Here is a 136,573-nt window from a genome sequence, read left to right on the forward strand (position 1 = left end):
ACAAGGTATAAAATGTACACTGACATAAAGTATTAATTTTTTTTTTTTTCAGAATTAAAAGTTCTGTTAAAGTAAGCTAAGATACAGCTCAATTAGCAATTTAGGCTACTACTAACTATTTGGAGCTATCCCCCCATCAACTTCTAACAAGAGCTTGCTTCCAAAATTGCAAGTCAGCTCTCCCTCCTGGCCTTATCAATGTGCTCAAATCTTACTCAAGGAACAAGAGCTTTAATATACGCGCTAGTGAGGTACACTCGCCTTCAAAACTACGGAAAAAGTCTTATGATATCTTTTTTAACACCTTTGCCTTTAGCACATTAGGCGTGCGACGTCCCACCGATCAACAACTCACACAATAATAATTTCCTAGTTAACAGACGATACGGTGGTTTCCTCTTGGTCAAAGGCACCACTTATTTTATGCCATATATGCAAGTGAACCAAGTCACGCACGCCATTTCTGTTGTCATTATAGATTCACTCTGTGGAATAAACAGAGGCCCTTTTTTATCGCGAAGAAGCGCTATATTAGAATTTTATGAAGCGAGTTGGCCGCGTCGGTGGGAACTGAACCCACAAAACCTTGAAAATGCGTGCCAGTGCTCGTATCTGTTGAGCTAAGATAGCAATTCTGAAACCCGGGAGGATGGTTTTAAGTATACAATCTGTGATTCTATCTCTTAGCCCTGTAGCTGACCTTTGCAGGCGAAATAATTTTGTAAGTGTAGGAGACAAAGTTTTAAATGTGGTTAATATCGATCATTTGCTGTCATGGCGATCAAAAGAAGTCACTTTTTTACCATCTAAAATCTTACGCTATCACCCTGTTGAAAAGAGTTAAAAAAATTGGAGGTTTATTTACCCGGACGAGTACTAGTAAAAAATCAATAAATACATAGATAAACCTCGTTCTTTGCTCGGTCTATAGCTACAGGGAAGCGTTGATTAAGGATTTGAGTAAATATTTAAAAATTACATGGATGACACAGTTTTTTCTTTTCTTTTATCTCTTTTTTTTTGGTCTAGGTTTACCAAACAAAAACAAAAAAGAAGTTAAAAAAATAAAAAAAAAATAAAACGAGGTCTGTTGTTTATTTATTTATATATGACAGTTCTGGTGCCTGATCGAATAAAAAAACTTCGCATACTCGAGCTATATATCAGGAGTGATCGCAGGCATGTTACATAATGACTTTCAATCGAAAAGGTGCCATTACGTCCCATGGCTCGTAAATAAGTCCGCTCACCGACAGGCGATTAGTGTGCCTAGCTAGCCTGTCGTTCAGTACACTGGCATTAATTTGGAAGAGGACGTCTGAAAGGTGAAACTGAAGGTCCCGGTAAAGAGCGGTATTTTGCACAAACCACGGTGCGTTTGCTATCACGCGCAGCAATTTGTCCTGTCGCACTTGAAGTGCCGACGCTATGCAGTAGACTCGTAGGTCCAATAGCAGACGCGTATGTTATTATTGGTTACGGTTAGACGCATACACCAGCCGTTTGTTTCGCAGAGAAAGCTAGCTCTTGCCCCATAGTAAAGCGTAAAGCGCCTAGTTGCTGTCTTGAACTTCGCTACTACATAGTCAACTTGACTTGCGGCTGCTAAGAAAAGTTGTTGTCAATGATGGCCCCAACGTATTTTGCTTGAGCACCCCAGGGGATCTTCACTCCATCGAAGGTTTAGGGCACCAACAAGGAGACGCGTTTCTTAGTAATTAAAAGTGCTTTGCTCTTCGTCGCATTCTTAGAAACTTTCCAATTAAGGCACCAGTCAGCTAAGGCGTCAAGATAGCGCTGTAGGTCTTGCATAGTAAGGCAGGAGACTTCAACGATAAGTAAATGACCGATGCATCCGCTTAGAGGGCGATTAGAGTGTGTGGATTTGATGGCAAGGGCACATCGCTTATATAAATAGTAAATAAAAGGGGCGAAAGAAAGGAGCCCTGAGGAACCCCTAATGTCAGAGAACTCAGCGGTGACTGTATCTCCCAAGCGCACGCTGAGACGCGGTCATTTAGATGTGACTTCAGCAAGTTGTAAAGGCCATGAGGAAAGGATAACGAGCGCGGTTAGTGCAGCAGACCTTTATGCCAAACTTGGCCAAATGCTTTTTCAAAGGCAAGGAAGGCAGCGCCCGCTGTCTTCTTAAAGTTAAAAGAGCGAGGAGTCCCTTCAGTAGCGGAAGAGCTGCGGGTCTTCGAGTGCCCTTCCCGTAATCCACACTGAAACTCCGGCAAGGCGTCCCGAGCGTCAAAGACCTCTCTTAGATAGCGCAGTAAATAGGCCTCACCCACGTAGCCGACCGCTGGCAGGAGACTGACGGATCGGTATATGCTAGCTGCTGATTCCGGTTTGCATGTCTTTGGTGGCATCACAACGCTCGCCGTCTTCCATCGGAGAGGAAAGGCGCCAAACCACCGCAGATTTTACTAGGAGGTACAGATAATGCACCCCTGTCAATGACAACTTCAGCAACTCATTAGTGATGCCATCGAAACCATGCACTTTTCGTTTAGGTAGCGCTTCGACAAACGCTTCAACCTCGCCAACATTAAATAGCTCAATTGGTTCCTGGACATTAAGAAGGAAGATTAGCTGTTGGAAAATGGATCATTGGCAGTTAAGTGTGCAGCGGGCATCTTTTGGGCAGCAAGGAAATTAATGAAAAGCGTAGCTTTGTCTTCATCACTCTCGGCAACTATATTTTCTTGTCGAAGGGGCGGTAGTGGTGCATGTTCCCGATTTTTAATTTTTAAACAAAATTCCTATAGTAAGAACGGCGCTATTGCCTGATTCCGATTTGAGGACCAGCTTACCCCATTTAGTTTAAAATGAGCCATTAACTTCTTTCCTTTGCACCCGTGCAATTGATTAAGCGCAAGTTTGTCTTGCCTCTCTGCGCCACTTGGTAACTCGAATAAGACCTCGACGTAGGCAGATAAGTGTCTCCCGTTCGTTAGACCGGCGATCGGGGCGGACTGATTGTTTATATTTATTATTAAAGAGTGGTGCAGATACTCGGTGATATCGAGAGCAGGTTACTTAAACTCCCAAATAATTATATGTAAGGCCGTATTCATTTTCGGCAGGTCAACTCACAATAAACTTTCTATTTCCGTGTTAACGGTATAAGAAAACTGTAATTGTTGAAAGTGTATCGTGAGGCCTTCGAAATGTGAACCTTTCCCCAGGGTTCGTATGTAAGTTCTTGAATCCACTGGTGGTTTGGTTGCTCACTAACTAACACGTTCAAAGAAACTGAAGTTGCATTTAGGAAAAAGACTTCAATCGTTCCAAAACCAGGTCGTCATGTAACTTATCGTTCTGCACGGTATAAGGTACGCCTGTCATTAGTCGCAGGAGCTTGCTTTGATGCTTCGGGAGGTGGGGGGGGTACAATCGTCGAAGCAATATATGTGTAGATCAATAAAGCGCACACTTTATAAAGGCGAGGTATCTTGCGCAGGGACTTTGTGCTTTTAGTACACAGCAGCGAGTAGAGTGCGTGAATTGCTGCTTTGACCTTAGTCGTAACGAACTCTACGTGTTGTTGCCTCGAAGTTAGTTGCTTATCGATGGCCGGGAGCCCTGTTTTCTAAAAAACCTTGGAGGGTTAGGGGCGTAGCGTGATGCTCATCATGGGATGAGGATTACTTTGCTCTTCGTTCTATAAATGTTTGTTCCCCGCTGCCTACGCCAATTGACAAATGTTTGTAAAGAACTCTGCAGGTGTTGTCGAAATAATGAGGGGCTCTTCGAGGACGCGTAAAACTGCACTGCATCGGCACCCTAAGTCACGGCCGAATGATAGCCTAGATCACTGGGACCAAAGCCCAATGAAAGGCGCTCCCGCGAGACAAGCGTTTAATTATTGTTAAGAAGAGAGGACGAAAAGCGCTGGAATATGCGCGAGCGTTCAGGTATGATCAAATAAGATTTCAAAAAGGCCTATTAAAGAACTAAATTATTCTTAAGAGTATTCTTACCGAGAATGGTGATGTTAGCTAGAACCGATTGAAAAATTTATTCCCTTGCATATAATATAGCTAAAATTACCCAAGTAAGAAAAGTTTATATGAAGAGAGGATAGGACCCTTTTTGATTTTACCCTAATAAGTAAGGTAGGAATCGGGTGTTCGATTCATCTAACAGAAATTAAAAAGCAAAGACTTCTAAGAAAGTTCTACAATAGTAGAACAAAATAACGTGCTAACATTCAGAAATGTTAGCTAACGAAAGTGTTCTATTATAATAGAACGAAAAAACAAAGGATCCTACTTCAGTAGACCAAAATAACGAACTAACGCTTTATATATGCTGGCTCATTAAAATGTTCTAATAAAGCAGAACGCAAAAAAATAAGAGAAGTAAAATAATGACGTCAAAAGGGTCCAAGTGGAGGACTATTTCCCCCAAACCGCGGTGCGTTAGGTTAACAATTTTGTTTTGTCGCACTGTAACACTTGACAATTTTGTAGAAGTCTACGCCAAAATAGCTTTTGGAAGCTTTTTTTAAGTTCACTTTTTGTCTAAAAATATTGAGTTTTTTTAACAATTCTTTAGCCAGCATTTTTCAAAAAACTTGTTATCGGATAAACTTTATTTTTAAAAATTCAACTTCTTCAATGATGGCCTTCAAATATGTGACTATTTTTTTACATCTTAACACTTTCGCAATTTATATATATTTTTAATTATATTTTTTACCTATCTAATTTTTTAGTAAGCACTGGTAGATAAAGAATTTTTTCTTTTTGAAATATATTTTAATGTTTCTAAAAAAGTGACAAGAATGTCTACTAAGAAACTCTTTGGCCTTCGCGATTGTTGGGGAAAAAATGTTAAACCTTGAAACTCCTTGAAAACAGCAGTAAGGTATTGCTATCACCCAATAAACAAACAAAAGTTATAAATTTTTATAATAATAAAAAAGAATTTTTTCAATAGATCTAAATTAGCGTTGACTCTGTTCTTTATTATACGAAGTTATTTTAATATATATTGACTTTTTGATAAACTAATAAACATTACTATCACAATAAGTTTTTCCTTATTTACCAAATTTAAAGCTTTATGTTTTTCAACTTGAAAATTAAAATTGAACTTTTATAAAAAAAGGAAGCAATTGTCTTTAGTTTTTTTCATTTCAAAACTTGTAACTGATTTTATTATTAAAGAGAGGAGAAAAAGCTTATTAACTGTTTCTTCTAACAAATCTAATTATCAACTAAAAATAAAAAAAACCTATCTAGCGAATATATGTTTTCCTTATAAAATATAGTAAATTACTAGTTGAGTTATTAAGTATAAGTTTAAAATCTTTATTTACTAACGATATTTTTAATGTTTGTTACTAAAAGTCTAAACAACTTTATTAATTTATAATTATAAAATTTTAATTTGCTTTTTAACTTTATTAAGTATTATTTAAATGTTTTAATAACCAATAAATCTAACTGTTCGTCATAATAAAATCCAATCCAACGTTAAAGTATATTTTTTATAAAAGAAAAACCACTATACTACTAGTTTATCAAGTCTAATTTAACCGTTTCCTCCGTCGTATATCCAATTGTTTTGAAAAATACATTACTATACTAGAATTATAAAAGGAAATTAAACAAATATACTCTTCGAGTTTATTAAGTATAAGTTTAACATATTTATCTGCTAACGATGTTAAATGTCCGTTTAAATTTGACACAACGTTATTAATACATATAATTATGAAAAATAACAGCTATACTATGGTTTTTATTAAGAATTACTTTAACTGTTTTATTAACTAATAAATAATGTTCAAAAAATTAATTTAACCTTATATATTAATAAGAAAAATGTTTTATACTATATAAATTTTTTGAGTATTATTTTGATTGGTTTCATCTATTATAAAATCTAACTGCCCGTTTTATAAATTCAACTCAATTTATTGATAAAGGAAGATCAATTATACTACTGGAGATTACTACTTATTACTCTAACCGTTTCATCTACTAACGAGTTTACTTGTTCGTTTTAATATTCAAACTAAATCTTATTAAACTATAAATACCAAAGAGAAATAATTATACTTATACAGTTTAAATAGTATATTTTTCAACGGTTTGATCTACTAATAAATCTAACTTTTATTAAAAAAAATAACTTAACGTTATTTAAATATATTTATAAAAGAAAACATTTTACTACTTGAGTTTGTTAAATACTAAATTGACTGTTAAATGTCTACTTAAAAAAAATAAACGCAACTTGATTAAATTTTTATAATGTAATAATAATTTATAAATTTAAGATTATGAATTATTAGCTATCTTACCTACAGATTAATGTATTTTATGTTTTTAAAAAAACAAACTCAATTGATTGAGGACTCCTTGGCTTTATATATTCCTTTATCTTATTTGAAGGGATTCCTCCAGGAGTCGGGCCCTGTGCCTTTTATAATAGTGAAGTACACATTTTTAATAATACTAATAAATTCAAATTAGGTTATAACTAATAAATCTTTATAAAAGTTATATATTTATAAAACAATTATAATTTTTTTCTACTACTTTTTTTTTAGTAAAAAAATCGGCAAATATCTTTTAAATCTAGAATCAATAGTATGGAAGGAAGATTAAATTTTGAGGAAGTATAGAATTGAGAAGTTAAGAAAACTATTATTATAAAAAAAAAAAATAATTTCGTTTAATAAGTATTAACCAGATTACAAACTTTCTTTTTTATTCACAATAATAAGTAACAATACAGAAATAATTTTATATCATAATTTATTTATAATTATAAATAATTACTTTTTTGGTATTAATTGAAATAAAATAAATATTTTTCGAATTTTTTCTTTAAAATTTTAAAAAAAATTAGTTATTTCCTATTAACTAAAAAGAATTTGCTATATAACATTATTATTCTTTGTCGCCCCAGTTAGTGATAATGCCCTGCTTTTATTATTATTATTATTTAAAAGTATTCATTGATATTTATTTAAATTATTAAAGTTTTTACTTTATAAAAATTAGTTTAAATAGATGACATTAGATATTAAATATTCTCTTATATATAATTCAAGACAAGTCACTAAAAAATAAGAAAAAAAAGAAATAAAGTTTTTTTAATCAAGATACTACTTAATAAGCAAATTTGCAAACTTTTCTTTTTTCTGAAATATAGAATAAAAAAAAATTTGCTTACTTAACTAAAAAACGGAAGCATCATTTATCTTCTTCCGCACCATAAAAATAGAAATAAAAATCGGCATTTGAATTTCTATCAAAAGAAATGGAAAATAAGGCTGAATATTTTTGTTTTTTTTAAAATTTTTATTAAAAATTAAGACGTTTTATAAATGAAAAGTAAATTAGTTTCGAAAATTTATTAAAAACTTAAAAATTTATTCATTATAAGAAACTTATACAATAAAAGAATTAAATTCTTGTAATTTCTAAGAATTTTTTTAAAGTTTAAAAATATTATTTAAAATTTATTTAACACATGTAAAAGAAATATATAAATTTAAGGTTATGAATTAAAAAAATTTAAATCTTAAAGTTTACCATAAGTTTCTAAACAAAGAATCCCAAAGATTTAATTAAAACTTAAACATTGTCAAACTTTTTCAATAAACTTTATTTAGAAGTTATATTATTTAAAGTTATATAAAAGTTTGATAAATTAATTAAATCAACCTCTTAAATTATATTTTTAGAGAAAAGTAAAATTTATAAAAAAAATTCTTAAATTTCAAGAAGTTCTTTAAAAAATATTTCAGTAAAGAATCTCTATAAACATTTAAAAAGTTAAAAAAAAACAAGAAAAAATTCCCAGAATCTAGTAATTACTTAATACAAAAAATTTTTGAAAATCATAAGAAAATCAATTCTTAAAATTTTTTACTTTAAAGTGCGCGCATAACATTGAAAGTTTGTAACTTTTTTTCAAGTAAAAAGTGTTTTCCTTCGCCTATGATGCTCTTGTCACAGATTGACTTTTGCTAATTTTGCACCTTCAAAGGGAGTAACATCTTTCTAATGGCCCAGCCATATAAGAAAAAAAATATTATTCCAATTGGAGGTTTAACAACTAAACAAATGGTTGTCAACGATATAAACTTTCTAAAAAAAGATCGTAAAATTTATGCATGTCTAACCTTTTTTAACTTTTGTGCCGTTTTCATTATAGCAAATCCTTTTTATGCTGTTCGAGGCAAATATTACTGGCAACTAAAGTAAACACGTTCGGTAACATTTTCAAGTAACTGAAAAACTAAGCTAAGGTTAAACTTTCACTACTTAAATATTTTTAAAAACTTAAAAAATTTTTGAGTAGAAAGGTTAAGTTCCTCTTCCGACGCGTTTTTACTAGTTTCCTGAACTCGTTCTAACAACTTTATTATTAAGATGGCACTATAGGCTAAAATAATTTTTTAGTATTGTAAACTTTTTTTTTGGAGTTGTGCATTTTTATAACTGCCTTATAACTTCCTTTTCTATTTATAAACCAGTTTAAGGGATTAAAGTTCGTTACGTCTACAAAAAATTTCTAGTTCCTTTTTTTTTTTTTTTTATCATTTTGAAAGTGCTAAAGCAATGTGGCATAATAAAAACCCAATACACCGAAAAAAACCTAATAAATATACTTTGTACTAACAAATTACTCCAAATTCGGTATTAGCTTTTTTTTAAAAAGTATAATGAAACTTAAGTCTGAACTGCCTTAAATTTGAAAGTTTTCAAAATAAGTTTATGTAAAGTTAATTATTCGTTAGTCAATAAGATAAAAATTCTTAACTGGAGTTAAATAGTTTCCCTCTCATATACTAAAAAGCTAAACCTTTACAAGATCTTCAATTAAAATGAGTAAAGGATCAACAATGAGTCAAAATTCAAACTTTTTTTTTAAATTTAAAAGATGGTAGCTTCTCCGATTACTTTAATAAAATATAGAATTTATCAATACATTTATTGTCATTAATAAAGGTACTGTATTCCCACGGCACACTATGATACTCCAACACTGTTTCCAAAAACTTTTTATAATGAAATCTGCTCTCAAACTCATGTGTCATATACATTAGTGGAAGTTCTAACTATACTTAATTATGCTACCATTAAATTTATTTAATTAAAACCTTACCCTAGCTTGAGGCAAAAAAGTCCCAGTTATCATCAAATCACCTGTAAAAAACTTCGAAGTAAAGTTACTTTTTACTTTAAAAAGATTTCGCTAGCTAGCTTATTACTTATATTATATAGTTGTTAGAAATTAATAATTTTTTACCTTATATATATTATATGTATTTCTTTTTTAAAATTGTAGAGGTCATAATTCCTTTATCGTACTTTTATACATATGTATTATTTTTCACTTAAATATTAGTATTACTTTCTTTTTTTTAATTATACTTTTTATGTATATTTACTATTTAAGATTTATACTTATATTGTAATTTTTTTTACTATTACTACTACTTTTTTTTTATTATACTTTTTATATGTATTTACTATTACATTTATATTAAAAATATATTATTTTATAAATTATTACTATTATTACTTTTTTTCTTTTTTTTTGTAATTATAATTTTAAAATATATGTATTATATAATTATTTATATTTTAAATTTTTTTAATATCACAATTACTATTTTACTTTTATTTAATTATACTTTATATATATACTATTCAAATGTTTTTAAGTTTAGATTTATCAAATTTTATTTTTTCTCTTTAAAATCCACTTTTTACAAGCTGGCGTGGCGGTTGCACTTAACCACAGTTGAACTCTTTTTTCGTTTGCTTTGCACGAGAGCAAATTATCGTGCCACGCTTGTATGCGTTGCATCCGACCAATCATAGCATATGAATTCGCTGTCTCTACCCAATGACTCATGAGCAATGCCTCTTTGAGAAAGTGTGCGAGCTGGAGTGTTGGAGGTGTTAATAAGTGCGAGATTTGCCAATATAAAAGACCCAGGGAAGAAGTAAAAATAAAGAAAGAACAATGGAGATTTTACAACATTAAGAAATGACAGTATGAAAATACCGAAGACTCAAGTTGTTTACGACAGTATTATAGTAGTTTTAGTTAGATTATTACGTTTCATATATACATCTTAAAAAAAGTCACCACAGAATTATTAATTTGTGCTTTAAAAAATTATTTACAGGGCAAATCATCAAAATTAAGACATTTGACCCAGAGTCAGTCTTTATGAATGGGGAAATGACTAAATTTCTAATTAACTATCAGATAAATATATATATTATGACAATGCATCTCCTTCAAAGTAGTTGAAAGTGCTATTCAAACTGTTAGGAAGGCTTTGTTTAAGTCTTGTGAATATAATGTGGAGAGAATTTCTATTTAAAAGAGTTAACATGCAAACACATCCGACGAGATAATGTACTGGAAGCTAGTCCTGGGTTTATGATGTTTAAAGAAAGAGTTGGTTTTTACTTACTCGGAGGCGAATTGTCGGAATTATCCGAGAATTTTAAATATAATATCGATATATGTAAAGGAGTTAATGAAGGAAAACCTCGACTTTGATGAAGTAGAAGAGCTAAAAGACACTTGGCTTGAAATGCAATAGCGAGTAGAGAGGAAAACTTGAGACAATAGAATAAGAAAGTAGTGAAGGAGACCAACCTTCAGGCGGGTCAAATGGTGTTTGTCGGGATTGTCTGAAGTTGAACTTAATGGGGAACTGATCGGAAGACATAGTAATCAGCTAAAGAAAACCTCTCTAAAGATTTACATTAAGTAGAGCTTTAGGCCGTTTAAGCTAAGTTTCATGTTACGAAATTGTTAAGAAATGGTATTAGCACAGAAGAAAAGCAATTACTAGCTAAAACCTTTGCTAGCAAGAAGGGTGGAAATTGGCTGGAGAAGAGTTGTTGCCACAACTGAGGAATGTATAAGTTACATGGGAGCAAGCTGTAAGAACCCTCTTAAACTACCCGACGAAAACTTAATTACAGAATATTCTTGCAGGACATGCAGGGCAACTCTTATGCATTTAACCCCAAGAAGTCATAAAAATTTTTTGAAAGCTTAGGGCCGATACATGTTATAGAGGGTAACTGTTATATAGATTATTAATATATAATTTTACGAGTAAAGCATAACTTGAACTGGTAAAATAGGAGAAAGATGTACACGCACAATCATCGTGGTTAATTATATATGTGAGATTTGTTCTGGGGGGTTCTCGAAACAGTCATTCTCGGGAAGAGTATAAACACCCTTCATAGCTCAAAAAAGGGTATTCGTTTTTGTATTAAAGCCGAGAGATAATTTTTTGGCAACATAATAAAGAATATTAACCTCTATTTTTACTTGTTACGCATTGCGGATGCTATATAGTAAACTATACCACGTGAGAGGCACCGTGATAACTAACACATGGGTAAACCTGAAAACAGCGTCTAACGTCTTTAAAAAAGAGTTAAAAGGGGAACAATGGCTGCATTTTATTGTTATCACAACCCGTAACACAAAGAATTATATTTATTTTCATGAATTTTTTGCAGCTATTAGAGATAATTAAGCTTCCAGCATTTTCGTAGAGCACTGTCTTGATAGTTTACAAAAAGGTTACAACAGTAACAATGAAGCTCAATTTAGTGAGAGTGTTAAATCCTCTATTCCTTATTATAAGGTAAGAATATCACAGTGCTATAGAAAAGCATTTGACTCAAAAAACCTTGGTATCTGAAATAAAGAATTAGATTACCAAAATAAAGAATATTATATCCTGAAAAATACCAAACAAACTACCAATAACTGAACAAAAGTAAGCCATACAGAAATTCTATTATAAGATAAACCAACTAAAAACATCTTAAACTATCAATAATATAATAAACACAATTTTAAACATTTTTCGGTATGAGTTATGTAAACAAATCTTTATTTTACAAATATGACACATCTTAATCGAAATCCTAAATTTAATCTAAACAAATATACATAAATGGAATTGTATTTAGTATTTCTGAAAAGTTATTAAGTAGCTTAATTACTTAATGTTATTGTGTTGCCTTCCGTATTAATGGACTAATTAAAGATAATATCAATAATTTATCTTTATATCTTCCTTACTTGGCAAGAATGAGATAGCTAAAAACTTGAGGGGACAGTATAACGTCTTTATTGTGGTCACAGGTAAATCAAAATATCTTTATTTACTGGATCAAAAGTGAGGTAAAAGAACTTTAACATTTTAAGAGCCAACCTAATTCCCTTGTGCTAATCGAAAATTCTGGTTCTCTAGTCGTTTTTTATAACAAGCAATTAAGAAGAAATTATTGGAATTATACCTATTAGGTACAGATAAAATTTAGCTTTATTCTTGGCAAAAGAGCCTATGAAATATATTATAATTATGAACGACCATAACTAAATAAAGTCAGCCAGTTTGGCCATAACCCTTAACGAACTCAGGAGACTTACCTGTTTTCTCAATTTATAGAGCGTCTTTTGGACGCGAACGAACTTTAGGCGGTTAAACCAGTTCATTGTCCCCTATAACTCTCCAATGTTCACGCCGGTCATGATCAATCTTCTCAAGTGCACGACAACCATATCCACACCTTGCTATGTTTCCTCATGCCTGGAAAGTGAGGGTAAAGATAAAAAATAAGACGCTAATTCAAACCTACTGTATAATGTTGGTACGTACATAATTTGTCGAAGGATTATCAAGGACTTAAGGCACTTAGTTGTAGCCTAAATTACTAGTTACAGACTGTCCTTTAGTCAAAACGAAACCCTTCTTTTAATATTTGTTTCTCATTTCTTACTAAGTTTTGAATACAGAGAGAGGTAAAATTATAATTAAACTTATAATCAATGGAAGTAGTTCGTTAATTCACCTAAACCTTAATAAACTGAAAAAAAAAAATTAATAAAAAATAAAATAAGAAATAGATCTATTATATATATCTCTCTCCCCAGAGTCATTCTAGAGTGCCACCATATATGAGAAGTAGCCACTAATTACTCAGGCACAAGTAAGTATACTAGAGCCAGAGTACGCCTCTCACAAAGTCAAGATATGCAATCTAGTAAGTCTCTAGAAGAAATATATATAAGATCAGAAGTTTACAACTAGTGCATTAGTTCCGAGAAAGTATCAATAGTGCTGTTAACGTACCACTCATTAGGTTCAGGTCATTTATTGTAGAGGCTCCACTCATAAAGTTATCCGAGTCATTATAAGTTGCCCAAAGCTTTAGGTCGCACCTAGATGTCTCTGTTCAGATAGATTACCCAACTTGACTTAGCCAGGTTATTATTGTTATATTTCAGCGGTGTAGCTTGGTGCTATGAATAATAGCATTATGCATGTTTCCTGCTTTGGACCGTGGAGGTGAAACCTTGGGAGCTTGAGCCTTTATCCTTTATTTTGTCAAGTATATTCTTTATATTGACTAAAGAAAAAAGTAACTGCTTTTTGCCTCTAGGCTGGCAATGTAAACTGGCAGGAAAAATTGGCTTCCAAGTACAGTAAAGGGTTACTAACTATCACATAGCCAGTAAAAATACTACAGTCCACTTGAAATCCTTTCTAGACTGGGCATACAATTTGTCCGCTCTGTCAAAAAAGGTAGCGGTAATTACAACAGCAAATTATAAGAAACGCTTAATTGCAAAGACCTCAAAGAACCTCAATATAATCTAAATTATGACTTTTATGGTAATTCAAAATCTCTCGGAAACTACTTAATTTGTAGATAATTTGGGTTTTTATTAAATCTCTTCTATAGCTCCAGCTAAGAATGTTTAAACTAATAACATCCACCCTCCTTATGCCCCTTTAGGCTCGAGAGAGTAAGATGGCACTCTTTAACTGAGGTTAGGGATCTAAAATGTTTAAAGTTTCAATTCTTCAAATCATAGTGGTAACGGTCCTACTCTAGAAAGAGTCACTCAATTCAGCAACCCTATGGGTATACAAGGGTACATTAAAGCTACAGGCAAAACTATAGACACTCGTACGAACCCTTATGGACTAGAAATCAATCAAAAATTAGCCTAAAAACCTTATTAACGCTTTCTGAGGGAAGACCTTAGATAAAGGAACCTTTTCAGTTTTAAAATCAGTTTGACTTCGGATCAAAACTCTTTGCCTTAGCCTTCAATCTAAGCTTAGTGATGAAACTTGGTTTAACTGTTGAAAAGAGTGCGAAAGTAAATTGTAACCAGCTAGAAGGTAACACACCGGGCCGGAAAGATCGAATGATAAAAAACCATTATGAATGAAAGAGTAACCTCTCTTACTACGTTCGTTTCAGAAAAAGGTAAGACTAGTAGCAATAGTTAATCAAAAAATCTTACGTTAGAAAAGTTTTTCCCATTTTTAGGAGCAAGTCTTTCTTGATAGCAATATTATTTTAACTAATAGAGCAACTCTTGAACACGACTAGGACAGTAATGTTAAGAGGTCCTTTCTCTCACGAATTAGAGTCATCGATGAAACACCCATTATCTTCCTGAGGCATAGCAACGTGAGCGGCGCGATTATATATATAGTACTAGTACCTAGTACCTACCATAGAACAGACACAATTTGCTAGGCAAAGGCACAGAACAGTACCAATACCATAGACAACACCAAGCCAGGTAGGTACTAGCAAAAGGTACTAGTACGATACACCAGCATAGCGCACCGAAGCCGCTCTAGGAAAAACAAGCAAACACCGGTGAGAGTGTCCATGCTATGACACGACGCAGCCGCCTGCTGCCACCGTGCGCTCAGGAAAGAGCACAAATCTAGGTCACATCACTCATAGCTAAACTAGTAATCTGTTTGCGTTCGTCTTTGGTACTAACATAACAGACCGTTCATCTAGCCACTTAGCTGTGTTCATTAACTATTTATTTAGTGTTCAAGTTAATTACGTCAGATCTTCCATTGATTTTCACAAAGGAGCATCTCCGGAAGGCGATGCTAGAACTAACGCGAAGCAATCTAACAAGTAAATAGTTTGGTTGGTTCTCTTCTTAAAGATCTTTGACCTTCTTCTTACACTAGAAGCTTTGTAGCTAAAGGCAACGAGAGAAGCTTTTTCTATCTTTCTATACAAGCTGATACTCGGAAGCTCGAAATAATACGGTGTTTTATTTTATTTTATTTTTAATTATTATTTTCTTTTAAAAAAGCTTAGGTTCTTTTGATTATAAGTAGTAATAATTTTACCTGTCTCTGATTTCAACTTAATACTGCATATTGCTACCACTAATTGCCCGACCTACACAGCTGAAACCTTCCAGCTTAACTTTAAGTTAAGATATAAAAATGGCCAAGATCGCTCTGATCGCAGTCAAATTGATGCTCTCCGAGAGGAGACCAGCATTTAAAATATTTAAGAATAAATAAGAAAAGTAATACAGTACAGGCTCGAGAGTCGAGGCCCAAGTATAGGCTTCTCCCTTTATATGTTTTTTGGAGACCTTGACTCTCCAAAATAGTCTTCAATTAGGTCAAGAAGGTGTTACTTACCAGTAAAAGAAACTAGGAAACTAGTCAGTAGTCGAAGAGCTAGCAAGGGGCTTATACATTTCACATAAGTAAGGACTATGCTAGAGTGTCAAATGGTTCTATTTATTTACTAAAGAATTCTGCTGTTCATATAGTAGAAACAGCAAAATTGTTCTAATAATAAAGAATTCTTCAAGTCATTGAGTAAAGAAATATTATCTTGGTGGAGAATTATTCTAGTCATCGAGTGGACAATTGTTCACTAGATGGAGAATGATTATAGCCACCTCGAAAATACTTCGTATTCTCTTTAGGTGTTGTGATTAAACTGCTAAAACATCCTTCTCGGATAAGCTAGTTCAAACCTAGTCAACTCCGTGGTTTATCCTCCTTCTTTTACTGAGTAGTAACATTATTTATGACTTTTGAGAGTCAGTTTTGTAGTGAAGTCCTATAAAAATTACGATAAGAAGTAAGACTTTAAGGCCGTCTGGATGCCCGCGCATATGCCACACATAGCAATCCTCACTCTGCCAAAGAGTGTACTTGTCTCTGCGAAGGCTCCAAGATTTAAGAGCATGGTCCAAAGGACGAAACATGCATAAATGCCACCATTTATAGCGCCAACCTACTCCACTGAGGTATAATGACGTACTTAACTTCAAATTAACACCGAATAATAATCTAGATCGCGGTAATCAAAAAGTAGTTTGCACATGCACTTCGTAATCTAGATGAAAGATTCCTTTTTATTGTTAATGCTACATTTTATCTAGGGAAGTAGCTATATATTGACAGAAAATATATAAAAAACATGTCAGAAAAAATGCTAAAACAGTTTTCAATATCTTCTTTTACGATAATGTCATGCTAACATTTAAAACAACTAATATAGGGCTATCTTTCAACTCACTATAACGTTGTTTTTTATCTGGCACCTTCCCCTCTTTAAGGGGATTTTATACCCTCAAGTTCTTTGGAATCCGTATAAGAGCTACAAGTTAGTTCGCTCATCCTCTCGTTGCTTCCGTAAGTCCCGGCATGCTACCTAAGTAAACTGACACAGCGAAATACTACTACTAAAGGCTATGTTACCTTCTCATTCTAATCGGAATGAACCAAGTAAGGCCTAGAAAATTTGAACAGACGAAAGCGGTACAGATAGACGGAACAATATACTCTAATTGCCGCTAATGTTATACTATTATACTGCCTGCGCTTTGATCGATACTCTTTTTATGTTGATCCGCAGATCTTTTGATTTTGTGGAGTCATAGGCTAAGTTATTTAATGTGCCCTATTTTGAGAGAGTTGATTAGTTACGGACGAAAGCTAAGGATAGATTATAATGACTCTTGTCTCTTTCTGAGTATCTATAAATAGGCTTACGTAATGATTAGTATGTAAATGGTACTGTTAGCATTTATTCTCTATTATAATACACTATTTGAATGCTGATGATTTTGTAAATCTTTCTTAGGGTTCTGTGTTAGAGCTGCATATTTTAACCTTTGTGACAGGTGATATATGGGTATTGTGCATAATTCTGACTCCATCTTGTTTGCTATTTTTTGAAGTAATCTATACATTTTGTCAAAAACGGGTGCGTTTACCAAAGTAGCGTCCATTCATAAAACCGCATGCTTGTTAGTGATCAGTTCGTTAGCACCCCCCTCTAACCTCTTACAGTACTCGCCAGGGCTATAAGGCTGACACTAACGCCTCTTTAAACTTTGCAAACTTTTTACACGTTCGACAGTTGGCTCATACTTTGTGCTATTAGGCAGGTTTCGGCAAGATAATAAGGGGACAGCTGCGGAGTCAAATAATAAAAGAGAGGATTGTTTTCCCTCATTTAAATAAAAAGGTAGCTCCACAATAAGGGCAATATTTGCTTGTCCACGTTTTAGTACGAAATTCTTCTTTGCCTTTTAGACATTGAAATTTTTTTTAAATTTGGTAGTTACGCGTTTGTCACATTAAATATAATGGGATGCGTTATCTTTCCATCTTTTTTAACTTATCATACAGATATTTACATTTTTATAAGGAAAAATCTGTGTTGGTTACTGTTTTGGGGCCTCCATCATACATCTTTTTTATTACTTAATTCAAAGTTAAGGCTAACGTTTAGTAAAAGTGTTGTTCAGCAATGATGGTATTTTCATACTAATCCTCAGACCAGTGAGTCATTGCAATAGTTTTCTAAATGTCTGCCAGTCTAAGTAAAGCTTGAAGAATAAAACAAGATAACATTATCAAATAGAAAAATATAACAGAATATATTAAAGTATTAAACTAAAGAATAAATTAAAGAACAAGCAAGACAACGAATTCCGTGAATTTTTATATTTCTGGCCTTATAAGTAGTATCCCTTAAAGTGAGGACTTCGTAAAGCTCATCTTTTTCCCTAAAGATTTTCCAGTGATTAAAGATTATAGCACTTTTAGCTGATGATGAGACCCTATTTTCCCATTTTCATGCCTTTTCACCTCTTTGCGCACGTTTTGATATTTATGACAAGATTTATGAGTAATATGAAAGGTCGAAGTAAAATTAACGTAAGGAAGACTAAATACCTATATATTTTTAAAGGAAAAAAACCGTCTAATTAAATTTTGTAGCTAATATGCTGTGGGCCTGCTTGGAGTTTTGAGGAAAATATCTTGGGCCTATTATGGACAACAAACTGACATGGGCGTAACATATAGATCACATACTATTTGAAACGAATAAACCAATAGCAGCACTATATTCTTGCCCTAATAAAAAGAGTAAAGTTACTCAAAAAACAAAGCAGCTAATAAAAAATAAATCGTCCCTTTTAACCTAAGTTTTTCCTGTATGAGGTTATTACTCTTCTAAACGCATCGAGAGCAACAGTTCAATATTGCCTTGTGGCTAAACTTTACCGGGGTACGAATACCTCCAACAGGATATGTATACATATTTCCCCATGGTAAGATCTTAAATTGAATAGGTTAGGGCTTGATAACTTGATATATTTCCAGTGCCATGAGGTAAGCGCCCACTCTTTGGCGTTAAAGGAAAACAAATTAAGAGCCTAATTGCTCGGTTTCGAGTCCCTCCACCCAACATAAAACAGAAGATCAAGTGCCCTAGACAATACTTGCTCTCGCGTAATTAAGTAGTTCTATCGATATTAATAATGATTAGAAATCGATCAGAATGAGTAAATAAAGATGAAACAGAAACCATTCATTAGTAGGATGCCTAATTACTGGAAGATAAATAAATATATAAACGCCAGATCTTAATTTTCATTTTTCTTTCCTTGCTTTGTTTTTTAGTCGCTACGTCTAACATGTGTCCTAACACTAATGGTACTGAGTATATTGCACTTTAAACTTTGCGAGGCAGGCCTTTGTGTTCTCAATACAGTAGCAGTTGATTTCTACTTCTTCTTTGATTTTTTTTAATAAAATTTTCGGCTAGTGTCTCACTTTTCTCGTTTAGAGACTGGCCCACTTTTAAGTAATGCTTTCCAAGAGATTCAGTAGCTTTTGCGCTCTAATATGGTAAAGGGTGCAGAAAGTGAAAGCTCTATACACCTCGTAAGCTTTATAGATATTGCAAGAACTTTCAATTACTGACGTTTAATACGTTTTAAGCTCGCATATCCCAAATAAACCAAAAGCAAAGCCAAAAATATGATTTGTGTTCTTTTTCCAGGTTTGTTAGTACTCCATAATTTTTATTATTTATCAGCATTAACTTTACTACAACTTAAGTATAAGCATCTATTAGTTTTTCCATACCTCTTCATTAATGTGCTGCTAGCACGTATTTATTTGGTAAAAAAGGAAGGAGAATATTTTCACTTGCATCCGACTTATTGAGAGACATTTATTAAGGCGCTCCTCCCATCGACACTTTTTACGGCGTGGCGCATTGTATATTCCCATCTACATTAAAATCTGGCACACGGCGCTTGTGGACTTTGATACAGCAAGTTAAAGAAACAAAAAGTAGGGACTGTTTTCATTATTTTTCCTTTATAAAATTATTATTGCATAAAAACAAGCACTATTTTCAATCCTATATTTAGCAGTCAAGTTGGTTATTTAGTCCAGCTTTATACTACTTTATTGATTTAGATAGTGGCTTTAGAATCGAACAATAATGCTATCTGGCACCACTCATTCTATAGATCTTTTGCGTGGTTTTTAGTGGACCTTAATTGCTCGGACGACATGTAGTTTTTTTATGTAAATGATCGGTAAAATCAAGCGCAGACTGCTCAGTTTGGCAATTATTTAGATTATTTGAAGAAGTCTGTATTTAGTTCCGTTAGTAATCTCATCATTTATATATAAGTAAATATTTGTGAGGAATATTAAAACCTTAAGTGTACGTTCAAAAAGTATCGTGGGGCCCTTAGAAGCGTGCTCCTTTCCAAGGTTAGTATATAAGTTTTAAGTCCCCTTGTAGTTAGAATTTTTACATACACATCAAAAGAGAAGTAGTTCCTCTTCGGAAAGCTTTAATTCGTTTAAACTCAGGTGGTAGTGTAATTTACTTTACACGCGCGGAGATGCGCTAGCCATTAGCCCAGAAACTTGTTTTATTGCGTCTATAGAAGCGAAATCGTGAAATTTTTTTAGATATTCAAAAGATGCGTAGGCCAATATAGGAACACATACTCAATAACGGCGTAATTTCTTTTTAGTGCAATGGGACAAACTGCGCACAGCAGCGTTAAATCGAAGATACTTGCCAGTGAGCCCCATCGTTAGAGGCGAGGGGGTTTTGTGAATCTTTTCGCGGTGGAAATTTGCTATTACCGTAGATGGATACCCTCCACTTTCAGCACTAGTTGGCAAATGTTTCAGGTTGCACTGTGGGTGGGGTTCTCTAAAGGACGCGTGGACGGCGGTATAACCGGCGTAGAGCGCGACGCAGCAGCTGTGGGGCTGTCTTTATAATTACTTTGCAGCGCCAACATAATAAAATTTAGATAGTATTTGCTAGAAAATTAGGAATGTTCGAAATAATCCAAAATTTTAAATTTTTAACTTTTTTGGTAGCTTTCAGTATCAGACTTTGTCTTTTCTGGAATCAACTTCCCCCCATTTTTATAAAAATCCTTACTAAGGAGACCTTTCCACTCATGCATCTTTCACTGCTGGCCTTGTTATACCTAAAACTGAATTCCGCACCTATTGCTTGCTTCATCTAGCTAATTTCTATTCAACTAAATTACCATTTTGTACTTTTTGCAGTGAAAAGTTTTTCTTGCATTTTCGTTTGAAGGGACTGGTACTTTTCATTTTTCATTTTTATCTTTCAATAACTTCAGCAAGGCTTTGATCGCATAGTCACCTATTTTTGATTAATTTAGAAGAATGAAGGTCTCCTCGCCTTCTGTTCTTTCCGTGTTTTTTCTAGTGACCCGTTCATTCAGCAGACCTTTATGTTTTAATGCAACCCCTGGTAACGAAATACAATAAATTTTTTTTGCAGTCTTTTTTAACGAGGCCTTATCTTTTGATTAACTGCTTTTACATAAATTTAGGCAAGGTTGGAAATTTTTGGTGCATTGTAATAAGAAAAATACTAAATGTTACAGTATACACAGCACCTAAGGCACAATTTAAAATAGAAGACACAAAAAAAAATTAAACATAGATTACAGAAACATGTTATATAATACATTAAGTATAAAGTACACAACCTAAAACATACAGACAAAAGTATAAACACAATCACAAAACACTAACCCACTAAATTTTCTCAGGTTTCTGATTGGATTAATCCAAGATAATATTTCCTGTGAAAATTTAGTGGATTGTTTTGTTTGTTTTCCGTATATTGCGTTTTTGTGCCTTGGGTGTGTATTAAATTGTGTCTTAGGTATTGTGTATTGTGTATATTCAAATATTTACTATTTTTTTGTCACATTGCTCTTTAAGTTTTTTCAAAACTTAGTAACTTATTTAGCGGAAAAAGTTCTTTCATCGCTTCCCTGTTCTTTTCCTCTGCAGTGATATGTCTAAAAGTTGATAACAAACTTTAATTTGTCCCAGGCTATCGTCGGATTCTGAATCGCATAAGACTTCCAGCACGGTTTCCTTATTTTTATACCACTATGAGTCTTCTAATTATAAAAGTTTTCTTAATTCTTAGTTTCTCTCCTATTTTAAAAATCCTTCTTTCTAAACCCCCCCCCCACGTTTTTATATACCGCTAATTTATATTTACCACAAATTAAAGAAAATTTATAAAAACTAATTTACATAAATAACTCTTGTTAGTACGCTAGCAATAAACACTGTTTTATGGGGCGCCTTAAAAATTTTGTGTTTCATATTAGGTACAGATAACTTGAAACCCACCGTAGCAATATATTGTCGTAGCTTTGTATATAATCAACTTTAAATTAAAGCAGATATCATTTATATAATATAACAGTTTGCCAAAATTATTCAGATTAAAAAATTTGTTACTGTTATAAGTTTTTTTTTTTTAACCTCGAAAGAATTGGCTGTATTTCAACCATTTGCGCGATCTTTACTTTTCTGTGTTAATTTGACAAAAACTGCTACTGAATTTTATCGACGCTTATAAATAACTTGCTCTATCAGACACAACCCTAAAGTGGCGATTTAAACATGAGCGATAAAGAAAGTCAGTCAGCAAAAATTTTCATGATTGAAAAACTCCAGGCACTAGTGGGCGAACATCCTTATCAAACGCAAAAAATACTTGCCGAAACTCCACATGTTGCCCAAGCGGCCATTTCCAAACGTTTTAAAAGCTGTGGGAAAGGTATCCTAGGAAGGAGGATGGGTACCGCATGAACTATAAGAAAGAGATATCATAAGGTGTCTGAAATTCTACTTAACAGGCAAAAAAGAAAATAATTTTTACAAGGAATTGTGACTGACGAGAAAAATGAATCTATTATAATAGCCTTAACCCCGTAAAACTATTGGCGATCCAATACTATTAGAATTTATAAAGGAGAGCTTAGATAGGCGACCCACAGAGACCGAAAAAGAAAGTCACGTCGAAGGTAATCGAACCCACCACCTGGGTTTTTGCGGCAGTGCTCTTAACTGTTGAGCTACGACGAACCATGACCCCAGATGACGGTTTCACGTTTCCAACCTCTTATACACCCATATTGATAACCCTCATACCGGGGTCTTAAGGCGGTCTTGGACGCCCTTAATGTTTTTATAACAACTCTCCGGTTAGGGGCTTAGACCAAATCTTGAGTGCTTTTGTATTTTCGTATAGTTTTTCTCAGGCTGAGACTTTTGCCAATCCCGAGTGCCCCCTATGTTTATTGTTTGTCCCGTTGACCGGGGTTTTCAGTCGATCTTAGGCGCTCTTACGTTTAGCTCAAGGCAAAGATCGTGCTTGTAACGTAATAGAATATATAAAGGTGAGGTTAAATACGCGACTTTCAAAGACCGAAAAAAGAGAAAGAATTGCGTCGGTGGGAATCGTACCCACTACCTTGAGTTTGCACGTCAGTGCATTTAACTGCTGATCTACGACGACAACTCTTGACACCAGTATGACAGTTTTAAGTATTTAAGTTTTAGACAACTGTCAACACCAACCGCCAAATAGCAAGTGCATATGGTTTGGAAGCCATGCTCTATATGGTGACCAGAGAGGTGCGGTGTATTTTTATATATTGAAGCCTGGTCACACAGTCAGGGTATCTATACCCAACAACAACTGTTCGTTCAAGAAAAGCATTGCATTAAAAAAGACCAGAGCAAGAAGAAAGGCAACATTAAAGTAATATAGCATTATAACAATGCTTGGTCCCCCGTCACTAAGACAGAGAAACACCGAAAACACTTCGCTGGGAAGTGCTATCCCATGAGGCTTATCCATCAGACTGTGCCCCTTTAACTACCACTTGTTCCGATTAATGGCACTTGCACTTGCTGGTTAACACTTGGACTCTTCTGAAAACGTCGACAAATGAGTGTCTGAGCAGATACCCTCTAAATATGAGTTGTTTCTTCGAAGGAAGCTCCGCTTATTTTTAGAAAAATACGATAAAGTCATATCTAACGATTGCCAATATTTTGAATAATGTCTCTTAACTATTTATTTTATGAATAAAGATTTAATTTTTAAAAAAAAAGACAGGTTTTAAGTTAATACACCTAACCTTAAAGACCTAGGGTAAACATGGAATTCTCTTGACGTCTACAAATTAATGCATATTTTATATAGTATTCAACTTAAATGCATAGTCCCTAACAGAGATTTTATATATCTTCACATTTCTCACCCAAGTTTATTAAAACATTTCTGATAAGTATTACGGTTTTTAATTATGAAAAGGAAACTCAGTTAATAGACAAATTATATTTTAATTTAAATTTACAAAGAAAGAGAAGGTAAGAAGAGTAATATCTTAAACTTTCTTAAGAGTATAGTGTTATTCTTACATAAATACTTTACAAACTTATATATTATAAATAAATAAGAGTATAGAGAAGTAAAAATAATAAGAGGCTGTAATAATTTATTTGATTGTTCTATAGACGCCTGACAAACATTAAGAACAACGAAACAGCTCGATGCGCACACCATCCTCTATCTATTTAGTGTTGTACCCTCAGGCCCCCCATAATCCTGGTTATATTCGTTTCTTTCTTACCAAATTTTCAGTCAGTCAGTCAGTCAAGAAATACTGAGATCTGATAATTTTAATTTATCAGTCGCTAAGAACCAAAATGAACTAATAATCCGTAAAAAGAGCATAAATAATTTTATTTTTATTAAAAAAAAAAAGTGTTTAAAAAGAGTATGCTTCGTTATTTGCTGCTAATTTAATATTTTATCTTATATAAGTACAAAACGGGTGCACGATATATTAATTTACCGTAGACATTATCATGAAATATTATATTTACTGAATTTATTAGCTCTGTTATCGAAGACAACTATAAATTTTGAAAAAAAATTCAGGTGCCTAACAGCTAAAGATTACCTCCTACTAACTTTCAATGTAACTTACCAGGCGCGTGTCTTTAAGGTTGCATGGGGTTCGAACCTTATTTTAAGGTGCACTAGCTTATCTTTCTCGCGTGCGTCACTCGACTCTCTTCCTTCCTGTGCGGTGCTTATAGCTGTAGAGGTTTGGTTTTTCTCGGTCATATTCCTTGCCTCAATTACCCTTTTTGGTTTCTAATATCTTGAAGCATTCTAGATTTATAATTAATTAAAGTTGTATTTTGGTTTTTATTATTAAGGACTTTTGCTTTAATACTATAGAAACGAAAAAAAAATTGGCTTACTAGTTCACTTTTTTTTTTTTTTAGAGTATTTACATATACTAGCGAAACCAAATTACAATATCTTTGTGACTTACAAAGTTATAATGGAAATTGCATTATTAAAGCAGTTTTTAATTACTAACTTTTTTCATAGAATAAGCAATTTTATATAAGCTAAAAAAAATTTATTCAAATATTTTTTATCGACTATCTATTATTCATTTACTAATTTTTTTATTTATTAAAGTATAAAGATGGCTGAGAAGTTATCTTTAATTGGTATTCTGCGAGGTCATACTGGTTGGATTACTCAAATAGCATCAAGCTCCGTGGACGACTTGCTAATATCCTCCTCTAGAGGTGAACTTATCTATATTCTAGCATAAGTTATAACTGATTATTAAAGTTATATAAAATGTTAACAGATTTTTCGATTTTATTTTATTGCAGATAAAACTCTCATTGTTTGGAAAATTGAAAGAAGTAGCCTTCGTTTTGGATACCCCAAAAAAACTTTGACGGGGCACAACCACTTTGTTTCTGACGTCGTCATTTCTTCGGATGGCCTGTTTGCTTTGTCCGGTTCTTGGGATAAAACTTTGCGTTTGTGGGACCTTACAAGTGGAGAAACTCGGAAAATTTTCCAGGGGCACAAACATGATGTTCTGTCTGTGGCCTTTTCTTCTGATCACCGACATATTGTTTCAGGTTCCCGTGATAGAACCATTAAATTATGGAACACTCTCGGAGAGTGCAAGTACACAATGGGAGCTGACAGTGATGATTCTCTTAAAGGCCATTCTGACTGGGTCTCTTGCGTAACTTTTAATCCAACTGGACCTCAGGTAATCTCTTGCGGCTGGGACAATGTTGTCAAAGTCTGGGAGCTAACCACGTGTCAGCTGAGAACTAATTTTATCGGTCATAGGGGTGTTATCAATTGTGTTACTGTGTCTCCTGATGGATCTTTATGTGCTTCTGGCGGTAAAGATGGGTTGGCTATGGTATGGGACTTAGCTGAAAATGGAAATTATCAGTATACCTTTGAAGCCGGTCACACTATTGCAGCACTATGCTTTTCACCCTCTAGATACTGGCTTTGCGCTGGTGCAGGGTCCAAAATAATTATTTGGGATTTAGGTACAAAAGCCAAAGTTAGGGAAGCAAGTGTGACCCTGGTTGGAGAAAATAAAAAGCAGACACACCCTGAAGTTATTTCTCTCTGCTGGTCGTATAACGGTGATGTTTTATACGCAGGGTACACTGACAACCTCATCCGCGCTTGGGGGGTTTAACTTGGTTGTTGCTTCTTTAAGGGCTTTACTGTTTTTTTTCAAATGTAAATAAACTATTATGTTTTGCGCTTTTATTAATTTAATGATGACTTTTAAAATGGTTTTAACTATTACAACTGACTCATTTAATAAAAAGAAATCTATAAGGCAAATCGATAATAAGTTTTTTAGAGTTTATTCTTTAATATAAAATTAGGCTGTAGGGGTTGACAGAGCGATATTTGTAGTAAGATTAACTTAAAAAAGCATAGTTATGCCTTACTAAAATAGTAGAGTTAATAGTTTTGGATATTTGTGTAGGGGTTAAATTATCTGCTATAAAACTATGCACTTGTTGGGTTTAAGATTCAAACATTGCTTAAAGTTCAAACGCCTTATAACAATTTTTAAGCTATGAGCACTTTTTTTGTTTATAAGCTATTCCCATTGCTTTATGTAACTGCAGATGTAACGGTTTAGGGAGTAGATAGACGCTTATTGCCTATATTTATTGGTTGCGATGCGGTTTAATGCACATTCTCCGTATAGAAAACAATGAAGTTTTAAAAATAAGTACGATTAAAAAAAGTTGATAAGTAGACTTGCAGGATCTTTGTGCCTGGCAAATGTTAAGTAAAATCCCGTGATCAAGATTATAAAGGTATTCTACCAAAACTTTAAACTCTAAAATTGATGCAAGCGGAGAATTTACTGTATAAAGAGATTGGTTAATAGATCTGGAGGAGTTATGTGTTTCGAAGGCTCCACTTTCGTAAAAATTAAAGTGACCAGAGAGTATCTTTTCATGCTTATAAATAGCCTTTAATTACTATAAAACAAATTAAAGCATATCACTTATAAAAATAACGACAATAATTTGTTATTCTCTAACAATAAACACTAAATTGACTAGCGCCACAACAAATTAAACGAAAGAGATCAGCTTTGCTTGAATATTGTTTAGGCGTACCTCGTGACACGGCTTTCATATTCATCGTTGGATACACTAGAGTCATTTGTATGATCTAAAAGTTTCTTATTTCTAACTTAACTTTGTGATAACTTTTTTTAAACAGGTTGCTTTGACCTTTGTTATCGCTATCATTTTACATTTTTTTTTTTTGGTGGAATTTTAGGATTAATGAGTGAAATTAGGGAAGGACTGCGGATCGGTATATTAGGTTAGAAAATTGGGTTTTGCTACGCACCAAGTCTTTAGCTTGAACAAATAGGTTTGCAAGGCTCTTATAAGGCTCATGAGGAAATGTTTAAAAGTTTAATTAACAGTTATACCTTGTCAGTCTCTATTATAAAGAGTACTAGTCAACTTGTCGAGATAGACGGCCTTATTATTCCTGGTATTTTTAAATTTATGGAAGAAGGCTACTTACTAAATATTTTTTAACTTAATAATTCATTGTTATTAATCAAGGAGGAGAGAGCACTTCTATTTCTTTGTTGTGCGAACGTTCTAACTTGTATGAACCACTAAGGAATTTTGTAAATGAAGGAAACCCGGTGTGGGTATGGTTTAATGTTTGAATTCAAACGGCTTTTGTAGATGTCTGAGTTTAATTTTTTTATAGTAGCTTTTTGGTTTACTTTTTATGCTTTTTTTATAAATTTTTTATTTCATAGTTTTATGAAACGTAAAAATACTTAAATTAAGTGTGATCCATAAAAAAAAATATGATTTATAAAAAAAAAAGGTTTCTGTTCTATACTTTGTCCCTCGCCTTTTTTGTATTTGGTTTGTTCGTACACCATCCTTTAAAACATATTCAAGTTTTTTATTTTCCCCTTGTAATAAAAAGCTACTACTTTGTAAAATACACGTTTAGTCCCTCTTTTAATATTTATATAGTTTCTAGATGGATTATTGTGTCACTAAAAAGTGTGAGGTTATTTCCTCTACCTTGTGCGTTTATTTTATAATATTATATTCATTAACACATACGGCTTTGTAAAAGGGAACTTGCGCGGGTTTGGTGTTTTTAAGTAAGTACGTCTCGCAAGTAAAAAATGGTGGTCAAAAGTTCTTGGAAAGGTTACTTTTTTTAGTACTGTATATTTTTAAGTGAAAATAGCTCTAATAATAACTTTAATAGCATGGATATAAAAACTGAAAGAAATTACTTTGGTTCACAGAAAGATAGCTTTGAAGGTCTATAAATAGAGTAAACTAAACTGTTATTAAGTTATAACAAAAGCTTTATTTATTAAAAAGTGCTTATAAAAACTCCTTGTTTAAAGGGAAAGAAACCTTTTCGATGTCTATTTATTCGGGCTCCTGTTATCACTGCTGTAGATCAAGTGCCTTGCTTATTAAATGTTTTAATAAACATAAGTTTTTCTCTAAATTTTATTACATTTAGGACAAAGTCGAGGCCTTGGCTGAACTTGAGAAAAGTGGAAAGAGCTTAATTGTTGCTGCTCGTCAAGAAAACAAACTAGTTACGGGTTTTAATATTATATAAATAACTCCATATCGCTTTCTGCACGTGTTTACAATAGCTTTCCACCCGGAGCTCACTGACGATCCACGTTGGCACCAGTACTTTTTAGATATTGTTAAAAGTCACAAAAAATCTAGTAAGGTGTAAATTTATCTCCACACTTAAAAAAGACAACTTTCTTTTTATTTTAATGAAATAAAGTACTTTATAATTTTAAAAAATACACCTGAAAACTTTTCTGAGCGCTCAAACTAAACAAGGAAGAAACCAAATAACTATATGTAAATAATAAAATTAATTCAGCGAAATTGCTACAAAATGGTAGGACACTGTTTTAAAACTATTTATTGAAGCTAAACTCAGTGTTTATTTTTACCCAACTGTAAACAGTAAAACTTGAATTTATTATAGAAAAGGAATCCTTTCACTAGTCTGTTTTTATTGTAGAATATAGTTAACAATTATGCTAATATAAACAAAATAGTAGAAGTCGTATTCGATAATAACATACTTGATGTCTTAATAGTAATGGGTTCAAAGTTATGAAAAAACGACGAGAAAACTGCTTAAGAGTAATATAATTCGAAAAAACTTTAACAATATATCTAGCATACTTGTACATTTATTGTATTTAATATTTTTGCAAATATCCCCTCTTATTTTTTTTTTAAAGTTCAAATCTAAGTAGTGCTTTTACAGATTTACAGATGGAAATTAAGCTAAAAAACTAATTAACTTGAAAAAATTTAGGGTTAAGGTTACGCAACTACGTTATCAACTAAACTTACTGTTAAGGCACTCAATAATAGAAATATTGTTAAAGTTTTAGTTGAAGAAAAAATATATTTTTTTTCTCAACAATTTTTGTAATTATATTTTATTAGTAATAAAACTATAATTATGTGGCAACTTACCATTCGTAATATTTTAAGCGCTGTAAGCACTTTAGGTCTGGGCGTCTTTTCCCTTTTTATATAGCCCTTATGAGCCGTTTTATATTCTTTGTTGTTGAATGTCTAGTTGTAATTTTTTAACAATTTTTTCATAATCTATATACAATATGTAAACCCAAGTTATCTTATTTTTAATTGCCTAACTTATGACTTGATACGATAAATTTTGGTAATAATAATTCTGGTCGTTGCTTTTAAGTTAATAACACTCCATTTTCGGTGCTAGTAAAAGTTTAGTACTTGGATTTTTAAAAATTTTTAGTGCGCCATATCGTTTTTTTAGTTTTATATAAGGGTGAAGAGTTGGCTTAGATATATGCAACTCGTAGACTATTTGCAATATTTCTTTAGCAAAACAACTCCTTTACAGATTCTGCCCTTCAGGCTTATTCTTGTTGACTTCTTCCATCTCTTTTGCTCCGAATAACTTGCTATTAATTTTTTAGCGCCAGTCTTTTTACAAATTTCATTTTAAATTATTTTGCACAAGTTTTTTAGATATTTTCGTTTTTAATAAAATCTGTGATTATTAGCCTTTTATTTAATTGTCCTTGCAAATAAAGGTTTTTTCTTATCGACTTAAACTATTAGCTGGTGGTAACTTGCTATTTTATATAGTTACGTAGATGAGGCTCTGGTAACTTTTAAGAGTATTTTAATTTTAAACTAATATTTAGTTTGGTATAGGTTATATCTCTGAAATTTGGGTTATTCTTCAGAGCGACAGATATATTTAATTGACTAACTTTTTAGCTATGAATAGCTGTTCTTGTTCGACGCTTCAATTGTAGAGCCTACGTAATGGCCTAGAAACGCAACAGTACAGGGTTATACTAGGAATGATCGCGACCCTTGTGTCATTGCTGTCTTTTAACTTAAAATCAGATAGCACAGCTATCAGGAAAGCTCTACAAATCTTTTTTTTTACTTGTGGTGGTATAAACAGAAGCTATGTTGTAATATTTGCATAAATTTTAACATTGATATCTTTAAAGAACTAGGAGTGAATTATAATCAATATTTTTTGAGGTTTTTTATTATAACACTTATTATATCTGTCTATACGATTGATCCTATTTGTTAGCTTACTTCTTCTCTTCTTGGGTAAATCTTACGTTGCATTTGGCAACCTTTAAAGAGAAATCTCATTAAATGAACCCATGACCGTTTTATTGCATATATACTTGTAATTGCGTATTAAATAGGCGCTTCTGTTTTTTTTTAAACTTAAAAGCTCAGATTTTTTGAGACAATATTTTTAATTTTTAACCTTAAACCCACAAAATGTTTCAATCCCCTACCATATCAAAAGGGTCTTCATAAATATAACTATCGATATACCTTGAGCAAGTATTGTAAAAATATGACCTTGACTTTACAAACTATTTTGGCAGTGTAATTAAGTGTAAAAATTTTATTTACGTATCCTAAAATTCAGTTTTGCTTGAAAACGGGAGCTTCAAAATAATAGGAATTATTATATAGACGGTTATATCTTAAAATAATATTACTTGTCCACATTAAAGTGCATGGGATAAGTTTATTTTTACTGCGGATGCAGGCTGTGTTAACACTGTCTGTTAGAAGTTTTTTCTACCAGAAATCCGTCATTTCTCATGTCGGGTAGTAAAACTCTAACATTAAATTTTGCAAACGGTAAATATAAAATTTTAAAAGTTTTGAACGGAATTATAGAGCCTAAGTTATAAATATTTTCCTATGTAACCCATCCTTTTTTCAACTTCAGAGAGTCCTTCATTCCCATCGTTAAGAAGAGTCAAGACTTCTTTGACCTTTTCTATTTCATAGTTTTCACGATTTTCAATAACGTCATTTAAAAGATTATGCACTACTTCCCTAAATTCTTTAACTTCTTCCAATGTCAGGTCGACCTTGGTGGGCTCCCTCCGCAGCATAAAGGGCGATTTAGTAAAACTGCAAAACCTGATCCTCCCGCACATAGACATATTTCCTTCGAGTTGGTGCCATGTGCTATTTATTTATTTATTAATGATGACATATTACAGCCAAGACAAATAAAAAGAGGGTCTAAAATACGGTTTAATCTGAATTATAACTTAGAGAAAGAAGTCTAGGACGTCTGGGAGGTCGTTAGGGTGGTGAGAATCGTTGGGGTGGGCTAAGTACTTAGCTCTCTACAATAATGCGACAAAAATATTTGGTTTCGCAACAGTGAACTTGAATTGCTTGAACCACTCCATGACTGGCTGCATAAGTCAAAGTCGACCGAATAAATTGCAAATAAAGCTTAATTTTGTTGCTCCTTGAGAAAGTACTCTTTTAACACAAGAGGGGGTAAAGATCTTTAAAAGCTAACTTCGCTTTGTTGATGACGTAGTGTTAGTGCACGAAAATTGCTTGTCAATCCAAAAACCCAACTCTTGACTTCCGTGTGCTATTGAACTGCTTTGCCACAAAGCGTTAAATATATTTTTTCGTTATACGCCTCTTCAATCCACTAGCTATAGCTTTGTTCTTAAGTGAGTTAATTGTAATTGACACTGATCCAATCATACCTCAAGCGCGGAAATATAAGTTCTTGCATATGTTTTGAAGTCAAAGAAGGAGATTTAAAGCAGGCATACAGTCGTATCAGCCGCAAGCTGTACAAAAGGTGGAGGTGTTGCCTGCATATGTCCGGCAGGATTAGATGGAGGTCGGCAGCGAGCTTTGTGGAACTTCCTAGCCCGTTCTTATTAAGATGAGCCAGCTCTTCCTACTCTGACATAAAATATCTTTTTCTTTATAAAATACTGTAGAAACGAAAGAAGACTATATGGTAACTCAGAATAGATGTTTTTATTAAAAACCTAGCGTGCCACACCCTGTCGAATGTTTTTTAGACATAAAAATAGTGCACATTTCGACTTTTTGTTAAATTTTTGTTATTGGACCCTTTCGTGGCACTTGCGGAATAACGCAAAAGCTGCTGCCGTAGTACAGTGACTTCGGAATCCAAACTGAAAACTTTGGTACTCTCCACAAACTTTTCGTCTAAGTACTACAGCTTCAGCAATTTTCTATTGCATGATAAAAGGCTTATATGAGGGTGTTGTTTAGGTTTTAAAAAAAGGACACGGGTTTACTAATGCACACAATGCTACCGCTTTCCACCTCCAGGAAATGTACAGAACTCAAAAGAAAAATTAATAAAGAAACTAAGGCCGTTAGTGCTGTCTTGGACAGGTGTTCAAGCAGGTCGTAGGTTACGCCATTGGAACCTGACAATATTTTAGTACGCAAAAGGTTTATAATTGATCTTACTTCTTTCTTATCGGTACTCTGCAAGTTATATTTTGAGGAATGTTACAGTAATTAGCGCTAATTTCGGTCGCAGGGGCTACTTCTTTTGTGTTAGGCTGCGACTAAAATTAACTTCACACAAACAAATTCATTCGCTTTAACCTTGTCGTCATAGGTATAATCGGTCTCTGTCGTAACGGATAAAAAAAACTTGCAGATATGGATTCGCCATATAGTCAGTAGGATGCTGGGTTTCTCGAATTTTCAAGCTCGGCAAGTTTCGATTTTTAAATTCATTGCTCAATTTAATGAGGCCTATTTAACTTTTTTTTTTGTTAAGTTTGTATAGAATACATCTATCTTCTGGGGCTTTAAAGGTCACGTAGATACGTTTTTGTCGTCTTCCTAAGTTAAGGAGAAATTTAATTTTCTCAGGTAAGCGTGCTTAACGTTAAGTCGTTACTGTGGCGGAAGCCATTTCATGCACAAAAATGATTGTAGCCTTAAAGCTGATCGCCGCTGATAGTCCTCAATTTGCTTTCTTAATCACTTCTTTAAACTTATCCCAGTTCGTACACCGTTTTTCAAAGGGTTAGACTCAAGAAGGACAATGTCGTTGAGCACGCGGGGGGGGGTTATCAAAGGAGAGCTCAGCAAGCGTTAAAAAATTTTAGTCAAATGGTATTTTTTTAAATTGACAAAGCTAAGTACATCTCAGGCCCCTATCGGAGATATGTGTTCCTGTTCTAAAAGGCCAAAAATAAGTATTCTTCCTTTTTTTAACCTAGTTGAACAGTTCAAGACCATTAGGATATCTATTCTATTATTCAGCAAAGTATGTTGCAGTTTTTACTCTCGCTTACAATAACAGCTTCACGACGATAAAAAAATAATGTTAGTTCTTTAGGTAACAATGGTGGTTCTGGGGACTTATTGAAGAATATAAACTCCCATGCTTAGTTAATCTTTAATAGCCACAGTTTCAATAAAGTATAAATTAGCAAGCGGTATAATTGAGTGAGCTCGCTGCTTTTAGTTAGTAATGACTACACCTCCTTACCTCAAGTAAGCCCTGTCGTGCGGTAGGTCACGTATTTGGACGAAATTTATTAGATGTACCTATTTTAGGTGGGCCTCACTTATTAAGGTAATATCTATTTTCTGACTATTAAGAAAGGATTAAGCTCTTTTCTTTCGCATAAGACTGTCCGCGATCCATAATAACATGCGAACATACAGGTAAGAGGTTTTGAAAACAGTCTTACCCTTACTGAAATTGTTCTTTGGGTGTTATTTGAATTATTTTTGTAGCCTTTTGACTTCGGCTTCATGTTAGCGACGGGTGCGTGGCTCTGTATGTTGACTGGTTAAATTTCCTTCTGAAATTTTTCTTCTTCATTTTTAGTTTTTTTTGTAGAGGTGCCATTAATTATGTGGGAGTATGGTTCTGTGGTGCAATTTGCCGAGGACAAATGTTTGCGCAAGTGAGAACTTCCCTTGGTAAGGAGAACCTTGATAATTAGGGGTGTGCTCGCTTTGACAGTTAGCGCATTCTTTTTTCGAAGGTACTTCGGGTCATCGTGCAGCTGGCAGTCACATGGTAGCTTCCACATTATTCACACCTAAAAGCAGAGTCACAAAAAGTAGAATTATGGCCAAAAAAGTTAAGCGGTGGTGATGGCCAATTACATATGACTCCTTTAGTCCTTTAAACATAATTAAAAGATGACAAATTAATGATTTTTTGTATATCGACCTCAGATTCGGCAAATGTACAAGCACTAAAAGAAGATATTTTTTTTCTTTCCAAAACTTTTCATATAAACGATCTTTAGTGGGCTTCATCCTTGATTGCTTAAGTCTTCCCCCAACTGCGCTACGGTCGAGTTCGGGAATAAATTTTCTCACGTTTTTAAAAACCTACCTCAGGAAGCTGATAAGCGGAGAATTCGTAATTACTTTCTAATAATAATTTTGTGGCCAGTCAATAATCATCAGAGGAGGAAAGTAATACTTTAATGCAATTACGAATATATTTAGTATGATAATTAGTGGTATTTTCCCCACAAAATGGGAACTATATCTGGACACCGTTGTTTTTTACGATGAATTATGGGAGAAATATTTTTTTTGGTCTTCAAAAGGTTTCCCGCTGAGTAGGTTGTGTTTTCTGCTCAATCGAGCATTGTCATTGGAAAACTGATTGAGATGTCAAATCACTAAATGAAGATGAAAATTCGACAATATTAGTTTTTTTCGTCTTTTAATATAGACCAGAAAAAGAATTGTAGAGACAACGGGTTAAGGTTCAAGGTTACAAGAGGTCGAAAAAGTCTTACTTTTGTAGGTGTTTGCATTTACAAAGTGAACAAATTCTGGCTCGTTAATTCTGTTTAGTTCTATTTATAAATCTTTTTGAAATTTTTCATTTAAAGCTGGTATCTCAGCTATGTAGGGTGTTAGATCTTTAGCAAATGGGACAAGAGACATGTTAAGCGAATTTATATAAGTAATAAAGTAATAAAAATTAATATATATAGATTAGATGAGTAAATAAAAAAAATGAGTAGAAGTTTAGGTTAGTATCTTAAAACAGAATAGGCGCGAATAACCTTAGTTTAAATAATGTATTTACAATATAATAGTAATTTTTTTAATAATATTTCCACCTAAAATTTAATATTATTATACAGTAATGGGATGAAGCTTTTAACAAACCAGTACTCGTAATTACTAAGATAAGCAATCAGTTTGAGAGTTAGTAGCGATTTTCTTGTAAATTTTCAAACATCAGACAATTTTTAGTATGTTATTAACCTTAAAAACTCAAGTGGTACTTTCTACGATCCAATTTAATAGGATAAAGGTGTGCACCAAGTTATTAATAATAGTACAGTTAAAAAGGGTGTATTAATATAAAAACACGTTGATATATAAAGTATACTGAGTGTTTATTAAGATATGTGCATATTTAAAAGGCTAAAATAATTATGTAACATTTTTTATAAAAGGTAGCCAAACTCATTATTAATTTTCTTAATATGAAGAAAGTTTTCGCTTCGAAGCATTTTTTACTAGATTATTTAAGACATTGCAGTTTAACTTCTTACTCGGCTGTTTATATACCATAATAAAACTAACTTTTTAAAGAAAGTCGTGCTTAGTAAATTAGTAGCCAGGTATCCAATTTTTAAAATAATATGCCAGTAAGACTTATTTTAGCCCTTTAAAGATGACTTTCTACGACATCTATAACGTGCGTAATAAAAGTTAGTCTTTTGAAATGATAATATCTTCTACTACCGCACGAAAACTTTTAAATTTCCAATAAGAAATACAGATCCACCTTGCTTTGATCTCGAAAACTCACCTTAAAAATCCTTTTAAGGAAAATTTGAAGCGAATGGTGTTGCTACGAGGGTGGAGGGATATGTGCCGGGCCTGAACAAGAAGAAAAACATATTTTGATTTGGTTTATAGTTAATTTTATATGTAGCCTCCTTTTAGCTCGATACACTCGTCCAACGATGTTCTAAGACGGTTATACCAGACTGATTGGTCGACTTGCCGAGGTTCTCAAAACATCGTCGTTTACTGTGTCGATGACCATTATCATCCGCAAGTCTCTTTCCACTGCCATTTTTTAAAAATTTGGAAACAGATGTGATTCGCACGGGGCTAAATCTGGTGATTAAGGTGGTAGTGAAGCAATTCAAGCTTTAAATGATGGATTTAGTCATGGCAATGTGACGTGTGAACTGGTAGTGCATTACCTTGATGAAACAGTAATTTCTTTTTCGCTGAATGTGTTTGTTTTTTATTAAAATCTCAGTAGAAATTTCCTATTAAGTTCGCGTAATACTTCCCATTGATTTGTTATTACCTTTTGAAGATAGTCATTAAAATTATCCCGTCCTCCCCAAAAACAGTCACCAAAACCATGCTAGCCGATGCGACTCTCTCTACCTTCTTTGATGCTGGTTCTCCTTGGACCGATGTAGTATTTTGGTCGCACTGCCCTCAAAGAATGCCATACATTCGGTTGAAATATCCTTTTGACTATGTTTTTGGTTGGGTGTCAGCAAATGCGGCACCCATCATGCGCAAAGCTTTTTCCTGGTTAAACATTCGTTTAAAATATTACTCGTTCGTTAAAATGCTCCACTACCTCTCCCACTTTTATTCTGCTGTCGGTCAAAACCTTTTTGTGGATTTTTTAATGCCACCCTTGAAGTAATCACTTCAATGGGGCGTTCACTGCGCGGTTCGTCATTGTGCTTGTCCGATCCATTTAAAATTAGCAACTTAGCATTAAACAGTAGTATTCGATGGAAAAGAGCCCCCTAACTTTGAAGCTCCTTTTCAATGTTGTTTGCAGTTAGACATTTCGGGCATTTCAAAAAAACATATTTAACGATGACACGAATTTTTTTTTTTTAATTTTTCATTGTACTAAAATTGTTTGAGGCGTTTATCTTGACGGACTGCTGTAAAGCCTATAAACGACGCATTGGTTTGGATTTTCCAAGGTAAACTGGTTAAGGATAAAATTAAGCAATGCCCTCATAATAGACTATAATGGCTCGGCTTCTATATGAGACCAAGTATATATCGCATCACTACCCTCGTATATCCATCTGGTTTTTTTTTAAAAAATACACATCATTTAAGCTTATACCCCCCACGAAACTAAATACAATTGATCAAGTCACCATTATCAAACTTCGGGGTTTGTACTTACCGCCGGTGACTTTGAATGCGAAATATTCTGCCTGGAATAGTAAGTCTACCAACATGGATACTCAGTTCCCCGAAAGCTTGGCTCTCCTGAAGAACTTAGCCCCTATTGGTCCTCGTAATCTACTTGTTTTCCACCGAAAAGGTCTTGCAACCTTCTCAATATAGCCATTCTTGCAAATATCGGCCCCAGCCTACTCTATTACCACTTATTACGTTTCATTATTCTATCACAACCCATTGGGGGGGGGTTATTGTCACCAAAGTTATTTCCAATATATACGCTATTAATATTGTCATAAAAAAAATCTTTTAGGTCATAATTCAGTACGATATGAGAATTTCAATTTTTCTTCATTACAGCGGTCGCATTGTCCGTACAAATATTATCGTCCTAATAATACTTGTTTGTTTAAGCTTAAAGCTAATCGCTAGTCTCCAAGTTGGCAAAACTCGGGTTGTCGTGAAGAGTGTTTCGTAACGTGAAAACTACAACGCACATTTATCTATAGCTGTAGCCCGTCTTTGTTGAACTTGAATAGAGAGCTACAGTGGGCGTTTCTTCAAAGACCCCCACTGGGAAGTGTAGATCGTGCACACATCGATATAATCGCAACTTGCTGCGCAAGGACATCTTGCTCTGCGTCGTGTTAATTGTTACACTTCGTTGTCGACAACAAAGCGCTGCGCTGCTGCAAGTTCGGCAAAGATATCATGTTCATAAAACTCCAAAAGCAAAACCGTAGCCCTGGAGGGCTCCCGCATTCAGTTAGCGTAGCGGTGACAACAAGGTACTGAATGGAATTTAAAAAACACTACCATTCATAAACGAATTGAGCTAGGAACTTCCAACGAACGCAACTTGTGCAAGAGGCCTTCGTGAAAAGTAAGATCGAAGGCTTTCAAGTTGTCTTTGAAGTGGGCACTCCTGTGGCTTTCTTAAAGCTGAGTCACGAGTTGTCCACCTAACAAGACGCTAAGCTGTGCAAAAGGTCAGTCCTGAACCCAAACTAAAATTCTGGAACTTCATTGCATGACTCCACGCTTTTAGTAGGCGCAATACTACAGCCTCGACAACTTTACTAGAATTAGTTTAAGTTATAACGTTTTCGAAATCATCACAGAGGTGTCCCTCATCAAATGCCTTGGGGAGAAAGCAAGCGACAATAGAGTGTTTACCTGGCAGTGCAGTCGGCTTAATACCACCAGCGGTATTTGTCTTAGCTTCTCTTTGGTGGTGTGTTTGGGCTTGGAGCCTTCCATCCCAACCGTAGATAATTTGCTTCAGCGACTTCACTTGCCGTGTTCGACTCGATCGGCTCGATAGCGTGGGATAAAGGGTGGTAAGGCTCGACAAGTTCTATCGTTTTCATCAGTATTTCGGTCCAGCTGAGCAAACTGAGTAGCGGCGACGGACGAAGGGCGCCATTTCATCATACGAGCCCTAATAAGTAATTGTTGGGCGAAAACACTTTATTTTAAATAATGTTTAATAAAAAACCACTTCAAATTAACTATTCACACAATTTTTGGTAAGATCTAACAATCTATTATATTACTGTTACAAATCGGAATAAACACGTTTCCGTAATTAGTTATAATTTTAAATGACAATTACTAGTTGAGACAAGCGTGTATAAGAATAAATTTATTATTTTAACGGAGTTGACTTTGCAACAGAGGACAACTGTCACCTCAACAGTCTATAATTCTGTTATTAGTACTATCTGTCAGATTGTTTTTTAGTCATAAAATGGTACGAGGTGCAGCAACAAGCAAGGATGTGCGTAAAATATTTGTCAAAGAATATTACCTTGCTATACCGTTCGTCAGGTTGCTGAATCTTTTAAATATAACCAAATAAACTAATTTTTTCAAGTTATTAAACACAATCGAAAATGTTGTTGTTGAAGGTGAAAGTTCAGGCCACCTTAAGCTAGTTTCGTAAAGAAAACAATTCATAAAAATGTGTAAAAAAAGGCGATGAAATTAGTTACGAGGTAGTGGAACGAAGAGTTAGGATAACTACTACGTGTATTTTTGTGGACAATGGACACACGAATCTAGACTAAAATTTTATAAAAAAATAACATTAATATTGTGTACATTCCAAACTTCAAAAATTATTTTTTTATTACAAGTAGACTTAAGAAAACCACCTGTTAAAAAACAAAAACAAAATTGATATGATTGGGTGAATTTTAATTATGATCTGTAGATTAATGAGCAAAAATTATTTTTTAGTGACGAATTTAAAATTTGAAGTGTGTGTGTTGGGGGGGGGGGCTTGTTATCATGTTAAAAAATGAAGCTTTTCATGAAGATTGCATTAAACACACCATAAAATTTTAAAAGGGGCAATGATTTGGGAATGTATGTCAGAAAAAGCTTGGGCAACTTTGAGTTTATTGACAGTATAGTAGGCGTAAAGCATAACAGAAAATATTAACAAATAGTCTTCTTCCGAGTATCAACGAGCTGTAAGCTGAGAAAAATTGTGTTTTTCCAACAAGACGGGGCCTCCTGCCGTATAGCCAAGTTAACACAAAAATGACTTTGAAAAGGGGTTCACATTTACAGATTCGTCATGGCCTTTCAGCATCCGAGACCCTTATATTATTGATACACTTTGGCACAATATGAGGGGGGCAGTAACGCAATAACCTTCAGAGAACAATTTCAGATTAAAGGACATAATGGGGAGGGTATATAGACTAACTAAGTTTGCACCTCAGTTTTGCAAATTTTTAGCAGTAACCACGCCTGCCAGAATAACAGGGGTAATTAGGGCGAAAAAAGATGTAACACCATATTTAACTGCACAGTATTGATTTTGTACAAAGATATAGTTGTCAACAATTTTTCATATTTTTATAATATATTTAATAAAGTTTTAAGTTGTCGGGATTTTTAAGATCACATGGGTTAATTAATTTTGTAAATGAATTACCTTGTGTATTTACAATCGATGAAGTTGTTTACTGGAATTTTCTAGAAAATTTTAGTGTCCGCCGATTTCATTAATTCATTACCACTTGAGTTGGGTAGTGGAAACACTAGTTTATCATATTTGCCTCTTTGTTGGTTTTTGTGAGTAGATCAGGCTGTGGTTGAATTTTTATATCAGTTAGATGTAGTAGTATGTGGGTAGTTTAAGAGGGCTCGGTTTTCGGAGAGAAAGGTAGAGATTTTTGTGAGTCATCGTCTAAAATTTCAGGTTACTCATATATTATTTCTTTTTTTTCACTTTCTATGTCTGTACTGCTGTTTTGTCGTATCGAGGGGTTGGAGGGGCTTTGAATTAGGCTTTATTTTGAGCTGGGTAAAAGCATTTGTTCAGTTGCATGTTAGGGGTTGTATTATTTATACTAAAATAAAAATTATGAAGGAAATGTATCTCCAAAGCATTTCAAGTTTCTGGACTTATAATCTTACTAGTACTTGTGTTCAGTATATTATATTCATCATTAGCTAAGTCTTTGGATTTTAAAAAGGGAACACCTTTTAGAGTTGGGTCTTGAGATTTCTTTTTTATAATGGGGTCATAGAAAAGATTTTTACAACCTAACGGTGTTTGTACGATTTAATTCCCAAAGATGCATGGTCAAAGGTTTCCTCTGGAAACAGTTGTTCGTTCTTTTTAAGAATGTTATTTTTTTTTAATAAATGTTGCATCCCTAAAAGCTTCCCTTCAGTAAATTATCGGAAGCTTCCACTGTTTTAATATGCTCTAATCATATTAGTTAGTTTTTGAACACCTCTCTCGTTTAACATATTGTGGGTATCTTTCGGGATTATAGATAGTTTAATACCGGCTTGTTAAACGTCTTGAAGCAGTCTATCACTTATAAACTCACTCCCCTTACCTGTTCTTATTTCCTCTATGATAGAAGTGGATGTGTTACCATTTATTTTAAGGTTTTTCATATATTTATTGTGCTTTTTAAGTCATTGAATTAGTACATGCATGACCTCAAATTTATTTTTGGCAAATAAAGTTGTAATTCGTTTAGACTTTGCGTCAGTGCCGACAATTACATATCTGAAGCTATCATAAGAGGGAATGTCCAAGTAATTAGTATCAAAGTATATTAGTTGTCCGGGTTTTTTGGTTTATTGTGGGTTTCGCTCTTCCATTGACCTTTTTTTTTTCATTTTACACTTTAGATAAATTTCAGTCTTCATTTTTAAAGTAAGTTATGTTTGGGCAAATTTTTTAAAGGTAGTGATAACTTATGTGGCCGCATTTGTAGTGCTCTTTAGGGTCTATACTGGGTGACAATGATTATTTGTAACGAACATAGAGTAATCGTCTTGTAGCTCCTGTTACCTAATGAAGAGTTCATCTTTATTTGTACCTTGAGCAATAATGCAGTAATTTTTTCAAAGTATACCTTATTATAAACAAAATGTAAGTTATAGACTTTTTCATTTAATTTACCTACAGAAATAAGATTACGTTGGAAGACAGTTTCGAAAATAGCTTTTCCATTACCAAGACAATTCATATATCCAGCTTTATAATCTATAGACTGGCCGTTTATTGTATTGATTACGCACCAGTATAGACTATCATTTCACCTCCGGCAGTACGTTCTCTCCAGTCGTTCTTGATGGGGTACTTTTCGATAGTGTATTTAAGCAAGCTTTCTCAATGTGACCTATTCTTCCTCAAAATGAGCAGTCCTCTCTAATGTGAGGCGCGGGGATCTTAAGTGAGACCCATCGCAGTCCCTGCATTTGAAGTTTCCTTATTCATTAATGTTTAAAGGGTGTTATCCTTTGTAAAATTTAGTTTTACTAATAGTATTGGAAGAGTTAATTCTGGAACCATCCTCTATATTGTGTCTTGTTTCTGCTTGAAGAAGGGCTATAATTTTACGCAAATTAGTTATGTTCTTTATGTGAGCTGTTAGTTTTTCAACGGTGCATTGTTTCTTCAAGTTGGGGGTTTGAGATATATTCCAAACGACTGGCAAATTGTTAAATGGTTTTGTCGTACCTTTTTGTGGCATTGCAAAGTTCGTATACCTTGCTGGTAAATGTTTCCAGCGACTTTCTGCCCAAAGCGTCCTTGACGTTTCGTATGGCTCGTTCCGGTTCAGTGACTTTCATTTCCTCTATTTTAAACTTTACGTGCTGTGCGCAGGCTGTCCATTACAATTTGTAAATCGCCCTTTTAAATTTGTCATGTGAAGTAACTTGTGGTTCTCCAATTTTACCGTGTGGTAAAAAAAGGTCGGGTACCCTTTGAGTTATCAATCTAGTTTAATATCAATTAGCCATTGTCGAAATTGAAAGGAATCCTTCAGGAATTGTACTCGTTGTGTTTATGTGAATCCGAATAGTTCTGCATTTTAGTATAAGTTTAATTTAACTTAAGTAGGATAAGAAGTTCAATAATAAATATTTTTAAGAAGTGAGTAAATTATAAGGTAGTGTAAGAGGTTGATAAAAACTAAGGAAAATATATAATATATAGTGAAGTTATGTTCGAAAAACTAAAGTTTAGCTGTAGGTAAAGGAAAAAGTTGATGTAAGGCCGAAAAAGACTTAAATAAGGAGATAATGACCCAATAAGACGTAGCGTAGACCCAAAGGGATGTAGAAAAGATATCGCGACACAAAAAAAATTGTAGAGCAATGGCCCAGATTGAGACTCAGTGCTGATAACGTGACAAAAACAAAAAGAAAAGGAAGACTGACTTTGTTTTCCGATGAGGGTTGGAATATTCGGGATTATTCTTGATTTTTTGAGAGGTTCAAAGCAGCAGCATTCTTCTTTACTTGTTAAGGGAGTCTCCTGGCAGCAATGTATTTATACAGCTGGAGTCAGCAGGTTCTCGAGCAGTTTACGGACTGAAGGCCCAGTAGCCAATTTCGAGCTACTCAAGCTAAGGTGGATCCCAACAGTTTTTCGGGCTTTATTAGGATGGGAGGACTGATTGAACGATGCGGTAGGACCAGAATTGCAACGCCCACAATAGCGTTTTTCTTGGCGGTTAAGTGTTGATGGTATGATTCACCTACCTGTGTATTTAAATAAGATAGATTGCGTTCTAATTAATTTTGACTGGTACATTCAACCTATCAAGCTCTTTTTTGAAATTGTATTTATATATATATACATATTTACTTTAATGCACAACGAAATTTTTATTCTTTGTTTGTTGCGTATTTTCAGTCTACAGGGCTGCAAAGAAGTTAAGGCTTTATTGTCTAGAGGACAAGTTTAACATACTGTTTTGGTCTATAGGGTCGAACAGGGCCTTGTTAGTAAATGTCTATAGGATAGTTTATTAGTGGCTTAGCGTCTAGAGGCGTGTGCATTATTAAAGAGCCTAAAAGCTCAAAGGAAAATTTTAAACAGTTAGCGCGATACGGCAAGTGAACGGAGAACAATGATTGCACCCGCCTTCAGATGTGTCCCATTTTACAGCGCAATGCCCGTTAGCTTTACGCTGTACCAGTGCCAGTTTTTTTCTTGCGGTGCACACCGTTGGGATTGCAGCGTAATAATCGCAGATGGCGAAATGGGCTGGTCCTAATTACCATTGCATTGCCTTATGTTTATAACAAAATACAACAAAAAGGAGAACATAAAAAAAAAAGGTTTGAGGGCTAAAAATATATTTAGATAAAAGTTTGTTTGTATATTTTTTTTTCTTATTATTCATTCCAAAACATTTTTGATGTACTGAGGGTTTAGAATGTTTAGGGCACTTCGTAACCTTTCAAGATAGTTTAACGGCACTCAAGGTTGTTTTCAAACCAGTTGTGAGTGGTGCTATTATCTCGCCTGTCTGCTGTGGGCTTGCGCACTCTGATGACCTTAAGTGTACTACTAATAAGGTTTAAAGGAAAGAGATGCTTTCTGAAGGTTTTTTAAATATAATTTTTATTCTTTACGGTTTTATATATATAAATTTAGACTACAGAATAAACTTTCATTTGTTTGACCGCGACGAGTTAAATATTTTTAGAAGAACAATTCTTACTTGGTGTAATAACTGAATTTTATATATAAAAAACCTTTATTTTATTTGACATAACTGCAGATGACGATAATCGGAGACAACTTCCTTGGAGGCGGCCCTTAGTTTCAACTTCATCTGTAAATAGTTATCAGGACAAATCTATAGTTGAACCTATCAAAACTAAAAATTCTGTTGAACACGCCTATGCAGGTTTTGTGGTAGATTTTAATATACCTTTAAGAAAATTTAAAAAAAAATTTAAGTATGGATTTCTGAAGTAATGTGTCAACAGACTCAAGTTGCCACTGTCATTAACTATTACACTCGTTGGATTGAGGTAATACATGAACTTTTCAATATAGAGCTTGTAGTATCATGTCAACTTTAATACTTTAAATTTTTTTTACCGGTATCCCTGTGTGGAGATGTATGACTGCTTTTTTAAGCGCGTGGCAAAGTAGAATTATTCACTATCAACATAAAAATAATTATACCTGTGGTAAAATATAGCAGTTTTTTCTGTAAAATATTAAAGAAGACGTTTACCGAGATTGAGTTAAGGAAACGTTATTTTTGTTACTTAGAATTATCAAGTCGGGTGAATGTAGTGTGGTTTATATACGAAAACTTTTCCCTTTTAAAGCAGTCATATTTTAGTAGACTTAAAGTTTTTTAAGTTTAAATCCTCATAAAATATACTCAACAAAATGAACTTTAAGTGTAATAAGCTATTGTACTCATCCGGATTGCGTATTTCTTGATTTTAACTTTAGAGTAAGTACGTATCGAAAACTTATAAGATAACCTTTTCTCTAAAAGTATTAGTTTTTATTTACGACTTTGGTGCTCGGCTCTACTCCATATTTTTTCTTTACTATTAAAAGAGTCGTGTAAATATTTATTATTACGTATTATTTTATACCTTTTCTGACAATTGAGGTTATTAAATATCTTTTGGCATAGAAATTTCCAACTTTAGAAGCTCTAGCTGTTTCCAGCGTCGAGGTAAAACTCTTTGAATGCTTAAAATACTTTATTTAGTAAACTTTCATATGCAACTGGTGAAAGGATGTCAATAAAGTGTGGTCGGGTCTTGGATATTATGCTCGCGCTCGACGTCTTAGAGAGGCCGCGATAAAGGTAGGCTTTGCTTCTCGGTTTCCACTGTAGTTATTATTGGCTTTTTCGTTCTCTTTACTCAGATAATGAAAGACTTCGATGGCAAACTCCCCGAGTCGTCAGAAGAGTTAAGGACACTTCCCGGAATCGGTTTGTACACCGCAAGTAAAACCTTTCATTATTCGGGCTTCTGTTACCTCATAGCGTGTATATTTTTTGCTTGTATATTTTTTTAGATGCTATTGCATCCATCGCCTTTAATAAGTCGGTGGGAGTAGTCGACGGAAATGTCATGCGCGTGTTAGCGAGAATGCGGTTTATGGGTGTGAGCACTTCCTGCTCCTCTCTCTCATTTTTATATCAATAATACAAAGATTGATTGGCGCTGATATAAAAGTTCAAGCAGTGATCTCTCTATTTTGGTGCTATCTTATGTTGCTCACCTTGGAAGTAACCGGTTAGTCACGTGGTTACTTTCCAGGCGACTTGCCAATGAAGCTGTGGATCCTGACCGACCAGGCGACTTCAATCAAGCTCTAATGGAGTTGGGCGCTGTGCTATGCACTCCTCAAAACCCTAACTGTGCTGCCTGTCCAGTTCAACTACTCTGCAAAGCTAGAAAAACGGTATGTTAGATCTCTAAGACTGTGCGCTAGAGTTTCCCTTTTTCCCATAACAGCGAAGTAACAATTATTTTCTCTACAGGTAGAGTTTAATCTAAAAAATAAAGGAAATAAGCCACCTCACGGGGGAGGTACGACTGAACAATAAAGCGTTTTCAGATATCTTTTTCTGAACACTAAGAATAATTCAAACAAATAACTGGTAGTAGAGGCAGTCAAATGAGTAGTTAATTTGCTATTTTTGGCTACAAAAGCTCGATATAAAGTTTTTTACAGGGAATACAATAACACATAATTTTTCTCGAAGGGGAGTGCCTATATTGCGGAGATATGAAAATGCCGTGTCATGACGTTTCGGCGTTTCCCTTCAAGTCAAGGAAAAAAGCTCTCCGGGAAGAGTCGTTTGTCGTTTGCGTGATATCTGTGCGTAGTGGAGAGCAACCCGACAAAACTTATCTGATTAGGAGGCGCCCTGCTAAAGGTACAGGATTATGTGTTCTGATTGGTCCCTCAACCGCCTTACCGTTGTTATGACCGGAAGGATTGCTAGCAGGACTTTGGGAGTTTCCTTCAGTGCAAGTAAATAGCAAAGCTTGCCAAAGTCGTTCAGCAAGAAGGCGCCTCCTAGCCGAATTTCTGAAGGGGGCCAATAAGGAAGTATATGACATTCTCCAGGTGGTGCTCAAGAGCTTCCCTGCTTTTTTATATTATTGAACAGTTTGCTACCTCTTTTTTTTTTGATATACTAACTTAATTATACCACTATTACCTGCCCTTCCGCTCTACGCCTTAACTGTCAGCTTTTTTACTGTTTTTTATTAGAAAAAAAGTTTTCAGAAGAGCAAAGGCTATATTGAGCATCTCTTTTCTCACATCCGAGCAACTTACTTTGTGGAATACTGCGAATGTCAAGGCGTTACGAGTTTGACCATGTAGATGATTTTAAAGCCATACTTTCTAAACATGAGCGGCAATGTTTACGCTTAGAGATTGCTGGAAGTGGGTGACGGAGAGCGGCTTAAAAATTGAGGCTCTTTCTACAGCAATGCGCAAAGTTTTCACAAAAGCGACTGAAGACGATCAAAAGTACAAGCAAACGCTTTTGGAGTTTTAAACCATTTTATTGGTTAATATTCGACTTCTGAGCTGTCGCTTTCAATGGCACTGACATCAGAACTCTGGGAACTTTCTGTTTCTTCCATATCGTAACTCGAAGCCTCCACAACCTTTTTTTCACAAGTTGTTATCTACATTATAGAGGACTTGCAGTCAACTTGTGTGCTTTAACAATTAATAATAAACCCACAGATATCATTTTTTTAAAACAAAAACCCAGATAGGTGTTGGACATAACTTCTATTTCTATATTGTGTCGACCTTTTTCTATGGGAGCCTGAAAATTCATCTTTATCTACTTATTAAAATTCCACATCTAAAGCCATTAGACGAGGTCAAAACAGGCGCCTTACCTCTGCCTTGCCGTGAAGCAAGTCAACAAACTGGGGCAAGCACAGAAAACCTTCGTCTCGAGGGCCACTCAGAGCAACAAGCCAGCTCTCCCTTAAAGGCTGCGACAGTACGGGGAGCAATCGCGCATTTACTAGCCATGCAGCCGAGAGTTACCGAAGGAAAGTGGGGACAGTATGCGAATGGGGGCTTCCCATTCGTATGTTTCGCCTTCGGGACCGTTTGAGCTTTACTTTCTTCTAGTAAAACGGAAATAATTAATCTAACAAATATATTGTTAATTCTTCTTACTTGCTCGTCCAGAAATATATTCATTTATAGTCGTGCGCTGAATATAAATAACCACAGTAACTACGGACCCTACAGGGACGCCTTCACCATCGGAGCCAATCTTCCCATCCACTTTTAAATAGGGAAGCTTCAAGGGAAAGGATTGGAGTTAATAAGTCTGTCAGCTCAAATATTTGTAAATAGGATAACAAATAAAACATTTTCTGAAACTGCGATGACATCCTGGAGCTGCTGGGTCGTCAAGTCGTGTAGCCATGCTCTACATGGAGAGCCTCAGATATCAAAGCTAGCTTAAAGGGTAAAGTAGACCTCTTACTCTCCAACGGTATCTGCACAAACTCTATAATCGCAGAAACCCCAGAGCGGCTTTTAAATTCTTCATAAAAACACGTACAGTAAGATTTTACATATAATGCGCCGAAGGCCACTACGGAGCTCGACACGCACGACGTAAAGGCGGAAGGTCATTACATACGCAGCTCACCTCTCTCAAGTATCCTATCGGAGGTGATGTATGGTAGCATCTCCAGAGAGGAAGAATTTTCCTTGAGGGCTTGAGTCACCATTTGCAGAAAGTAAACAGCCTTCAACGTCGTTTCTTTGTAGCCTTTGGAGGACAGAACAGGGACCAGTCCCACCCGAACAAGGTCGGGGAGGAGCAGGACAACCTTTAGCTGACCTTGCATGTGTTATTACCACGAGTAACTATCCTAAAGATCCAAGAAAATGTATACTCGAAAGAACAGGCGAAGGAAGCGAAAGTCGGTGAATATGAGCAGCTATTAAGGCCAAGGACTTCTGGCAATAGCTTGCTGTGAGCTTGGGGTGGAAAGATGATAGCTTTACCCGGCGGAAGATCTTGAGAAGGGAGATTATTAACTATTAACTGAATAAGGTCAAATGGATGCATAACGCTCTGCAGTGAGGGGTCATATATTTTTAAGTCCACAACGAGATCCACAAATTCCACGGAGGCACTTAAAACATTCATAATACCTACAACAGTAGGAAAAAAAAAGTTGAGCCTTGAGGCAAAAAGACAAGAAGAGCAAGCAAAGTGCGCAAGGCAAGACGGATAGAAGCAAGTGCAAAACCTCCATGACTTTATTAAAATAATGCACAATAAAAAAAACCTTCTGAAGAAAGGGAACCAGTAGTAAAGCGAAAATAGGCCTCGCAAGATTGTCGTAGAACCTTTTTGTTATCCATATATTTTCTGTAGTTCTTCCACGTAATTACCTGGCGTACACGTGTATCATTAGGTAACAGCGAGGGTTGACCAACGACTTTTGTAGAGAAAGCAGATACGCGCCCTGATAAAGGCAAAAAAAGAAATACCACTGAGGTGGGAGCTATCAATATAAATGCCGAAAAATAGAGCAGTACCACCTAAAAATAATTTGAAATATCTATGTTATTTTATTACTCAACGAATCTGTAAAGATGAATTGCTTAACAATTAAAATTTCACAACTGCTTTTGATTTCGATATCAAATTGCAGCACTCACCTTCCAATAATTTCTTTTCTCAACAAACCATTGCGGGATGGCAAAAAAAGTATTGAGGCTTTGCGGACCGTCGGGATGACCATATTTTTCAAAGTTCTCACGAGCCAAGGGATTAGTTAGTCTAATTTCAGTGTGACGATAGGCTGAAAAGTAAGTTTTAAAGAAGTACAAACGCCTTATAAGCTTTAGTAAGTGCCATAAATTTTTCTGGAGAATCGGAGAGTTTTAACTTGCTATCGGGGTGATACCTTTTGCTTAACTCGCGATAAGCTTTTCTAATATCAGCTGTAGTAGTATCCTAATAAATACTATTGTTTTTATAAGATCTTATTTAAGAAGTATCAAAAGAGAACGACGTTTAAATAGAGTTAAAATAGCTAAGAAACTTACAACTTCCACATTAAGCAAAGAATAGGGATCAAAATCTTCTTTTTGTTCTTCAATTAGAGAAACTTTATAACCAAAATATAGTAGCGCAAAAAGAGCCGAAGTAAATTTAAAACTCCTAAATTTATTTTAAAAGTAGAGACTTTTAGTGTAATGTAGCAACCTTATCGAAAGAAAAGAGGGCTCCTTTAGACTAGTGACCTTTTTTTCTAGGCATAACTTTTGAAAACAAGTCTCCGGAGCTGATGAGAAGGATCCTATTTTAAATAAATTAGATCTAACAATAACTGAAAACTTAAACTAAATTTGGGGCTAGTAAGATAAATTAAATACTTCGGGTCAGCTTCCTGAAAATATAGCTGCAAACTACATAGGAAGTATAAACAAGTAAGAGAGTAAAAATGAAAAAGTTGGAAGCATCCCCATTTTCATCAAAATATATGCTCATCCTTGACAGTCAAGAGGCACAAAAAAAAAGGATTGGAGTAAAATGAAGATTTTTTAATCCCTTTAAACTCGTGATCCTCCGCTAAACCAGTAGCGCCTCTGCAAGTAAAGTTTGTCTCCACCGCCTGCATTGAGTCACCCTGCAATTTAATTCCTAAAAGCAAACATTTTATTGCTAATAGTCCGTTAAAGTTTAATATATAAAAAAAAAAATTAACAAATTTTTATATGCAGGTAAAGATATGCAATTAACTAAAAGCTTTCGGCTTCTCTATGGTTATTAGGAAACCTCTATTTGGTTTTTCAATTGTTAGGTTTGCAAGCACATTTTTAATAACATTGCCTATCTCTGCTTGTGTACATATTTTTAAAAGTGGTGGTAAGTCTAGCAAAATATTCCCAATGACTAAGTTTATAAATGTATTTTTACAAATCTCTTAAATACAATTTTAGTATGATCAATTGTGGTTCCACGTTTTAGTCCTTACTCTCAACTGGCTCTACTTTACCATTATTACTATCCCTACGATCTAATATTCTGTACACTGTTGTTATCCATTTTTACGGTTATTCTGTTCTGCTGAAAAATTTCCAATTTTTTTATCATTTTGTTATTATATTACAGGCTTCAACGCTTTTTACCTTATGAATAATGACGGTAACAACCGATTATACTGTAATAATATTTTTCCACTAAGGTCATCATTTAGCATGTTATCACCTTACAAGATTTCAAACATAAGGCCAATGCTCTATTACTTATAAGTTATAACGTACCGCTTTTTGCAACGTAAATTCGGTCATGTTGAACGGGCCAATAAATATTAACGAATCCTGATGTGAAGGGAACTAAAAAATTTATAGTAACTTGGAACAAGCGAATTGTAAAAGTTATAAATATTATAATGTAGCCTGTTACGCAGTCACACAAACGTGCTCTATATATATAGTATTCTTTTGGATAATATCGTAAGACCCTGAGCAATCACACTAATTTTTTTACTTAATAGGGTTGTCGGAGTTTTTTAATTATACTTAAGTAAATTTTGGTTTCCTTTTTTGTTAAAACGCCAGAGGTTGTGTTTATGCTTGTTCTTTGTTATATGGAAAAACTATTAAATAAATGAATAAAATATTTGTTATTCCGGTTATGTTAGGTAAAGTTTGAGTAGCACGCTTATTGTTGTGTGAAATGTGGTTTAGTATATACTTATGTTTCTGGGGTGATAATGTTTTGGTTTTTATGTCGCTAGATGGTTATGGGATGATATGTTTGATTTTGTATAGGAAATTTCTAAGTTATTCTTTTACATAGTGATATGCAATGTCTATATAGCGCAGTCTTCTATTAAGATCGTTTCCTTAAGTGACGTTGCTAAAGGGTTCGTTGTCTGTGTAAATTAGCTTTTCAACTTTTTGTTTTTAAAAAAGTTTTTTTTAATAAAGTTTTTGAGGGCTTTTACTCCGGTAATAGCTTTGCTCAAGGCTACATCTTTCACTAAAAATGTAGATTTGTGTATTCTGCTTCTGTCTACTTTTCTCTTCCATTGCACTAAGTTATACCTAATGGTGATGTGACCCATGGTTGTCCTTCTGTCGTACGTATTTACCCAAAATGAGGCTGAGTAGCATCGTATTTGCATAGGAGCCGTGGAATTGTTATCTTTTCCAAAATATATAGAGTGCCCTTTGTTGTCTACTAGGTGAACTGAGCACCCGTTTTGCTGATACTAGATGAGTATCGTCATAGTTATGTCAAAATCTCCCTAGGTGAGAGTTGGTAGAGGAGAGTTCCAGGCGTGTGAAGCCTGCAATATACCTAAACTTCATATAAAACGAGCATAGTCTCTGTTTAATTCATTGTAATCTGGGGGTTTGAGTTGGTTTTCGTTAGTAGTGGGGATTTAATTTTCTTGCAAAGTATTTATTTATTTCGTGGGCTCCGCCTATTTGTGTTATGAGGGCCCCTTGATTAATTAGTATTTCGTTAATAGTCTTCTCATGTCTGAGCCTAGAATCCCTCTCCTGTGTTCAACGGGTACTACATAGTAATCTTCCTGAAACTTGTTCATCAGATAAGATTGGTCTCCAAATAGAAACAATCATCTACGTAGGTTCCTATTATTGTTTCACGTTCGCAGAAATAGAAGACGCAGTTGTCAATGAGAGAGTGTTTAAATATGATGTTTGATGTCTTGCTCACTCCTTTAGTGCATAAATTGCAACGTTAATTTGACACACATTTTTGATTCTTTTGGTAGTGTTGCTTGAGTAGGCAACCCTTGCCGTGGGTCTAATGTATCCTTAATTAGATACATGCCTGGAAGTATATGATCGCAGAGAGAATTTTCGAGTTTTATGTGTAAGAAAGCTGTGCTTATTTCGGCTATGTGGCATATTTTTGAGCTGTGCCATAGTTATCAGTATCCGAAGTGTGTACTTTTGTCGAGAACTTAAGAATATGTTTCATGGTAGTTGATGCCTTTCTTTTGCATATTTCCCCTGGAATTGAGTTCACCTTTATGACGGTTGTCATGCATTATATGTAAGACCTACATGTTTCGGAAATCTTTTAATGTCCTGGGAGATTTCATATCGACGAATTAATGTGAAATCCTTGTGCCTCATGGTTGATTTCAGCTCCAACATAGCAGCTTTTTTAATAGTCCTCTCTATCAATGTTTTCTATAGCTTCTACATAGGTAAGTAGTGAGCTGTATTTGGCTTCTATGTCGATATCTGAGTCCTATTTAAAAAGTATGTCTGTTTTAACCTTTTTAGATTATTTAATCGGTGCTTCATTCTGCTGCGCTATTTGATAGCTAGTAGTTTCGACTCATTAGTTGACCGTTTGTCTATTTTTTTGGACTGGTGGGCTTTCGTTCTAATACTGTGTGTTTTAAATCTGATGGACTTCCTGCGGTAGTCCCTTAAAGGATGTTGAGTGGGATGATGCGGAGTCTTCGATGTTTTTGGTCTGTTCTTTTATATTTATGTGTGCTTGTGGTTTTATTAAGGGATAAAGGTCGTTAAAACTGTTTTGTTTTGTAACTGTTCTTCTTGGGTATCTTTGTTCGATCTTTCTCGTTAAGTTTTTGTCATTGTTGCCAATTTTAGTCCATCTAACTACTATTTGTTCTTTGTTATTTTCGATTGGTTCCATGACTTTTGTTTTGGTAGTGTGTAAGTTTAGCTACTATTATTTGGTGTGTTTTCCCTCTGTAAGTGTTATACTTGTGTCTAATTCTTTAATCTTGACGTCTTGGTCTATATTGCGGAATTCAGTGAATTCCTAGGCCCTTTGACCCTTTCTTGAAATTTGTGGAGCTTCGAGTTTTCTTAATTTTTCCATTTTAGCAGTTTGGTTATCGTCGAAAGTGACTTTTTTATTGTCTTCAGATCCTTGTGTTGTATAAACTGTATTTCCCGTTCTTCTTGGAGGACTTTGCTCAATTGGTTCCTCATCTTTAATTTTTATGTGGCAGGTATTTTTCAAAGCTCATAAAGTTTTGTGATTTAATTATTTTTCCCTGTTTCTAAGTTTAAGATTCTGTATTCGTCATCTGCGCTAAAATTTTGGTGTTGATAGCATAATTCCGTTTATTATACGGTCTTCTGACTCTGTGTTTTCTGTCTCGGATTGTATATTTGACTATGCATCCAAGGGGTTTGTAATGTTGAATAGGTTTCTTCTCAGGGTATCAGTTTCGTTATTACGAGGGAGTCGATTAATTATGAATACTGCGTTAGTCATCGCTTCATCCCAGTATTCAGGGCATGACCCAGATTGTTTTAGAAAATACCTTATCATAATACGGAGTGTTTGAATAGATATTGCTCTGAACATATACTAATGAGAACCCTTAAGAGCAGTTGATATTACATTTTCGACTTTATGAATTCGTTTTAAGATGTCTTCGTTAATAAATTCCGTACCATTATCAACTCTGATTGCTTTGGGGATTGATGGGTTGTTAAGTATGTACTTATTATGAGCCGATACTGTCGATACTCAGCCGTAAAGGGTGTATTTAATTTGATCTTAGGCTCTGATGAACTTAATAAATATCTGGGGTCTAGCACCTGATTTAATTATAGCGTGTCGAATGTCAAGTTTCGAGATTTTGTCCCACTGCGGTGTGTCGATGTATAGCAGTTCGCCTGGTTCCTTCTGTTTATAAGACTGATGTACTTATTAACCTTTTCCTTTTTTTATTTCATGGCGACACAAAATGTCATAACCTTGGTTCCTAAATGGTTGTAATCCAGGTATTATATATTATAGATGATTGTAGCTTGTGTCCGTATTTTACGTATTCTAGTAGGACTGTCTTGGTCGGTATGTATTTGTCGTTCAGGTTTGCGAAATTTCTCTGGTTAATTTAAAAGTTATGATTGTGTGGAACATTAATATGGTAAAGACCGTTTCTTCATCATCCCACTCATCACTGCTTGTTCGTTTATTGGGTTTATTGCGGCTGTTTTAGCGTTGATCGTGGTATACCCCCTTTCCTCCAACTTTTCGACTGATAAAAGATTGTGCTTGAAGAACTTGTCAAAGAGAGCCATGCTATGATTAACCATGATGAGTTTTCCTGCTTTCTATGCGTGCATTTTCCTCCCCCCCTTCCTTGTATAATGTTTATGATGTTGTTTTCGTCTTTAATATCGTATATTAGTTTTTCATCCTTAATAACGTGTGGATATGCAGCCGTGTCAAAAGTCTGTGTGAAAGGGCGCTGATCCTTATGTCAGAGGGGAGGGCTTAGTTAAAGGTTTAATTTTAAAGAGTTGTAATGGCTAGTGTCGTGCTGGATTCCAGGTTCACTGTCATTATTTATTAGATTTCGATGGTCTTGAAGTACTGCTGTGTTTGTGTTGTTAAAGTATGCATTTCTTCTTTTCTTTTTTTCAAGTTGTTTCACTGTGCCCTATGTTGTGGCAAAATGTGCAATGGGAAAATTTAGGCCTACAGTATTTATGATTGTGTAGGGCGATAAATATGTAACGCCTGCATGTCGTCTCTGAGTGTCCAATATTTTGACAATAGGTGCACTGTTTGTCTTTGTATTTGCATTGCTGTGGAGGATGATTTCCGTTGAATCTGAAGCATTTTGTGTTATGGCTTATTTTTTTGTGGTGCCATGATGAGGGCCAATGCGTTTCCGCTGGTGTCGCTTTTCTTTGCGTCTATTACTTCGTAGATATTTATGTTATACCTGTTTTTGGCATGAGGTAATGAGTTTAATGCATATGCATAGTCAATGTTTTCATTGTTGTTACTGTAGTGTTGTTCTAATGGTATTGAATCATACTTCTATTTTTCGCCGCTTCGATGGATTAAGGCAATCCTTTTAAGCAAATCAGTAAATTTAGGTAGGTTATTAGTCATCTCTTCCACGGTGCACTCCTCTTGAATCATGGCGGCTAGGCGGTCAAGCCTGTTGCGAATTGCTGTTTGCTTTCTTTACTTTGGGTTTGTTGCATTGCTAAGCCCCCTGGGCTTTACCATTAAAATAACTAGTGATTGACCAAATACATTCTTGACGGTTTGAACGGCTAATTCTGGTTTGGTTAGGTTCAAACCTTTTAAATCTGGTTTTCTATTGCAAAGTGGACAGCTTATCACTCTTATTCCAATCGTTGACTTCTTTAGTAGTTCGTTTTTGGGCGTGGGCTCCTCACTAAAGAAAACGTCATGCATGCCTTGTTCAGTTAAAGCTAGCTTAATATCCAAGAGCCATTCTCACAGTTGACTGCTTTCCTGCAGTATTGGCAGTTTTTATAAGAGTTCATTATTAAGTGTTTCCCACGCTCAGTGTGTTTGATAGAGGCCAACGTACTAGAATTATTGACTGAGAAACCAAGTTAAACCTTAGCAAAATTTAGCAAACTCGAATAACGCTTATTAGAATAGCGACATTCGTGCTCTATATATATAGTACTTCTTCGGACAATTTCGGGAAATCTGAGCCAATCATTTTAAATTCAATTTAAATTTTTCTCTTAAGGAGGGTGCCCGAATTAGAATTAAACTTTTCCTTTCTTGAAAAAACAAATGAGGTTGCGTTTATGATTGTTCTTTGTTATATGGAAAAGCTACCTAATAATGTTTGTTATAGGACCTTTATAAAGAGTTACTTATACCTCTTAACTTAAGCACATATTTCAAATATACCCAAAGTTGGGATCTTTCGGGAACGTATAACTGAAGCTTTCCTTTCTTACATGTAGTGGTTGTTTAAATTCTTTCCTGGTCGTAAAGAATTGAGAGCTGCACCAATGGGGTTTAAACCTAGCCGCATTAATTGTATGCGTTTACAATTTAAACAATTATCTATGTGACAACCCTATTTTCTACTTGCCATTATGTTACCTACTCATCTAGTGATAATTAGTGTCTGCCTTTTGACATGGGCTGCTTATTAGCTGTACATAATTTTTCTACCCAAATACTCTCATGTACGAGCAAAGAGTTAGCTTTTTTGAATTTATTTTGTTTTCGGGGGTTTCCCCATTTTTCTTTGTAGTTTCTTTCGTGTTCGGTTCTGTGTCCGTGCTTTCGCTGCGTATTCTCCATTATAACCTATTAATTGTGTTACTTTTCCGTGAAGTTTAATTATATAAGAGTAGTTCTATTTATAGTATTATATTTCGTGTTTACATTAAAAACCCAAAATTCGTTGTAAGCTTCGTTTATTATTGACTACCTTTCTTGTGATTTTTGCTTGTGAACAGAGTTGTGGCAGAGAGTTTTGCACCCGAGTGACCTGTAGGTTTTATTTTTGGTCTTTCACAAATTCCAAGTCATTTGTTAACGATTGTTGTGAGGGGGACCTGTTTGTATTAAAACTGCATTGTTATAAGCTTCGTCTTAGTATCCCTTTCAAGCCCGGATTACTTAATACACCTTGGCAAGTTGAAAAGTGTTTGTATCGCTCGTTTGCTCTTGAGTGTAGTGGATATACAAATATCATATCTGGCCTATCCCTGAACAGCTCTCTGTTAGATAAAAACTGTGATTGGGTTTGCCTGCGTAAAGAACCTGTTTCCACCCATCCAGCAATTATCTTCGGTCAGTAGTTGAAAGCAAATAATATTTCGGCCCTGTCCATGACACCAAAATCCATGAGCCACGTAATTACTACATCTCCTGCTGAAGCATGGGACTTATTACTAATAAATAGGAGCGAAAGTCAATTCAGAACATTTTTTTGCTAAAAAAGAACTTATATAACTTACAACTTGAAAATACAAGAATATGTTAATCAAATAAGGTTTACTAGCGGCCAGTCCGGGGAATAAGATTTTCTCACTTGGACCTCTTAATCGCTTTTTGAGGGGGCTTCCAGAAAAATACGGCAAGCTCATTGACATAATAGAATCCCAAGTTAACCCTACTTTTCAAGCCGTCGTTGCATTCCATATTAGACAGGGGTTTAAACTAAATATGTCTATGGAAATAAGGTGATGGAGGTCAGTGTTGCGGCAACCCCGAAGCCTAATCAGAGAGGAACAGGATACTGTGTCGGACTTGCAGGAGACAATGTGCTAAGTGCGTCTACCCTAAATGTATAATTTGTTCATGAAGGGGTCACACACAAAAATTGTTGTAACGCAGTGCCTTCGTTGCATGAACCTTATTAATAACTGCACCTGTTTAAGTATAAATTTACTAATGACTACAATTACTCATATAATCAATCTACTATTAGCTCTGCTTATTGCAGAGAACTAGGTTTATCATTTAGAAGGAATCCTTATCTTGATTTACGTTAAACAATTTTATTGGATATTGGTGCGAACTTCATTTATTTAACGACTTAAGTTTATTTACCTATTGAACGTCCACCTTAATATCCAATATAACAGCCGACGGAAATATCTAATACGCGACCTATAAAGGTGCTGTTAATATACTCGGACTAAGGTTACAAGCCTATTTGCAAAGACGTTAAAGCTAATCGTTTATCAGTTAGTAAGCTTTAGTAAATGGGTATACTGTCCAGTTTAATAGCGATAAAACTGGTTTAATTAGTGGGAGTAATATGAACACCCCTTTCTCTCTTGATACAGAGGCGAGGAAAATTACAGCTTTTGCAGATAATCAATTATCTAAGAAAGGCTTCGATATTTGTCATCGTAGACTAAATCATATTTCTGAAAAAGTCGTTCTTACTCTGGCCAAAAATAAATCGATTGACAACTTTAAATTAATTCAAAGTCAGTCTAATGGTTGGTTCTATCTGTGAAATTTGAAAACTGGGCAGTGTAAGAGAACAGAATTTTCTCAAAATACCAAGCATAAGGCAATTAGTGTATTTGAAACTTTACAGGTTGTTATCATGGGGCCAATTAAATCAGCCTCGTTGGGAGATTACACATATGCTTTATGTTTTATATGTGTATACAATGAACTTACTACTTGATGAAGTATAAGTGTGAAGCTTTCCGCATTATATTAAACTTTATAGACGCTATAGCACAACCAGTAAAATGTGACTTGATAAATCCCCCCACTGACAACCCTAAAGGATTTTCGCCTAAATTTCTTTTTGATAACTTACTGAGTAGAGAGGTAATAGTAACCCCCTCCCCCACAACTCCATACACTACAGAAAGAAAAGCTGAAAAAAACAATTAGACGTCATTTAACATAGTAAGAGTCATGTTCTTCGACTCTGGTCTACCCAAGCTATTGTGGGGTGAAGCTCCACCACACTGCCTATATTCTTAATGATTTACGTCCTCTTTATCGCCTCAGTTAACTGGACATGCACTATTGATAAAGCGAAGGTCTGACATAAAAAAGTTTCCCATTAATGGGATCAAAATCTATAATTTAATAATTCTGTCAAGTCCAAGCTAGATGAACGAGCTAAAATGGGTTACTTTGTGGGTTTTCGACTCACCTAAACAGAAAAATTTTAACCCAAATTTACTCAAGGTTGAATTACAGCAGAGATATTCTTTTTGACGTAAGTGCCGTTTTCAAAGATGAATCCTTTTCTAGTCGGACAATGACAGCTCCCTGTACGTACCGGACAGGCGTGCTACCACAGCGAACAGAGGCAGAGAAATTAAGTCGATGCCAGTGCAACAGAACCAAGAACGACAAGGGCAAAGAGTCGGGGGTTGTTTTTATTATAGGAATGAAGCCATTTATATACCTTTACAAAAGCTTAAAAAAAAAAAGCGTTTCCATTTATGTATATTTGTTTAATCAAATCAAGATAAACATGGTTAATTTGGTTCTGTTTAATGGGTTTGTATGTCGGGACATAATTACCATATTTGTATATAATTGTGTTTAGCGTAGCCTCTGCCAAGCTGTTTAATAGCGTTTATTTCATAAATATTAGCTTATGATTTTTTTAATTGGTTTATCAACTTTTAATTATTATTTTTGTGTGTGGATTATTATTCTTTAAATGTGTGTAATTTTTAACACACTGTGATAACCATACACCGTGTGTCGGCCTTCTTCCAATAGCACTATAGACACCCAAAATGACGTCAGGAAGGAATCATTAATGGTAAATGCACCGGAGAGGGTGGTGAGGAATGTGCTACTAAACTTTGTAAATCTGGAAATATTGGCGCCACCCTGTAACATAATCCCTGACTCCTAATGCACGCGATATTGCAACGCCAAGGAACCTCGATGGAGCAATGGATAGCGACTACAGTTGGAGTAATTGCCTGTTACTAATCAGAAATTCTTTATCATTCAAAAGTTCCAGGTGGATCTCCGCCGTATTACTAAAGGCAATAAAAGCGTCGGTGGCAATTGGTTCTTTAAAGTTAAAAACAACTTTGACAGAAGCGTCAATAAATTTTATCGCCCGAATTAGTGCCAAAGGTTTTACTCAAGTGTGGAGAAAATTATCTGGAAACCTTTAGTTCTGTTGCGAAGATAAAGACTGTAAGACCTTTTGCCTGTTTGGCTGCCTTTATGGGGGTGGAGGTGCCACAAGTTGACGTAGACAGTGCAATTAAAACCCCTATATTAGAGAAAAAGGGGCGGAAGTTGACAAGCAATATAATGTTAAATCGCATAAATCAATTGCTGCGTTACAACCAGTTTGAACTGGAATGTAACCTTGCACGATGACTTGATTCAGTTTGATTTTTATCTAACTCAGCGATTCTTGTTTATACATAACGAAAAAACACGGTGAACTTATTATGCTTATATTATATGTTGAAGATTGTTTAGTTGCCTGTAAAAATAAAGCCTTACTGAGCTCTTGAAAAAGTATCTTGGGTTTTAGGGATGAACGTTGTTCAAAATGACGACGGAATTAACTTCATAACAAGATTTAACATGAATGACGCAAAGTCACACAAACATTTGTTTAACCGAAGAAGATATGTCAATCGGAGGGCTAGGCGAAGTACCGTACAGAGAGAGCTAATCGGCTCTTTACTCTACTTAACTACTGTAACGAGACCTGACAAATTGTGCGCTGTTAAAAATTAGCTAGAAAGACCAGCAGACCGGCTAAGATTGATTGGCTGTCAGCCAAATACATGGGATATTTAATTGGCACTACGCTTTATAGTATTCATAATAAGAAGCTTAGAAAGTTTTAACCTAAAAGGGTACAGTGATAGTGGTAATTATAAGCAACCCAGACGCAGCACCACGGACTACCTCTTTCTGCATAATGGTGCACCGGTGACTTGGAAGTCAGCTTTACAGAAGACTACAGCACTCTGTTTACTATAAAGGAAGAGCTCATGGCCAACTGTGAAACCATAAAGAAGCCCTATGGTTGAAGCCCTCAATAAAAAGGTCGTAGGCTAAGAAGACGCTGTTCCCATCTTTGTGGATATTCAACCTGCAATTCGGGTTTGTAATAACTCAGAGCAACTTGAAAAAACAGTACACAGTGACAACCGTTATTTTCGCGATCGAGAAGGGCTTAGAGTTAAGACTGTTCAGCTTAACAGGGTTCCGACAGAATATAATCTCTCCAACGTAATAACCAAAGTGATTCCTTCACGCAAGCTTTCAACTCGTGTATCTAAATTGTTCTATAATAGTTAGGGGGGGAGGAGGGGGTGTAGATACTAACTACCATAGAACAATAAATGCTACATATAATCCTTATAGTGATAATTAAATTTGTGTCCCGAGTTAGGGGCAGTACTATTATATATTTCTCTCGTGAAGTTTAATAAAATTTATCTCGTTTTACTTCTTCCTCTTGCTCACTTGTTCTGTTTCTTATTTTCATTTGAGGTCGTTTAATTGATGTTTCTTTAAATTATTTGACACTCTTGCCTAATATTTGACACTCTCGCCTAATTTCATTGTCCACTTAATCCCCTTAAAAAGGGCGGCGTTATTTAATCTTTTGCTCCTAATAGGCCTTTTATAATTCGTTGCTTGGTCTGGTCTTTCTTGTTCTTAAAGAGATACTATTTTTTTTTGTAAATATAACCACGTGTTTGCTTTTTATTAGAACGGCACCGTACATTAAAGGTTGTAAATTTGTAGTAGTTCTCAGAATTTTCTATTATTAGGTGCACCTTAATTTGTTAACTTTATCAATGAAACAAGAGTTTATAACTAACTGCCCATATTTTATAAGATCTTTTGGTAGCTCATTTAATTTTATCATAGTCGTGTATGAGTATAGGGGTGATCTCTGTTTGGTATTTAGTTCGCTATAAGTCGTTCACTTCGTGGCCTTCAAGTAGGATTTAACAGTTTTGAAGATTAAAAGTTTTCGGGTTCTTTAAAGTTAATAGTTATCCGCCTTTAGTAAGCATTCCTTATGAAACAAAATTTTAGAGGTAGGGTAAAGAATTCCGATGTCTTGAACTAACATCTCTTGAGTTCTTCTTGTCTTCGCAACCATTTACTTTGAGAATCCAGTGTTAGTTAGTAGAGTTTCGTCTTTAATAATGTTTGGGTTCGCGACTAAACCTGCTATGAGATGGTAGATGACTACCGTATGGATGTACTTGAAGGTGTGTATTGGTTGCTTCGCGTAGGAACTCCTGTTACGCCCTTGTAAAAGGAACCAGCTTAAGGATGTACATGTAATATTTGCGTAGAGTTTATATCTGTCTGTTCTTGGCTTTTCCAGGTACCTTTGGAGTAACCTAACCATTGGCAGGAGATGCACCTTGTTTAATAGTAGCATATTACGTGATTGGCCTTTCCGTTGCATCTATCACAGTTTAAAAAACTTCTTTTAAGCTACAACTTTAGGACAGTAGGTTCAATTTACGAATTAATTCATCTTTGACCTAGAGACCTAATTAACTAAGGTTAATACCTAGAATATTAATAAAGTTGTACTATCTTCCAAGTGCTCGTCAACCCCCCAAGGTTTTAATGAATCTGTTAAAGTTTTGTTTTCGTAGCCAGTACATTACTTGCAATGCAGTCCTCGTCACTAGTAAAAAATTATAAAAAATTAAAATAATTTCAACAAAATATATGAAAAAGGGAATATAAAAAAAAAAAACCCAACCGAGTGCGAAACCTCACTACACAACCCAACCTTTACAGTTATTCCAGAAGACCGTGCAATAGAGGGAACTCTAAAGACAAAATTATGAACTCCGACAGGGGATGATACTCATATACTTAATATCAGAAGAATATTTGTTTTTTTTTTTTAAAATTATGCGTGGAAAACGGAATAGTATGAGACCATAACAAAGTAACTCTAGTGATGCTCCGTTCCCATTAAGTTGAGGTGTTAACTGCACACTCGATACCTATGCTCAAGGATTTTCAACCTCTCTAAGAGCGTAACAAGGTAGATATATATCTGCCCCAATACAAGAGGTACAACTCTGCCGCTTGGTCTTTGAGGAAACAACTGCGTTATCAACAACGCCTACGCTACGGGTCAGGTGGTGTTGAGAGCTCCTTGACACATCGAAAATTTCTCCAGGAAAAAGTAGTGCGGTCTTGAGATCTTTTTCTATTTTAATGTATATACAATACTTTTTTTTGTAAAAAATGTTAATTTCTGATTTTTACTTTTAAAAATACTTGTCTTGAGATCTTTTTCTATTTTAATGTATATACTACATACAAAAAATACTTATTTATAATAAATTTATTTTCAGATTTTTACTTTTAAAGTTACTTTGTTCTAGTTAATATGGATTATAATGGAGCTGCCTTGGTTGCAATGGTAGGAAAAGAATGCGTGGCCATCGCGTCCGATACTAGATTAGGTATGTTGGTAATTCTTTTTTGTTAAGTAAACTACAACTAAATTATAACAGGTGTTCAGTTTCAAACTGTTTCAACAAAGTTTCAAAAGATTTTTCAGATGGGTAAGCGGCTTATGCTGGGCCTCGCTGGTTTAGCCACGGATGTTCAAACCATGTACTTTTTACCTTTTTGATTATATTTTAAAGCATCAAAAAATACTTTTACGTCATAGGAAGGAACGTATAGACTTCAGATTAAAACTTTATACTTTAAGAGAAAACCGTGAGATAAAACCTAAAGCCTTTATGAATCTTGTCTCTTCTATGTTGTATGAAAAGAGGTTGCAAACTACGTTTTATACTTCTTTTGCTTTATTTTTACTCTTTTCAAGGTTTGGCCCGTACTTTATCAATCCAGTTATTGCAGGTTTGGATAATGAGGGTAAACCTTTTATATCCACAGGTTATAGTAATAAATTAAGTTTAGTCATTAAAATCGACTCTTATTTAAACTAGCTGATCTTATCGGTTGCTCCACGGAATCTACTAGCTTTGTGGTTAGCGGCACTTGCTCTGAGAATCTATATGGCATGTGCGAGTCACTTTGGGAGCCTGACTTGGTACCCTTCAAGTTATTCTTTACAGCAGGCATAGTTGAAGTGGTCTCGAACGTCCACGTCTAACCAATCTTTTTTTTAACCTATAATACCAACAACATTATAGACTCTATAGACCAAAACTTGATCTATAATATAATTTAGCAATCCCCATTGTTTACTCCCCTTTTTCAAAGGAACCGGAAGATCTGTTTGAAACAATTTCTCAAGCTCTATTAAATGCAGTTGACCGAGACGCTTATAGTGGCTGGGGTGCCGTTGTTCATATCATGTAAAACTTTTTATACGTAATTACCAAAAAGAAGAAATTTTTGGTGTTTTTAAGCTTAAAATTTTAAGCGTATGTTGTTTGTTTAAAAGTTTTATTTTTTAATCTAAACAGCGAAAAGGACAAAATCACCAGCAAAATTTTAAAGGTTCGACCGGATTAAAACCAGCACTCTTCCGTAACACCGGGCCTAACGTACTTATCTAATAAACTGTTCAGCTTATTTCTCTGTTCCTTGCAAGTTTCCGCCTTTATCCAAGCCGCCAAGCTCTGGTAAGCACTTAGGGCTGTCATCAGAGCTCCACAACTCATCCTCAAAGTCGTTGTCAATATTATAACTATCCGCAGCGTGTTTTTCCGTTTCCTCCTCCGTGCTGCTGTCATCGCTTACCTTTTCCCCAATAACTTTTTGTCTAGCGTAAAAAAGGCATAGCAGCTCCGCAGCCAGAACGCTCTTATAAAAATCAAACCTCTTCCGGCGCTCTCTCCTTTCCTTCTGACTGAACTTCCTTTTGGTGACTACTGCGGTGGTGGGCCTCACAAAGTCCTCACCATCCTAAAAATCCCGGCAGGTTCTTATAGTAAACTTATACAAACATCAGTAAAATATTTACTTCTGATGTCCTTGAGCGCCTTATTCTTATTTTCATGACTTGAGACACGTCAGAATAGTAGGCGGCCTCTTTCTAAAAATAGAAGCTTTAGTTAAGCACACAAGCATTGAGGGTCCTTCTCAAGCGTACCCTTTTGCACAAGAGAACGTACTTGTCTCGATCGCTAGAAACTACCGAGTAATCGCGGTGAAAAATATAGCAGCGCTCTTTACTATTCTAATCTCGCGAAAAATCCGACCAACAAATGGTTTAAAATACATATACAAACTTTAAAAAAAACTATACGTCGGTGTTGCTCAGTAGTTGGAGTGCTTCCAGTGTCTCCAAGTCGGGAAGGTAATACGAATAGTAAGACTCAGTTTCTAATCCGCGATCTCTTTCAGAATACAAGAAGGCGTGTTTTAGCTTTAAACGAAGGACCTCAACTTCAGAACTCTTTTTAACAGTTTTTTTATATGCTAACAAAGCAGGGTTTATATAAAAATTTTCTTACGTTGTTAATTTTAGGCTTGGGATCAGAATTGAAGATAATATATGCAAAACTAATTGAAGAAAAATAATAAATTTATAATTTGTAAAGTAAGAAGTAATATTACCTGTTGACAAAATTCTCAAAATCAGGAAAGAACGGATAGGATTCTATGGCCTTTAACATAGGATTATTGGGATGTGTATACTCTAAACTCAATAAAAACATAATAAAAAGGCAAAAAAGCAGATGCATAAAAGTAATTATGAAAACCCGATAAAGGACGATTGTAAAGAACTTGGAAAGACTCTTGTATTTGTTTGAGTTGGAATGTTCTATCGAAAGATAAAGAACCGTCTTCCCTAGAAGATTCTTTAGACGACATAAAATCTCTATAATAGTAGTAACCTTTAATAAATATTCAATAAACTTAAAAAAAATAAAATATTGATATATAATATCATACAATATTGGCTCTACCTTTCGTTTAGAAGTGCGTTACCGTATTTTTGATTATCATAAGACATATAGATGGGGGCTCGCAGCCAAGTAGGCTAATAATTATAAGGTCAATATTTAATAGAGGAAAAGTTTGGCGAGTACCATTTCCTTCTTTTTAGCTGAATCTGCCTCCTTGTCTTGATAATATTCATCGTGCAACAAGACTTCGTCGTCGGAAGGAATTGAAACTGTAATTAGAAAATTGTTAGAATCTTTAGGGGGTAAAGGTTTCTAAAAAGAACTTTCTGGACTGTTCTTATATACCCAGTGTTCAAGTAAGTTAATTGGGATGTTTAAATTTGAATGAGAAAGTAAACAAGACTGATTATTATGTAAAAGAGAGGGCCTAAGTTGGGATACAAAAAAAAAATTATTACAGCGGGTAAAAGAAGCAAATAACCATAAGCAAATAATAAAGCTTACTTATACTGGTAGAACTGAGGTAAATTCTTTTCAAACTTTATAAATTTTGAATCCACTGGAATTTTTGGCAAGGAGGTTGTGTACTTAACATTACAAAGTAAATCTTCGGCATGCTTGTGATTCAAAAATTTATCCCCAATATAATCAGTAAAATTACTTCTAACGTCTTTACCTAGATAAAATATATTCAAAGTATACCTAAAAGTTTTCTTTAAACCTAGTTTAAATAGATACTCTGGGGCTTAGATTGAATGTAGGAGCTGGTATTTCTTTTCCCTTTAAAACTCTTTTTACTTTTATCTTTAACAAACTGGGAAGAAAGGTCGTGACTCTTACTTGAAACGTTGAGTTGACCTACAAATATGTTATTATTATATCCTGAAGCCCCTCCAAAGCTCTCCATAAAGGGAATTTAAGCAATATGAAAAATATGCTTCGTCCAATATGTTCAGTGGTATAACTACTAGCCAGAAGGGTCAAGGTTAAAAAACACGACCTATTGGTGAATTAGATGTGCTGAGACAGTAATAGGTGTTAGCAAATGATTTCCTACTTTCATTTGTTCATTTCAAACTTAAATTAATTAGTTGTTTTTTCTTTTCTAAGGACTTACCTTGTATCTAACAGCTTAAAATATATATCCTTTAAAGTTTATAAAACCTAACTTCCTATGAGGTAAGGAATTTAGCGGAGGAACTCTTGCTAATCTTTTAGCTACTCTTAAAGAACTTGGAAAGAGGTAAGGAGCAGTTGTCAAGTCAAAATTCTTGAACTGGGAAAAAATTAGTTTTTGTCAAATATGCACCTAAGAGTCGAAAGGATATGTCTGGAGTACCCTTTTAATAATAGCTAACAATGTACCCAATGACTTCAGTATATCGATGGGACCTCCAGTAATAGCGGACATGTATGTCAACCAGTGAATTTAATTTTTTGTGTTGGCTTACTACAGAAGTGACTTATTATCAATTACTACTTAATCTACTTTCCCTCTAGTAATTGAAGGTGCAGGTGCACAACTTCCTTAACGATTCATTGCGCCATCAACGAGAAGGATTGCGCATTATCATCACAGCTAAAAAGTATATATCAGTTAAGTGCTAATAGCAAAGTAATATTATTACATGTAATGATCTTGTTAAAATTTTAATACCGTTTTATTATTATGATATATATTAAGTTAAGGAAATTAACTATAACTTTAGCCATATTTCCCTTCTAATAGATCTAAAAATCTTTTGGTCGCGAGTACTCGGTGTACCAACGAGGGTCATAATCAAAAGAGCCTGCCTGATTAATAGGTTGTGGTGGCCACTAGCTCCAGTAAACCAAGGATTCCGTGAACTGTTTTTGTATAAGCTCGAGGTTACACTCTTTATGTAATTGGCTGTTACGCGATTTTGTAGTATTTGTAGTTCGGTGAATATGTTTGCTTGAGGAAAGGGCCCAAACCGTAGAGGCGTAGACTAACAACAGGCCGTGTAATAGATTTGTATAACAGTAGCTTTTTTTAAATACATTTCGCTTTTTGGGCATAATAAGGTATATAAACTACTATAGCTTATCTAATTTTAGTGAGGACGTAAGAAAGATTAGGAGGCCAGCTTAATCTTCCGTTCAAGCATAACACCAATCTATTTAGTTTCTTACTTCGAGAAATGACGTTTTGGTTTAAGGAGAGACTAGCGGTCTAGGGTAGTAACCTCCTTCTTGTTATAAACATAAAGCCACTTCTCGACTCGTTAACTATTAACTTTCATGTAGAAAAACATGCCATAATACTGTTAAATTAGACGTAAATTTTTAAACACCATTCGAGCAGATTTTTAACTAAAATAAAAGGCTGTGTCGTCAGCTATCTAGATAAACGAGTAAAATTAGGGTAAAGTTTTTTTGCATTTTTCTGGATAAAAGCATTAAAAATAAAGATCAAGGTGTTGGTTTGGGTTGAACTAGCTTCTTCGATGAGAAGATTTTAGCAGTTACATAACTTCTATTCTTTTTTCGTTCTACTTTGGTCGAACGAGCTAATTAGTCGTATAAGTTTATTTCTGACAATTCTGGCATATTGGACATGTAGATAGAAAAAAGTAAAGGGATAGTAAGGGACCTTGAGGGACACTCATCTTTAATTGTCTAATAGCGGAGTTTCTATTCGTTAGATATGAGTGTACCACCACAGTTTAGTTAAAAGGTAAGTTGGTGGCAATCATTTTGAAGACTAGACCATCGTACCATTTTTTTATGAAAGCCTTTCCACGTCTAAAAAGAACATACCTGTTACTTCTCTATAAAAGCTTTCGTAGCTTCTTCCGTAAGCATGAGTATCTGGTGAATTACAGAGTAATTTTTAAAAACCCAAATTAAAAATAAGGCAAGACGCACTTACTATCCACAACTTCTTGTAATCTAGAAAGGATAAGCGCTTCCGCCACCTTCCCTAAGCACGACAACAAATTTATTGGGCGATAATTTTTAATAAATCGGCTAGGGGCTTAGTTTTAGGAATAAAAGTACTTTTGCTAATTACCTCCGTTTTAAGGAGAGGGCCAATGGTAAATATTTTAATAATTAATCTTGAAATCAGAGATAGCTCGCGGAATTAAGTTTAATTTTTTAAGCATTAAATTAGAAATATTGTCGGCACCCATGGCTTTATTCCTCTTGTAATAAGGGATTGGACTACAGTTTTAAGTTCCGCATTGGTGGTAAGCATAACCTCGTTATATATAATAGCTATTAAAAGGCGAGCATTAACTATGGTGGACATATGCTTGAGGTGGTTTTAAGTCGGACTCTAGCACAGAAGAGTGGGCTTCCAGTGAGTTTACAAATGCCTGTGCTATTAAGGAGGGTATCGCTGAGTGTCTGGTACTATGGCTGAGCGGTGTTATGTTTCTACTTTTAGTAGATCGAACGGCCTTTGTAAATTTCAATAAGGTGTTAATCTCTGGTTCAGAAGACTCCAATTTATTCTGCCAGCTCTTGTTAAACCTAGCTTTCAATCCCTGTTTGTCTCGAGTGTTGTTCTTGTTGTTAAGTTTCCTATCGCCGGGAAAACAAACCTTCGTAATTCTTAATTAGAGATCTAATATGATTTGATATGTCATATACTGGTTATTGCGTTTTTAGAAAGAGGTGGGTCTACTATAGACCTCCTTTATAGCTCCTATTTGCACAACATCCGTGTCTAAATCAGAAGTTTCCCCACTTGTGTGCACCATGATATCAGTACTTTTGTCTATTTGTTCCCAAAATTTTAGCCAACTAGTTACCTTTTTTAACCCAAGTTCTCGAGGCCGACTTATCTCCTATTTCTATGAGGGCGGGATTATAATTAGAAGAGCATTCAAATAGATTAAATGTTATAATGAGCTTTAAAAAAAAACAATTGTAGAAGCGATAATATTACAATCTAGTTAAAAAAAATAAGCTTTTATTAATAACTTTGTTTTATATACGCCCTTTTAAAATTTTTTACGCTAAGTTCATATGTTGCCTTCCAGCAACCTGAATCTCTTCATAGATAACTATAATTCAAAAAATTTACACAAACTTATTAAAAATTTTGACCATTGTTAAACTTAAAGGGTATGTTTTTTCTACAGATTGCTTAGTATTGGAGTGAAAAACCGTGGGCGAACTGGGTTTCGATTTTCCAGTAGTAATAATGCAAACGTCTACATGTGTTTCAGCAGTAACTTTATCCCTTCCTATTATAATATTTAAACGAGGCGCTTACGTAACCCAAAAGCAAAGCTGTCCAGTGCTCCCTACGCTCCTCTGGCATAGCATAGCAAAAGCAAAACATTTCCTACACTCGCTGGGGGGAATATTCTAATATAAAAAATTGGCTGTTTCTCGCCTTTTATCCATTTTTCCATTAAGGCCCGTGTAACGTTTCTTTGAAGCCTCTTGGGTTCACACACACCTATTCCATAAAGCTTTCTGGTCCGCAAAATATGCTCAGCAGTATTTTACAGTTTAAATATAGCTACTACTGGTCGTATTTTCCACTAGTTACTACATGCTAGTCCTGGCAACCCCACTTTTATAAGTTTTCACACATTTAATAAATAACTTAAAACTTAAGTCTACTATTTGACTCATAAGTATTCCATACGAGACTGAAACTCTCCATCAGTTTTGCTTTTAAAAGCTTCTTTTTCATAGCTAATTTTTTCTCCAGATCCCAGTTTAGTTTATAATACACTAAGCTAACCTTCTGAACTTACTTTTTATCAATTCTTTACCCTCTTTATTCCTTCTATATTGTTATATTTTTGCTAGTAATGTTCATCTATATTATTAAAGATAGTTCGGTAAGTATATATTCTTCTCCCATATATTACCTCTTTTACTCTCTTTAGGCCTTTTTTAAGCAGCTATATCCTCCATAATTTAAAATGAACTCTACGGTTTGCAATCCTTGACTTTCAACTTATAAACATTTATTTCTTATTCGCTTTTCTCTAATAATTTATTGATGCCTTTTGGAAGCTAAAGTTTTAGTATATTTAAACACACTTTAACCGCACTGCGTTAATGTGTACTATTACTTCTGCCAATTCGAGCATAGGCCCTTATTTCCACCAAAAACGTGTTAATCCTTCTTTTCAAGTGAAAGTAAAGTGTAGTTGCGGGTATTCTTATAACCAACATAACTACCAACTACTTAGAAAGTTAAAACCAAAACTACACAAATATCTTTTAAATATAGTCTCAAGTTGAATAAAATAAACGAAGCATATGACCTAATATTTGCGAGGGTAACCTTTGTTTACGATACTTCCAAAAATAGTATTCTTTGCTGAGACCTGAGATTTTATTAATATTTTTTGAGGACTTTTAATAATGTTAATTTTTGCGGAGAAAAACAAAGAATTTGAAGGTGTTTCTTCAGCTTTATTATGTCGCTCTTCTCTGGAAGAGGGTGGGGGATCTACCGATGTGAAAAAGTGGGCAAGCAGCGACCTCCTTGCAACTGGCTCACTCTCTAGAACGACCAGTCTTTACCCCTCTCTTCCCCCGCTACCTCCTTTCCTTACTCTCCTTCCTTCACCTTCCCTTCAAATGGCATGTTCGACGATGAACAGCAATAATCAAGAATTCCGTTTAACTTTAATTTTATTTTTCAAAAGTTTTTCTCCTTTATTCATATTAAGGCTGTGCACAAAGAAGCGCTGGCCTCTTTTCTTTTATATAATAACAGTAAGTATACCATATTTATAACTACGAACGCTATGATTAATCGGTTCTAATACCCAGCCACGCGAAAGATCGACTAATATCTCCAAGAAAGGTCTACAAAAAGGCTTTATAAAGGAGTAAAAAATACAACAGAGAAATAAAAAGACTAATCACATTAAAACGCAACAACAATAGCAGTATGCACCAGCTTGTTAGAAAATAAGAAAGAAAAGTTTTAAAAAAATTAATAATTACTTTTTTATTTAAAAATCATCATAAAAGTAACTAAAGTATGTAAACTTGTTAACTTTAAAAAATTAATGATTACTTATAAGTAATTTAAATACTTTTGGTTCGAAATAGAAAATAAGAAGCTGTGCCGAGCAACATTAAAGACACTTCAATAATCCAAGTTTCCCAGTTACACACACAAAGTGTGACTGTACAAAAAAGATACGGAAAGAAAGAAGTCGCACAGACGCCAATAATTCCGCCAGGAACGTTATAAGAAGCTTCGATATAAAAATAAAAAGGCTTAAAAGGTGTATGGCAGCGATATCATATTAAAGCTAACAAATAAAGTTATTACTTGGTAACCTCGGATTATTTCAAAAACATTTCAAATAATATATAGCATCAATTCTTATACCTAAACTTAAGTTAAGAACTAAGGTAAATACTAATAATGGTTATTACTTCCGATGCTAACGATAAAAAGTTGAAAAACTCTCTTCAATGATAGTAGCTGATAACAAACAACAGCGCATTTACTCTTAATACTGCTTTATTTAGTATCATTGGCAAAATAATAACATTGAAAAATGTTCAAGGCAAATTGTAAGAAAAAGAAGAATACCTGTTGGTGTGCAGGAGACGCGCTCTTCTCTCAAATCCTCGTATTCACTCTCATGCGAACTGTATTGATGTGAGCTTTGCCCTTAAAAGTTTCAAAATAGTTTACTTTCTTTAAAATTCTCAAAGTTATTATACAATGAATTAAGTATCTAAAAATAAAATTAAAAATATTAAAAGCATTTACCTATTAACAACTAGCAAAAGAATATAAAAATTTTAAATAATCGACGCCAAGCCAGAACTCGATGAGAACAGAAAAGAATTAACAAGCTAGAAACTCTACTTGTAGTGTGTGTGCACAAGAACCACACATCAATATAAGATTGTAGGAACCAGCAAAACAACAATAAAGTGACAGCTGAGCCAAGCAAGTAAATCATCGTCGGTCAGACAAAGCGAACGATTTTAAAAAGATGGCGGACATGCGCAACTACGCAAAAAAAAAAACAATGTCTCTGTTATATGATCCGTCAATCAAACCCCTCTAACTTAATAAAAAATTATTCAAAGTATTAATTATTTACAACCTTAAAATGAACCTATAATAAACACTTATAATTAAATAAACCTCGTAACAACTTTTAGGTTTCGAATAAATTATATTTTGGCAGATAACGATAAACTAAGGGGGAAAATTGTTAAAAGCGATTAAGAGAATTAAAATATAAGCGGAAAACGATCCTTATAAAATAATTCTTACTTATAATAAAATTTTCTCATGAAAAAGTTAAATAACAAAAGACCAGCTAAAAGCAAGTCGGATGGATCCGTAAACTCTGTCCCTATTAAAGACCGGCATTCTTCAGCTGTAACAGTAATTTATATATTTATTGACTTATGGACCAACAAATATTTGAAAAGTTGATACGCTGGATAGGCGGAGTAGTTGTAAGCATCCTACGCCGCCGAAGGGCAAGGAAAGCAGCGAACTCAAGAATAAAAGCAGCTGCGTCGATAAAAGTGCTGTATTGCACAAGAGCATCAAAATCCACCAGCAGACACGCAGAAACCTTTAACATTGTACCAAAAAAATAATTGCTCCATATTCAATCAAATTTTGCGTGTTATAATTTTTAAGTTTTACAAAATATTTTTCCCAAATTCTAAAGTATATTTTCTCCGAAAAATAAAGCGGTCATACCCCGACCAATAGCAACGATGTAGATATACGGTACTCAAACTTTATCTGAACTCACTCACTTAACGAAGGGCAGTAGTGTTTACCAAGAGCGAGAGGAAAGCAAGTGCTACGTGCGGAGTTCGATAAATCGGATGAACTGTGCCAAAAATTGCGGGAAGTACTACAGATAAAAAAATGAGATACAAAAGTGCACCAAAAAAAAAAAAAAGACCTCCGATGTCACCCATGCAGTAGAGCTCACGCGCTGAAGACATCAGAAGAGAATTAAGCATCCCCAAAGAAGAAAGCATACCCACAACGCCCAGGACATACCCAAAATATTTCCCCCCTAATATCTATTATAAAGGAATTAAGATTAATAAGTGTAAGTAAAAATCAGGTAATAGCTTTATATTAACAAAAAAAACATTAAAAGAAGAATGTAATATAATATTGAGATGGCATTTTAGCAAAAAAAAAAACAAAGAAACAGGCCACTAATGCTTAGTACTCACAACGTTGAAGCTTTTTTTTTAAAACTCTCAAAAATATTAAATTAAATTCCGAGCGAGAAATTAAATCCAAACAGAAACCTTTGCAATCTGCGTGAAGTAACCATCTTTCCAACTTTTATAATCATCAGCGCCAGGAACGCAAACGCCAATAATAACAGGAAAAAGATAAACAAAAGTCGATAAAACAACTGCTATGGCGATGGATTTCGGAAAACTTTTTTCAGGATCCGCAACTTCTCCTAATAATTTAATTCAAAAAGCTAAAAATATATTGGCTTGAAAAAAGATATAATATGGATATATAACTATAAATTATATTTAATCTTTAGGTAGACTTAAAAACACTGAGTCAACACAAAAGCACAACAGCGAAGGTGTTGAGACTATGCAACTAGAGATTCCTGTGAAACGCCGTGTGGTATTTCATACGATAATAACGTAAATAAATAACGAGTAAAAATTACAGTTTAACGAGTTTAATAACAAATATATTTCCACGGTAGCTTGACGTTTTTGATTGAATATGAAAAAAAACTAAGTTATAGGGAAATACACGATCAAGGCTATCATAGAAAGCGAAGATAAGTAATGAATTATACTCTTAACTTTTAAAATAAAAGTATTATTATATATGTATAGAAGCATTTTTAACAGATTAAAACTTAATAAATAACCAAAGTAGACCAGTTTTGTATAGTCAGAGCTCGATATTATATTTATATATAAAGCTATATCAAGTTTTAATAGAAGCAATAATAGTAAATAGATAAGCAAAAAATTAAAACTCAACTCCGTTCTAAAGTAGGACCACAGGCAAGTAAAAAAGAACACCGAAAAGAAATCAAAGGAAGAAGGTTATATAAGTAAGGAAGACCTGCGCAAGCGCCAGCCATGTCATATCCTGAGAGATTCCAGAGAAGAACAGTTAAAAACGTGGAGGAGCGAGTGTTAAAGCGAAAAGGTTGGAAGTCGCCAGAAGACCACTTGGCATACCGAAGTAGCGCGCTCACGTTTATAAATCGAACGCCTATTATAAAGGACTTGAAAATCTGACTTATAAAATAAATTAAAAGCGTCAAGGCAATAAAAACTGTAATTAACAACTTTTATATAAATTTGAAATCAAATAGAAAAAAAGCTGTAATTATAGAAGCTAAAGGTTATGATATATAAAAAACTTTAATAATACTCTCTCTTATATTACTTGCAAAGTGTGCCTACACAACGCCAGTCATAATGAACAATCCTATTGAAATTTGCTAATAACAAGATTATCTACGATCAGGAAAATAGAAAAGCATATTTCTGCTGTATTACCTTTTTATTTTTTAAGTTCAATAGTTTTTATAAATATTTTAAATAACGGACCAAGTTTATAAAAAAAATTAACAGCAAATACACCGTTTTAGTCAAAAGGCTTAATAGACCTCTCTATCTTTCTACGCAGGCCGCAAATAATATATTAAATATGTTTACGCAGTGAAAAAAAGCGGGCGGAGATGTTAGGGTGGGCTAACGGTATAAAATAATTCGCAATCAGAAGAGACAACACAGTATTTCTACCCCCTATTTAAATATTTTTTAAAATAGTGAACTGTAATCCCTAATAAAGCCTTGATAGGTTATAAAAGACTCGACGTTAAATTAAGTGATAATGAGTAAAACACCAGCATCTTCGCGGGTAAAAAATACCACAAAATTGAACTTTGCCCTCAAGAAATTGAAATGTTAAAAAATTAAATTTATAAGTCTTTGTAAAAAAGCATAAAAGAAAAAAAATGTCAACAGAAATTACCTAAACACACGAAAACTACAAAAGGAAACAATACAGCCACCGAAAGTAGCATAGAAGCTTTTCCAACAAGTTCAATGCCTCTTAAATTTAATAAAAGTATAAAGAACAAGAAAGCAAATCCAAAAGACCTTGACAAAGATAAATAAATAGTATATGAGTTTTGGGGGGGGAAAGAGAGAGTCACCATCGGTATAAAGGGGACAACTCTCCTGTGAATACTCGAAGATAATCAATGCACATCACTGGAAGCACCGCAGTGTCAAAAACGTTTCCGATAAAAGACCATAAACCCAACTGGAACCCCCAGAAGGAGCCAAAAGCCTCGTAAGCCCAGAAGACTTGGCCTCCCGTGTGAGGATAATTACTAGATAGCTATGTTAAAGCAGTTTATAGGTTGTTAAAGTATGAATAAACTTTTATTAAACAAAAACTTTACCTCAGCCGTCATTAATGCGATCGGAATTGACCATATCACGGGTGCAACTATTAACCCTATAATCGCAAAAAGTGGACCTAAAAAGAGGCATATATGTATACTTAAAAAAAAAGAAGTACTTTTTGTAAAAAATTTAACCTCCAGTCCTAACGACCTCTTCTATGCCATAGGGCCCTCCACTTACTTCAAAAAAGATTAGTGTTGCGAGCTCTAAAACTGTGAGTTTACGGCGAAGTGTGGAGTTCTCACCAGTAAAATCTCTATTAACTTGCCCATTTCAAAGTTAAGAAATATAAAATATATGTGTGAAAATAATAAAATAAACCTGGTCGGTTATATAATTTGTTAAAAAAAAACATCCTACATTAATGACTTTTTTAAAGTAAATAAAGAACTGAAAATTTTGGCAAAAAAATACTGCCGGCGAGTGCACAGCCCAATATCTCTCGCAAAACTTATAAAAACCTTAGGTGAGCACTAACCCGCACACTTGTGTTAAACCTTGCCCTGTTTGTAGGGAAACAATTTTTAATAATTTTTAAGGTTTAAAATTTTTTAGTGGTGGTTGTAGCAGCACGGAATAAAGGTGGTCACCTCTATTAAGATGTAAGAGCCTTCCACAACCAGACGAAAAGTGTCAATAATAAATAATATATCTGATTATTAAAAATTGTGACAAAAACATAACTAAAGGAGAATTTAGGGGCCATAACTAATTATAAAGAGGATAAACGAAACTCAAATTTGTCTATAGCATATATACAAGCAAGTAAAAGTAAAATTAAGTGAAATAATCGTGGAGATATGCCTTAAAAATAAGGCAGTCTAAAATTAAGTGTTACTTATCGTCACTTTCGTATTTGAAGTTATAAAAAATATTTGTCTTGAATAAAATTAAGAGCCGAAGGAATTTATACCACATATCTATTCAGCTGGTTACCACTATAACTTAAAAAAGGTTAGTTGCACATACCAGACTAACTACTCACTTATCAAAACTAAAACTGTTTATAGGTTTATGTAAATATCAATTAGTGTCTTTAGACATAGATATCAGTATGCTACTCAGGTGACCTCGCGTATGAATGCAGTCAAACTGCCATTAGTAAACTCAAATCTGTTTATCAAAATAGTTGAACATATTTTTGTAACTGGTATAAGATTTGAAGAACTGGAGAGAAGTGTTCAATTCTGGTAACTAAAAGCATTATAGTTAGTTATATTATCTCGGCCTTTTTTTATATACCAAATTTTTTGCGCATTCTTAACATTATCATCGACTTTCCCCAATATCGTATGAAAGAAAGGGTGTTTACATCGCTTTTTAACTTAAAAATCTGAATTACCTGAATGAAGGGGACACAACACCAAATTTTTTAAGCTAAAGTAGACCAACTAAGTTTAAATCTAACTTAAACTTTATAATATTACTATCTCTATCTCTCAACTGTTTTAGTAGGAACTAGCTGGTAACAAACTTTCCCTAAAACGTCTTATATTTTTAGTCGTTAATAAATTAAAAACATATAAACGTAACTCTTAGTGTAGTATACTTCTAATTAAACTATCTATTTATTTTATCCTTACTATTTATCTAAGGGATCACTTATGATCATAATATGAGTAGATACTAATAACTGTCCCGAAATTACTTTTTTTTGCAGACTTTGCAGAAGTTTTTTGGTATTTGCGAGCCAATAACTTACATCGTATTTTTAGCAGTTATGAAATTTTATAGATGAAAGATTCTTCACAGCAAGACATTGCTTTTCAGGGGGAGCTTTATGTGAGAAGGGAAGGTAAAATGTAACTAAGTATCGTGAAATAATTTTGTTATAATTGTAATAATAAGTATCCTGTGTACCGTTTAAACACTTTCCAAAATACCTTAACAGAAAATTTGTTAAACTACATATACAGTTATTAGATATTTTTGCCCCAAATAACGAAATGTCAGAGTACTTAGTTAATAATATAGTTAACAAATATATAGAATATATTATTATAACCTTAAAAAAGAAATTTAGAACTTCTGTGTTAGATCGTTGTTACTTTCTTATAACAAGGTCATAACGTTAGTCGTTATAAGAAAAAGTCATATTTATTGTATATATGCTAATAAGGACTCTGGAGCCCCTGGCTTTCTCGTTGGTTTTCAATAACCGTAAGCATTGTTTACTGTAACTATTTACAATCAGTAACCAAGCTATACTTTTACCACTTTATTGCTTGGTGTTATAGGAAGATGGAAAGTTACTTTGTTCAATTCGGCCGGAGTTGCAACACAAGAAGGCTGTAGCACCTGAAATTATTAAGGAAAAAACCGAAGTTTATGCCATACATTTGGAAACCGTTGAGATTTCACCACACAATTCATATCGGTCTCCTTTTTTATATATATATATATTTTTCAGTATAGTTGTAAAAAATACAATAACTTTACGTCCATAGTCAGAAAAAATATTTGCAAGAGTAACTTTATATATATTACAACTGTTTAATTTTTCTATTTTTTGTTAAACACTTTTTAAACAATTTCACTTTCAAGTAGTTTTTTCTTTAAAGTGTTATAAGGTCTTTTACCTTTCTGTTAAATAAAAAGGTTAATTTTTCTTCAACCCTCCTTTTCACTAGTAATAAGTTTAGTTTTTTAAATAGTTAATTTGAACTTTATAACATTAAGAAAATATAGATTTTCTTGTTAGTTTATAATTATATATTTTCAACTTGTTATTACCTTTCTTTTGAAATCTTGTGGGCTATTAAATATTTAAATATAGTTATATATTACATGTACCCACAGAAGTCAGATTATCCTCCGTCTGCCAAGCCGAGGCAAATATCACACCATTTATCTAAAGTGCTCCTGTTACGAAGTCAGAAACTTATGGATTATTGCGTTAAGCAGAGTTAAAAAAAATTTGAATTTTTATTTTTATTTTTTTTTTACTCCAAACTTTTCGAATTTTTCGTTTTGCACAGTACAAAAGTTATTATACTTTTAATCTTATTTAATTTATCTTTTATAGAATCTTTCTTTAAATTTTTACTTAGTTTATAGCTCTTGTTTAAATAATATATTTATATTTAAGTTTAATATTGGTGCCTAATTAAAAAGATGAATGCACATTTATTTAACCTTATATCGCTTCATTTATTAGCTGGGCTTTATAAATCAGTTAATTCTTTATACAAAAATTTTATAATGTTAACACCCTATGCTTAAACGTTAGATTACAATTAATATTTTCTGATTCCACTTCAAATAATTGTTAATATTAACACAAACTTGTATTTGCAAACTAGTATTTTGCATATTTTTAATAAAAAAAATTTATGCTGGTTCTGCGGGTAGGCGAAGCAACTGGCTCGGGCGAAGATCAGTGGAGGCAGCGGTGCTGCCACTTTCTGGCGGCCTTCCGTTTCTTCAAATATTGATGATTTTTTGTGTAGATTTTATTCGTTTGTATATTTAACCTTTCACATCAAAAGTGATCCGCTGACTTCAAAGGTAATAAACTCGACCGTTCACATCGTCTTTATGCGGAACACAAAGCCTGCACCGATGCAGCAGAAAAACTCTTCACTCTAATACAGCGAAAACGCCTCAGCTCTTCTGTGGAAGATGCTTTAAATGTAATACTAATATTACTAAAACTTTTATTAACATTAATAATAATTTTATAGAAATTACTTTATAAGTTTGCTGCATATGTTGATGCGTCTGAGAGAGGCTATAACGAGCTTCTGAAAAAATACATGTTTATTCTTATTTGCTACTTCTCTGTATTGTTTATATTACTGTGCATATAAAAGATGGCTAAAAAACCAAGAGAACTTAAGAGAAACTAATATGGAGATGGTCGCTCAGCAGTTAATATCTCTCGAAAGAAAAACAAGAACTTTTTCTGAACTAGTTAGAGGTTTCTCTGTTATATATTTATTTATATTTATATTACTTCATAGTATTAATATGTCTATACAGATAAAATTGATGGAGAAACAGAGGCGGCTCTTCAACACTTGGATTCGGAAGAAGTCGACGTTCATAAACTTCGTTTTTCCTTATTGTTGACTCAAAATAGCGTGTAGGACGAGTTTTACGATGCAGTGGACCACAATTCTGCCCTCCTAAAAAAGCTTGTTTATATTAACTCGCTTCTGGTATTTCATATATAGTTAACACAACACAGGTCCTCTCCAGAAACTCCCAACGCTTCGGAAGGAAGTCAACTCCAAGAAAAAGTCATGGATGTAAATATTTAACTAACTTATATACTACATAAATATAAACTTTTAATAAAGTTAAGCAGTTACCGCACACAGCTTCCTTCGAACAAAAGTAACAAACCGCTCAATGTTTGGAAGTTTTTGAAGGATTGTATAGGAAAAGGTGTACTTGCTTTTGTTTATAATAAATAATTAATTGTAGGCTTATGCGTCGCTATATATAATAAATAGATTTTTCGAAAATTGCAATGCCCATTGTTCTTAATGAGCCTTTATCTGGTTTTTCTTTATAATTGGCAAAAAATAAATTGCTCACAATTAAGATTCGTGATTGAATCTTCTGTAAATTTAAATTTAATTTGAGAAGGAACTCAAAGATTTGCTGAGGATCTCGAAAATGCATACCTGCTTACTGTAGTGTTTTATTATGCACATGTTTAAACTTCTTATTACTTACTTTAAAGAGAGCCGCCCAACAGGCGACCTCGGTCGAGCGACTACTGTATATTTGCTGCTTTGTGGTCGCTTTATACAAAAATACAAGTCGAACGGGAAAGGTAATACAGTATCAATACTACTATTACGAATATTAATAATAATAGCCTTTCAATCCACTCCTTGGGGAAACGTACGAGTTTGACCTCATGGAGGACCGCAACTACGGTTTCCGTGTGTGCTGCGAGCAAGTACTTCATGAAATACGCTTTATAACCAACCAATAATGCGCGATCCATCAGGTAAGCCACCACCCTCCTATCACGGCTGTCCACGCGGAAGGCAACGGTTATCTTGATTTATGTATATATATCAAAACTTTGAATAAGAATATACCCTTTTGCAGGTTGGACCTTTTATAAGCAGGTGGATCTGAAAAGTCGGTTTCGAGGAAAAACGTTGGAAATCACTCCAGTGGTATTGACTACCCGTGATGGTTACAGTATGCACGGACATAGCAATGGTTATTTGGTTTAAAGGGTACACTACACGTGCGCATGGGACAAGAACATTACACGTGGTCATGCCTGACATCAACCGTAAATAACATCATCATAGGGACTCTCTGGGTGGATGCTGTACGCTATATACTGTTTGGAGTTTCATTTTCTTCTTTCGTCTAGCAGTGACACTGTTTGGTAGCGTTCATATAAGTGCTTTACTGACTTCTTTAACGCACACACTCCCACGACACGCGCTTCCTGAAGTTGCAGTAGTCCTCCTCTTCTTTGTTTCTAATAATGTGTTTAAGAGCTTTTCTAATAATCTAAAATCTTTAATTATACACAAGTTAAAATCTCTTCCGCCCGCAATGGCCTTTATCTCTTTTGTTAAACATTTAAAAACTTTTAAGTAAAAAGTGCGCGCCAAACAATTTTTCGGCGCTTTTAACAGCTTTCATTATAATGCTTCTAAGTTATAAACGTCTACAAAATGTACTAACTAACAAGTAATGCTAACTGGATAATACTTGGTTTTGCTCGTCTTACTCATAAGCATAGATGCAAAGCGCCACTCTGACTTGCTTGTGCATAATCCTCATATTAACACGCATCCAAAAAGCCTATTGTTGTAATTCTCTTTATAACATGAAGGGAGGAGAACTTTTAATTAAAAACCACCAAACTAAAGATTATGCTGTTTTAAATTTTGAAAGATACTCGTACTTCAGTTCAAGCAAGATTGGCACAATAAAGGTTTCTCCTTTTCGGAAATTGTATTACTACTTTTTTCAAAGTTTACCACTTTCAAGGGGACGGTCTATAGTGACGGGGACACACCACATTTTGATATTGTAGGCAACTGGAAGGACGGCATCGCCTCTGCCAGGCCACATGGAAAAGGTTCCGTGGCGAATAGTGCGTGTTAATCAAGCTAAAATACTGCATTGTACTATAACAAGAAAAATACCAAACTTTATGGGAAAAGTTCGCTCCTCCTTCCAACTATGAAAAGCAATTCTATTTCTCAAAGTTTACGATTATTCTTAACGGTTTTTATAGTTTTTCCCAGCGCATTGCGGCGAATATTTTCTTAACATTTTTTGTATTTATCTCAGAGCTAAGGCCTGGCATGGAAAGTTGCCTGCCCAAAACGGATGCCCGTTTTAGGCCAGACTTGCGGGCTTACGAAGAGGTCTTTTTTTTTAATATAGGCAATAAAAATAATGTAAAACATATTGAATAAGGGAAAAGTGGAGAAAGGGCAATCTATCAAAGACTGGCTTGAGGATAAGCAGAGGCAGCACAAAAAAGAAAGAGAAGCAAAAGGCGAGAAATGGAAACCGCTGTTTATTGATATTCACTTTAGTTATTTTTACTACTACTGATGGTGCAGTTCCAGATGGTTCGAGTATAAATATGACAACGACCTCAACGAATTCTGCTGGCTTTTTACAGGAGAATACTGGAAGAGAAACTTCGAGAAAGTCCCAGATATATACTAGTCGAAGCAAATAAAAATAACTACTTTGTAATAATAAAATAGCAATAAATGTTGAAAAGGTTCATGAATTTACCAAATTGGCTTGTACGCTTTTGTAAACCCGTCAAAAGAATTGGCGGCTCCCAAAAAAGGGAAGTCGGCGCTTCTGAGAGTTCATTTTGAAAACGTTTGTTTCTTCTTGCTCGTCTTCGCTTTTCGGCTTGTAATAATAAGAAAAGAAAAAGGATAAGTAGATTAATTGGCAGGAAAAGAACTAAACAGAAGAAGCCCCAACCAAATCAAAACTTTGTTTACTGAAGAAAGCTTTTAATGAAATGAACTTAGAACTAGTAAGAGGCTAAGAAGGTGCCAATAAAAGAGAGGGGGCCGCATAGCGACTGAAGGGGTAGAACACAGCAACTAACCATACCAATGAAAGTTTGGGCTTCTTTGTAGAAGTAAAGATTTTCCGGCGGTCATTCCTCGCTCTGAAATAGAATAAAATAAAAAATTAATAACACTAATTATAGTCAGACGACTTTAATTTTTTTGGCGTCTTTATGGGGCCACTTTTTAAAGAGGGGGCCGAATAATCCTCCACAATGCCGTCGTCGGGGGATGAAACATCACTTACTTGAGGACCAACCGGAGAAAACTGCTAATTTTATAATAAAACTTTTTAAGTAGCAGTTACATAGAGTAAATAGCAAAGGTTGACGTACGCATAATAATAAATAATTAGGTAACACGGTAATCGTGGCAGAAAATATACTTTTTTTAAAGCACGCGAGACACGTGGAAGTTTTCCTCGACCTCGACCTCTACTACTTTAAAAATATTTGTTTATAATATTTCCTCAACCTCTTTAAAAAAACGCCAAAAATACCTAAAGGTTTAGCTGAAAAATTAAATACAAAAATATAAAACACATGTACAGGAGCAAATGCTTAGAAAAATGATAAATCAAGTTGTTGTAGGTTTTTTGAATATGGAATATATATATTTTTTTCGAGTTCAATGCCACCGCATTTCTAAAATAATAAACATATTAAAGAACAATTGTTTCCGAGTTGTAGGCATCATTTTCTCAAAGTTCTTTACTTCCACTTCCATCTACAGTTCGTCGAATGCATTGTATTAAACATTATTTAATACAAGTCTTAGAGTAGTTACCTTAAGAGGGGACGTAATAACACAAGATTTGTTTTTATTGTTCGCTACGATAAGAAAAATAGTTTAAAAAAAAGAAATAACTAATAAATATACATAAAAAGATATTTGGTTAATACGACGCATAAAAAGAATGGGAATGAGTATCAACAACTATAAGTCAACAAATACTTTTAGCAAACGAGCGGTCAGCAACAGCGATAGTTGGAAGGTTTAACGGAACTGTCCCCCATTCTAATAAATAATTATTATAAAGAAAATGAAATGAGTAGTAAAACCTTTCGGAAGCCCGCCATCCATCAACTCTTCATGTTGTTCAAATAACCGCTCAGCAGCAACTCTTAATGTCAATTCGACGCTTCTATCCAGCAGTATTAATTAATAAGTAAAAAAAATATATTAATATATGTAATAAAAACTTTTTGATAGAGTCAGTTTCTTCCTTGTAAACAAAAAGTCTTAGAGCCTCTAGCAAGTTATCTTCTCCTTACAGAGTAACAGCAAGGTGACAATGAGTATTTATTCACTAAGCAGTATAGAGACCCAAAAGTTCAAGTTTATAGTCAGACTTTTCAAAGGTTTGCTTAAGTAAATCTTCAACTTGCACGCCTTCAGATAATCTCTCTTTATAGTAAACAATTTTAGAAAATGTAGTCATAATACTTAAAAAAAGTAATAATTTTAAAGCAAAAAGAAGTGTTCTAGGCGGAATAGAAAGTTAATGTGCGTTGAAGGTTTACGCATATATAACAACAAAGAAACCGGTTGCAAGGTTTTTCAAAGTGGTTTCAAAATTTTTCACTCGATCTTTATTTAACTTCTTCTCTATTTATTTTTGGTATAAAAAATTTCATCCAAAAGGTACTTATGTCCACCTTGTGGATCACAAAAGCCCCTCCTTTTGTAAAAGAGTAGTATATCATTGGGGTTTGCAACCTTGTCATTAAAATGCTGCCCAAATCTAGCGATATTAAAGGGCGTGTATCCGCCGCTATACTCCACCTTGAATAGCATTGGCGGGGCAGGCATACAACCGGCAGTTCACTAGAAAACCTTTAGGCGAATTAACGGAAGCAGTGGCCTTATTTTTACGCCGGCTTCCTCTAAACCCCGTGCTTCAGTGGCCTCGGAAAGTATGGAGCTTACCTATGCAAAGTGTTTAGCAGAGGAATTGTTGGAGACATGTATAAAAAACCTCTTTGAAAAGAAAGTTTCTAACTTCGTCTGTGCTGTGTGGGTCAATGCCAGAGTCGGACAGGCTGACCTGAAGCTATTTATTACACAACAGTAGTATAAAAACGTTGAAAACAGAAACCTCCGCGGCGAAAAAAGGGCGAACTGTCTTCAATAGAATTTTCTTTAAGTTAAACTCCACGCCTATAAATCTTTTATATATATGTATAATTTATGTTTTTTAAAACCCCCTACCGCGAATTTGCAGCAATCCCACATGTTTGGGAAGAGCCTCTCCTGCATAAAATAGGTAGCGATAAAAATCTAAAAGGACTACTTTTATAACTTTACTTAAATATATAAGGAAATATAACTAATGCGCTATAAAAAGAAGTTTCATGTAAACATAGTACAATACCGAACGATATACTCATAACTTTACATCAATCAATGTTAACTAAATATAAGAATAGCTGCACCCTCCGTCAGAGAAGTGGCAATGGTGCTTCCCGGCTGAGAAATATAAAAGTTGCCCGCTTCTCTAAATTCTGGCTGCAATAACAAATACGTATAATAAATAAGACTGTTTACTTAGTTATAAGTAGTACCTCAATAAAGCAGTCGTGCTCGTGCCCCCAAACCACCAAATGAAAAAAGTTTGCAAGAAATGATTCGGGGATATAGTTTTTTGGTCCTCTATTAACTCTGCAGTATTTTCAAAAAAAAATTTAAAACATACGCTTCAAGTAACGTGATAAAAAAACGCCGGCACCTGTTTTGGTGGATAACAAACAAATTGAACCAATCATCTGGGCTTTCAACGGGACGTAGAAATTGGACCTCGAAAAATACAGTAATAGAAAAGAATACTTAATAATATATATGTGGTACTTTTTGATTCAGAAATGTTCTATAGAGACGCTCGTCCCTGACATTCCCCAAACCATACAAAGCCAGCCTGGTCGTTCCTAGGGGGAGTAGAAAAAAAAGTAATGAAGTAAGTAATATCTACTGAACAAACACATAAAAGTTAGCTTGCTTTTGCACTCGATAAAATTTTCTTATATATAATAAATAACATTTAAGTGCTTTGGCAGAAGAAATTCAATTTATTAAATAGACAACTTCAAGGACGCCAAAAAGTAAGCGGCCTTTACTATAAGACTGCTGCAAATCAACGTGACGAGATATGTGTTGATGGAATGCGTATTTTTTTGCCATAATAAAATTTCATAGTTACTTTAGAGTATAAACCTTTCTCCAGCAGTATCGGAGTTACTTTGATATTTTCTATATCATCAGCTCTACCAAAATAATTAAGAAGGCCAGCTACGCTCAAGATATCTAATGCGCAGAGATTTCCATCCTAAAGCAGAAAAACACATCTAATCTCATTAGTTAAAAAACGTTTATAATAAAAACTTAATATAACAATGAACTTATAATATTATATGAACGATTCTAAGAAGAGTAGATGAAATTAATTTGATAGAAGAAATTCAACTTAATAAACGAGTTATTAATATTAAATTCCACTTAAATTATTAGATAACAAAAAGTGAAAGGTGAACCAAATTTTATTACATAATACTTTAACAAGTTATAACATCATGCTAGCAACTACTTTAGGGAAAGATTTTTTTAGATTTCAACTTGTTGCTAGCCGCTAAGTAGCTAAAATTTTGGAAAAAGTAAATTCTTTACGGTTTAATATGTTTTGAAAGACTCGAAACTACAAGCTCAGAAAGCAACCCTCTTTAAATATAATATATCTTGTAAATACTTTTATAAAGGCATAAAATAGAAAACATAGAGTTATAAATTTAAACAATCTTTAGAAAAATATATTAAACTTCAAGGACAACAGAAAAAAGGAGTCCGATATAAACTATATTAATAGATAGCAAGTCTAACTATACTCAACTTAAAAACGATTAAAAATATAAGTCCTGCTATGAATATTTTCATTATATATAAATTACACCAGAAGGGTCGTCATGATTCCCGTGTATAACAAAAACCGGTATGCTGACGTTGTAGTTAGCATCTTCGTAATTTACGCATCCAAATCTAAATAAGGTTTATTCAAACAACATAACATAAAGTTTATAATGAAACTAACCGATTACTAGGAAAGTTAACAGACTGATCGCTAAGGATTTCCAAAAAACAGGGTCTCTCTCCTGTTTATTAAATAGCCCATCAATCATATATATAGAGGTGGCGTGTGTTTCACTATCTCGCGCCTTCTAAAGGCCGTATATTCAACTCTCATAAAAACTTGGCCATAACTATATTTTTAAGTGGGTCACACTGTATAAAATATTAATTAAAGCGATAAGTTGTATTAGCTAAAAGGTCAAGTACTCTAAAAATATAGTAATAGATTCCTTAAAAATTATAAATGTTCAACCCAAACAATATTCCCTCATTAGTTCCATGGTCTTGTATAAGGTCCAGCGAGAAGGTTTGTTATCGTGAAATAAATCACCTCCCAAGAGCAGCATATCAACCTATCAAACAAAACTTAAATCTATCAAAATTTTATAGAACCATGCTCTTGAACCTTTTTTTCCACAGCAATACTCAAAATTTCTTCAAAGGTATTAAGAGAGTCATTTCCCCTGACTGGATCTTTATCCATATAACCAAGATGGGTGTCTGTTGCTAACAAAAATATTAAAAAATATCAAACATTAAAAGTTTTGTTTTATAATAAAATTATATATATGTATATATCTATATATATACCAATCAAAATTTTAATAATATTTAAATCTTCAGTATCTTCCATTTCAATAGTATATTGAATAGTTTTTTGCGTATAACAAAACTTTTTAAACACGATGATACCGACCTTATTAAATATAGCTCCATTTCATAAGAAAATGTGTCGTTTTTAATCACGGGGTCAAAGCTTGATCCGGGTCTTACAGAAGAGTCACGATTGTAAAATCAGATAAATTCTATCTTCGATATAATAATAGGATACCTCAACTCTACTACCGAACACAAGCCTGACGTATTATAAAGTCCTTTATTTGCTCATGTCAATATACTTAGCAGAAAGAAATAAATATTTTATTTTTGTATGACAAAAATAACTGACTTTTACTTAAAGGCGAAACCATACGGTACATAAAAGGTGTTTAACATACATATTATTTTCTTTTAGAACGTCATCTAGAATAGTACCCTTAATAAATCATGACACTTGTAACCCACGGGCTGGGTAAAATGACTTAACTTGTCAAGCCTTTCCTTAATTTTACTTTATTTCTTAAATTTTTTAGCTAAAGGGGTTCTGCTATGTCTTTTTCTTAAAAAAATTGTTCTAAGTTTTCCTCTGTATTCTGCTTTCCTTTATGAATTGGAAGCATAACTAGCAAGATACCTTTACTCTAATGCTGTTATCAGCTTGCTTTCTTATAGCTCTTGTTTTCCCCAGTCGTTTATTTGCAATGGTATTTTTTCTCTGTTAGTTGGTTACATATTTTATTGGTAGAAGTTATTTTAAAAATTGTATAAAGCTTTATCTTTAAGTTGTATATATTCTGTGGAATGACCATCCTAACTTTGTACATCACGGGTTCTCAGAGAACTTTCTCGTTTCTTAGGTCTGAATAGTTGGTCTTAACTTACCCCTGAGAGTTTAAAAAAAATGGAAGTTCTTTATATATAGAGTTACTTTAAGGCGTTACAAAGAGTTTGAACATGGCATACTTCTCGATCACCTATCGTTTCGCGCCAAATTTTTTATGTTAATCGTAACGCACTTAACCCCTTAAAAGTTGGCATTCCCCTTTTCTATTTGCACGAACTACTATTTAAACCTAAAGGGTGAGACCTTAAACATTCTTATTCGAGACAATGGGAACTTCTGATAAAAATTCAGTTAATAGCAGGACCCCTAAAACGAGTTTTTCTCCTCAAAAAAAAGATGCTGCCACTAAATTTCCCAGATCTCTAATGCAAATAACTACGGATACTACCACTCCTAAACTGAAAAAAATACTACAACAGAACTTTATTATAACTCCAACGACTTTTGATAAGGTCATTACTAAAGAAATTGAAAAATACGAGCGTACCGAAGATTTAAGGAAGATAATAAAAGAGAGGGATCACGATTCGCTGAGGAATGAAGAATGCACAAGATATCCTCTTAGAAGTAGAACAAGCGAGACGCCTTTAAAAAACCAAATTTTGATTGATAATAAATACCAAGAACTACTCTCCTCAGATAAAAATATTAAGCGTAGAAAAGAAGAAGTTGACTATTTTTTTGAACTTGAATTTTTGAAAAATACTTCGAAATTGGGTAAACAAAATAGCGAAGGCAGTAATACGGAGAAATTAGTTGGTATAAATTTAGTTTCCTGCGAAGCTGTAGAAGCTGTAAATCAACAACTTGAATATTTGGACAATACAAATGGTACTTTAAGGCCCATTCCTGTAAATTTAGAATGTTGTCAAAACGCAGAAAACACCAACGCACAACCAGAATATAGTACTACTCCTATTAAAGTAACATCCATAGGAACTAAAAATGATGAAATCTGCAAAGATGACTCCTCCCAAAAAGTAGAAAAAAAAAAAAAAGGGTGTGTGAAAAAGACTCTAATTTCTAACCCGAGTAGCCTTTCTTTGGAAGATCATATATCATATGTGCCCGAAGGAACCGTTGAAAAAGGTAAACTATTAAAGTTTAACATAAATTTTTTTAAAAAAAGTTGTACAAATTTTATTTCTAGAGACCAATTCTACAGATGTTACTCTTAAAAATAATTTAACTCACAAAATTATTTTACAAGAGTTTACTAATAAGAGAGACTCTAACTTACAAAATATTATTTTGCTTACAGAAAATAAAAATGAACCGTACTATAATAACTTAAATCCAACAAATAAACTTTGGCATAATAAAAATCCTATTTTGCTGGAAAAACTTAATATATCAAAGAAAAGTTATATTATCCAAGAAAGTGAAAATAGTCAATCTGAAGACCAGTCTTTACAGATTGAAAACTGTGGAAAGTCGGAAAATTCTTTGTTAAAAACAAAGAATTTAAACACAACAAAGTACATTCCATGTCACGATAACGTTACTAACCCTAAAGAACTTGCAACTGAAAAAAATAACCATTTCTCAACCCAAAAAACGCCTCCGGTTAATAGCTTCTTATCTTGGTTTTAATATATATTATTTCAAATTATAGTGCACTGTAATACTTTTTGTATTAAGGCAGAGTGCTTAGTGTTTACTTAAAGCCGTTTTAATAAATACTCCTTTAACAGTAGCTGCATTTGCTCAGTTTTAACATTATTCGTCTATTTATATTAGCAAAATCGCCTTTAAAAAACTTGATAAACTTTTACTATCATAACAGAAAGAACTTCAGAAAATGCTTTTTTCTGAAAAAAAAAGATCTTTGCAGCAAACAAGATACCACACACCCAGTACCCAAGTAATAGCAAGCGTTTTAGGGCTTAAAGTCTATAAATCTAAACTTATAACGTTTAAATTTAGGCTCGAAGGAGTTTGATCAAACTCGAGCCCAACGAAGAACCAAATTGTTACGATCTCCTAGAACGGAAATCTTCGGCGATTACATGCGGGGAAGTGACGAGTAGTGAACAATATTTTACCAGGAATCGAGGAGTGGTTCAAACTTTGCAGTTTAATGCTATAAAGGTAGGACACTTCTCTTTTTCCTAACACAATTAAATATCAAAAATTTTATAGACTGAAAAAGAAAAAGACTCAACAAAGGTTGAGGATAAAAGAAGATTTTCTTTTCTCTCGCCTCTTTTATCAATTCCTGTGAGTCAATTATTAACTAATTTAAGTTTGAGTGTTACGGTTTTACTGCAGGAACCTTCAGATGTTTTAAAAAAACCTGCAAAAGCGCTAGCAACGGGAGTAAGCGCCGAACACTTAGTAAACTTAGCGGTGGAAAAAATCAAAAAAATTGCCTCTCAAGACGCAGACGCATTGTTTTACTTAAACTTATTGCTAAAATATTTTTTGGGTATTGCTTTTTTATGCTCGATTTTATAAGTGCTTACTTCTGTAATACCAAAAGATTTAAAATGTAAACAGTCAAGGTCAGTACTAATTTCTAAAATAATGGATCTTACTAATAAGACCTTGATTGAGGAATTTTCGGTTAATTTATAATAACTAGATAACTAAAGACATCTATTATTCTTGTACTGACTCACAAACAGGAAAAAATTGAAGAATCAAAAGAATTGGCTATAAGAAAGAGAGCAGACTTGTGTCTCGAGTCATCAAGAGTTCTACTGAATAGCTTAAAATCCAACAAAGACATTTTATAATAAACTATACGAGCTTAAACTAAATAACGACTTGAAGTCTTACAAAATTTTTTATGCTTTTTCAGCGGGAGGAAACGTTGCTGTCCCTACAGGGAGGATTTCCGTAATTATTATCTTTAGGAAGCACTGATTGTGCCCAATCTTCATACAACAGGGTCAAGGGGGTCAATACTAAATTTATCTTAATAATTGTATTGAGTTGCTTAGATTTACGTTCCTCATAACTAATGAGTAAATTGTTTCTTCATTACTAGCCGTTAAACTTTAAATCCGTCCAAAAAAACCTAAACGTTTCCATCAGTAGAGTTTTGAAATTTACAGCTTTTACGTGCCCTAAAATTAAACTTAAAAGAAAATCCACGTTTACCTTTTTTAACAATAACTTAAACGCTGTTTGATAGAAATGCTATCAGTTTTATATCACTTCCAACCGTTAAATGCTCGTGGCCGCTCCAGTGTTTTCACCAGTAATAGTTTTTTGCAACTCGCCGGCAGCAAACGACTTTAATAAGGTTAGATTTCCCCCACATCTGAAGGTGGGCGTCCGCAATAAGGAAGAAGGAAATCAATGAGCCCTAACTTATAGCCAAGGGCGGCAAGAAAGAGCTAAAGAACTGAGAACTCAAATAAATACACTCATTGTATAAACTTAGCTTATACCCAACCCTAAATCCCAAGGCGCAACCTTTAAGGTACAACGAGTTCTCGGTAAACTAAGAATTACAAACACAATCAACTAAAGTAAGAGATCAAAAAAAAAAAAAAATGAAAAACTAGTTAGAGTCGTGTGAGAAGATGTATCACATAAACAACGTTAAAATAGAAAAATTTCTCCCCTTTAATAGTTAACTTTAACAATTTAGCGGAATTAAAATATAAATCTGGTGTAATGAAAGTTATTAAATTGAGTAATAAGAGCTCGCTTTATTTTAAAACAGTGCTTGCTACCATTGCAATTTTTAGAGATAGTTTTATTGTTTCTAATCCTTTAAGACCAAAAAAATTCCAAATCTCCTCTTGACTTTTCTAAATTTTTAAATAATTTTATGTGCAACCTTTTTAAGTAAGCATTTTTTTTTGAAGGTTAACACCTTAATTTTCTTTCTCTGGTTGCTAAAAAGAAAGCCAAGAGGGACTGCACGCAACACAAGTCAAAGGTTCATTTAAAGCAGTATATATTTTTTTGGTTTGTTCAGTAGTATAATTTTGCGCGTGTTCCTTTAATAAAAACAATGTTTTCTGCTGAATAACCTCTAAAAAAATTTTAATAACTTTCATGTCTTTTTTGAACTCTTCCTCTGTTACAAAGTTAGGGGTTTTAACTTTACTCATTTTTTGAGTAGAAACTTTCAGAAAAGTGCTATCCGATAGGCTGTTAACAGGAGCCTCTTTATTATCGATGGAGTTCTCTTCTTCGTCATCGCTGGAACTTGTATCATTCAAATCGTCAATAACCAGCTGCAAACTGATGCGAGAGTGTGAAGGATTATAGTTCAAGAAATTTGACCAGTAAAAAATAGAAGGTACTGAATTACAAGGTAACGTTAAGGACAAAGGTTTTAAGACTTCTGCATTCAGCTGCGGTAAAGTGTCGTAAAAAGGAGAGAAATATTCTTTTTCAGGAAGGTTACAGGGTTTTATAAGCTCCGGACTATCACTGCAGTTCGCGATATTACTACTGCTACAACTAAAAATTATAGCGCACTGCTGGGGGCTAAGATGGGTAAGTGGAATAGTATAGCTTTCATCTTGAGGTTTGCAAGATGTTGAAGTTTTCTGGGTACCTCTATGTCTCTGGTGACGGTCTAGCTTTTGGCTATAAGCACTCTTTGCTTGGATCCTTTTCGGATTCATAAGGGCTACATCCTTTTTTATGGGTTGTGTAGAGTTTAATTGATAAAGTTTGTTATTTTGGTTTTGATAAGGCGAAATAGCTGGTAGTTGCGTTTTTGCCGGGGCTCTTAGTGAGCGTGAGGCTGAGCACTGTTCCTTATTACTTTGTATTGGTAACTGAGAGGTTTCAATTTTCTTTTTGGATGATAAAGCTGGAGACACTAGTGGCTCTTGTCTTATGTCTTCTTCAGTAGAGCTATCGTCAGGGTTACAAAAAAAATATGTAATATTTACATTTTCGTCAGTAAGTGTAGAACAATCACCATTTATATCGTTAAACATAGTGTGATAACTATAAGTAGCTTGCTCGTTTTCAATTGATAAGTTTAAGGCACCATTTGTATTTATATATTTGCCTTCATAAGGTCCTTTGTGTTTATTATTACCTTTGCCTAGTTTTTTTTTATTTAAACCGTTATTACAGTCGTAATCTCGGAGTTCTTGTGTGACATTCCATTTTTTAGTTTTGTTTAGGGTAGAAGAAACCTATTTAGCAAGTAAATTCGAGTGTAGATTATTGCATTTATTAGGCAAGAGAAGGCATATATACCTTTTTTACCCGTACAGGATCAAGTACTTTTCCAGATTCTTTTAAATCTATGCCTATTGTAAAATAAACAATCGGTGAAAGTTTAGTTTATATGTTTAAAGTAGGTTAAAATATTTAGTTACCTAATTTATTTGGTGTTTCAGGTGAGTGTTCCTCTTTTTTAGAAGCAGATTCGAAAGGATTTTCTTGAACTAAAGGTATCTTAAAGCTGGTCAAACAGATTTTGCTTCCGCTAGAATTTGCAGAATTTAATTTTGATTTTTCAGTGGTGACAGAAACTTTTAACTGCTTGAAGCTGGTAGATATCTCTTTTTCAATTTTGGTATGGTTATTAATAAGCCCTATTTCTTGTTTTTTCCCTCGGTATATACTATTTTTGTTAAGGTGACTATTTGGTCCTGAGAATTTCTTCAGATTTCTGACGCTGTCATATTTGGAAACTGATTTGTTATCCCCTTCAGATTGTTTACAGCAGTCAAATAAATGTTTGTAATTAAAAAAATTAATAAATCTCTCCGTAAAATTTTTTTTAAATAGTTTATAGAGGCTATTGCTTACTTTAAAATGATCTTTAGTGTTTTGGTTGTCGTTTAAGTTTTTAGGTAGTGTCTTTTCGGTAAAAGTATAAGATTTATTTAAGGTCATTGACTGCATATTCCTTGAAGTTTTCGTGCTAATCAGGGTGTTAACCTTACTAATATTGGTTTTTTTGTCTTTTGAAGTCAGATTAGTTGCAACTTGGTTGTAAGTATAGTATAATTCTGTTTGACCAGACAAAGAATGTTGCCTTTTAATTGTCTCCTGGTCCACACATATCTTATCAGGTTTGAAATACTGAGAAAAGTAAGTAAATAAACTACTACTTTGAATTAACGAATTATGGCTTTCAGCAAAAACTTGTTTGTCCTTTTTCGATTCTAAACCTCCTGTAGTACTAAACATGATGGCTTATAAGTATTGTAATAAGTGTTAGTAGTATTTTAGTATGATAAATTTGTATTAACCTACTCGTAACAGTCGTTTAGAGTACCAAAGATTTTATGTTTATAGAAAAGAAATTAACTATATAAGATTTTTTCTTACGGCCTATGAAGTCCGCCATAAAGGTCACAGGTATTTTAATTATTTTGTATTAAAATTTGATAATACTAAATGATGCCCTACTTTTTTTATTCACGTTACTTAATTCTATTTTTGCGATTTAAATGAGCAAGACAACACTAATGAAAACCCCAAGATTATCTTTTTTTATAACAAAGTGTCCCCCCCCTCCAACGCAAATAAGCCAAAACTTGCTACCTTTTCTTGACTTAACTACTTTCTTATGTATTTTTAACGCTATCTGTGCATCAACTTCAAATAGCAAAGAGGGTTGCTCACTTATAAGCTTTGCTATTGGCGTTTCTTCTTTTATAAAATGAGGACAAGTAGTCTAATTTAGGAAACCGCATGACACTTTGCTCCAGGTAACTAAGTTAGCATGCTTAACAATAAATTAGACAGTTACTGCATTTTTGGTGTCTAACTCGTTTGCTATAAGCCTAGCTAGAGATAGCATAAAATTGGCTGCGTATAGTTCAATTGCCTCGATCTTTGGAATTAGCCTTTTTCTTAATATAAAAATTTTTATTACCATCCGTATATTATTGTTACAAGCTCAATAACAAACTTTTTTCTATAATTGCAAGTTCACACCAGAATAATCTTTTTTCTCAAAAAATTTTTTAGGAACCCAATATAAAAGAAATGGACGAATTTCCCCCCGCTCTTAAGAATTTTATGCATGGTAAGAGCATATTTTAAGTTGTGCATATTATAATTAAAAGTTCATTACAAAAAATAATCTTGACCTCTCATCAGTTATTTCTAGTATCTTTTAATGCATCTTTAAGGACTGTTCGTAGATTGCCCAACACACTAAGAAAGTAAACGCATTAATTAAGGGGCAAGAATTTACTAACACACCATGTTCTAACAAACTTTCAATACTAATTTTAAGAGTGCACACCGGGCATGCAATTAAAAAAATTACCAAAGCCGAAACTCATGTATTATATCATACTTATAGCAGTACCCCTTACCTAATGAAAACTTTTTAACCAATCTAAAATGTTCTGTCTAACTTCTGATACTGTGATTTTTTCTCATAGTGGAAGGTCTGTTGTTTTATTCTTTTAGCTAATAGTGCTGATCTGGTTTACAAGATTTAAGTTCCAATTTACCTTCCTTTGAATATGACTATGCTAGGTACTACACTTCTTGCACAAGGCAATATTTGTTTAATACTATTTTATTAGAAAGCATTAAAAACTCTCGCGATATTTTGCTGATTAATTACAGTGTTGATCTCCCCTCCAAGTATCTTGTTCTATACATGTGAAGTGTAAATGTTTAGGCTTATATATATTTTCCTTCATTTTAATCTAAATAGATGGTGGTATATTAGAAGTTTCTTTTGGTAATTGTATTAAAAGTTTTTAGGGGCTAAACTACATGACCCATGGCCAATGAGGTTCAGTATATTATAGGGAGTATCGCTATTTCCCACCAATTCTTGTAACACTTCATTCGGTGGCTACCTTCGGTAGATCTCAAATATAAAGATATAAAATCCTTAATGGCACGCCTAGTAAATCAATTTTAAAAGTCGAGCAACTACTAAGCGTAACTAGATAAGTCTGTCATCCCACTTGAAAATTTTGAGTTTAATTGTTGTTCTAATTTATTCCGCCACTTAAAATTTTGTGGGTACTAAGTCAAGTTCTGCTTTTTGGAAACCGTGCTTCTTGGTCTCTAACGTCGATCCTCTTTGCTGCTTTAGTTATTAAACCTACTACTTTTTCCATGCTTACTTCGTTTATAACTTTCTATGGCCATAAATGAAGTTAAACTAACTGCTGCATCGCCCAAATTTACAGTGAATAAAAAATAAGTTTTTTTTATTTCACTAAGGCATGACGTACCTTATAAAATCAGCAAATTTAACATTATTAGCGATTAAAGTTTGTTATCGTCCTCAAAGCATTTCGCGTGTATTGGGCTGACCTATTAGTTAAAGCTATTCTAATATGGGATGTTACAACCAATAGGAGTAAAAGTAATCAACGATTAGACAGTATACAAGGTAAGAGAAGGGAAGGAAAATGGATGTAACTTAAAAAAGATGCAAGATAATTACACCGACAGAACACCTTAATTTTTAAAAATGATCTGAATTTAGTTCGTAACCTTGCAGTTGATACTTACTGGTATTACTGACCATTACATTGTCCAGTGTGATAATAAACGTTTTGCACCATTTAGCCTATGCTTCCTCAACGCTCTCTCATAGAAAGCGCGCATCCGCTATGTATCTTTATTAAGTATATAGATAATATATGAAACTAAAATTAATCTTTTGCCTTTTTTTTTTATGCTCTACTTATTGGCCAGCTCCATCTTCAAGATGTTAAAGTAAAAAAGGCTATCAATTATTATTCCTTTAATAGGAGCATAGATTATCTTATTATAAATATCCAACTAATTCACATCCAAATTAGATGAGTTATATATTTCTACAATCTTGGCTATGATACTAAGTCATAAGCTTAAAAAATATTTTATCCGTAACTCATAGGCTCTCGCTCCTAAACTCTTAAACTGATCCTTAACATTATATCCATCACTAACAGAACTAATATGAATGCCCACCAGATCAATACTTTAAATCGACATGAATTTTTAAATTATTTTTCTTTAACTGGATCTCATTAACTTTAAAACGGTAAAATCTGTTAGAACTGGATACCTTTATAAATGATTGCCTGTCCCTTGAGGTGGAGTCCACTTTTTGGCGTGGTGGCAAGTTTAAAAATCATGTTAAACCTCCTTTTATCAACAGGGAAACCACTACCATTGTGGTAAATAGGTTAAAACTAGTTGTTTTAAAGGAACTTGAATTTTAAATTATCGCCCGTTATAAGTAAAGAGGTTTTAGTTCGCATGCTAACTATGAAAGGAGAATAAAAAATTTAACGCCGTTTTATAAAAGTTAATATGGGGAAGATGGCTATAGTATTTTGTCCGATGTTAGCGGATGAGACTAAATCGTTTATAGACTTGGTGAACAGAGAGCCATGATTACATTAAATGAAGAGTTTTGGGAATAACCCTTCAATTACTATAATCGTACTTTATAAAAGCTACACAATTGCACATTGTTTTTAAGTCGACAAACTTTACGGGCCATCCCTACCCATTTAATTATCCTCTTTAATAAAAAAACAAAATTTTATTATCTCGTTCGCTTCCCAGCTGCTAATGTGAAAGTAAACTAGCTCTTTTCTTAGCGTTTAACCAAACGGTTCAGCATTTAAGAATTGATTTTAAGGTTGCGAAGGTTTGGCGTAGCAGTAAACAGGTTTTTTGTCTTACAGTGTAGGGAAAAAACCCTATGCACAGAGCGCCTTCAAAGGTTGGGACAATGAGGGCAGGATTGAAGGAATGCCTTGCCTAGGGCGTAGCTTATACTTAATTGTGCTGTGAGCTACCGTATAGTCTTGCTCTCACCCAACACAATTAAAAGCAGATAATTGGAAGTAGTCTCTAAAGTTATCTCAACCGCTTGTAGGTAAACGCTCTCAAAAACGGTTTCAGGTGTGCTCGTCTTCGTAATGACCCGGCCGTTGAGGTGCCACCACCGTTAACCTATGTTTGTCTGCCCATTTTCGGTCAACAAACAAACAGAAAAGGGCAAAATACCAAATAAACAAGTTCTCCGTCCATAACTATCTATACGTTTATTACTTGAAAAAAAAAAAAGCGGGGAAGATCTGAAAGATGTCTTCAGGAGGCTTTGAGTCAAGAACTCAAGATTATCTCTCTCCCAATGATTTTGGCGCAGTTCTTTTACGCTAGGTCTAATGGCGTAAGTCTGGACTTTGCTACCCTTCAGCACCTTGACAAAGCCAAGATACTTCCTAAGAAAGAGACTTATTATATGTAAGTAAAAAATAAGAATAAAAAATTTAAACAAAGCTCTTATTACTTTTTTGTTGGTCTTTTTACCTGAGCTTGTCAGAGTTGGTTTACGCCTACGGTATTAAGGTGCACACTGAAAAATGTTAATAAATGCTTAAGGTAAGATTAATTAAAGCATAATTATTCTGTTTAGTCGTTTCAGGCTCTCTCATTAGGTTTTTAATTCAGTTGTGCCAAGCAAAGTTTTTATTACTAGATTCTCCGGAAAGGATAGTGGCCGAATCCGTTTTGCAGCAGCGCGTCAAAAATAGTTGGAATTTTTTTTCGTAGTTTTTAGTTAAGTGTTTCTTACTGAAAGACAGAAAATTTTGTAAAACTAATATGTAAGAGCCAGTTAAATTGGGCTTTAAATATTGTCAACAATATTCCGAAGGTACTTGTAAAAACGCACTTTTCAACTTTTAACTCTCGGTGTGGTGTGGAGAAATTTTATGAATGGCAGTAAATTTCTTATTCATACTTACTGTAAGTATTGCTTTCACAATACCAATTTGTTTTAAATAATGATTGTAAAACTCGTGGAAAAGTTATACTTTTAATAGCATCCTTTGTAAAAGGTATACACTAAAGCTATCCATGAATTAGGCAAGTGTTTTTGTCTATTGTGGCTTCTCTCTTGGGTTAATTTCTTTATTCTTCTTTAATTGTTATATAAAACTACGCGTGAAGTTGGGGATGGCACCATCATAGGGGATAAACCGCCATGGGCCAATTACCCAAATTAGGCAGTCATAATTCACATACATTGTTGTTAAAAAGCAATATCTTGATAGATGACTTCTCGCCCCCTTAAGTGGGCGTCCACCTTCTCACGTGGTGGATAGTTTACATATAATAAGTTCTTCTTGTTTACACAACTACATCTAACTTTATACTAAAAGTTAATAAAAAAAAAAAAAGGGTTCAACATTATTGCAGGGGGACAGTAATAACTATTATCATGAGATGAAACTTCCAGGACCGAGCGTTGTCTCCATGGCTGGACGGTAAAGAACTGGTGCATAACTTCGATAGTTCACTTACTCCCCTATAATTTCTAAGAGGTTATAAAATTACAGTTTTTAAATGTTCAATTTATTCTTATGCTTTGAGCACCTATTAAATGTATAAGCAGGTGTATATTTTTCCCGGAAGTTCTATTGGATTTTTTTTATGAAATTTTTTGTCAATCTACTAATAATTATATAAAAAAGTAAAATATGCAATTTTTTATTATAATTATGAAAGATTACCTTTCTGATTGTCTACCATTCAACGAAACTTTCTTGCATAAAAAATAACTTTTACATTCCTACTTAATTAAGTACATCTGCAACAGCTACCCAGTGTGGTGGCGACTGGTAACCCGCTGACCTTACCAGGACCATAATATTACTGATTTTGTAACTGCAAGTATAAAAGATTGTGGATTCAGAAAAGCTTATAAGAATTGTACTACCCTCTTGAAATACAACGATAAAAAAAAAAATTTTGTTCGGCTTAAGCTCCTGATAATTTTTATACTAGCAAGTACTACATATACTGCATTTATGCCTTTTACAAAGTGGCCAGGGGCTCCTTCCACTTACACGGATGAATTAAAAAGTAAGCAGTAATACAAAATACTATACATATACTTTATTAGTACGTCTTAAGCCTTTATTTTCTAGCAAAGTTTATTTATTTATGTTCGAAGAAATACTAAAAATTTTATATCATAGAGTTTGAAGTAAAATATAGTAACCAACTTTTTTTGGTTAAGACACTTTCCTTGGTAAATTTATAACTTATTTTTATATTTCATAAATTTTAAATATTATTTTTTAAGCTTTACAGCCTGAGCTTTATTTGCGAAAACTCTACTACAATTTTTAAAAATTTACTGGCAGAACTTAAAAGCTTGGATAAAAGGTTTTTTTCTTAAGTGTGTATTCTAAATCAGATTGAATTCTATTATAGCTTTTATGTGTTTGACTTTATTTAAATGTATAAATTTTTTAGATTAAACCACATAAACAAAGTTTACGACAATATTGAGGCTAAACTTAGAATACTGCCTTTTGAATCTCTTTGTAAATATTATGTTATAATCTTTATGATAGAGGAAAGGGTTATCTTGTTATGGTGTTACTAATTTAGTATATTTTGACTTTCGTATTCATTAAACTCGTTGGTTTTTTAAATCTATTTTTTATGTGAAACTAGTACTATAAATTTTTTTTATAAGCAACTTAAAACTTAGGAGTTTAAAATATACTGTACCTCTTTATAAAAGTCCCTAATATGCTTATTTGTATATAAAATAATAAAAAATATATTTAATAATTTTATATTCAACAAGCCAATAAAAAATTAACTGGGACTCTCACAACTGTTTCCCTTTCGCAGGAGATCCAACTACTATGGGAGGCAAGTTTCGTCGATAGTAGTAAAATAGGAATCTTATTTCTTCTATTTCACTAAGCCCCTTAATAGTTATTAGAAAATATTGTAAATACTTATTTTAGAAATCGACACTGCCGACCACAAGTGCTTGTATAGTAGAACTGAAATCACTTTGTCGAAAGTGGCCCATCCTCAATCTTCTGAGAGACCTACAGACCGAGGAAGCACGAGTATTTATTTTACTTTTTTCTTATGCATTTTATTGCTTTTATTAACCGCTATATGGGAAGTTTCTACATAATCCTGCGTTAATATCTACTCTTTTTTTGCTTGCATTACTCTAGTTATTTTTTTAGTCTATGAGGCCGAGATTATTTAATTTTTTTTTTTCGCCGTGTTTTTTTTTTTTGGATACCGTCAGAATGCCTTACGCTTGTATTCCTTTCCTGGAGCCGTGACGGAAAAATGGCTAGAAGCAAACTTAAAAGCAACAAGTACAAAATTATTTGTAAGCGCTATTTAGTTTACTATTATAACTGATACCACCAAAAAAATCAAAACTATAATTTTTTTAAAATAAAGAAATGTAGTTATTATAACCACTTCTATTATTATATATGCTATACCAATCAGAATTTAAAAGTTATATATTAAAAGAGTGTGGTAACATAATTAATGCTAATTGTAAAATACTTAAGATAGAAAAAACGATAGCCTCGACAAAACCTCTTCACTTAGCTGAAGACTTTGCGGATGGTTGTTATTTTTGATTGTCTAAAAGTTCTTCTTTTTACTTTTACTGAAAGACCCGAAATGCCAGTTAATCAAAGCTATTGCGGAAAAAAGGATGGTATATAATTTCTACAATTATTAAGTATTTATAAAATATACAAATGTTTGCATTAGGAAGAGAAACAGAGAAGAGACCAAAAGGAAACATATAAAATCGGAGCAATGGTATTCGCCCTCATCTTTAGCTTCTCCCTATTTTAGCCTGTCTTCTTTAAATCAACAAAGTAGTGAAAATAAATAAAAAACTTAGAGTGTTTTTAGCAAGTATATTAACACTGATAATAAATAATTAACTTTTTTGGTAAAATGATTTAATATTGTTATTCTTTTAATAATTTATACAGTAAAACTTATGTTATTTAAATTTTTTATTGTAGTGGATCAAAGCAATTAAATTAATGCAATATCTATATGTAGTGCCAGAAATTTATATTGTTACAATATAGTCTCTGTACTTTTACAACTTGATATTAAATTTTTATATAAGTTTATAAGCAGAGAGTTAAACTTTTGTGGCGATCCGAAAATTAACGTTTTTGTTGTTTTACTTTTTATTAGAATATTGATTACCATCGTGTTATGAGTAGTAGTCATCTTTTTCATACACCAAAAACTTATAGAGAGCAATATACGGATATACAAACTCGCGTTAAACTAATGAAACGGGAAGCTATGAAAATACTCGTCTTTCTTTAGCACTCTGTGCATTAAAGAGTTTTTATATTCAGATTTATAAGTTTGCCGCGGTTAATGTTTTTGCAATCATTTGGTTATCAAAATAATTAAAACAGCTTATAATATTTAAAAAGTCATGAATAACGTCTAGCTAAACTTACTGTTATGGAATAATATGTCTTATAAAGTTTTTAAGAAATTTAATACCCAATGTTAAATTGTAGAAATGAATCAATGTGAATTTGAAAAAAAATTGTTTTCTACGTTTTTATATACACCCTGATATAATTTGTAATAATTTTTTTCTAACAAAAGTTGGGGCTTAACGAAACATTTTCTGAACAGATAAAAACTTTAAACTTTCTTGAAGAGCCGGAGAAGAATATGGAAAGTAAAGCCGAAGAGCAACCCTTTAAATAAATTTACTAACCGAAACATTGATTGCTTTTGGTATGTAGTGCGATAGCAAAGGTCACAAAGTAAACGTAGGGTAGCTCGAATAAGAAGGCATAAGGTAAATTTACTGACCAATTGTTATATATAGACACCGCAACGTCGAGCCTTAATGGCTATAACATTTCACAAGTCTTGAATACTTTCCGAAAAAAGTTTTGCTGAAATTATAAACCATAACAATTTTATTTTTAGCTATTTCTATATTTATGTATGTTTAACCTTAATTTTATTAGAAAAGACATTAATTATTTGTAAGAATTTACCATAAATTTCTTTATTATTTTTAGTTCAAAGTTCCAAATCAGAAGCTATAAATCCGGGTTATACCGAATAAAGTTGGTAATTTCATTAAAAATTCTAACAAAAAAAGATACGATAAATAAAACCAATAAGCTTGTAGAAAAAAATTATTACTTATCTCCACTGTCGGTTATGGAATAAAATGCACAAAAGTTATAGCGCGGATCGAAGAAAAATGTGAGAATCGAGTGGTCAACTATTAAAAACGTTAGAAAGTATAGTGAACATAATCTAAACTTTTTAATGGCCCCAAATTTTAATACACGCCCAAAAAAGTTTTAGTAGCACAAAGAAGTTATATTTACAGTGTGCAGTGTTTGCCTATAAAAAAGAAGCTTTAACTAGCTTGACCAATACTTTACTATAAAAGCTACTACTGTATAGTCAACTTTTTTAAGTACTGTTAATGAACGAGTGCAAACCAACTAGAAGGTTAGGTTATCAAGCAGTAGTTCCGAGGAACATATATTGACCAATAAAAATAATCATAAAGACAGAATGGAGAAGTAATGCAACTGCACTTCATAAGTGCTAGGCAAGTTACCAATGTAGTCATCGGGAGAGTCGTCAACGGAAGGCCCTCTACTGTAGTGAACTCGAAAGGTTTTCGCCTTCCAAATATAATTGTCAATATATTTATATTACAATATAATGTTGCTTACAAGCGAAAAAGTTACACAACGTATTAACGAACAGTACAAAAATATTCACTTTAATGAAGTTGTTTCTGTTACTCACAATATATATGCAAATCACACACTTACACTGACGGTACTGCATAGTTAAAGATAAAGTTCTTAACCATACTCGAAACATTTTACAATAATATTTTATTAAAGGATAGAAAACCCTAATAACAAAAATAAATGACAACTTTGTATTCATCGTCTAAATTATAAAAATAATATTATAGTTAAAATTAAATATTTTAAAATACTTCACATGCAACGTGAAATTCTTATAAGTAAACATCAAAGAATAAATGAAGTAACAACCATTTCTTTTATGTCTTCCTCAGTTCCCGTAAGCCCAATAAAACGGGGATGGAAGTCTATATATTAACAAAAACTTAATAGAAATAACAGTGAAGTAACACATACTTGAACTCTTATAGTTGAAGTTAATAAGTAGACAATAGTAAGCGTGAAAATAAATGTCTAAAAGTAAAGTAAGTAACACTTGTGAAATATACTACCTTGCAAGTAAGTTTTCAGAACCGTTGGGGTATCGCGTCGGGGGTCCACCGTGACCAGATAAGGAAAAACCTGGACAATTAAATAAAATGCATGAATGCATAATGCGCGTTTACTATGAACGTAACAGTCACGCTCTCAATGTATATTAATACAACGACAGGTTACTCAACTTTTTCTTTAGTAATTTTTTGTTTGTCCAAGCGGTTAAGCACGTCAGTGAGTTTATTCAGCTCCTCAGGGCAGATGTCTGCTTAAAGAGAAAAAGTAATCTATGCTAAGTAATTAGGCCTTCGCTCTGATACAATTTATTTTGTAAACTATGTGGGGTTGTCAATAACAGGTCTATATGGTTCAAAAAGTTTGCTTAAAAAGCGTAAAACAGTTTTTCAAATCATGATGAGAACAAGTACATCTTTAATCGTAGAATACTGTGCAAAAGTAATACGAAAAACTTAGACGGGCGTGATAAGGGATCTTGATGGACTACAGCTCATTGCTTGCGCAACAAGTCACAGCATTATTAACTATACAAGAAAATACAACCATTTTAGTGGTTTTATATAATTGCAGTTATATAAGACTTAACAGTGTACTTTGAATTTTTTAAGTGAGACAAAAGTCGTAAACAGTTAATTATAGAAGGAAATATATATTGTGATATTACAATCTCCACATTGCGAGAATATTAAGTATCGTTTATATACAATTACATTCTTATGAGATTTTATAAAAAGGTACAAATAATTATACACAGGAAATAAACAATACCTGGACAGTGAGTAAATCCAAAATATATCAGAGTCCATTTGTTTTTTAAGTCGTTTTCAGTTACGGTTCTTCCTTGAAGGAAGCAATGAGTATTATTATAACTTATAATTATGTTAAAATAAACAATTTTTTTTAATAACTACTTATATTTAAAAAAATTATAGATATTATTACAAGTAAGTTATTTTATATACGTCACTACTTCTCTAGGCCGCTTGGGTTAAGTGCGGCGTTGTACCGGCAAGCAAGTGTGGCAAGGCCTATGGAGTTGGCTACCAGAAGCCGAGAAAAGGCGCCACCATCGGTTCACCATTTTACTTATGCTATAATGCATGTTTTGCTTATATAAAACACCAATGCCTTAGCATTTATAACATAACAATTGCACAACAATCAATTACAAAAATGAAAAAAGTCTAACAGTCACTCTTACAATGCAGTTAATTGATTTAGTTTTCTTTATTGATTTATTAATAATCGATAACAGAAGAGTTAAGGGCGAGGAACTAATAAAAATTTAATAAACAGACACAGTAATATTATAATATTATAAAGATAACAAGAACAGAGACAAGAAAAGTACTCCCCAAAAATAAATGTATAATTATAAAACTCTTTAAAAATCAGAGTCATGCCGTTACTTTAAAGTAAAAGGTAGCAGAGTAACAATGAACGGGATTAAACTAGAACAGCCCGTTTTCTGGATTCTAGTGGTAAGGGGTATAGGAAAAACAGAAAGAGAAGAGGTAGTTTAGATTGTTACTACACACAAATAATAAAAGTTTTATAACTTATCATGTTTGTTTCAGCGTTGACTTCATTTATAGAGTCAATAGTAATCGTATACATAAAATATGTAATTTTTTTAACTTAATACCAAACAGCGTAAGATAAAATAAAAAATTCACCAATTATATTAAAAACAAACCTTCATGATCTTTTAAAACAAAAGACCCGCCCACATCCGGGCGGCCACGAGAGTCCTTATAGCGTCTCTCTATTTACATAACAATAGTAATATATATTAGAACGCTTCTTACTTTTATAAAAACTTTTCTTGTTATTACATAAAGAATTAAAGGAAATGAACAAAAGACAGTACCACAAAAATTTGTTATAAAAAAACTAAAAAGAGGAAATGAAACTGTGAAATTAAAAACTAACAATAATAAATGCAAGACCTTCCAAAACTCTCTTCTTTTCGGATTTAAAATAAAAATAAACTGCTCCACCAATCACAAGGAATAGAGATAGAGATTTCCAACCAAACGGCTATTAATATATTATGAACTTTTAATTAAGATTACAGCCGTACACAGCATTTTGAAAGCACTAAGTGCTTCGAATTTAATAACAAAGCCTTATATAAGCTCACAGAGCTAACTGGTCACAACGTGAAAAAATTCGAAAATAATAACAATCAGAAAAAGCGAGACCAAAAAAAACTATATTCTCCCCCACGCATATAGAACGGAGTAGAAGCGGGGGATTAGTATATAGATAATGTGCAGAAAAAGGCAGAGTAAACTTTAAGATTTAAACCAAAAGCAAAGAGAGCAAGCAAACTTGTGTGATGGAACTAATTAGTGACAAACAAACAGTTATCTTCACAATCGGTTTATCTAAGGAAGCAATTTATAAGAATATAGGCCAAATATCAAGTTTATATTGAATTCATTCTATAACTTTGCAGGGAAAACTAACAATTTTTATTAGTAAAACTAAATAAAAATTTGTGTGAACGCTAAATAATAGAAGATTAAAACTATTTTATTTGAGTTTACTAATTATAAAAAATAATTAATTTATAATAAAAGTTGCAAATTCGCAAACAAGAGTAAATAACTTTTGTATAAGTACCACTTTTCCAGGCTTTTCTAGAAAAAATTTGTTAGAAGTGGGAGAGAGCTAGCAATAAATTTAAAAAAATTAAACGCAAAATATAATAACTATCTGATTACTAAACATATACGAAAATGGCAAAGGTAAATTTAAGGAGGAAAAGTGAATCAATTAAAAAAAGGAAAAAAAACAATTTTTCCAAAGCCTCAATAAAAAAAACCTGTGGAGTTTGTACCAATTTTTCTTTGCTGATTCTGAACAGTCTCTTAGCAGTTATCTATAATAAATTTAATATTCACATAAACAATCTTCTAATAAGCCAACATACTAAAATTTTAAAAATAAATAATTAATAAAAAAGTTGATAATACTTTATATTTCAAAAAAGGGGAATTTAACCGTTATTTAACTACAGTAGTACACCAAAAAATGTTAAACAAACAATATAAATAATGAACACGAGATGTAAACTGATAGTTAAGTAGTTCTTATAACTTTGACTCTATTAAATCATAAAACTTAAATTTAAGTTTAGATTTTATAAAAAATAAAAAAAATAAAAAAATAAGTATATAATCATTGATATTTAAAGACTGCAAAAAAATACTATAAAGCGAAAACAGTTGTAAATCAAGGTACAAGTACCACTTAAAATCTTTTTTTTAATAAATTATAATAACAAAGAATTATAAGAGTAAATAAATTAAATAAGAAAACGACTTACGCAATCGCTATTTAAAAAGGCTTTATCAAAAGACAAAAATAGTTGTGGGTGCCACAAGGCCGTAGTACTTCTATTAAGAGAAGATATAACAACAAAGAGTTAATTTTTTAATACTAAAAAACGTTATGTTAAGTGAAAAAAGGAAAGTTACATAAAGAATACTCTTTAAAAAATAAATAATAAAAAACATTTTCTACCATAAAATTAAAAAAATTAAAAATTCTAAGTTCGTTAAAATTAAAAGCTACAAAACTATTTATGTAATAACTAGAAAGGTTATGGGATAACAAGAGACAGAGAATGTCTGAATGTCCCCATAAAAACCATAAGTTAAAATTATAGCAAAAAGAGATAAAAATATATAACTAATAAAAAATTTTTTATATAGCATATGTTAATTCTTCTATTTAAAAAACACACAAAAACCTTAACCTATTTAAAAACCTGAAGCGAAAACTCATTTAGGATTGGCAAAGTTCCTAACATGCAACTAGTCAAACAAAATGTGACGCTTCCTACTCAAAGGAGTACTAATTTTGACCTCAAGCCCAAGCTGACTTAGTCTATTTTAATATTTTTTATTTACTAACCTAATGGTCTATTTTTATAGTACATAATTACTTTTAACCCTTGTTCTTCTTTTTTAAGAAATTAAGAAAGAACCGACCTCTCTTGAAGACCTGAATTCCGGCGTCTGCATCCCATTCCATCACAAGCAAATGAATAAAATTAAAGTTAAAATAACATATTATACACACTACGTTTTGACTTGGTTATATGTACTCTGTAGAAATAACAATAGGAACTCATAGGGCTCTTAATCGGGCTCACTAAAGGAACTGTTAAGGTATTGTGTGTTATTTAGCAGCGATTGAACTGTTGGAAGTTTACTCGCTAACTTTACTCTAAGGATATTGGTGTCTTTGCCAGGAGTCACTGTGTTACTGAGCATAGTATATGAACCACGGAAGACCCGTGATTATTTTAAAAATGTTTCTATCTTTGAAATTTTTTCGTAAAAATTTTATAACGATTTAATTAATAATTGCTTATATTGGTTTTCTTCTATATATATACTTAGATTAAGATCTATATAATGAAGTTTGTATTAAGGGAATTGCTTTCTTATTGAAGTCTTTATCGCTTTCAAAGTTTAAGTATCAAAATGTTGATTTTACAGGCCAGAAATCCTCGAAAATAAATATGAAACAATGCGTCATACAATTATATTATAGACGTTAACGTAATATAATTATGAAGCCGAAGAACGGAAAGAACTAGAAATTTATTTGATAATTTTGGACTCTCTAGGAGCACCAAAACAACCCTAAAGAAGAAAGAACAAGAGGTTAATAATTGTAGGAGCGCATGCAAGGGCTGCATTTATATAAGCACAAAGCTCCCAATCATCATACTACGAACGGCCCCCTTTTAAACTATATCGGAGTAAACAGTTGAAATGCTATCTCGTGGTTAATTTGTAAAATATCTGCCCCCGGTGAAGGGGGTCACTCAAGAGTCTACAGGCGGATAATATGTTAGACTTCTTGATTGAAAAGTTTTTGCGTGATCCTTTAAAAACATTTGGTATTCAAAGAGTGTGTCCTCATTAGGCAAATCAAAAGGATCTAACCCTAAGACCTTTTCCATCTTATCCACCTATCCATTGTAGCTGATATTCTACGCCATAATCTTCCATACTTACCCTTAAATGCCCTCTCTTTGTCACAGCGACTAATAATTGACCTATGAAATAATTCGCTGGCGTAAATTTTGTTCCCTACTTTCCCTAAATTCATATTATATAACTTTTAATTGTTGCTTTCTTAATTTGTTCTCAATGTCGATTCATTAAGTTACCGTTAAATTTAAACTCATACCCACCAGTACACAAAACTCTCTCTACGCACCCGGACCAGTCAATTTCACCCTAGACTTTAGAACTATTATTGAAATAAATTACATTACCCACGTTTATAGACGAGAAACCTTCACATTTTTACCAAATTCTCTTTCATTTTAAGTTCATATAAGTCTTGTCGCCTCTCAAGTTTTTCAGGTTCAGTCTTAGTTACGCTATAATTAACACCATAATCTAGTACTTTTCTGGGTTAGCTCTTTCAATAACGCCTAACGTAACTGTGCTGCCATTCCTGGTAAATATAGAGTAATCAACGGGAGTTTAAAAAACATAAACGTTGGTGGGGCTCCTAAAACATTGGATTGGGTAATCTGTTATAACAATAAAAATAATCATCTAATATATCGTCCCATTCGATGCGTTCTTCGTAACATCTTTTTTCTAAGGCCTTTTTATGGTTATTTGAAAAACACCTCTGCCAGTCCATTACTTTCATGGCGGCCAACGGTAACTACATGATATTTAATATTATACGTTTTCATAAATTTCTTCATTTCAGTATTATAAATACGGGGCCTCTATCTGTTATAACTTCCGCAGGGTTTTGCATCTTACATATTGTTCTAGCGTTTCTAGTATCGCCTGTGGATGGTCTTGACAGTTTTTTAACCCAGATATAACGGGAGTATTTATCAACTATAACTAACACACAATTAAAAACAAACATGACTTTCTGAATTTTCATGACATCCATATGAAGACAATAAAAGTTAGCTTGGGTCTATTAGTTTTATACAGGGCTTCCTGTTTATGTTGGGAATTATTAGCAAATTTCTGACAGATATCCCAATTGTGAACCGCTTCATCTGTCACAGTGTTTTCCTTTGAAAGTTTTAAAAAATTTCCCTTAGTTTCTTGCTTCCAATGTGAAAACTGTTAATACGGGCCTTATAAATCAATTCCTTGCTTGTTTTTCTCTGGTAGTACACGCCGCTATACTTTCTGTAACTTTAGGCTCACTGGACTGTCTATTTTATAGAACCAGACGAGAAAACAAGACTTTAATTTCGTTTTCAGCGCCTAGAAAATATTGCTAAGTCCATGTAAACGAATAATCTGATTCCATCTGTTAATACCTTTTCCTCTGTACGAATGATTTTCAGTCATTATTAAGCAAACAGAGACATCTATGGTCCGCCTCAACTACTAATTCACTTCCACTCAACTTTATTAGTTCTATTAGTTAACTAATGCTCCAAACTATCGCTAGTACTTCTCGGTCAGTGATGCTGTAATTCCTTTGCGAGTTATTAAACCGAAATTACAAAGGCCACGTATTGCATTTTCCCACCATAACGCTGCAGAAGGGCCACTCCTTTCCCTACGTCTCTTGTGATCTATTGTGTCAGTTGGTAAGATTAACTCATAATTGACCTTAACTTGTTCAACACAAATTCTGCTTTCTAATATCTTCAGCGCCTTTGCCCATGCAGATATTATTGCTTTTCACCCCATTTGAACCTTGCGTTTTCCTTACCAGTCTACTGAGGAGTTCTAGGATACCGGCATGAGTTGAAATATACATGCCCCGGTAGTTAAGCATATGTAAAAGACTACTTAGTTCTTTCTTGTTCTCAGGAGGTTTTATGTTTTTAAAAAGACTGACCCGCTCTATGCGCATTCTAGAACCTTCTTTACTGAGCTCTTTACCCAGCCACTTTACTGTAGACTTCAAAAATCTATATTTTTCAAATCTTAACTAAATAGTAAGCTTCTCATATCTTGCCACCAGACTACACTAGGAGTTGTAATGTTTCCACTTTATTCTCACTGGATATCAGGCAATCATGTACATAAGTGTATGTATATTTCAGTCGGTTACAATGCCCATACCTTCCTGGTACCTGGTAATCAAATAATGCATAGGTATATGCAAATAGAAGGAGAGTCCACTGCACCCCGCGACTCTGGCATTTGTAAATGCAAAGTAGTTTCTGCTTTCTTTATCTAATTCTCTTTAGTAGAAGCTTTCGGCGTTATCCGGTAAAATACTTGATATTTCTAGCTCTCATATTTATTAATTTCTCGTTTGGGACACTATACTTAACAATGCATTGTTCATGTAACCCCTCAGCTCAACGGAGATCCTCATATAGGTTTTGGGCTCTCTGTGTAACTCCTAATCAGTAGCAAACACCCAGATTTAGCTATCACCACATGCCCCTAATTCCAATCATAATTGTTGGTTAATTCCAAAAATGCCCTTCTAATAACTTCTCGCGCTCTCATTGAATAACCCTACGCTTCATTTTACCACATATGTGCTTCAAATCGTAGTGTATACCTTGTTCAAATGTACCCCTAAATGCTTCATTTTCATTTCAGATTTTGAAGTGGGGGCCCGTTTGAGCGTATATATACGGTTCGCCAATCCTCTAATTATTTTTTGTTTTACTTCTGCGCCTCTCAAAATAGATAACTGGCGCTCGTTAAATTACTGAGCTTTCTTTCAACACTAATTCTTTTATGTATAGCTCATCAATCTTTTCAGTAAAAGTATATTCTTTATCTTTATCTCTAAACATTTTTGGAACTTCATCTTTAGAATGATTTTCTTCACTTCCATTTTCAATAAACGGCTTACACACTACACTATTTTTAGTAGCACTAGATGTTTTCGTTTCAAACCCCTGCAGAGAAACTAGTTTATAATTAAAGGCCTTATAATCGCTCTTTCCAACTAGTACGCCAGTACCGTCAGATTGTTCATGATTTACAACATTAATCCGTATTTTAATCCTTTTACCGTTTATATATAGCATAACACAAACTCCCGGCTGTGTCATAACGATATCCTCCAAACACACGAATGCTTCTTATCGGCAACTTTCAAAGAATATTCTTTCGCAGAGCTCACATTAGAAAGCGAGTCAAGCCTAAATATACAAGTCCTATTATATAACTTACGAAAACGAAAATATTACTATTTGTGTTAACTTTTGAAGTACGATTTCACAAACGACACTGCACTCGGACTTTAAAAAGGGCAGAACATACGATTGGTGTGGCCTTGATCTTTCAAAAGGTAATGCCCACTTACACTGCACTAAGGTGCGAAAATGGCCCCAATTATAGTGGTTCCAAGTGCTAGACTGGCCTCCGCAATCTCCTGGTCTCAATCCCACTGAGCATGCATGGAGAATCTCGTACAGGAAATTAGGATTATACGAGTCAGCTCTTGCTAATTTGGACGAACTTTGAACACGTGTATCAAATTAGGAACATATAAAACCAGATCAATGCTACAAACTGATTGCCAATACGCGAAAGAGGATACAAACAGCGATTCTGGCAAAAGGGGGCTATACGAATCACTAAAACCTCGTTTACTAAATTTAATTTTTTTCTACGTGCAAGTTTCTATAATCTCTCATCTATACTAGGTCATATCTTTTCGAATTATAAACCAATTTAAGGTCAAATATCAACTAAATGTAACTAAAATATAGAAGTTTACTGGGTATAAACTTTGAAGTAATTAATTGTTATTAAAAAAGTTATTCTATTATAAGAAAAAATGCAAAACATTGAAACAGTTTTGAACGATAATGTATTTTAAAAGTATTGCAAAATATTTATATGACAGTCTAAATAGGACTAATAAATGGAGGCGTACACCAAATTAGACGAATTATAAATTTTATTTATAAATAGCTTATTCTTTAGGTAGAATTGGTTGCTCTATTTACTAAGTTCATTTTAATGGGCGGCTCTACTCCCAAATGTACAAAGAGAAATGTGAGTGCTTTTTTGACAGATAGTAAATTATGAGCTAGAGAATATAGCTGTACTACTGCTGTAATTTCCTCTTTAAAAAAACTCTTTGATTTATTTGGTACTAGCTGCAACAAACTGAAAGGTGTCACTTTACTTCCATGATGATGACTATTTATATATACAAAAACTGTAAGTAACATTATTATTACCAAAGCTATATAGTGCAATTTTATATAATTATGTAAAAAGTTAACACGCCTCAGTTAACCCACCCTCCATGGAAATAACCAAATACTGTTTATTCTGATATTGCTGTGATTTAACAGCCGATGATAAATTGTAATAGTTTAAATACGTAAATTCATCCTACCGGGTTCCAGAGTTGACGTTATTATAGGTCAGTAGTTAAGAGGCTTGACGTGCGTATCAAAGCCGTGGGCTCGAGTTCCACGACTCGACTCTCTTTTTCGGTCGTTGATGATGACTTACGAGTTTTAATCTCGCTTTCATAAACTCTAAAAGGTTAGTTCAGTACTTATTTGTGCACGAATCGAATCCTAATTAATAAAGAGGTCTCCTCGGTTCACGTGTACATCCTGTAGCTTGGGTATCTTTTGAAATAAATGACGCAGTTGGAGAGCTAAAGACTTTTTACCTTTGAGGTTTTAAAACTTAAGGCGCGATGAAGATACAGCTTCAGGCAAATCATGCACATTAGTTAAGTTCTTAGAGGGAGGGGTCTAAGTCACGCGTAGGAGCGACCTCTCTAGCCAATAAGTGTCTCCTTTATAGGTATCAGTATAGTTACTTCTTTGGTTCTTTTGCAGTTACTTGCTTCATTTGCGTAGTTGTATCATCTTTTAAAAAAGTTATATATCAAAACTTTTATTTTATTTTAATTTTTCAACTTAATATAAGCATCTCAAGTGTCACTAGTTTTATTTCTGAAACTTAGAGTTTTGTCAAAAACCTTCATAATACTTACTATTCTTATGTACTTTATTATTTAGCAGTATCTACTTCGTTTACTTATTTTAAGACCTTTTTATTTTTGCGTGACTGAAAAAATATTATATATAGCGCTAGAAATTGATACTTAAAAGCGATTCACGAAATAGCCTTTTTCCCTGACTGTTTTCACCTTTTTCAACAGTTATTTCTTTTTGACGGCTTACGGTGTGTACTTTAGTACGCGTTATATATATTACAGGAATGAGCTTCAAAGAGGGATAGCAGTGATTTAAAGTAGCAGAGTCTTAATTAAAAGAAGATATGTTACAGTTATCACCGAGTTCTACCACAACTTTATCTATTGCAGTAAATAATTCGATATTTTGTATATTTCTTAGATTATTTTCAATTTTTTATTAAACTTATTTGACATTTTTGATTATTTATTTATATAACTAATAGTACAGTTTGTATAGTATATTTTTATTTTTTTTCCTATATAAATCTTATTTTTTTGTTTCACTGTTAAACGCTTGTACTCAACTTTTTTCTCACTATTTAATAATTTTTCACTTCTGAAGATCTTTGGGGATAGCAAAAAATCAAAAGCGCTGTGCCTACATCTTCGACACCTTTTTAGAATGGTTGAAAAAATTGACGGGTATTAACTTAAAGTTATGCTAACCTCCATCCGCTTTTTGTAAACTATATAGTACCAAAATTTTATCAAAAATTTTCTAATAATGAAACTAATATATATGTTGTCTTTAACATTATTGTTATAAACTTACTACTTTAACTTTTTTATTTTCTTATTTATCTTAAATTATAAACAAAGTTTTTAAAATTTTTTATGTAAGTTAAGTCGACCGTAACTTTGAAAGTATCATAGTCACTCTCTATACCATCAGATATACTTGAAACTTTACGAGTATTTACTACTTTAAATTGACGATTTAAAGTTAAATTAAAAACAATTATGACTTTAATAAGTTACTTTAAATTTAGTGTATATTTACTTTGACGGAAATTTCTTTTGTGCTCCCTTTATAAGATCAATTTTTACTATTTGTAAGACGCCTATGTATATTTTTTAAAACTGCTGAATAAGTTATTAATAAAGGCAATTTTTTATAGAATCAATACATTTTTAGTACTCCTGCCGTGTTAAAGCCATTTAATATATAACTTACCTTAATATTAATTGTAAAGTTGACTTTTGTTCTGTTTAATGTAAATTTTCCGTTCATGTTTATTTTATAAAGAGTAATTCTGATTCGTTTCCTCTTCTTTCTAAACTTTTGTAAGATAATAAGATTCTACAGTATAAATCAAAAAATGTATATTCTTTATATAAATTACAATATCCTTAAAAGATTAAGTAAAGTATTTAAGTATTTATTTTATTTCTCCAGAATATCTTTCAAGTGCATCGAAAATTTACCGAATTCTTATACTGAATTTTTTTATGACTACTTGATTATACTGGTAAAGTTTTTCAAATAAACCTAGAAAAGTATGATCTGTAAACCTTGAATGCCTAATAAATAGAGTAGTGAAAGTGTGACTCAACGATAACTTTTTAAAATTTTTAGTATTAAAGCTGGAAAGAAATTTAAATTATTATAGTTCAATAACATTTAGAAGAGTCATCTAAACAAATTAAAGTTATACTATATATAGAATTTTAAAAGACAAATTTTTATTTTTTAGTATCCTAATTTATCTTTATTACAGGAGGAATGTGGAAATGAAAGTTCTAGAAGTTCACTTTATATTAATCTTACAAAGCTGGCAACTTACTATTTTACAGGAAAATGTTTATGTATTTTTATAGGTAAAGTATGTTCTACATAATCAACTTGTTCAAAATATCCGCTTCACTACTTTTTTTTGTACAAAGAAAATAAAAGTTTTCCTTATTGTCACATAGAAAAAATATCCAATATACTTTATTAAGCCATTCTTCTCCCGTTTCCCGCTATGAAAAAGCGGGGTCCTTTTTGGTGCCGCTGAGAAATTTAAGCTCTATGCTTATTAGGCTATGATTCTGCCAATCATTATGCAGGGCTTTCATATCCATAATTTTTTTTTAAGTATATTTGTTGTAGCGGAATTAAAATCGCTATCAGAACGGGAATGATCTGAATAGCCCTACGCAAGGCCTTGTTTTTCAATTAAGAAAAACAAAACTACTTATTAAAATAAAATTAGTATAAATAGTGAAATCTTTTCAAAACGGAAGTCTAATAATATTGTATAATTATTGTAAACAATTATGGTAAGAGGGTTAAAATTTCTGTTATTTATAAGTACTGCTGAACACCTGTATTGTATTATATAATAAAAATCTTTTTTATCACTGTTTTATAAATACTAGGAGATCGATTTTCTCTGGAAATGGAGGAGTATTTATTAAAATTTTGCTCGACTTATCCAATTCCTATGCAAATTTTTACACATTTGGTTAATTCATTAATTTTTTGTAGTCACTTTAGTCATCAGTACGCCAAAATGGAAAGTATACTATTTAATTTTTTAATTTGCGGTCATATAAAATGGGGTAAATTTTGAGTGAGAAGAACGTAGTATTATGAATTCTTTGCCTTTAACTTATAAGTTACCGGTCCCATGTTATTAGCTGTTAGTAAGCGAGCCTTTTGGATTTTTCCCACCATCTCCTTCGCCAGTTTCTTCTCTTTTCCGTCCGAAAGTTTCACTTAAATTTTGTCCTTAAAAGAACTCAACGCAAACCAGTTTATGATGAGTTTTTAGGAATAATAAGCGAAAAGGCTTTCTCATGTTACGAAAGAAAAAAAAAAGTTTACTTAAAGTTTATAAATTGTTTTTTGCAGCTCTTTAGTTGTTTTTTTTATGGATGCCACTATGCCATTTTTACTTTCATTAAGAAAACAGTCTACTTCTGTTTGCTATTCATACGCTTTGCTGGTTAAAACTTTACTATTTGGAGTAATTAATTTTTAAAAGCTCTGCTTGTTGGCAATACTCTTGAGGGATCTTTTCAATTTTACAAAGTTAAAAATTTGACAACAAAGATTTTTACTGAATCAATAATAATAGGCTACCTCTGTTTTTCCTCTTAGTTAAATATTTATTTAAATTTAAGTTTAGTTTATTACTGTTTTGAATTCCTTATCTCCTATATATATTGTAACTAAAAACCTTTTCTTATATATTGCTCTTTTTATAAGTTTATATACAAATAGGTAGTAATATATAGTGAGTAAAGTTATTCTTATTTCTGCTGTTTGAGAGTTCTTTTGATTTTTTAAATATTATTACTTTATCAATAGCAAGTCAGTGAAGTAAAAATAGAAAACTCGTGATTTTATAAATTAACCGTTAGCTCTTTCTTTTACATTTATTTATTCGTGTTTTTAGAATTTTTTTTTTTTAGTATAACACCTCTTGAATTCAACTTTTGCTTTTAAAATTAACTTGAACTTATTATATACAATTTATCTTCGCATTATAAACTTTTAGTAATTTTTCCTTTTAAAAAAAATTTTTTTTATAAAATATTCCAAGTTATTAACCTTAAAATTTAAAATCCTTATAAGAAGTATATTTATATTAGGACTCTGAAGCGCTAAAGGAAATTGGAAATTATTTGCTCGAGCTTTTCCGAGTCACGTTGTTGTCTAAAGAAAAAGATAACTTTTTCCTACTAGATTCGTTTGATTCTTCTTTTGTACCTTCCTTCGATTAATTATGATTCGCTTTTATAGTATCACTTTTTTAAAGTCGGTCAAATTGATTTTTATTAAGGATTACACTAATAAACAAACGGAAAAATCATATTTTCGTTTTCTATATGTTCCAGTGATATTACATTCCTCTTAACCTTTTACATAATAGACCAAGATTTCAATATCAGTTGTATAGGGCTTCCTTCTTTGAGCATTGTTGATAGAGTGGAATGTTGGAGTTTGTAGACTTTCTAATTCCTTAAATAAACTTTTCATTTTAAGAATGCGTAGTATGCTATGGACTTATAAGTTTATTGTAAAAAAAAAGTTTAAATTTTTATAAAATATATATTTCGTATTATTGCACACGGTTTTCTTAAAGTCATGCCTTTAAAAGGTATTTTACTTTATAACATAATATTACTCATGGTTCTTTTACTTACAGCGTTAACTTTCAGTGAGAGTAATAATGGATGTAGCCCTTCAGATTGCATAGCCTAAAAATAGGGCGAGATGGAACAAGCCGCGTTGGTAAGAATCGAGCAAAAGGCCAAAAGTTTACGCGTCAATGGTTTAAACTGCTGAGCTACAACTCTCAAACCTGGTAAGATGACTTTCCATATTCAACCTGTTATAGTATTCCGGTGCTGTCGAACAAGCGCCAAAGGACGAAAAAAAATTCGAAATAGAATTATTTACCACCACGGAGATCCTTGAAAAACGAATTAAAGTTAAAAAAAGAGGTGTTATCCAGCTAACCTTAAACTGAAATAGTTAGAAAGGAAACGGCTACCCGCAAAATATAGACAGCCTTTGTTAAAAAAAAAAGAACACCACAGTAAGGCCGAGATTCCTGCACTGTGTGGGAGCAATACTTTTGAAGGCTATAATATTCACTAGAGACTAAGGAATATTTTTATAGTACTATAAAAATTAGAAGACTTGAGCCATTTCCTCTAGAATTAAAGGACTCCGACTACCATCCAAAGTAGCCCAAGTTTAAGATGGTGTAGAAGTCAAAAGCTACCATGTGCAAGACTCTACTTCCCAGACACTTATTTAAATCTTCTCTCGTGAATACACTAAACATTTATTAGCTAACAAAGCTGGACTCGCTGCGGAGCCCACAGCCCGCTGCAAATACTTTCCTATATACTACCAGCACCTACCTTGATATAGATATAAAGGTAGTTAGAAGTGTATTATACACTAGAAAGCAATGCTAATTTTTATTGGATGGCTCCGGAGGGCTGCCGAGAGCAAGTAGACGCATGAAGCGAAAGCCCCTTTTTCGTTTTTAATTTTTTTAAACAAAATGGGCACAAGTAATATTGAACGCCATTTTTCATAATTTTCACTTCACGATATGCGGTTGTGTCTGAAAAAATAATGTGGAGATAAGTTGTACACTGCAAACTTAATATAATTAAGCAATGCTGCGTATAGAGTGCTTTAAAATATTAATAGTCCAACTAAAGAAGCTGAGTGAAAGAATAAGCCAAAAACTAAGTATTAAGGGAGAAAATAGATAAGTTGATGTTCAGTAAAACTGTTGATAGTCATTTAAAGTTTGTAAAAAAATATTTAAACGTGAGATACTAGTAGTATCGAGTTCGGTGCTTCTGTTGGCCAGGGCGGGTTTCAGTTGCTTGTAAAAAGTATTCTAACCGAAAAAAATTGAATATTATGGGCTGAATAAGGCTGCGAGCTCCATACCATAGCGCGCCTCTCAAGCTCCGAATGCTTCTTCCATGCACGATCTGAAGGTTGTAACACAGAACAGCTGATTAATAAAGCTATTCGGAGAAACTACCAACTGCCTCTGTAGATTCTAGAGGAGGTTGCTTATTTAGGAGTAAACTGCCGTTAGTCTTCTTCAAAACCTCGTAAATACTTAAACTTTCACCGACTTTAAAACAATAAAATTCAAACCAAAAAAGTACTGTAACATAAAAAAATATACCGCACGGCAAAGGAATTGGGTTGCTGGGAGTCACACTCTCTAAGTTGACCTGCAAGCCAATCAGACGCCGGAAAAGAAAAGTGGTAAGCAGAGGCACCTCCTTCCTTAGGACCTTATCCACGTCAACTTTAGAAAAGAAGGCGACGGACTTGGCGGAAGGGGTCAGACGGGAACAAAAGACAATGAGTGCATACATAGAGGTACCATGGGTAGGTCGTGCATCCCCAGACGCATGGAGAAGTAAGCCCTGTCCAAACAAGAACATTCAACAAACAGCGATGCAGTTACGTGGCTCAAAGGCGCAGCACCAACCTTACATAGAGATTGGACAGATGCAGAGCAAGCGCAGCCCTGTAGCGGTCTCTCTCCGAAACCAAAAAGCGGACTTCGTCGTGAATACTTATAACAAACCTTGAAGGGAAAAACTAGCTCAGGGCAGTTTATCTGGTAGCTTGAACAAACATTTACTTGTAACGGATACAATAACGCTTGCAAAAATGTTCCATTGACACTAAAAGAAGGTGTAAGAAGTCAACCGCCGAACTCTGGACAACCCAGTTGACCCTCGACGTCGAATAGTTACTGCCGGCCTAGCATAACCAGAGACAAATACAATTCACATGAAGACGAGTACAACAATGCGTACGACAGAGCTTTTCAGCATATTAGAGATACCACTCCCTAAAAAAGGAGTTCGCGGATAGGTTGAATTGACGACCTGTTCAAGACTATATTATAGATATTAGCTCATTCGGCAAAAAAAGGGCAAGCACTCGTGTGGAAAGCTGCTGTAAACATGGCCAATGAATAAAAACCTGTTAAACATGTGCGATTCGGAGCCGCCAACCCAGAGTAGACTGGAACAGCCACCTGCTGCCCGCCAAACGTAAAGCTCACTAAATCTTTCGCTGTCGCTAAATAATAAGCCAAAGTTTAAGTCCATGAAGCCAATCTTCAAAAGCAACAATACTTACTACTTTACGGTACACATGACTTTATGGCCTTTAGTGGATTTATAGAGATCGTGGGCCTGCAACAGATTATAACAAAAGGGCAGAAGTGTGAGACCAACAGCTGAACAAGACCTTCTCGTCAGCCTCCGATAAGGTAAGATCGGGAATACTATTGATTAGCATGCGCCGAGCGGAGCTGGTAGAGAGTACACGTTAATAGAGCAGCGCGGGAGCATGTGACCTCTGAGTAGAAGACCTCACGCCGGAACCATATATACGCCCGTAGTTGAAAATCTTGGCAACGTCTCGGCTCACTATAAAGCATTCAGCACTTTTCTGATAGGCCAGAAGCATGTGGTCTACCTGCAATTTGCTCGGCGGTGCGCGAATGGAGATCAGTTTTGAAAGACTTTTCCCCTTAAGAATAGTGCCAAGATAAGTCATTTGCCAATAGAGCGTCTCTACCGAAGTCTCACCGGAAACGGTCATCCAACCCAACGCAGTGCTCCCATGCAATCCTATAGAAATTGGAGGTTAACCAACATCGAGAGCGCGCACGTGGAGAGACCAGTGAAGTAAGCATCCCCTAACACGGCGGCTATCCACAACTCCTGCGAATCAACGTCCGAGCCCACAAAGTAGTAGCCTTCACATCATAACGCCAACGGCATTCAAACACAATTAGGCGTATAGCAAAAGGGGTGTCGACCTTTGGGGGCTCGCACTTGCGCTTTCAGCTCGGATCCAATCCTGTTCATTTTGGGGCTGCTGGCAGTCAACCACTGGAATGGTTCGTAAAGGCTGTTAATTAGCTGAGAACAACCAAAAGAGAGGTATGCGGCAGAACCAGAGGTTCTACTGCTCTCCGGGTGATGGTGCCGGAAGGAACCAGCATGGGGATGATTATATCTGGAGAAATGCACTCTGGTAAGCAGAGAGGCGAGAAACTTAACACTTCTTGGAAACCGTCGTGGATAAACTGCTCATTGGCACGTTTTCTTGTGCCAATCCAATACGAAGTCTCGATCGCTACAAACAAGCAGGAAGACAAAAGGCCTTTCAAAGGAGCTTAGCAGACAGCAGCAACCCGCATTGAGGATGGGTATAGCCTCCTGCCGTCCTTTGAGTTTCGATTGTTCTATTTCAAATTGGAAAGTCTGGCTACGAAGAAGGTCCAATCAACAAAAACGCCCGATAATATAAACTAAGCAGGGACCTTCGCTAAGGGCGTGCCTGTCTTTGCATGCTCTTTATCGCGGCGGGGCAGCTGATGGAAGCCGGTAGTCGGGTGATCAAAGCCCCATGTTCGGTTCTGAAGGGTAGCGTGAGAAGGTTGGTCCGTCGGCAATCCGCGTAGCCTTACTTACCGGCTTGTGATAATATATAGGAAACCCGTCCCACCTCATCCGAAGGAGATATGGAGTGATTCTCTGTAGCGTTCACGCCGAAGTCAAAGCAAAGCACATGGCCTGGGGGAAGTGCAATAAACGAACTTTTCTCAAAGTCATGACAGGCGTCCCCGTCCGGTCGCACAGGTCGCGATACCTGTCACACGATGCTCGGAAACACACAGCTGGAAAATAGGAGGCGCGTTTACCATTTGGGCTTATTTTGGAGGGCATGCCGTCTCAGTTTTCCTTATATGATTGAAAGCGTGTGACGAGTAAGTGGGGTTGATGATTACCTTTTGGCAAACTCCAGTCTAAATGATTAAGAAACGGGTCCTTTTCTATTTCAGAAGGATTCTGTACAAATAGTAAAATATGAGGCGATGGAGAGAAGCAGATTGATAAACAAACTTTTTTCAAGGCCTCGTTGAGAAGTTTTTTAAGTGTGCCAATGACCATCTCCTCGGTTTCCTTTAGTTTTGCTTTATAATAACCGTTCGGACATTGTTATGAATATTCATTAGTGTTAACGAGAAAACCATCGCATCTCGCTATATAATATTCAAAAGTAGCCTTTTTGACCGGCAAAACAGGCGTCGAAAGCAACAAGGTGCCTGCTCATCAGTAAGAAGTCAGAACAGTGGTTAAGGCCGTCGTGCTAGAGGGAAAAGCGACCAGCGAAGGTGGCGGGCGAAGGACAGGCCTCAAAATATTGGTCGTACATTTTCTGGTAAACCTTTCAAGCTTTCACCGTTATGTGCTATTCTGCCAGAAGTGGCAGGCGCTAGAGTACCTCAAGCGTCGCAAGCACGTCAGCGGCGCAGTAGCGAAAACAGTCCTACAGAGTGATATATGCAATCTTGAATAGTAAATAAATATCGACGAAAGTGTTGCCTGCGCGTTTTCTTTAATATCTTCTAAGGATCCCTCCACAAAAAGGTCTCTTGCGGTCTAGCCCAGTAACGTATGAGCAGCGGTCTGCAGGAAATCTCAACTGTAAACCTTATCCAATTCTTTTTTAATATAAAGCCTATAGACATCTTTCAAACTGTTCAGGGCTGCCACCTTGGTCCACATGTCTCTAATTCTTACAAGTTTCTCTTCAGACGCCGTCCCGAGAGCTGTGGCTTTACGAAGTTTAAGTAATAGTCTTTTCTGAGCTGCAGTCAATCCTGTAAAAAAATATTATTCACCAGCAAAATTCTGGTAAGCAGAGTTTAATAAATAAACAAAACCATTTAGAGAGATGTGCATGCTCATAGTATCTAAAAACCGATTGTTGGATTCCTCAAAAGTATACTCGCACTCGAGCCGGGCTCTGTCATAGCTGAAAAGTGAGAAAAGTAGAATTCGTAGTCAGCGGTAATAGTGAGTAGAGTGACCATATGTTATGCCCAACTATCAAATGCGGTTTACGACGGCTTAGTGGAATCTTGGTAAAATAATATTAAAGAAACATTAAAAAATAAGAACTCCATTAAAAAAGTACCAGCTCATTAACTCTTTTGTAAATAGATTCCCTGCTCCCTACTTATACCAATTTATAATGGTTTTAAATAAAAGAAATACACGCAAAAACGCGCAAATTCGGTACCTGGAAGAGATACTAAGTTTGAACTACACCATGAATACCAGACCCCGTTAACGAAGGTACTATCGGGATCTTGTCCGTCTTGCTGAACATTCTCATAACACAACGCTACTGCTATGACAGGGTACTGGGATTCCCTAAAGTTTACTTCCACGTCGAAGACCATCGCGTTACCCAGAGGCGCCGAGACACGTTCGCCTGGTGAGCAGATCTAACCAAAAGATTAACAAAACTGTGCTTTAATAAAAACCTTTGGCTGCAGCCCCGGAAGAGATAGTATCATAACGGGTCCAGCCGCTGGAGAGGCGCCATTCTTTAGGCATTGGGCTAGGTTTTAACGTACTGAGATTCATAGAATACTGTTTATAGGGCTCCTTTGGACCAAAAATTATTGTATACCAGTTTATTTCAAAATCTAATTAAGTACGCATTGTTTCTGGGCAACATCGTTAAGATAAGTTATAACATCGCCGTCTAAAGGAGGTAACTCCAACTGATCAACCGGCGGAAATGGTTTTAATCTCTGCGTTCCCAAATTGTGCCGCTCCAAAAGTCCTTATGACATATAAATATAAAAGCCCTTGAGAATAGACAGTGATATTAATTATTCACTTGTCGCTATTTTTATCTTCTCTTTAGTTACTTCATAAACTTTATCTCCAAAGAGATATTTATGAAGGCGATCATCTAGTAGTTGAACATTAAAAGGATCTTTAAAGTTATTACCTATATAAGTAAAAAAATATTTTACTAAAATATGAGTGCTAAAAGTAATTAAAAAATCGTGCTACTTTCGTTTGCTACAGTGGACATACAGTTATAAGAAAACCCCTTTTTCTCAGCGAAATTCTTAAGACTAATATTATTATATATTACTCTACGCCGAAACATCAGCAAGGCTAGAGTAAAATTTATACAAAAGTTAAAAATAAATAAAAAATGTAAAACTATTCACAAAAAAACTGAACTTATTATACTATGAGTCATTTTTTATTTAAATAATATTAGAAAGGTTAACGAAAAATTAAATAAGTAATGACCACCAATATTGCCCATTTATCACTGATGTTAGCAACGACAAAAAAGGAATAGAAAGAAAAAGCAGTTAGTTCGAAAACAGTTGCAGGTAAAGTTACACGCTTTTTTTGTGGTATAGTAAATTTTTTACTCCTTCCTTATGACGGGACACTATCAAAGCAGCGCTAATGGGTATTACTTAATTATTAGAAAGTGTATTTAGTGTACATCGCCGTTTGCATCCTTTGAGACTCTTCTCACTCTTCTCCTTTTTACAAAAGAAATTTATCTCTTTCCACTTACAAGTTTTTGTGTAGGCTATGCAAATTTTTTTGCTATACTTTCCCTGCCCTGGTGTTACTATTAACAAGTTTTTATTAATTTTAGTTCAATACTTTGTATAATAGTAGAATTCTCTAACTTTGGTCTCATACTGTACTTTTAAACTTAAACTTTTGTTGTTTTTCATGATAATTTTCCTCAACTTTAGCTCAACAAATACGGCGTACTTATCTACTATTTATATCATAAATTCAACCGCACAGTTTAAGCTTTAATTTAGAAATAATTTTTTCAAATAAATTGGGATTAATAGAAAAATCATATTTTCTACCCAAAGACTAGTTTTTTTAATAAAAAATATTTGTGGAGTAGGCAATAACCTTTATTAAGTAGTTATCCCAAGCATGAAATATCGTTATACAATCTTACCTTAACAACTTGCTACACTGGCCGCTCGTCGATATATATAATTAAACTTACTAAGGATCTTTTTTCCTAGTACAACTTAAATTTTCTAAAAATACGAAGTGTTCGTGCTGGCAAGGTACTAAACACTTTTTGAATTTATTGCATTCCAAAAAAAAATTCAAATGTTAATTATCCAAGTTTAGTAATTTTATTTATTGTTCCATGTAAAACTTTGAGACATTTGGTCAAAGTTTTTATGTCCAATTTCTTTATATAAAGTGTAAAAAGCTTAAAAAGGATCTTTTTTTTTTCTTTTCGAAATTTACTGAAAATAACTCGGTAAAAATTTACATAATGCAAAAGTTTGTTCTTGTGAAGGGAAATTATAATTTTCTTTAAGATATATAATATAATTTCTAATAGATAATTATATGGTAAAATGTAGTTAACGATTTAATATTAGCCTTAACCTACTATTAACTAAGTTGTTGAGGATAGATGAATTTTTGAGCATTAAAGGAGAGTTTTATAATATCAGAAATTATTTTAAGAGGAGTTGATCTTACTAATTATAAAGTACGAAAGTTAGGAAAGTTTTCGACAGAAATTTTATGTGTTAGAAAAAGAATGCAACGGAAATAAAGGGAATTCATCCTTTTTGTAACTGTGATTACGTTTGCTTATAAAAACTATAACTTTAATTTTAAAAGCATTTTAATAAGTGCGAACAAGCTTTTATATTTTTAAAGTTTTAAACTTGTAAGCAATCTAAAGAACGTAGCTCCTAAACTAATTTTTTTTAAATGGACAAAGGAATGGTAGTAGCTTAATGATAATAACAATTATAGATCTTATTCAAAGATGTTAAAAAAATTAAAAAAGTAAAGTATATTTTTCTGTTTACCCTTTAGCACAATTACTTTTTTTTTAAACATCGTAATTCACACTTAGAGAGCCGTAGTTGGGCTTTTAATGATATACTTAAAATTTAAACCAAAAAAATAACTGTTGCGTTCAATTTACATTTACCTTTAAATGGAAATTCGCAAGTGGATGTTACAGTACAATTTTTAAGCCAAAGTACTTTATAATATTCTGGAGAAGGTCATAGTTCGATATATAATTTTAACTCGATCGGTTGGTTACATAAAACAAACTTTTCATTCAAGGAAGTCCTTAACAAGGGCACTAATAAAGTAGTGCTAAACTAGTCACCGCCCAAAAATTGAATATTGTCACTAATATGTTTTAAAACTGTACTTTATACTTTTCACTTGTGGTTATTAATTTTTTTTTTAAAGAATCTTTTATATACTCTTATGAAGTTTAAGTTATAACACAATTCAAAATTTCTTTATTTGTATTATAAATTTAAAGTTAACAATTTAAAAATAAACCATATATTTCTCTTTTGAACTATTGGAGTAGTTTTCCGAGAAGTCAACCTCAAACCATTGCGGGATTTTTCTTATGCAAAGCAAATTATTTCATCAGTCGTTCAATCGCTTAAAAAAGAATAATTCGTTTAAAGAAGGTTTATAAGTTATAAAAATCTTTTTTTTTGTTAATAAGAATAAGGCGTTCCTTTTGTTTTCTTAGTAAAAAAATATAAAATACAAATATATACTATTAAAAAATTTACTAATGAAGTATTAATTAGGTTTTATAAACTTCTACACTTTCATAATCCAAAAAAAAAAATTAAACAAACACTACAGTCGTATAACGTTTCAAATTCTATAAAGAATATATTGAATGCGCTGCAAAGATTATTTACAAAGTAAATTTTGGGTGGAATCAAAAACGAAACATAAGTAGATAATATAACCAAAAATTTTAAGTGAGGAAAGTTATAAATTTAAATTAGATTAAAATTTTTATTAAATTTTAACTTTTAAAAAAATAAAAGAAATTTATTGAGTTAGAAAACTTTAATAATAACTTTTCTAAACGTTAAGGCAGAATAAACAAAACTTATTAAAAAAATAAATATATATGAAAGAGTGAAAGAAATTAAGTATACTTTAAATACAAAATTTAAAAACAAATAATTTCAATTTTTTATATTAAGGTTTAAATAGATATAAAAAGTTGTAATAAAGTAGAGGAAAGTGTTGAAAATAAATAAGAAAAGATAAATATAAAGTTGTAATAATCCTTAAAATTAACTTTGATAAAACTTATAAACTTTGCATATAGGAATAGAAGTACGAACAAAAGTAAAATAACAAAATAATTGTAGAAATATATATATAAAATTAAAAGTATTTAAAGTCAAATAAAAGATTTACAAAAAAGTAAATAAATAAAAGAAAAGTGTTGGCGGAGGAGCAATATATGAATAGCTTTAAAAATTAGAATTGTAAACAAAAAAAAAATTCGTGTAAGACTGATAAATTTTCTTTTATTGAAAATAGAATTTATTTGTTTTTAATTGTAATTTTCCAATTTTTTCCTGTAAACTTTAATATTTTTTAATAAAACGTGTAATTATGGATATAGAAATAATCTATATTCTAATGTTAGTTTGTTAGAAATTTAATTTAAATTATTAAAACTAATAATTATTAGGTTTTCAAAATTATATTTCTTTTTCTGTAGTTATTCGTGATAGCCTTTCAACAAAAAAATTAATAACTTAAATTAAAAAATAGCTAATTAAATAAAATTAATTTCTTCTTGTTACATTAAAAATTGTTATAACGACTTTGATAAATATACCAATTATAATATAATAGGTATATAAGTATAAACTTTTATAACTTAGAAATGCTAGATTATCAGGTGGAGCAAATTTATTAGAACTAATATTTTAATATAATTATTAGAGGTAAAACTACAGAAACAACACCCCTACGTATCGCTAATAAATTATTTAATTTTTTTTTATAAAATTATAACAATAATCAGAAAATTTACATTGAGTCGATTATAATTTTATTAAGCATAATATGCTATTGGAATATTTTATAATCAACGTATCGTTTACCAAATTTACATAATTTCACTTCAAGTAACGCAAAATAATATAATAAAAAAAATAATAAGCAAAAACTATATAAGACGAACCATCAAGGATTTCTGGATCCTGCGTTTTTTCGGTAACCTTTAAGTTTTCGCCGTCTGGGATGGTGACGTCTGCTCCGCAAGCGAGTAAGTACAGCGATAATTTTTTCGAGCCTGCATAATTTTTATATTTAAAGGTTAACTTTGTTTAGAGCTGCTCCTCGATAACTTTTCGTAAGGAGATCATACAAATGCTTTTCAAGTTATCAAGGAATATAACTTGTATTGATTACAATAAAATCGCGAGTATACTTTTTGATGAAAAATACATCAATTCTACGTTTTACATGATAATCAATATTTAAAAATTATAAGTTTATTTTCCTCGGAAACTAATGCTGGAGCTTATATTCGTAATATATTTTTTACCCACCACATTTTTACTTTCCTTAAATTTATTATGTAAATTAAAAATTAATCTAATATATAAGTAAATATCGACTTTATTTATTGTTTCATAAAGAGAAATAAAAAATGATGAGTATAAAAATAAATTTAAAACATTATTGATCATAAAAATATTTTTCCTCTTAAAGAAATTGAGCTCGAGAGCATTCCATATGCTGTACGTTCTCCTACTGGCTGGCTTTGGAGTTCAACACTTCATGCGTAAGTAATGTACATTACCGTGATATACAGTTATCTATAATTTATCATTTAACTTTCCTAAGGAAATGCTCAAGGCTCAAACAAATTCCTTATTTATAATTATTGTGAAGTTTTGAAAAAATTTTAATGAAGCTTTTAACATAAAAAGGACAATTTTTTTTTTACAGGGTAATGAAGCCGAACGTTACCGCTTTATTGTTATAAATAAGTTAGTAATAATAATAATTATGTAGTTTTATACTTATTATGGTTACAAACTTTTACAAATTTAATGTTCTTTAGTAAAAGTCAGTGGTAAAATAATTATAGTAAAAAAAATTCACTTTAGTTGCAACAATAACATTATAATATTTATTAAGAAATAAAAAGAACAACTTTATTCTTAGTAACTACTTTTTGGTTGATTTAGATAAAACTTTTATATCGTTTTTCACTGAAATATTCAACGTTTGTGAATAGTTTTAGAGCTGCTCTAATGTTGTTTTATACGTAATTTAAAAGTAAATTTTAGTCCTAATTACAGATATACATAGTTGATAGAATTATTTACCAGCGTCCAAAGCAAGATGAAGGGGTGTACAAAGAAAGTCATCCTGCTGGTTGAGAGGGGCGCCTTGTTCTACTAAGAAAACAGCCACTTCGTACGCATTAAACATACACTTGAAAGTATATAGAAAATAAAAGTACACAATGAATGTTAAATATAAAAACGCTTTTCTGCATAAAACTTTCAAATACTTATCTAGAAAAAATTTAATACTAAAATATTAATACTTTTTCAGAAGCAATTCATGTACTATATATGATAATACGGCAATATGGAGAGGAGATTGACTAAAACTTTTTGTTTGAGCATCGACGCTGGCCATTCCTCTCTCCACCATTAACTTTACGTTATCAATATCGTTTTGTTTGACGTATTCAAAAAATAAAGCTGCCAAAATAACGAAATAAAGTTGAAAAAAATACAAACGCTTGCTATAAAAAAAAATTTTTTAAGAAATAAATTAATAAAGTAAAAGTTCAAACTTTCATGATCAAAATTAACTCTTCGATTTTTATTAGTCCTTACAAATGGCTCCATTTCTCTACTTCTTTCAACAATTTCTTTTTCTTTTCTACATTTTTTTTCCATTACTTGTTATACATAATACATAAAGGTCAAAAAAAGGATTAATATAACTTTTCTTTGTGTTGCACTCCCACATTTCCGCTGGAAACTAATAATAGCAATCAAAGTTTGTATTTACAGTTAATAAAGGTAAAATACTTTTAGAGAGTTTTGCAGAGGAAGCTGCCGGTTTTTGTTTCTTTGCCGCAGGCGAGCCTGTGGTCTTGGCGGTACGTTGATAATAAAACTCCATATAAGGCAAAAAGTTGCCAAAGTGATATTCATGACGACTAATGAGAATAATTCATTGGCCAAAATTTAGATGGCACATGGAAAATTGGGAAAAAAAAGTTTAGATTTCAAGCAAATTATTACTTAAGCTAAAGTAGTATACGTGATGACTAAAGGTGAACTATTTATAGACTAAACCAAATAATGCATTAGGAAGCACGTGTTTTCTTTTGTAGTATACCAATGAATATTTTACAAAAGAGGAAACCAAACTAAACAAAGTTTGACTTAGAAAAGTGATAAATACCAAAAAATTGTTATCTGCATAATACATTTATGTTTTAGATACTGAACTTGGAAAAAAAAAATTCTTTTTGGCCGTTTTTGTGCAGGGTAAATAAAAAGTAAATAGCGCTAATATTAAAATCTTTTACAAGTAATAGTATAAAATATTATTAGAAACAAGCAAGTACACCCTCTCGCTTGCTTTGTCAAATAATGAAGTTTTTGAGCCTAATAATAAATGAAATCAAGAAAAATCAGTACTATTCAGATATGTAAGCACATAAATCTTCTTTTTCATATTCGTCAAAAAAAGTAGTATCAAAGGCCCCAACAAACTGTAAAATGAAAAAAAAATTAAGCAGCAAAAAAGTACACTCCATTCTCTCTCAGCCAATAGTCAACAACTTACATTAACCCGCCAACCAATGATAACACTAGAGTAGTTAGTAAATTTATAAAAACAGAGAAGAGAACATACCTCTGGTTTGAAGGGGACGTTGAGACCACTCGACTTTGTAGTGCTTAAATCCCTTAAATCTAACGCGCGCAATTGGTTCATGAGAATCATGACAAAATGAGAGGGGAAAACGGCGCGTACTTTCAACAGCGGACTGCCAATCGACTTTTTTAAAAACTTCATGATTTTTAATGTCCTCAAAGTTCATTCTCGCCTGCTCTTCTTCAATCAAGCTGAGCCACGCAGCAGTTACACAAGTAAAAACAAATAATCAATCCCACTTCATGAGAGTAAAAGAGACCCTTTTATTAATTGCTGGGTAGCCTCCGAAACACAAGCGCCGGGAGGAAACGAAAACTCCGTCTTACCGAAATATAAATTACAGTTTAAAGTTTTATACTGTATAGCTAAAACATTTACTTTGTGGTTTGTTATTCGGTAAGTAAGAGTAAAAGCGTTCACTTCTTCTCCTTTATTATATATATATATATATGTATACTAGATAAAGTAATAATTTATTATTGGTTTAACCAGAAAATGGAGTACTTCCTACCAGCATTTCGTATAAAATAACGCCCAGTGACCACCAGTCCACGCTAATAGTTATAATTGTTAAAAGCAGGTTGTTGAGGTTAACTTGTTATGGTTAAAAAAATTAATGTAAAGTTCTTTTGGACTTACAAGATATGGATATTTCGAAAAAAGGAATTATAATAAACTTAATGCAACAGATATTTTGGTATTATTTGTTGTTGTTAATGTAAATTATTATTATGCACATATCTTTCCCAGCATTAAACACTGAAATACACCCCTAGACTCTACATGTTTAGCGTTATTCTAACCTCGGACCATATACCACGTGCTCTCCGCGGAGCATCCTTACTAATTCCGGAGACATGTACTCTGTCGTTACATAAATTGCTTGATCGCTCTAAAATAACAAAATAAATCACTATTTTATGTGAAATTTCCTAAAAAAGTAAACACCTTTCTATTGGTCATACGACACGCCGAGCCAAAGCCCGTCAGTACCACGTGCCCCGAGCTGTGCAGCAGGAAGTTTTGAGCCTTAATGTCTCTACAGGTTTGCAAAAATAAGAAGTCCGCTCCATGCTGGACGCCAGGAGAGACAACGCACCGGTGGATATACCCAAGCCCATGAAGGGTATTTACGCCAATGGCCATCTCAGCGAAGTAAAAAAGAGCCCAGGATTCGCTGAACTGTTCTTTTCTTTCAAGCAGCCCGAGAAGGTCACCTTAATTTGTTTATTAGAATTTTTATAATATTATAAAGATAACGGCATATCAGCAAAAAGCGCCAAACACCTCCAATATAAAAATCCAAAGCAAAATACAGGTAGTAGGGGTCTTGAAAGGCACTCTTAGAAAAGTTTAAAAGATCAAAGTCGTATGTGTGCTATAGAGTCGCTCAAGTGTACATCCAGAACAGCTATGCCAGGAGAATCAAGCCGAGATGCCAGAACGAACACATCCAACTCTACAGTAGGCCACACATACTGTAAATTTTTCGTTACTAATATTATTTAACCGTAGGAAAAAAATTAATAATGATTTTTGTCGTTTAAAAAAAAAGAAACTAATCTTAAATTAGAAGTTATTGTGTTTAAAACACATCAATTTTGTTTTGTACAGTAATGTGCCTTCATTATATAATTTAACAAAATGCCTATTCGGTTAAGCAATTTTAGTATTACTAATTTCTAAAAGGTAAGAAAAGCTAAAAATAGTGAAGACTAGCTGAGCGTTGATACGCGCGGCTGTTTCCATACAAAAATGCATAAAGCTAAAAAAAAAAATCCAAGTTACTTAAGAGGGTATTTTAATTACAATAAAAAAATGCCGCAAATTAAAATAAAATTTACAGAAGTATAAACTCCAGAACTTAAAATTTAGTAACAAAACAGATAATACAGATGACTCAGAAAAAGTTTGAGATTTTTGGATCCTTTTTATAACGTACGGTTTCTCACCGGAATCATCTATAAGTTTCGCCAGAAAAATCTAAGAATTATATTACAAAGTTTTCGTTAGAAAAGTTAGTTTTAAAAATATAGTCACTGGATTGTATGTGAAACAACAGTAAGAACGTTTAGTGAAGTTCTTAAAGACCTTTTACGAATAATTTATGACATTTAAATTTATGGAGAGGGTGGTTGCTTGAACTGGAGATACTACGAAAATTACATGGATCCTGTACTTTGACCGTGAGAGATTGGCAACCAATAATAACTAATTTATATTAAATTACTTAGTCGATGGAAAAAATAAGGCCTTAGAAGAGTTATCTTTATGAAAAGAGAACCTTATTACGAGAAAAATTAATGTATTCAAAAATTTGTTATAGTTTTTTATAAAGAAAACTATGTTTGATATAAAAGCAATATTATATTTTACGGTGGATTTTTTAATTATTTAAAAAGGGGGATTTTCTCTGTTTAAGAAGTAAACTGACTTTAATAACGCCTGAATGTTTAGTAAAGAGATATATTAGTTATATATATATATAAATATAATACATCAGAAAAAGTTCCCTGGCCAATCTTTTGTATAATTTCAAAATTTTTAGAGCTAAGTCTTTGATTTTTTATAAGTTCAGCGGTTGAGCGATCTTAAAAGAAAATTTAGTATTCAATGAATTAGTTAAATGAGATTTCAGCAAAGTGTAATCTTGGTTTTATATAAATTCAAAAAAGAAATTAATATTAATTTTGAAAAGTACATTTTTCTAAAAAGAATTCAATTCCCTTAGAATTAGTTTTATTGTTAGAACACCAATCGGCCTCCTCAAAAAGAGTAATAAAGGCATCAGTTAATCCTTTAATTGACATTTTTCTTAGCACTAGCATAATTTTTTTAAAATAAAAGAAATATAAATTATATAAAGTATACTGTAATTAAAATTAATTAAACTACTTTAAAATAAATTGTTATAACCTTTTTCGGATAACTTAAAAATTTCAGAATTTTTTGTATCAGTTCGTTGCTCTTCCTTTAAATAGAATGAAGTATAAGTATTTATATTAATTAAAGTTATTACTATCGTTAAACCTTTAATTTGTCTATTATTGCTTGAAGTTCTTTTATCTCTAATTTTTTCTCTTCTAAAGCGCATTGCAGCTGAGCTGTAGTACGCAACGGCATAACATTAAATAGAACTTTAATATATGATAAAACAAAACCAAACATTCCGCTATCCATGTCATCGCTCATTATTAAGCTATATTTACTTCACACCGAAGAAACTTAGATATATTGTTTTCACGAGGGTATGCTCTTAGTTATGTGATATATAAAAACAATTTAAATATCCACAAGAAAAGATATTAGTAAAAAAAGGGTAAAAATAAACTACTCCGGTCTTCGTAATTTACTTTGAAACTTAACAAACTATTACAAGAAATGCTTATAAATTCAGTTACCATTTTTCTAGGTAGGAACAGAAGTGTCCGCTTTTAATAAGGGTAGTAAAAAGGAAACCAATCAAATTGACTTAACTACCAACTGAGAGTCTAAGCTCCTATATTGGCTATCCCTTATCTTTTGAGAAAACTGGATATTTAATAATTCTATTTAAATTAATTTAAAATCATTTGTTTTGTAAAAAAACTTTTAAATGAAATTGAATAATTTATTTAAAAGTTCAGTGAAAGTCACATAAAACAACATATACGACTTCATGCTATTTGGTAAATATAGAAAACTACACAGCAAGTCAGAAAAAGGTAAATGCGAATGACATAGAAAAGTCTACGTATAAAGACTAAAAAACTATTAATGTTAAAAAATTAACTCTACTTACGAAAGTAAAGGTCTTTTTTGTGCATTAAAACATACAACCCCGTTTTACTGTTCAAAAACAATTGTTACTACTATTCTAATAATGAGGAAAACTATTAAATGTTAGACGAGATTCTAGGTGAGAAGTACATGTGAAACATTGGAGCCACTGAGAATTTTTAATACTTAAAATGACTAAAAATTCGCCTGAAGTTAGCAATTTTTTGAGCAAAAATTAGCTCGTTAGTTGCGTTTCACAAATGTGAGTTAGATTTGTGGATATTGGGTAACAAGCGTCTTAAAGCGTCTTAATTATAAAATTGTTCATGAACTGGGGCTTACACTAATTCCCTACTCAGTGGCATATTCTACAATACCTTTCTAATATTAATGGCATTAATTACTTTTTTTTTGCAGCGTTAAAATTTGGCTGTTAGTGATCTCGAAAATCGAATACTTAGGTCACTTTCAGACTTGATGTCATCGCGCTTAGCTTTGCTTCATAACTATGGGCTAAGGGGCCTTGAGAGATTCAGAGATGGTGCCAGCAGTAGAGCTTTTAGTTTGGGCTTAAAATCTATATTTTCGCCAGACTGTCCAGACAAAAAGAAGTATTTGGGTTTAGGGCACAGACCCGATAGCTTACCCAACTTCATACCGTTGAAATACTAGGAGTACGTAAGTTTTCAAATGACTTGAAGCCTTTTAAAAATCGGCCTGTACTCTGAAAAAAACTAACACTAAAATAACTCAGTAAAAATATATAAATAAAAACAAACATATTTTTATTTCACTGCCGCATTTAAATTTTTACAAAATGTACAGCACCATACCAGTATTTGTATTACCGTGGGCAACGATGAAGAACTTCCTATTTCAGCTTCCTCTCCTAGACCCCGAAAAAAATAATTCCCTTAGTTTTTGGTAAAACTCTTCCAA

At 33.4% G+C, this 136,573-nt stretch overlaps 15 protein-coding genes and 3 long non-coding RNA genes across 24 annotated transcripts; 8 read left to right on the top strand and 10 right to left on the bottom strand.

Annotated features, from left to right (window-relative positions):
* The first annotated feature begins 24,585 nt into the window (after positions 1–24,585).
* Positions 24,586–26,108, top strand: LOC135119997 (small ribosomal subunit protein RACK1-like). 2 transcript variants are annotated; one of them, XM_064044354.1, is made up of 3 exons: positions 24,586–24,627; positions 25,014–25,126; positions 25,217–26,108. In XM_064044354.1, the coding sequence occupies exons 2-3, from the start codon at positions 25,021–25,023 to the stop codon at positions 26,059–26,061; spliced, it is 951 nt and encodes a 316-aa protein (XP_063900424.1). In that variant the 5' UTR covers positions 24,586–24,627; positions 25,014–25,020; the 3' UTR covers positions 26,062–26,108. The 2 variants fall into 2 exon arrangements, with proteins under 2 accessions (XP_063900424.1, XP_063900425.1); XM_064044355.1 differs by having other exon boundaries at positions 24,601–24,673.
* Positions 26,109–27,132: 1,024 nt separating this feature from the next.
* Positions 27,133–28,668, top strand: LOC135120026 (pyridoxal 5'-phosphate synthase subunit PdxT-like). Of its 3 annotated transcripts, XM_064044384.1 has the most exons (8): positions 27,133–27,221; positions 27,273–27,398; positions 27,473–27,564; positions 28,011–28,087; positions 28,149–28,204; positions 28,268–28,353; positions 28,416–28,493; positions 28,555–28,668. In XM_064044384.1, exons 1-8 carry the CDS (start codon positions 27,182–27,184, stop codon positions 28,603–28,605), a joined length of 606 nt encoding a protein of 201 aa, XP_063900454.1. In that variant the 5' UTR covers positions 27,133–27,181; the 3' UTR covers positions 28,606–28,668. The 3 variants fall into 3 exon arrangements, 2 of the variants coding, with proteins under 2 accessions (XP_063900454.1, XP_063900455.1); XR_010278473.1 differs by having other exon boundaries at positions 27,133–27,272; positions 27,328–27,398; positions 28,416–28,668; XM_064044385.1 differs by having other exon boundaries at positions 28,294–28,353; positions 28,416–28,668.
* A 15,588-nt stretch (positions 28,669–44,256) lies between these two features.
* On the top strand, positions 44,257–47,469 carry LOC135120006 (adenine DNA glycosylase-like). Its single transcript, XM_064044364.1, has 15 exons — positions 44,257–44,330; positions 44,382–44,453; positions 44,509–44,637; positions 44,691–44,764; positions 45,391–45,432; positions 45,496–45,567; positions 45,630–45,711; positions 45,783–45,861; positions 45,921–45,968; positions 46,028–46,172; positions 46,252–46,300; positions 46,477–46,650; positions 46,711–46,844; positions 46,992–47,101; positions 47,157–47,469. The coding sequence occupies exons 1-15, from the start codon at positions 44,318–44,320 to the stop codon at positions 47,281–47,283; spliced, it is 1,350 nt and encodes a 449-aa protein (XP_063900434.1). The 5' UTR covers positions 44,257–44,317; the 3' UTR covers positions 47,284–47,469.
* LOC135120005 (translocation protein SEC63 homolog) lies at positions 47,270–50,266 on the bottom strand. The gene is made up of 17 exons (XM_064044363.1): positions 50,157–50,266; positions 49,987–50,080; positions 49,827–49,941; positions 49,610–49,734; positions 49,437–49,557; positions 49,266–49,316; positions 49,061–49,166; positions 48,841–48,923; positions 48,662–48,785; positions 48,412–48,606; positions 48,237–48,303; positions 48,126–48,186; positions 47,928–48,054; positions 47,793–47,875; positions 47,639–47,737; positions 47,476–47,580; positions 47,270–47,416 (listed from the first exon to the last, which is right to left on the bottom strand). Exons 4-17 carry the CDS (start codon positions 49,633–49,635, stop codon positions 47,297–47,299), a joined length of 1,368 nt encoding a protein of 455 aa, XP_063900433.1. The 5' UTR covers positions 49,636–49,734; positions 49,827–49,941; positions 49,987–50,080; positions 50,157–50,266; the 3' UTR covers positions 47,270–47,296.
* A 12,676-nt stretch (positions 50,267–62,942) lies between these two features.
* On the top strand, positions 62,943–64,972 carry LOC135120002 (proteasome subunit beta type-3-like). 4 transcript variants are annotated; one of them, XM_064044358.1, is made up of 9 exons: positions 62,943–63,052; positions 63,109–63,230; positions 63,399–63,479; positions 63,531–63,633; positions 63,692–63,799; positions 63,851–63,921; positions 63,975–64,078; positions 64,252–64,346; positions 64,458–64,972. In XM_064044358.1, exons 3-9 carry the CDS (start codon positions 63,404–63,406, stop codon positions 64,504–64,506), a joined length of 606 nt encoding a protein of 201 aa, XP_063900428.1. In that variant the 5' UTR covers positions 62,943–63,052; positions 63,109–63,230; positions 63,399–63,403; the 3' UTR covers positions 64,507–64,972. The 4 variants fall into 4 exon arrangements, with proteins under 4 accessions (XP_063900428.1, XP_063900429.1, XP_063900430.1 ...); XM_064044359.1 differs by having other exon boundaries at positions 63,109–63,204; positions 64,458–64,542; XM_064044360.1 differs by having other exon boundaries at positions 63,109–63,196; positions 64,458–64,542.
* On the bottom strand, positions 64,564–66,686 carry LOC135120001 (RNA polymerase II-associated factor 1 homolog). The gene is made up of 13 exons (XM_064044357.1): positions 66,585–66,686; positions 66,351–66,522; positions 66,170–66,273; positions 66,030–66,115; positions 65,907–65,980; positions 65,700–65,818; positions 65,554–65,635; positions 65,451–65,499; positions 65,243–65,392; positions 65,087–65,173; positions 64,958–65,029; positions 64,814–64,899; positions 64,564–64,756 (listed from the first exon to the last, which is right to left on the bottom strand). Exons 4-13 carry the CDS (start codon positions 66,030–66,032, stop codon positions 64,564–64,566), a joined length of 915 nt encoding a protein of 304 aa, XP_063900427.1. The 5' UTR covers positions 66,033–66,115; positions 66,170–66,273; positions 66,351–66,522; positions 66,585–66,686.
* A 5,193-nt stretch (positions 66,687–71,879) lies between these two features.
* Positions 71,880–76,065, bottom strand: LOC135120011 (uncharacterized). The gene is made up of 10 exons (XM_064044371.1): positions 76,010–76,065; positions 75,826–75,953; positions 74,905–75,057; positions 74,109–74,269; positions 73,748–73,871; positions 73,620–73,696; positions 73,264–73,405; positions 73,139–73,201; positions 72,397–72,477; positions 71,880–72,052 (listed from the first exon to the last, which is right to left on the bottom strand). The coding sequence occupies exons 1-10, from the start codon at positions 76,063–76,065 to the stop codon at positions 71,880–71,882; spliced, it is 1,158 nt and encodes a 385-aa protein (XP_063900441.1).
* A 58-nt stretch (positions 76,066–76,123) lies between these two features.
* LOC135119999 (uncharacterized) lies at positions 76,124–76,521 on the bottom strand. Its single transcript, XR_010278466.1, has 3 exons — positions 76,400–76,521; positions 76,262–76,338; positions 76,124–76,197 (listed from the first exon to the last, which is right to left on the bottom strand). It is a non-coding gene; the product is annotated as an uncharacterized LOC135119999 (long non-coding RNA).
* Positions 76,522–79,856: 3,335 nt separating this feature from the next.
* Positions 79,857–82,931, top strand: LOC135120012 (oxysterol-binding protein 1-like). Its single transcript, XM_064044372.1, has 20 exons — positions 79,857–79,897; positions 79,949–80,022; positions 80,078–80,184; positions 80,247–80,299; positions 80,354–80,400; positions 80,455–80,515; positions 80,567–80,654; positions 80,723–80,770; positions 80,859–80,905; positions 80,956–81,048; positions 81,094–81,177; positions 81,229–81,274; positions 81,333–81,403; positions 81,466–81,564; positions 82,081–82,182; positions 82,239–82,329; positions 82,389–82,478; positions 82,545–82,621; positions 82,674–82,774; positions 82,829–82,931. Exons 3-20 carry the CDS (start codon positions 80,115–80,117, stop codon positions 82,929–82,931), a joined length of 1,371 nt encoding a protein of 456 aa, XP_063900442.1. The 5' UTR covers positions 79,857–79,897; positions 79,949–80,022; positions 80,078–80,114.
* LOC135120008 (double-strand break repair protein MRE11-like) lies at positions 82,849–88,068 on the bottom strand. Its single transcript, XM_064044367.1, has 27 exons — positions 88,004–88,068; positions 87,819–87,919; positions 87,666–87,765; positions 87,375–87,435; positions 87,235–87,322; positions 86,507–86,618; positions 86,144–86,220; positions 86,025–86,092; positions 85,861–85,957; positions 85,732–85,804; positions 85,508–85,549; positions 85,395–85,456; positions 85,275–85,343; positions 85,133–85,225; positions 84,955–85,081; positions 84,842–84,904; positions 84,623–84,703; positions 84,499–84,565; positions 84,358–84,440; positions 84,251–84,301; positions 84,083–84,126; positions 83,967–84,022; positions 83,682–83,733; positions 83,446–83,567; positions 83,340–83,397; positions 83,004–83,129; positions 82,849–82,927 (listed from the first exon to the last, which is right to left on the bottom strand). Exons 1-26 carry the CDS (start codon positions 88,044–88,046, stop codon positions 83,034–83,036), a joined length of 1,986 nt encoding a protein of 661 aa, XP_063900437.1. The 5' UTR covers positions 88,047–88,068; the 3' UTR covers positions 82,849–82,927; positions 83,004–83,033.
* A 2,237-nt stretch (positions 88,069–90,305) lies between these two features.
* On the top strand, positions 90,306–92,166 carry LOC135120013 (uncharacterized). Its single transcript, XM_064044373.1, has 6 exons — positions 90,306–90,422; positions 90,643–90,720; positions 90,783–90,947; positions 90,999–91,076; positions 91,128–91,284; positions 92,051–92,166. The coding sequence occupies exons 2-6, from the start codon at positions 90,658–90,660 to the stop codon at positions 92,164–92,166; spliced, it is 579 nt and encodes a 192-aa protein (XP_063900443.1). The 5' UTR covers positions 90,306–90,422; positions 90,643–90,657.
* A 541-nt stretch (positions 92,167–92,707) lies between these two features.
* Positions 92,708–94,979, bottom strand: LOC135120014 (uncharacterized). Its single transcript, XM_064044374.1, has 3 exons — positions 94,160–94,979; positions 94,038–94,090; positions 92,708–93,973 (listed from the first exon to the last, which is right to left on the bottom strand). Exons 1-3 carry the CDS (start codon positions 94,977–94,979, stop codon positions 92,708–92,710), a joined length of 2,139 nt encoding a protein of 712 aa, XP_063900444.1.
* A 5,488-nt stretch (positions 94,980–100,467) lies between these two features.
* Positions 100,468–103,307, top strand: LOC135120015 (uncharacterized). The gene is made up of 11 exons (XM_064044375.1): positions 100,468–100,640; positions 100,757–100,809; positions 100,864–100,946; positions 101,037–101,107; positions 101,377–101,444; positions 101,543–101,650; positions 101,842–101,928; positions 102,119–102,176; positions 102,227–102,270; positions 102,327–102,377; positions 103,233–103,307. Exons 1-11 carry the CDS (start codon positions 100,586–100,588, stop codon positions 103,305–103,307), a joined length of 753 nt encoding a protein of 250 aa, XP_063900445.1. The 5' UTR covers positions 100,468–100,585.
* A 344-nt stretch (positions 103,308–103,651) lies between these two features.
* On the bottom strand, positions 103,652–112,804 carry LOC135120016 (uncharacterized). The gene is made up of 18 exons (XM_064044376.1): positions 112,790–112,804; positions 112,533–112,724; positions 111,832–111,938; positions 111,572–111,773; positions 110,391–110,545; positions 110,276–110,326; positions 108,174–108,243; positions 107,670–107,726; positions 107,468–107,515; positions 106,789–106,879; positions 106,536–106,604; positions 105,608–105,679; positions 105,010–105,086; positions 104,839–104,908; positions 104,639–104,694; positions 104,188–104,254; positions 103,758–103,839; positions 103,652–103,700 (listed from the first exon to the last, which is right to left on the bottom strand). Exons 1-18 carry the CDS (start codon positions 112,802–112,804, stop codon positions 103,652–103,654), a joined length of 1,530 nt encoding a protein of 509 aa, XP_063900446.1.
* A 2,097-nt stretch (positions 112,805–114,901) lies between these two features.
* LOC135119994 (uncharacterized) lies at positions 114,902–116,239 on the top strand. The gene is made up of 4 exons (XR_010278463.1): positions 114,902–114,963; positions 115,022–115,128; positions 115,344–115,423; positions 116,178–116,239. It is a non-coding gene; the product is annotated as an uncharacterized LOC135119994 (long non-coding RNA).
* Positions 116,240–119,701: 3,462 nt separating this feature from the next.
* Positions 119,702–125,486, bottom strand: LOC135120003 (uncharacterized). The gene is made up of 41 exons (XM_064044362.1): positions 125,408–125,486; positions 125,159–125,266; positions 124,980–125,093; positions 124,795–124,922; positions 124,618–124,741; positions 124,371–124,565; positions 124,266–124,303; positions 124,159–124,208; positions 124,012–124,103; positions 123,779–123,948; positions 123,671–123,727; positions 123,570–123,614; positions 123,452–123,512; positions 123,316–123,390; positions 123,188–123,258; positions 123,073–123,133; positions 122,986–123,025; positions 122,882–122,933; positions 122,756–122,818; positions 122,605–122,700; positions 122,476–122,545; positions 122,355–122,417; positions 122,236–122,297; positions 122,098–122,170; positions 121,957–122,034; positions 121,865–121,906; positions 121,752–121,805; positions 121,645–121,702; positions 121,521–121,584; positions 121,410–121,465; positions 121,251–121,349; positions 121,082–121,163; positions 120,904–121,025; positions 120,748–120,846; positions 120,640–120,682; positions 120,533–120,583; positions 120,436–120,484; positions 120,286–120,381; positions 120,189–120,232; positions 120,072–120,135; positions 119,702–119,850 (listed from the first exon to the last, which is right to left on the bottom strand). Exons 1-41 carry the CDS (start codon positions 125,421–125,423, stop codon positions 119,702–119,704), a joined length of 3,174 nt encoding a protein of 1,057 aa, XP_063900432.1. The 5' UTR covers positions 125,424–125,486.
* Positions 125,487–127,504: 2,018 nt separating this feature from the next.
* On the bottom strand, positions 127,505–134,660 carry LOC135120023 (serine/threonine-protein kinase MRCK gamma-like). The gene is made up of 21 exons (XM_064044382.1): positions 134,577–134,660; positions 134,374–134,465; positions 133,769–133,858; positions 133,276–133,353; positions 133,163–133,217; positions 132,975–133,092; positions 132,824–132,914; positions 132,679–132,767; positions 132,365–132,429; positions 132,254–132,303; positions 132,135–132,196; positions 131,975–132,066; positions 131,855–131,913; positions 131,638–131,711; positions 131,020–131,150; positions 130,933–130,969; positions 130,779–130,867; positions 130,562–130,683; positions 130,300–130,408; positions 129,144–129,254; positions 127,505–127,579 (listed from the first exon to the last, which is right to left on the bottom strand). Exons 6-21 carry the CDS (start codon positions 133,019–133,021, stop codon positions 127,557–127,559), a joined length of 1,251 nt encoding a protein of 416 aa, XP_063900452.1. The 5' UTR covers positions 133,022–133,092; positions 133,163–133,217; positions 133,276–133,353; positions 133,769–133,858; positions 134,374–134,465; positions 134,577–134,660; the 3' UTR covers positions 127,505–127,556.
* A 131-nt stretch (positions 134,661–134,791) lies between these two features.
* On the bottom strand, positions 134,792–135,156 carry LOC135120024 (uncharacterized). The gene is made up of 3 exons (XR_010278471.1): positions 135,037–135,156; positions 134,906–134,979; positions 134,792–134,846 (listed from the first exon to the last, which is right to left on the bottom strand). It is a non-coding gene; the product is annotated as an uncharacterized LOC135120024 (long non-coding RNA).
* Between the last annotated feature and the right edge of the window lie 1,417 nt (positions 135,157–136,573).

The sequence above is a fragment of the Zophobas morio genome, unplaced genomic scaffold (genome assembly GCF_036711695.1).
Source record: "Zophobas morio isolate AGI-343-1 ecotype UQ-CSIRO unplaced genomic scaffold, CSIRO_AGI_Zmor_V1 ptg000329l, whole genome shotgun sequence".
Taxonomy (NCBI): Eukaryota; Metazoa; Arthropoda; class Insecta; order Coleoptera; family Tenebrionidae; genus Zophobas; species Zophobas morio.

What these genes read in the sequence shown, in the direction of transcription:
- LOC135120026 (XM_064044384.1), top strand. Translation starts at nt 27,182, where the DNA reads ATGAGTGAAATTAGGGAAGGACTGCGGATCGGTATATTAG. An exon ending in AGACGGCCTTATTATTCCTG is followed by an intron (nt 27,399 to 27,472) that starts GTATTTTTAAAT and finishes TTATTAATCAAG; the next exon opens with GAGGAGAGAGCACTTCTATT. An exon ending in CTCGTCAAGAAAACAAACTA is followed by an intron (nt 28,494 to 28,554) that starts GTTACGGGTTTT and finishes TGTTTACAATAG; the next exon opens with CTTTCCACCCGGAGCTCACT.
- LOC135120012 (XM_064044372.1), top strand. Translation starts at nt 80,115, where the DNA reads ATGGAGATGGTCGCTCAGCAGTTAATATCTCTCGAAAGAAAAACAAGA. An exon ending in AATTCTGCCCTCCTAAAAAA is followed by an intron (nt 80,401 to 80,454) that starts GCTTGTTTATAT and finishes AACACAACACAG; the next exon opens with GTCCTCTCCAGAAACTCCCA. An exon ending in TCTTAATGAGCCTTTATCTG is followed by an intron (nt 80,771 to 80,858) that starts GTTTTTCTTTAT and finishes TAATTTGAGAAG; the next exon opens with GAACTCAAAGATTTGCTGAG.
- LOC135120015 (XM_064044375.1), top strand. Translation starts at nt 100,586, where the DNA reads ATGCCTTTTACAAAGTGGCCAGGGGCTCCTTCCACTTACACGGATGAA. An exon ending in CAACAAGTACAAAATTATTT is followed by an intron (nt 101,929 to 102,118) that starts GTAAGCGCTATT and finishes AAAATACTTAAG; the next exon opens with ATAGAAAAAACGATAGCCTC. An exon ending in CTATTGCGGAAAAAAGGATG is followed by an intron (nt 102,271 to 102,326) that starts GTATATAATTTC and finishes TGTTTGCATTAG; the next exon opens with GAAGAGAAACAGAGAAGAGA.
- LOC135120023 (XM_064044382.1), bottom strand. Translation starts at nt 133,021, where the DNA reads ATGGCCATTGGCGTAAATACCCTTCATGGGCTTGGGTATATCCACCG. An exon ending in TGTGCTTACATATCTGAATA is followed by an intron (nt 131,151 to 131,637) that starts GTACTGATTTTT and finishes TATTCTCATTAG; the next exon opens with TCGTCATGAATATCACTTTG. An exon ending in AGTTAATTTTGATCATGAAA is followed by an intron (nt 130,684 to 130,778) that starts GTTTGAACTTTT and finishes TTATTTTGGCAG; the next exon opens with CTTTATTTTTTGAATACGTC.
- LOC135120016 (XM_064044376.1), bottom strand. An exon ending in AGGAAGACATAAAAGAAATG is followed by an intron (nt 104,255 to 104,638) that starts GTTGTTACTTCA and finishes TATATTTGGAAG; the next exon opens with GCGAAAACCTTTCGAGTTCA. An exon ending in CTCTCCCGATGACTACATTG is followed by an intron (nt 103,840 to 104,187) that starts GTAACTTGCCTA and finishes CGTTTTTAATAG; the next exon opens with TTGACCACTCGATTCTCACA.
- LOC135120003 (XM_064044362.1), bottom strand. An exon ending in TTCCGGGGCTGCAGCCAAAG is followed by an intron (nt 124,566 to 124,617) that starts GTTTTTATTAAA and finishes TCTGCTCACCAG; the next exon opens with GCGAACGTGTCTCGGCGCCT. An exon ending in GGATGCACGACCTACCCATG is followed by an intron (nt 120,584 to 120,639) that starts GTACCTCTATGT and finishes CCTTCCGCCAAG; the next exon opens with TCCGTCGCCTTCTTTTCTAA.
- LOC135120011 (XM_064044371.1), bottom strand. Translation starts at nt 76,065, where the DNA reads ATGTGCATTGATTATCTTCGAGTATTCACAGGAGAGTTGTCCCCTTTA. An exon ending in CATGGCTGGCGCTTGCGCAG is followed by an intron (nt 74,270 to 74,904) that starts GTCTTCCTTACT and finishes TTAAATTATTAG; the next exon opens with GAGAAGTTGCGGATCCTGAA. An exon ending in AACTACTCCGCCTATCCAGC is followed by an intron (nt 73,202 to 73,263) that starts GTATCAACTTTT and finishes TTACTGTTACAG; the next exon opens with CTGAAGAATGCCGGTCTTTA.
- LOC135120002 (XM_064044358.1), top strand. Translation starts at nt 63,404, where the DNA reads ATGGATTATAATGGAGCTGCCTTGGTTGCAATGGTAGGAAAAGAATGC. An exon ending in GCCACGGATGTTCAAACCAT is followed by an intron (nt 63,634 to 63,691) that starts GTACTTTTTACC and finishes TTTACGTCATAG; the next exon opens with GAAGGAACGTATAGACTTCA. An exon ending in TCTATGTTGTATGAAAAGAG is followed by an intron (nt 63,800 to 63,850) that starts GTTGCAAACTAC and finishes ACTCTTTTCAAG; the next exon opens with GTTTGGCCCGTACTTTATCA.
- LOC135120013 (XM_064044373.1), top strand. Translation starts at nt 90,658, where the DNA reads ATGCTTTTTTCTGAAAAAAAAAGATCTTTGCAGCAAACAAGATACCAC. An exon ending in CGCCTCTTTTATCAATTCCT is followed by an intron (nt 91,077 to 91,127) that starts GTGAGTCAATTA and finishes GTTTTACTGCAG; the next exon opens with GAACCTTCAGATGTTTTAAA. An exon ending in ATTGCTAAAATATTTTTTGG is followed by an intron (nt 91,285 to 92,050) that starts GTATTGCTTTTT and finishes TGGCCGCTCCAG; the next exon opens with TGTTTTCACCAGTAATAGTT.
- LOC135120006 (XM_064044364.1), top strand. An exon ending in AATCGGTTTGTACACCGCAA is followed by an intron (nt 45,712 to 45,782) that starts GTAAAACCTTTC and finishes ATATTTTTTTAG; the next exon opens with ATGCTATTGCATCCATCGCC. An exon ending in GCAGTGATCTCTCTATTTTG is followed by an intron (nt 45,969 to 46,027) that starts GTGCTATCTTAT and finishes GTTACTTTCCAG; the next exon opens with GCGACTTGCCAATGAAGCTG.
- LOC135120014 (XM_064044374.1), bottom strand. Translation starts at nt 94,979, where the DNA reads ATGTTTAGTACTACAGGAGGTTTAGAATCGAAAAAGGACAAACAAGTT. An exon ending in TGAAACACCAAATAAATTAG is followed by an intron (nt 94,091 to 94,159) that starts GTAACTAAATAT and finishes ATTTTACAATAG; the next exon opens with GCATAGATTTAAAAGAATCT. An exon ending in ATCCTGTACGGGTAAAAAAG is followed by an intron (nt 93,974 to 94,037) that starts GTATATATGCCT and finishes CTTGCTAAATAG; the next exon opens with GTTTCTTCTACCCTAAACAA.
- LOC135120005 (XM_064044363.1), bottom strand. Translation starts at nt 49,635, where the DNA reads ATGGCACTTACTAAAGCTTATAAGGC. An exon ending in CGATAGGATACTTGAGAGAG is followed by an intron (nt 48,304 to 48,411) that starts GTGAGCTGCGTA and finishes GTTTTTATGAAG; the next exon opens with AATTTAAAAGCCGCTCTGGG. An exon ending in ATACCGTTGGAGAGTAAGAG is followed by an intron (nt 48,187 to 48,236) that starts GTCTACTTTACC and finishes CTCTCCATGTAG; the next exon opens with AGCATGGCTACACGACTTGA.
- LOC135120008 (XM_064044367.1), bottom strand. Translation starts at nt 88,046, where the DNA reads ATGGAAGATACTGAAGATTTAAATATTATTAAAATTTTGATTG. An exon ending in TCCGATACTGCTGGAGAAAG is followed by an intron (nt 86,221 to 86,506) that starts GTTTATACTCTA and finishes TACTCCCCCTAG; the next exon opens with GAACGACCAGGCTGGCTTTG. An exon ending in TTCCGTTAATTCGCCTAAAG is followed by an intron (nt 85,082 to 85,132) that starts GTTTTCTAGTGA and finishes ATGCTATTCAAG; the next exon opens with GTGGAGTATAGCGGCGGATA.
- LOC135120001 (XM_064044357.1), bottom strand. An exon ending in AACTACTGAGCAACACCGAC is followed by an intron (nt 65,174 to 65,242) that starts GTATAGTTTTTT and finishes TCGCGAGATTAG; the next exon opens with AATAGTAAAGAGCGCTGCTA. An exon ending in AGGAGAGAGCGCCGGAAGAG is followed by an intron (nt 64,757 to 64,813) that starts GTTTGATTTTTA and finishes TTTTTACGCTAG; the next exon opens with ACAAAAAGTTATTGGGGAAA.
- LOC135119997 (XM_064044354.1), top strand. Translation starts at nt 25,021, where the DNA reads ATGGCTGAGAAGTTATCTTTAATTGGTATTCTGCGAGGTCATACTGGT. An exon ending in GCTAATATCCTCCTCTAGAG is followed by an intron (nt 25,127 to 25,216) that starts GTGAACTTATCT and finishes ATTTTATTGCAG; the next exon opens with ATAAAACTCTCATTGTTTGG.